Source organism: Peromyscus maniculatus, chromosome 11 (genome assembly GCF_049852395.1).
Source record: "Peromyscus maniculatus bairdii isolate BWxNUB_F1_BW_parent chromosome 11, HU_Pman_BW_mat_3.1, whole genome shotgun sequence".
Lineage (NCBI taxonomy): Eukaryota > Metazoa > Chordata > Mammalia > Rodentia > Cricetidae > Peromyscus > Peromyscus maniculatus.
In genome coordinates this window covers 40,596,199-40,737,487 of record NC_134862.1, presented here as the reverse complement: position 1 = coordinate 40,737,487, position 141,289 = coordinate 40,596,199, and the positions used below count along the sequence as shown (strand labels likewise).

Below are 141,289 nucleotides of genomic sequence, written 5' to 3'. Positions count from 1 at the left end.
CTTGAACTCAGAGAAATCCACCTGTCCCTGTCTCCTCCTAAATGCTGGGATTAAAGGCATGCACCATCACACCCAGCCAGTTGTAACTATTTTAAAAATTGAGTCTAGAAATATTTTCCTTTCTTTAAAAAGAAAAAGGGGCCAGGAGTGGTGGTCCAGAGGTGTAGACAGGTGGATCTGTGTGAGTTCAAGGCCAGCCTGAACTACATAGTGAGTTCCAGGACAGCCAGGGCTTTGTAAGAGACCCTTTGTAAAAAAAATTAATTAATTTTTTTAAATGGAAAAGAGGGCTGGAGAGATGGCTCAGGCATTAAAAGCAAGGCTCACAACCAGGAATATGAAAATGGGGAAGAAAGGTTGAGACCCTTCTCTTCTGCTGCCCAATGTCCCACTTGTTTGTATGCAGTATCAGAAGGGGTAAGAAACAGTTAAGGCCTGGGGTGTTTTGAAACTGCAAGCTCATTTTGTTTAGTTACTGACCGGTTTTATCTGCAATCCTTTCCACTAGGTTGGGGGATGGTGTCTATGATACCTTCATGATGATAGATGAAACCAAGTGCCCACCCTGTTCAAACACACTCTGCAATCCTTCCGAAGCACCTCTCTCCAGAAGACTAAATGTAAGTACAGGACAGAATTCTTACTTGAGATTGTCTCAAGGGCCGGGCAGCGGTGGCGCATGCCTTTAATCCCAGCGCTCGGGAGGCAGAGGTAGGTGGATCTTTGTGAGTTTGAGGCCAGCCTGGTCAACAGAGTGAGATTCAGAACAGACACCAAAACTACACAAAGAAACCATGTCTTGGAAAGAAAAAAAAAAAAAAAAGATTGTCTCAAGGTAGAGGAAGTGCTGTGTACTGCTCAGGTTCAGTTCTGTATCACTGGCAACAGACTTCCTTTTGTTGTGGTGGTTTGTTTCTCTTGAGTTTTTTTGTTTGTTTGTTTTTGGAGGGTTTCTTTCAGTTTTTAAAACATTAAAATTTTTTTTTTGGACACAGAGTCTCAGTATGAAGTCCTGCCTGGACCTGAAATTCTGTGTAGACCAGGCTGGATTCAAACAGATGCACGTGCCTCTGTCTCCAGAGTGCTGGTGTTAAATGGGTGTGCCACTGTGCCTGCTTGGTTCTATTTTGATTTCTCCTGACTTGGGAAAAACAGTCCTGAGGTTGGTGTTCGGCTTTTTAGAACAGTTTTGAAGTCTACCCTCCCCTTACACTTTTTACTGGGGTGGATATGGCAGACGGGGTGGGGTGGGGATCCTCTTGTTTAGGTGATGTTTCTTTTTATAGCAGATGACATACATAGAGTATTACAGATACTTCTTTTAACAGAAACCACGGGGAAAAAATGCCAGAATTCATAATCAGCTCAGCTTTCCTCTCTGGTCTGGCAGATCAGTATGTGAAAGGCAGCTGGTTTTGTTTTTGTTGTTGTTATTTTAACTCATAGATTAATCTTAAACAGCTAGGGTTTTGATGAATTCAAATCCTGTTAGGGACTGCAGACCCTTAGCTTTTGACATTGTTTGGTTGAAGGTAATAATGAAGTGACTCCACAGCCCATCTGTGTAAGTAGAGTCGTAGAGTCTGGACAAGTTCCAAGGCAAGGAGCCTGTCTGTGACTTGAAAATGTGTCACTTAACAGACCTTCCAAGGAGCTGAGCTGACTGCTTCGTAATCTTCTCTTTCATGTTTCCACTTACCACTTGGCAATTGTTCTTTTCTTATTTTACTCTGTAATTTGACTTTAAAAATAGTGCATTTATTTATCTGTGCACGTTTCGTGGTGTGGCGTGTGTGCCCTCCCATGCAGGCGAATGCTTGAGTGCGCGTGTGCCTTCATTGGTCAGATTTGGTGGCAAAGGACCCTTACCCGCTAAGCCATCTGGTTAGCCTTGTAACTGTTCCTACTTCTTCCCTGGTTTTTACGACTTTCAAGGCTAATAATATTACATATGCCTGGTCTAAAAATATTTGGAAATCTGGCCACGCTCTTTTTTCATCTCTTCTGGAGCTCAGTGGAGGTTCTTTCCATTGCTGTGAGTTTGTTTCTGTGGAATCTGAACACCTTTGAGAAATCCAGAACCATCTCTTGGGTGACCATCGTATTTCCTTTATTGTCAGGGTGGGGAGCAGGGCAGCGTGCGGGCAGCCGTGGTGCTCGAGTGTACATCTGGGTCAGCAGGCAGCAGGAAGAAAGTGTGACACTGGGCCTGGCTAGAGCATCTGGAACCTCAGAGCCCACCCCCCAGTGACACACCTCCTCCAACAAGGCCACACCTCCTAATGGTGCCTCTCCCTATGGCCCTATGGGGGCCATTTTTATTCAAACCACACAACTGTTGGTTGAGAAAAAAAATGGAAGGAATGTTTTATTATAGCACAGAAGACTTGGTATATAATTACTCATTTAAGGCTTTGAGATTTATAAAAAAAAAAAGAGAAGCATGGTAAGGAAAGATCCCCTTTCTGTGTGGAAAAATCCTTGATGGAGTTCCCCCAGTTTGCTGGAGATCTGAACTTTGACAATCTGTAGTGGACTATATCTGAGCTGTCCACTGTCCGAGAAACCACCCTTCAAGAAAGACACGCCTCGCATCCCAAAGAGACTGTGATGAGAGCCTGGTAGCCACGGGTGAGGGGAGAGGAGGAAATGGGGATGGTGTCCACAGAAGAAAAACGGGGCAAGGAAAGGACAGCGGCCCTGTTTACACTTCCAGGGACTTTCACATGAACCGTGGGCACGGCCTGGGAATTCTTGGTGGTGAGGGTAGCATTCAGTTTGCAGAGAGTGCAGGTCGGGCTCAGTGTTCGGACAACCCGGGAGTCAGAGCAGTGGCGCTCTTAGTTTTGTTAAAATAATTCTATGGGAATTGGACCTCTATTAAATACTTGTCCTTAGTAATGTACTGTGCCTGAGACCCAGCTCCTTATCACACACAGAAGTGAAGACCTTCAGAGTCTTTCATTAGGCAGAGGATTTCCCAGGGGCAGATCCAGGGTCACAGATACTTGTCCCACCAGCTTGCTGATGGTGACTCCTAGAGAGGCACCCCTTTGCATTAAGGCAGTGGTTTATGTTAAAGTCTGAATACCCCTGGAAAGACAACAGAAGACACTGAATAGCAAGCAGAAGGCAGGCTTTATGCCAGGGAGGAAGAGAGCTAGGTGTCTCCATGCAAAAACTCATTGCTGGGCTCTTCTTTGGGCAGATAGTTAGCTAGATGTTCAGTAGAGGGAGCCTTGTGATGTGGAGCAGAAGCCACCACAGGAAGAAGAGAAAATCAGCAGGGAGAAAGGGAGAGAGAGGATGGGGGCTTGAGCCGTCACATACCGAGAAATTTTACATAGTGGTAGCCAGTGTTTTGAATGTTTTACAGTTTGTCAGAGTCTTTCGTGTTTTGATTATAGTTTGATTTCCTCAAAATTGCTACGTATGTAGGTATTATCCGCGTTGTATAGACCAAGAAACAGAAGTTATAACAGGTTCAAGTAATGGTCCCAGGTCCTAGAGCTTTAAGTGGTTCAGCCGGGCCCGGCACAGACCTTTTGATTTTGTATAGATTTACAGTGTGTTCCAAAGATGTTAGCAGTAAATATTTCAATGTATTAAAATTAGGTAGGGAATGAGTTATGAAAAATTAACCAAGTTGCATGCAGATATTGAATATATATATATATATATATATATATATATATATATATATATATATATATATCCAAACCATTATTCTTTGCCCAGCTCAGCCTTATAGGTAGATTAAACTTCTTAAGAGTACTTGTGTTTTTTTAGTATGGGTGCCAAGTGGTAAACAGTAGACATTCTGTCGAGTATTGGGTGGATGGAAGGAAGGAGAGAGGGAGCTCACTCTTGGTCTGTCTTTCTTTCTTTCTTTCTTTCTTTTTTTTTTTTTTTGGTTTTTGGTTTTTCGAGACAGGGTTTCTCTGTGTAGCTTTGCGCCTTTCCTGGACCTCACTCTGTAGCCTAGGCTGGCCTCGAACTCACAGAGATCCACTTGCCTCTGCCCCCCACGTGCTGGGGTTAAAAGGTGTGTGCCGCCACCGCCGCCGCCGCCGCCACCCGGCCACTCCTGGTTTTTCATTTCTAAAAGTAAGCTGGCTCTGTGGGTAAAGGCTCTTATCGCCAATCCTGAGTCCAACCCCCAAGAGTCCCATGGTAAAAGGAGAACTGGTTTCTGATAGTTGTTCTCTGACCTCCACACATGTGTTGAAGTCTATACCCTCCTTCTCACCAAGAAATAATACCTATAATAAAAGTATGTGACTGATTAGTATGGCATTACAGAGAGAAGACTGAAGTTGGGTCTTGAAGGCATATAGGATATGAATGGATGGGGAGAGTAAAGGAGTCTCAGTTCAGAGACCTAAGGGAAGGGAGGTAGCATGTTGAAGTCACTCTGTCTTGAACAAAGCTGGCCACATGTAGGAGCTGGGGTGGGGGTATTCAGAAAATCCAAGGATCGATGAAATACATCTCTAGAGACTGTTGTTGCTTTCTTATTTCTTATTTGGGGCTTTGTACGCCCGTTTCCCCCCCACACCCCCCACCCCTGTGTGTGTGTGTGTGTGTGTGTGTGTGTGTATGGATGTGAGTGAGTGTGGTGTGTGCAAATATGTGTGTGCATACCTCTGAGTGCATGAGCCTGTGTGCACACACTTTCAGAGACACAGAGAAGAATGTCATCTGTCCTGCTCTGACAAGTCTCCACCATATTCCTTTGAGACAGGGTCTCTCACTGGATGCTGGAACTAGACTGGGTGTCCATCTCTGTCCCCACAGCACTGGGGTTTCAGGTCCACGGGCAACTTTTTACATAGGTGTCCAAACTCAGGTCCTCACTCTTGAAAAGCCCTGAGCCATCTCTCCAGTCCCCTGTTTGGGTCTTTTTTTTCTTTTTTCTTTTTCTTTTTTCTTTTTTTTCTTTTCTGGAGCTGAGGATCGAACCCAGGGCCTTGCGCTTGCTAGGCAAGCTCTCTACCACTGAGCTAAATCCCCAAGCCCCTGTTTGGGTCTTTTAACTTTAAAATAAAAGTGACTGACCTGTTCCGATGTTGTTTAGTTAGAGAGAAGGCCCTTTTGCCTTTCTGTGTTTCTAGTGCCGTTAACAGTATGCACATTTCACTTTTGTAGAGTACCACTGAGCCGTTGACGAGAGATCACACCCAGCACTTGGTGAATGGAGGTGAGATGAAGGTAGAACAGCTGTTTCAAGAATTTGGCAACAGAAGATCCACAATTCTTCAGTCCAATGGCATCACCAACTCTGAGAAGTCCTCTCCTCCTGTTCCCCAGGGGAAGAGTTCCGAAAGCCTGAACACGGTGAAATCCAGCAGTTCCTCCAAGCCTTCTAAAGTGCTGCCGCTGAGTCCTGAGCAAGCTCTGAAGCAGTATAAACACCACCTCACTGCTTATGAGAAGCTGGAGATCATGAGTTACCCAGAAATCTACTTTGTGGGTCCAAATGCCAAAAAACGACAAGGAGTTATTGGTGGTCCCAATAATGCGGGATATGACGATGCAGATGGAGCCTATATCCATGTGCCCCGAGACCATCTAGCTTACCGCTATGAGGTGTTGAAAATTATTGGCAAGGGGAGTTTTGGACAGGTAGCCCGTGTCTATGATCACAAACTTCGACAGTACGTGGCCCTGAAAATGGTGCGTAATGAGAAACGTTTTCATCGACAGGCAGCCGAGGAGATCCGGATTTTGGAGCACCTTAAAAAGCAGGATAAAACTGGTAGCATGAATGTTATCCACATGCTCGAAAGCTTCACCTTCCGGAACCACGTGTGCATGGCCTTTGAGTTGCTAAGCATAGACCTGTATGAGCTCATTAAAAAAAACAAGTTTCAGGGTTTCAGCGTCCAGTTGGTTCGCAAGTTCGCCCAGTCCATCCTGCAGTCCTTGGATGCGCTTCACAAAAATAAGATCATTCACTGTGACCTAAAGCCAGAAAACATTCTCCTGAAACATCACGGGCGCAGCGCGACCAAGGTCATTGACTTTGGGTCCAGCTGCTTCGAGTACCAGAAGCTTTACACGTACATCCAGTCTCGCTTCTACAGGGCCCCGGAAATCATCTTGGGATGCCGCTATAGCACACCGATTGACATCTGGAGTTTCGGCTGCATCCTTGCAGAACTTTTGACGGGACAGCCTTTATTCCCTGGAGAGGATGAAGGAGACCAGTTGGCCTGCATGATGGAGTTGCTAGGGATGCCGCCACCAAAACTTTTGGAGCAATCCAAACGTGCCAAGTACTTTATTAACTCCAAGGGCTTGCCTCGATACTGCTCCATGACTACTCAGGCAGATGGGAGGGTTGTGCTTCTGGGGGGTCGCTCACGCAGGGGCAAGAAGCGAGGCCCCCCAGGCAGCAAAGACTGGGCAACCGCCCTGAAAGGGTGCGAGGATTACTTGTTCATAGAGTTCCTGAAAAGATGCCTTCAGTGGGACCCCTCTGCCCGCCTCACCCCAGCCCAAGCATTGAGACATCCTTGGATTAGCAAATCTGCACCCAGACCTCTCACCATGGACAATGTGTCGGGGAAACGGGTAGTTAATCCTACAACCGCTTTCCAGGGACTGGGCTCCAAGCTGCCTCCAGTCGTCGGAATAGCCAGTAAGCTTAAAGCGAACCTAATATCTGAAACCAGTGGTAGCATACCTCTGTGCAGTGTATTGCCAAAGCTGATTAGCTAGTGGACCACTCGGAGATGCGTATGTATGTATTTTTAGTTACCTTGCAAACATGCAAATGGAAAAAAAATCGAAGCCCATTCATTGATGGATTTGTTTTTTGTTAAACTAAATTTTTTTTTTTTTTTAACGAGGCAGAACATTTTTATATGACAAGAAAAGAACTCTTCAAGGGCTAATGGTCTAACCAGCTTGTGTTGGCCATCTGGAGTATACATTAAATGACTTTTTATAGGTCAATGCATCTTTGTCATACTCATTAGAGGTACCTCAACCCGTGTATTACTCTCCTCATTTAAATCTCTTTAAGACAGAAGAGAGTCTAAAAAATATATGCTATTTCTCACCTCTCGTCTCCCTCAGCATCTGTTTGGGACGGTAGTTTGGGGTTGTGTTAGGTATGGATGTAGAACAAAGCTACAGTTCTTACCCCAACAAGCAATTCTGTGTGCTCATTCCAGGTGGAAGGATTCACAGGGGAATTCGAGTGGCTGTTGGTCACCAGGGCAGTGGGTTTTGTCTGTATTATTTTGTCCCTGTTTTATATCCTGGGTACTCAGTGGTTTACAGATCCTACACTTTATCAAATAATCCTGTAGTTATGGTAGGCTTTGGTGATTTCCCCAAAAGGCCTGTGTGTTAAAGGCTCGCTCCCCAGCACTGTGGGGGCGTGGGGGAGTCCAAGAGGTGGGCCTCACTCTTGGGTGTTGGGTCATTATGAACACGCTCTTCAAGAGGCCTGTGGGGCCCTGGCTCGTTCTCTTCCTCTTTTAACTCAAGTGAATGGCTTTGCTGGGCCATACACTCCATTGTGATTTGATATCCCTGGCTTGGGACCACAGGGCTGGTCGGTCAACAGATTGGGACCTCTGAACAGAGTGTCACGGTAAAGCGGTCCCCGATATAAGTTCATCATCTTCGGGATTTGTTCCAGGAGTAAAAAGCCAACCCATACTGATTTTAAAGCCAGCTAGGGCATCCTCTTTCTGCGATGTCAAAAGAAGCTAACTCTATGTCACAAATGACCCAGAGTGTCAAAGGTAAGAGTCTGCATGAAAACAACAGTCCCTTCCTTGGTCATCAGCGGCCAGACCACTGGCCGAGTCATCGTGGACTCTGGATTTTGTGAAGGTGATCGCGGTCAGGTAGGCTCACAGCAGATTAGATGCCCCTTGCCCCTTAATGTTCCACACCTGCACTCTGAACTTCCCACACTTCCCCGGGTGCTTAGCGAACGAACTCTGGTTGTAAGAAGAAAACTGTTTGAAAGTCCAGAAATGCAATCATCTGTTTTCCCTGGTTCCGTTCCCTCCAGCAGCCTTCCTTTTTTTTTTTTTTCTCTGAGATTTAAAGTTAAGTGGCAAAAGCTGGTAGTGCCCGTGCCTGCCAGCCACACGTCTCCCTGGAAGGGTGGGGAGGGGACAGGAACTAAGGAGCTCCCTGGTTTCATGTTAGTTTTGCCATCACATCTGTTTCCTTGGCCCTTGGGGACAGATGTGTCCAATTGCCATGGGCACTGTGCCTCAGAGCAGTGTTTCTCAGCCCGTGGGCATGACCCTGTGTGTGTGTGTGGGGGGGGGAGTGTTAAATGCCCCTTTCACAGGGGTCACCTAAGACCATCAGAAAACACAGATATTTACACCACGACTCATAACAGCAAAATGACAGTTATGAAGTAGCAATGGATATAATGTTAGGGTTGGGGTCACCACAGCATGAGGAACTGTATTAAAGGGTCTCTGTGTTAGGAAGGTTGAGAAGCTCACCTCAGAGCAAAAAAGCATGGCTTGCTTTCTGCTGTGTGCTGGAGTGACCCAGATCACCTTTTCCCTTTCCCAGCACCAAGGCCAGAGGCAAGTTGCTCAGACAAGCCACGGCCGCTTTAAAGGAAGGAATCTTGGTACTTTGGGGCGGGGATGGTTCAAACTTTATCTGCTTGTCTCCTGGTTTACAGAAGGCAATCCACAGCTCCTCGTCACTCCATCTGGACTTTCTGACTTGCTAGAGAAACTCACTCTCCCGTGTTATCTACACAGAGCACACGTTGGGGTGGTTTTGGCTGTTATCAGTGTGGAAGACCTGCTCTCCCGAGCAGACGGTTGAAAGGGTCACTACCTTAAGTGACACATTGGATTGTGATGCTTGTTTGCACGGGCAATCTTTGTCAGTCAGCCCAGACAGGGTCTGAACTTTAGAAAGGAAGCTATGGCTGAGGCTGTCCTTCCTGGGTGATGAGTGGACGGTGAGCTCATTGCAATTGGGCTGAGTGGAAGGTTACAGACGGCCCGTGCATTATGAAAAGTAAAGAAAGCTCTGAAAAGGTGAATGGATACATTTCTGTCTAGACTTGGCAACCACGGGCATGACGCACAGCAGAGTCATTCTCATTGGCCGGCCTGCCTCCTGCAGTGACTCAGGTTTGGAGAAAGTAGGCTGTTTTCTAAATACAGAACTGGCTGTACTGATGAATTTGAGGAGCTTTGCCAGTGTTTTTAGAAGCTGTTGCTCTGCCCCCCAGACCCCTGTCCAGCCACAGCGGCGAGGGACCAGGGTCTTACATGGCTGGATGGTTGTCCGGCAATTTTCATTGCAGCCATTTCAGTGAATCTGATCAAGTTGGTTGTCTTGCTGACTTCAAAATCAACAAGCATCGATTCAGTCTCCACAACTGTTATCAACATAGTAAAAGAGTTCGGTCAGAATTTTTATTTTATTGTTTCTGAAATACTTTTTTTTTTCATTTCTCGTGGGGAATTAACTAATTCACCCTCTCAGTGATTCGAATAGACTGCTCCTCTTGTTCTCTTATCTGCTGTCAAGATTTCTCTGCAGCACACGTGAGCTTCAGATGACATGAGTGTCTCAAACATGTACAGACCATACTCCTCCATGACTGGGCCCACTTCTCCTAAGTTCAACCACACACCCTGATGTCTTCTTTGGAAGATAGGGTAATCAGGTAAGAGTTACCTGAGGCTACTTTATTCTGGTAGGTACAGTTAACTTGGTAATAATAAAAAGGAAAATACAAAGCTGGGCAGTGATGGCGCACACCTTTAATCCCAGCACTCGGGAGGCAGAGGCAGGCGGATCTCTGATTTAGGGTTAACCACTGTGTCATCAGCCCCTTGGTTCCTTGTCCTGTGCCGGTTACTATGCCGTTAACACAGACGGTGGAAAGATGACGATCGTTCTGCAAAGCCTACATAGGCCTTATTTCCTCTGGGAACTAGAGAAAAGTACGCGTCCTTTCATGTCTTCCTCAGCCTCAGCCTCCTCAGAGATGAGGAGTCTGTAGATGCTCTCTCTACCGCCTTGGACGCAGAGCAAGTGCAGGGCAGAGAAACCTACCTGGATCTGTCCAAGTCCAGAGTGAGAGAGAGCCACAGATTACAGGTCAAGGAAGAGCTGTCGCTAAGCAGGGACTCGCTTCCTACGTTTCAAAAGTACTTTGTATACCCTCGTTTCAACTCACCCCTCTTGAGAGTCTCACACTTCCTGGAGCCCAGGGATTTTAAAGGGTTTGCTTTCCTGACCTGATTAGAGGCAGTCCTTTCTAGGTGTCTGTTGGATTGCACCTACTGATATTCAACGAGGAAAATTGCAAGTCACAGTGAACTCATCTATGCAAGGCTTGAAAGCTCTGTCATCTCTGAGATCCATACCCCTGAGATAAACCAGGGTGTCCAGAGCAGCGGTTCTCAACCTGTGGATCACGACCCATTCAGGGGGCTCAAAAGACCCTTTCCCAGGGGTCATCTATGACCATCTGCATCTCAGTTATTTACCACTGTGGTTCTCTACCTTCCTAATACTTTTGACCCCTTAATACAGTTCCTCACATTGTGGTGAAACCCCCAACCATAAAATAATTTCGTTGCCTCTTCATAACTGTAATTTTGCTACTGTTACGAATCATAAATATCTGATATGCAGGATATCTGATATTCAACCCCTCCCCAGGGGTCGTGACTTCCCCTCCCCCAGGTTGAGAACCACTGCTCTGGATGGAGACAAGCCAATACGCTTCTTTTAGCTCACTCACTGCTAAGCCTGCCCGCCTGAGTGGCGGAGACTTAGAAACATATTCCTTCCCTTTAGCACCATGCAGCTGGAACACAGAATACAGAACACAGAGAATGAGGCCAAGTGGCGACCTGTGGCGGCTTTCCCCTCTGAACTCAGCCTTCACAGTGTTCAGTTTGAATCATTCTGTTGTCACGGTAGTCTTCCATTGTTCATTCGATCCTGCTGACTGCTTCTGGAAAACGCAGCTTGGAGTGAATGACTCATCATTGCCTGGATCCAGGTGTTTTGTTTTTCTGGGGGTTAGTGGCAGTGGTGGTTTTATATCAAAATGATTGCTTTGAGAGTGTTCCAGCAACTCAGTTCTTTCAGAGTCAACACAACGTAGACACGAGTGCCCTGTGGGGCTGGGGAGAGGGTGTGGTAAAGTGCTGGTCACAGGGAAGCACGAAGTGCCAAGGAGCAGGAGAAGTCTTGAAGAGACTCAGCCCCTGCTCCTGTTAGTGCCCAGAGCTGCTGTGGAAACCCAGGTAGAGTGTTTGTAGATAACCAGCTCTTGGGGACCCCTGACTTTCAGTTTCGCTGGAACCATCCCACCAGCCCAGCTTAGTTTGCAGATGTGGCCTGACGAACAGCTTCAAGGGAGCGGTTTGTTTGAAGCCCTGGCACGGTTTTAAAATTGAACAAATGGCAGGAGAGGGAATTGGAGCTTCGGGGTCTGCGGGCAGCTCTGCTTCAGCCTGCTTCTCTGTCTGGTCCCGAGCCACACTATTGTCCTGGTAACAGGAGCTAAAGGGGGATGAACTGAGAGACTGCCTTGTGCCGCCTTTGAATTGTCCCTCTGCTTTCTTCCTGGTCAGAGCACAGCTGGATGTGAGGGAAACTAAAGCTGCTATGGAAGGCTCATCTTTGTTTTGTTTTGTTTTGTTTTTTTCCAACAGGGTTTCTCTGTGTAGCTTTGGTGCCTGTCCTGGATCTCACTCTGTAGACCAGGTTGGCCTCGAACTCACAGAGATCAGCCTGGCTCTGCTTCCTGAGTGCTGGGGTTAAAGGCGTGCGCCACCACTGCCCAGCGGGCAGGTACATTTTAAAGGAATGTTCATCCTTCAATACAAACATTAAAATTGACCACACCTGCATGCTCTCGTGAGTGTGTGACAGGGCTGAGTGTGTGACAGGGCTCGCCCTACTCCCCCCCCCAACTCCCCCGTGTGCTCACATGGCCCACAATGTGCACGTGGACTTGAGTCTCACCTTCCACATCTTTGAGACAGTCTGTCTTGTGCGCTGCAGCTACCCCAGGCTTGCTCACCCAGGAGTTCCCCGTTCCTGTCTCACTGCCAGGGTACTGGATTGCAGACGCACTACTGCATCCATCTTTTCATGTGGACTCGGGGGATCAAACGCAGGTTGCCAGGCTACCATAGCAAATACTTCGATGTGCTGAGCCATCACCCTGGACCGCCCTTGGCTTCTTACACCATCAAAAGCCTGTGAGGCTTGAAAAGGTAATGAAATGGAGACAGGGTCCACGGGCATAGACGGACTTTTCTTCTGGGGCCGCCAGCTCACAAAAAATGACACGGAGACTTATTATTAATTATGAAAGCTTGGCCTTAGCTTAGGCTTGTTTCTAACTAGCTTTTATAACTTAAATTAACCCATATTTAAAAATCTACATTCTTTCACACACCTGTTACTTCATCTCCATATGCCGAACCTGGTTATTCTGAGTCTGGCTGATGACTCTGTCTTTCTTCTTCTCAGAACTCTCTCTGTCCAGAAGTCCCTCCTATACCTCCTGCCTAGCTATTGACCATTTAGCTTTTTATTAAACCAATCACAGTAACACATCTTCACACAGTGTAAAGGAATAGTCCACAATACACGGGCATTTTTATTGTATCTTACTCTCTAGGAAGGACTGTGTTAGTCCACAGGTAAAACCTGACATGACTGCAGTGAGACCAAGCTGATACTGAGGACTGTCCTTGACCCTTCTGCCCCAGGAGTAATTTGCCCTTGGATGGCAGAGGCCACCCAGCTCTGCTTGGCTGTTGAGAAGCCGAGGAGGAGCAGCTCTCGGGACACCCAGTCTGAACACGATGGAACCTTCTCATCCATCCTGAGGTCAGAACCCAGGCCCAAAGTAAAACCACATCTCTTCTGGTGCAGGTCCATTCAGGCCTCTGTGGACCGAGCTGTCTTTCCGCAGTGACTTGGGAAGCTGCCGGTGTGTGCACAAGGAATGAAGTTGACTTCTGTCCCACCCTGTCAGAGGAGACAGGTGACTAGATGGGGAGGTGCAGAAAATGCAGCCCTGACATCGTCCCCTGTAGGTTTGAGCAGGTGTCACTCATGGGCCTGGTTCTAGTCCCTTTTCCTTGAACTCTCCTCATTTAAGAGCCCATTTCTTCTCTTTGCAAGCCAAAGAAACCATCTGCTGTAAACACTAGAGAGACACCTAGGCAAAGTTACTCTGGGAGAAGGCGGCGGCATCACTGTTGTGTGGGGACCAAGAGGAATGCACTGATCACAGATCCCTCCTTCCCATCCTGCTAAAAGGTGAGGGCCAGGTGCTTCCCATCAGGCCTTCCTCCTGCTGGGATAGCTGTTGTTCAACTGCTGTGTCGCTCACACTGCCCCCACAGCCCCTTCCAAGCCTAGCCTGGTCTGAGGCAGGGGGATTTCAAAGATGGTAATTCCTCTGTTCTTTCTTTATTCCTGTCCTTAAATTCCACCCTGAAGAGGGCAAAGGGAGGTGCAGCTTTAGCCGGTAAAGGGCTGGGGAACACAAGGAAGAGTTCCAAAGTCAGGAACTGCAGGAGTACTTCGGCTTTTCCTAACTAAAAAATGGTGGAGAGCCAGACTCCCCGAGGCTTGCTCCCTGCTCCCCTAAGAGTTTTACACCCCATTCTCTTAGCAGCTCTCCTTCCATACTTAGCTGCCAAAATAGCTTTATTTTACACACTGGGTTGGGAAAGGGGCAGAGGCTGAGGCTAGGAAGTTGAGTAGTGCCAGGCAGGGCTTAAATAAGGAGAAGAAGCCCCACCCTGCTGGCTTGGTTTGAGGAGAAGCCATAGGACACAGGACATAATGGCACTGTGTGCCCTGCCTGGATGTCAGTCCCATGGGATGAGGCCGGTTAAAGACAGCTCTGGGAGACTCCCAACTCAGACGCCTCTTCTAGCATGAGAAGTCTCCTAAGTGAGGGTGCCAACCCTTCATTATGGGGTAGAGGGGACAAGAGGTATCCAGGCAGGGGGCTGGCCAGTGGGACTTTGCCCCAGGCAAAGCTATCCCCAGGTGGCACTGACAGAGGGTGATAGATAACATGGGTGAGGGCAGTGTGGACCAAGTTTGGCAACTTAACAGTTACCTGATCAAATCTAAATTTGGCCAAGGGTGTTGTTTCTGTAATACCAACACTCTCTCTCTCTCTCTCTCTCTCTCTCTCTCTCTCTCTCTCTCTCTCTCTCTCTCTCTCTCCCAGCTTTGCCCTGCTCCAATACATTCCTGCCCGCCTTCCCCACCCCCAGCTCAGAACGTCAGAACCTATCTTTAGCAACATGGACACTCCCTACTTCCCTGGCCTCTCCTGGGACTCCGGCTGGTGGACACTTTTCCTTTCTGGGCCTCAGTTTCCAATCTACCTCTTCAGGCAATCTAGGACAGAACACAGGGAGAGGCTCCTGGGAGGTGTTAACTCTGCAGCTGGTCTTTGTACTGAAGTCTCAGAAGTAGGTTAAGTGATTTCAAAAGCTGAAGCCCTTGCACAGACCTGACTTCACTGAGGTGTTGGGAAAGGAGCCCTGGGAAGAGAGGCCCACTGCCGGGATCCTCCTGGCAAGAGCATCGAACCTCGGGAATGCCAGTGTGCCTCGTGGTGGGCTGGCTGGATAGGGCTGGAGGCAAGAGGCCATGCAGGGAAAGGCAGGGCCCATTCTACAGGTCCTTACTAAATGGTTGAGTTTTCAAGATGGACTGGGCCATCCTGTGATGTTCCCACCACAAATCCAAACACGATAAACCTAACAATCAAACCCTTGAAGTATGTAATTGTATGTATGTATGTAAGTGTGTAACCCTTTATACATGTAATTGGTAAGAAAAGTATTGGTGGAGAGAAAAAGAATAATTTGAGATTTTTAAGAACTGTTCTAACACTCCATGGAGATTTTCTTTTTTAACCAGAATCAAATGCTTTTATTATTTTCTCTAGCTATCATAAATGAAAGTACCTAGAGACAATTTTACAAGTTGCCCACAAAGTTGTATGTGGCTTGGAATTTTCTTCTGTGGCTTATCTTTTTATGTGGCCTTTCTATCCCAGGAATCTCTCTCTCTGTCTCTCTGTCTCTCTCTCTCTGATTATTGTTTCTGTGACTGTTTTTCATAGTAAATCTGGTAAAACCCCAAGAATAGGAAGGGAAAAGTCTCTAAGGGAAACTGCAGTTTAGCTAAATGCTTTTACATAAAGTTTTAAAAATATGGAACGCTTCACGAATTTGTGTGTCATCCTTGCGCAGGGGCCATGCTAATCTCTGTATCGTTCCAATTTTAGTGCTGCCGAGCGAGCACTGAGATTATTTCTAAGGCTAGGCACAAATGCCTGTTTTCTCAGGTTGGAGATTTAAGAGATAAGTGGAGGTCTGGGACTTAGGCGGATGTATACAAGGTCCTGGAGTATAATCGCGTGTAAGCTTGGCTGAAGCAAGTGAAGACCATGGCCATTGTGGGGCAGGTTATCCGTAGAGCCTGTGGAATGGAGCTGGAGCGGAGGGAAGGTGGGAAACATCCTGCAGAAACTGGGTCCAAACTCCTACAGTGGAGCAATTCAAAGACTTTACAAAATGTGGACTGGGTCTCAGGAAACTGAGAGACAGTGAAGGGGCCTGAGCGATGGCAGCTGTTAGAACACTTGCTGCTTGCAGAGGACAGAAGTCACGTCCTAGCACCCACGCCTGCTTCCACATTGGGTGGCTCACACTGGCTTGTAACCAGGGCTTCTGACTCCCTCTTCTGGCCCCCCGCTGGCACTGACACACAAGTGTGCATGTGCACACATGCAAACACACACACACATACACACAGATGCAAACACACACACACACACACACACACACACACATATGCACACACGTACACACAGATGCACACATACATAGAAATAAAATGAACCTTTGAATAAATAGGAACACTGGTGCATACCAGGGCCAACCACATCCAAAGGGAGTGTGTGTGTGTGTGTGTGTGTTCCATTGGAACTTCCAGCTCACTCCTGCAGGATCCAGAAACCCCCTTTTCTGTCTCTCTCTCCAAACCCCACCCTCTCAGAGAGTCTTTGAACAGTGGAAAGGTGCCAGAAAGCCCAATTCCACATTCTTAGCAGCTACTGCTGCTTCCTCCCCTGAAGTTGCCGGCTACCCAAGTCCCTGCCTAAAGTGCTCAGCTTTTGACCATACTTGGGCACAAACCCAGCTAGTGGCAGACACGTCATCACCCTTCCCCTACAACCTATAAAGTCTCCCTGCTTTCATTTGTGGGCACCGCTTCTCAGGCCGCCATCCCTGGGACTGGGGAACCCACCCAGGAGTTGCTTTGCTCAAAGAAACCTGTAGTTATACTTTTCCAATTCAGCTTGATCTGGCTTACTGCATCGGTGGAGAAACCTATTATTGGGGGGGGGGGTTAGAAAACCTATTAGTGTGTTGGAATCCTGAAGAGGCCTGGCTGTGGGAGAGGATGTAAGAGATAGCTGCCCACCTGCCAAAGCTGTGGTCTCTGGTGGAGGGAGCAGGCCCTGCAGCCTCTGGCCAGTGAGAGGAACCAGGAGAATGAAGAGGTTGACTGCATCCTTGAGCATCCTTATTCTCACACCTCCCATTGGCCAAATGTGACTGGGACCCAGAGGTCAAGGAAGTGTGACTGGAGCAATTGCAAACGTGGAGCGCGGGAGGATGGGTGCCCATGGCCACGGCTGCTGTCTGGTGGGATGGAAGACTGAAGCTTGACTTTTGAGCTGATTGTAGAAGGGTCGAAGGTGGATCCAGAGAGGCAAACGACACATGTAGCACAGTCTCTAAGACCTCCAGGAGACAGTTTGGTCAGCATCAATAAATACCTTAAAAAAAAAAAAAAATATTTATGGTCGGGTGGCGGCGGCGGCGGCGGCGGCGGCGGCGGCGGCGGCGGCGGCGGCGGCGGCGCACGCCTTTAATCCCAGCACTGGGGAGGCAGAGCTAGGTGGATCTCTGTGAGTTCGAAGCCAGCCTGGTCTACAGAGTGAGATCCAGGACAGGCACCAAAACTACACAGAGAAACCCTGTCTTGAAAAACCAACAAACAAAAACATGTATCTGAGTGTTTTGTCTGTATGTATGTATGTGCACTGTGTGCGTACCTGGTGCCCACTGATGCTAGAACTGGATACCAGAGCACTTTGGACAGTTGTGACCTATTATGTGAGTATTAGGAACCCGACCCAGGTCCTCCACAAGAGCCTCAAGTATTCGTAACTGCTGAGCCATCTCTCCAGGCCCCAATGAACACTTTCTTAATGCATAAAAATGCCCAGTACTGTGCTGTCCACTGAGAAGGAAATACGGGAGTGGAGCTCTGAGAACCTGCTTGGTGGTGGTGGTGGTGGGGCTCATGAGATGGCAAGAAAGCTCAGTGGGTAAAGACCCAAGCTGACGAGTTCCATCCCGGGGCCTCATGTGGTAGAACCAGCTAACCCCTGACCTCCACAGGTGTGCTAGGGCACAAGTGTGCTCTCCCCGGTCCCAATAAACAAACAAACAAATGAACAACTTGGCGATTCAGACGTGAGCCAGAGCAGGAGTGCTGAAGAAAGCCTTCTTGGAGGAGTGGGTGTGAGACGCCCCGGTGGGTTGGTGCCTGGGACTGTTTTCCTTGAGCGGAGGGCCACAACAGATCAGGCACAGGCACCCACTCGATCGTGGCTGTCTGAATCCACAGCTTCCTTTCCAGCCCATCTCACCAATTCGCCTCCTTGCCTGTTTTTCCTGCCGCTTTGTCGGAAGGACAGGTTTCTCCCAGATTCCCTGAGCGTCGTCCTAATAATCAAGCCATCCACCCAACCATAAGCATTCACCGGACTCCTAAGCCTAGGCACTGGGGCTCTATGGGCACACGGAGCGCGTTTTCTTCTCTCAACAAGCCCATATTCCACAGGGGCGTAGACGTCAAAGGTGTTTGACGAGATCTAGTGGAAGTCTGAGCAAACTTTTAGAAAAACTGTAGAGAGGGTGACTAACGCCTTCAGGCAGGTGATTGCGTCGTAATCCCATTAATGAGAGGATTTGTCATGCCGCGGAGGGAATTCCTGGCACCCAGTTTGAAGTGTGTGGGAACAGCAAAATGTGAAAAAAAACGTGGGAGCCGGGAAGATGGCTCAGGGTAACGTTAAGAGGGTATACTGTTGTGGAGTTAAATTCCTCACGTCAGACGGCCCTCAGCCACCTGTAATTCCAGAGCCGCTGCCTCTGGCCTCCGGGGGGCACCAGCAGCCACGTGACGGTGTCCCCACAAAGATCCCACTCGTGTATGTGATTAAAACCAATAATAAATCCTTTAAAACTGTGACACACACAGGGTGGGCGGCCAGAGCATGGGAGGGCAGGTCCTGTTTGTATCGAAGGACGTAACCCCAAGTGAGGAGCTTGTCAGTTTGGCAGACAAGGACCCAGAGGGGGTTCTAAGGTGGTGGGAGAGAGTGATGAGTTTTCCTATCAGAAGGCTAATACACTAGGAGGAAGCAGTGTTTGCTCAAGCAGACTCTGAGGACCTGCGGTGGGATCGGTGCCCCCCGCCCTGACCCCTACCTTCACCCTGCACCTCACATCCTCACGTCCCTGTCCTTACCACCTCTCTCCACAAACAAACAGTGGTCATCCCAAGTTCACCAGAGCTCTGGCTTTGCCTCATGACAACAAGGCTGAGTCGAACCTGTTTCTTGATCCAGGACATTGTGAGTTAAGAACACCCAGAAAGCCTGTTTATTAGTCGATTTTCAGGTACTGTAAGGAAACGGGTGAGGCTGGAAACTTTCTAAAGTAAGGATGTTGGTTTAGCTCATGTTTCAGAGCAGTAAGTCAGAGATCAGGCAGCGGATTTATGTTTAGCCTCTGGCAAGGGCCCCGGGTGTTCACAGGTGGATCGCATCATGGTTGTGCTTGTGAGACAGAGAGATATACGGAGAAGATACCAGCCAGGGGCCGAGGCTAGCCTTGCCTTTCATAACAACCTCTCGCAAGAACCAATTGGGGGCTTGAGGAAACCACTTTAAGGTCCTCTGAAGACAGCCTTCAGTGACCCAGTTCGCTTTATTAAGGTCTCAGCACTTCTTACCATCACTACACTCCCGACACATCAGCTTCTGGGGGGTCACACCTCAGCCATACCCAAATCATATCGTCCTTCCCTCCAGCTTTTGCCCCATCCTCATATGGGACAACAGGAGATAAGGATGGAACGTTAAGTGACAGGTGGGACTTGGGACCTGCTAATCCAAGAATAATCGTCCAAGTCCAGAGATCTTCAGTCTTCCTGGTGTTCTTTCCAAACTTTGTGGCTATTCCCCCCAGGCCTTATAGCTAAAGAACACTAAAAATAGGCCAGCTCATTTCAATTTAATTAGCCATTCCCCTGAGAACACCAGATGGAATGAAGCAAAGACAGATGCGCGGAGGGGGGGGGGGGCGGGCGGCGGGTTAACCGAAGTGGGAGTCGGTTCTAAATGTGGGAGCCCAGACAAAGGCACCCTGCAGCTTTGGGTCTTGTCGACCACAGTCTGGCTGTTGTTCCTCTGTGCTGGGGTGCTGGGCACAGACAGGGGCGAGCTGGTGTGTGAAGAGGGTGGGGGGGAGGTACTGCGGATGGCGTGGGGAAGTGGCTCCAGGGCACGGAGAAAGAAAGCTTCTTCCTCCTCCGGGGCTAATGTGTGGTCCCTGCGGGGACACCTGCTAGTCTGGCTCCCGTCTTAGAGGCTGTGGACAAGCAACAGCCCACACCAGGAAAGACTGTAGCTAAGCGAGATGAGGAATCTATTTCTGGAGCCCTTTAGGAGGGGGAGAAACTGCCGGTTGCCCGGGGCCAGATAGCGTCCTTATCTGAAGACAGGGTGATGGGTAGAGAGTAAATTCAGGCAGCGCATGGACCGAGGGAGATTAAAAGGCCCCGAGAGCCGCAGGGTCCAGCCCCTTAACCAGCGTCTTCACAGCGCATGGACAGACAGACCAGCGGTGTGGAATGACTGCCCCCCCTGGTGGTGTATACAGGGATAAAATTACCGGGCGCAGTTGATGAGTTTATTCTCTATGTGGTACAGTTTCGCTCCCCAAATTCCAGACAAAGGAGTGCGAGCCTGAAGTATGAATCCACGGCTGCATTCAACTCTTTCTAGCTTCCCCTCCCCCCCTCTTTGCCCTCCCTTCCTCTTCCCTCTCTTCCCCCCCCCCCCCATTGCTGGTTAGTCCCTATCGAGGGCTTTTTTTTTTTTTTTTTTTTTTTTTTTTTTTTTTTTTTTTTTTTTGCGGGCCCACGTGTGCGAGCGGAAACCATCTGAGCTATGACTTGAGTAGCTCCAGGGAGAAGGCTGTGTGCGTCACTTTTCCTTCTGGAGGAAAAGGCATGGCCCTTTGTAACCTCTCCATGCACCTTAGCTAACCTGAAGAATGGCTAGACTGGCTGCTGCCCTTGCCTGCCCCAGGGAGGCTGGGAGAAAGAATCTGAACCACTGTCAGTGAGCGCCGCTTCCTGCCCTCCTTCCGACCTGATCATGACGATACTTTCCCGGCGATCCGAGGCTGGCTGGCTGGAAAGGGGGAGCCTCGAAGACACCCTGAGGAGTCTGCCGGTTTGCCATCGTTCTTACCACCACTGGACCGTCTTTCTCCTGGAGATCTATCCTTAGACTTCTCACTAGACACGATTCTGAGTCTACCAGCTACTGGGAGCTGTGGATGAGAAACAATTCTGAAGAACAGATTCCTGTTCTCTTTTAGAGAACAAATTCCTGTACTCTGACCGTGGTTGAGACTCAGGGAGTTTCTTTCCTTTTTGAGCTTACAAAGCCAAAGGCACCAGGAATGGGCGAGAGCCAGCTCTTCCCTTCCCTCTTCTCCCCGCTTTTCCTCCTGACTCCTTTCCTTCCCTCCTCCCCTCCCTCCTCTCCCCCGCTCCTTCCCACCTCTCCCCCTCCTTCCTTTCCTCCCCTCCCCCATTTCTCTCCCCCCTTCACTCCTCCTCCCCTCCCCACCTCTCCCTCTTCATCTCCCCCTCTCTCTCCTTCTGTGACACCCCCTTTCCACGCCCCCCCCACTTCAGTAGGTGTTCCCTGGGAAACAGCTGGCTGCCTCAGTGTGTTAACAAAAGCTGTGACGCATTGGTGTGGGGCTGTTGAGAGGGTTTGTAGGCGAAGGCACTCACCCCCAAGCCCGACAGCCTGAGTTTGACCCCAGCATCCACAACACAGATCCCAGAAGGTTGTTCTCTGACTCCATACATGTGCCGTAGCTTATGTGTGTGCACACTTGTGCATGCATGCACACAAAATAGATACAAACGTAATAAAAAGTGAAGGTTAATTTTAAGATTGCCTCCAATGGTTTTTTTTTCTGTAGTAAAATATATATATAAGATAAACTCTATCATTTTAATCTTTCACAGTGTACAGTTCTTTGCCGCTGAGGACACTTACAGAGTTGTGCATGCCTCATCTCCAGAACTTTCAAATATCCTCTACAGAAACCGTTCGAGGCCAATCTTCAGCCCAAGACTATCTGAGAAACCGCTGGAGTCACGCTGTAATTTCTCGGTGGCCTGGGCAAGCAAGTGGTGGCCACCACGCTCCAGGCTTCTCCAGATGCTAACAACAGAGGAGGCTGTGGCTACTTATTTTCCTACAGTCCCTAGAGTCTTTAGGGGTCCATAACACCCCTTCCCAAAGCACAACCACAGCGAACCTGGGACTCCAGCTCCGCGCCTGACATGAATCGGCTATTCAAGAAGGGCTTCCGTATGAAGGGGTGCGTCTGTCTGTACAGGTAGAAAGCTGTCCCCCAAAAGAGAAACTCTATGGCTGTTCTTGGTCGTAAAGAGATGACCATGGCATGCACTTTGGGGTCAGAAAGATTTGAGTGCAGATGCTGGTGGTGGCCCTTGTTAGTCACATGGCTTGTTTTGTCGTTTTGGTTAAGTCACGGATGGGGACACCTAAGGCACAGAGATCATTTACCTTTGAGGAGCAGAGGGAGACTCAGAAGTACTCTTCCTCCCTCCCTCCCTCCGACCAGAGAATGTCAGAGAGAACTCGGCTCCGATTCCTATTGGCTCCTTTTCTGGGGCATCAGTTCTCAAGAAAGAAAATGCTCCCCATTTTCTGAGCCCTGACCTCATTTTATATTGGTTAAATATGAAAAAAGAATTGTTTCGCTTCTGCTGGATGGGGATGTGGTTTGTTCCTTCATGCTCTCTAATTCCCCTGTCTCATACACAGTCACTGGCATGGCATGGCTACTCCTCTAACCCTCTGAACTAAAACTGTCACAGCGAAGTCTCTCCAGATCCAAGAAAGGGACAGAGGCCATGATACACATCATGGAAACCTAACATCTTTTTTTTTTTTTTTTGGTTTTTCGAGACAGGGTTTCTCTGCATAGCTTTGCGCCTTTCCTGGAGCTCACTTGGTAGCCCAGGCTGGCCTCGACCTCACAGAGATCCGCCTGCCTCTGTCTCCCGAGTGCTGGGATTAAAGGCGTGCGCTGCCGCCGCCGCCGCCGCCGCCGCCGCCGCCGCCACCACCACCACCTGACCCTAACATCTTTTAATGCTTTACATGTTCCATGTGTTTACTTTGCTGAGGGGGAAGAGCTGTACCCTGCCTGTGGAGGTCAGGCGGCAATTTAAGGAAATCAGTTTTCCCCTTCCACCGTGTGGATCACAGGGATGGAACTTACGCAGTCAGCTTGGTGACAAGTCCCTTTATCTGCTGAGCCAGCTCCTGGCCCAGGCACCTACTTTTAAAAGCAGCCAGGATCTGTCAGTCATTCCCCCCATGGTGCCTCGTTCACCCACCCTTTCATCCCAGTTACTTGCCCATTTATTCTCACCTCCAAATTTTCAGATCAGGTGTGCCCCGTGGGTGTATAACTCTAACATTTAAGGTCCTTGGAAGAGCCAAAAGTGTGATGGAAGGGGGCACGTTTGCATTTTAAATCGTTAGATCGCTGCCGTGAGTACTGTGGATATTCAAGGGGGCCTGGGCATGGGGTTTGGGAATACAGGCTGATTATCCAATATGATGACTGAAGACTTTTTCAGTGTTTTCTAACGGTCTCGGCAAACTTCCCTGCCACCCTTCATCCCTTCAGTGATCTCTCCTACACAAGACTTACAGATTCAGATTCTAAAATTAGTGCTCCTGGTTTAGGAGCCAAGACATTAGATCCCAGTAGATACGAGGCGCTGGGGAGCTTGACCCAGTTCTCTTTTAAACCCTAGAATTATGTGATCAGATTACCAATCAAATTAGTGTGAGAATGGACTGGAAAGAGGCGAGCCAGAAGCCTATCAGGAGGGCCAATAGTTCACATGGAAACTGTGGGTGCCTGAAGCAGGGCAATGGCCTGTGATGGAAGCGATGGGGGGTAGGATTAGCTGGAACTGGCAATTGGCTGACTGTTAAAAGAGAGTAGGATCTAGACTGCTTGGCTGCTTCTGCTGGGGGCAATCAGATGGAGAGCCATACCGTCTTCTAGCAGCTGGCTGCCTGGGCAAGAGAATCATCTGAATCGTGTTTATCAGTTTGGGGATGGTGGGTTAGCTGGAGTGGGAACTTTGGAATTAGTACAGTCAGTCGAGAGAGGAGTCTAAGGACATTTTAGAGGCCAGTGGGTGAGGGAGGAAGCTGAAGGAAGCAGAGAAGTGGGCACGGGTACAGAAGTAGAATGCAGAGTGACAACCCGCAGTCGAGGGAGCCGAGGGTTCCGAGAGTGAAGGCTGGTGTCAGGTGTGAACCCTAGCAGGTGCAAACCCACGCAGTGAACTGAGCTGAGGAGAGGGAAGGACTGGCAGAAACGTGGAGCCACTCAGGCCAACGAGACGTAGTGGGGACAGTATGGACGGCTTGGAAAGTATGTTGCTTTCATAAATAAGCTGGGGACGGGAATCCGAAAGTTTTGTCTTCAGTTTTGAATATTAGTGGGACGTGGCAACACATACCTATAATCCCAGGACTGGGAGGCACAAGCAAGAGGATCAGAGAGGTTCTTGGACTAACCTAGGCTGCATGAGACCCTGTCTAGCCCCTTCCCCCACCAGATTTTTTTTTTTTCAGTTTTACCCCAGTATCTTTCTTTTCTCTTCTGAGCCAGGTCTCGAGGACATGAAGTTTGGAGCTGCTGTAGTCCCCTTAAAAGATGAGTCAGTGAGCCGAGTGGACACCGAGGTCCTGTCCACTGCGAATTTCAAGCCCTAGGTTCCAGGTGTCCCTTGATGGCTTGGTGGAGTTGCTGCCGATCTGAGGTCACCTTTCTTTGGTCTTTCTTTCACTTCCTATTCAGTCCCTGAAGTTACTCAGGTTACTCCCCAACCCTCCTCCAGACAGGGTTTCTCCATGTATCCCTGGCTGTCCTAGAGCTCACTCGGTTGACCAGGCTGGCTTAGAACTCAAAGGTCCTCATCCCGAGTGCTGGGACTAGAAGCGTGTGCCACCATGGCTGGGCATCCAGGTTACTTTTCAAACAAGATCAGGGTACCCATAACCTTTTCAGGATGTTGACACAAGCCACCTGTCCAGTGCTGTCCTGGGAAAGTTGTTTCTTCTCACATCATGTCTAATCTGTTTGCAGTTCTTCCCCACCCCCTACCCCCCACCCCTGGAACTGAGGACCAATACCAAGGCCTCTACCACTGAGCTAAATCCCCAATCCTTGTTTGCAGTTCTTGCTGCCTCTATCTCAGCAGGGCTCTAGTATTCTGCCCTCTTTTCTACTGCTTGCCAATCCCTTCCTTTCCCCTCCTCTAGAATATTACATGAACTTGATAATTAGACTTCTTGCTTCTACCCCCCCCCCCCCAATTTTCCAATCTGTTCATGATACTCATTGTATTTGGGCTTTTCTTGACTACTTTTTACGGCTCTTCCTTCTTAGGTTGCCCCTTGCACAGGCCGGGTACTTCATTCACAGTCACCTGGGGATGCCTCCGTTTGTGCCTGCTGGGTACTTATGCAATAGCTCCCTTGCAAATCTCTCTTTCCTTTCTACAGCTTGCCAAATTCCAGAGAAAAGTGTATGTAAATTCTAGGGGAAAGAATGCCATCTGGAGTCTTGTTTCATACTAATATCCGTTGCGGTAGTGCCCGCAACAAATACCAAAATGAGCAAACTGGAAATCCTAGGGAGATTTGCTTCCTAGTAGATCAGTAGGGGTAGTAACCTTGGTGAGAAGCTATTGAGAGAGCTGATGGGTGTTTCTTGGTTGGGAGGCTTGCTTGGCTGGACTTCACCCAGAGAGATGGAGACTAGACTTCCCCAATCTTTACTTCCATGGAAAGTGACTAGTTTGTTTAAACACTCCAGATTAGTTTTTGTTTGCTTTTGCAATACTGGAGACTAAACCTACAGTCTCACACATGCCAGGCAGGTCCTGTGTTGCTGAGACACACCTCTAGACCCCCTTTGACTTTTCAGTTTAGGAAAAGATCTAAGTTGCCCAGACTGGCCTTGAACTCTCTCTTTAGCCCAGGCAGGCCTTGAACTTCTAATCCTCCTGCTTTAGCCTCGAGAGTAGCTGGGATTAAAGGCCTGCAGTACCAGGGCCAGCTTTAAGATTCTTTGAAAGAGTGATGGCCATAGACTTCAAGGCTAGCCTGTGAACCTGGGCTACAGAACAAGGCACGCATACACACACACACACACACACACACACACACACACACACACACACACACACACACACAGAGGCCATGACTACTTCTCTTCGGGTAACAATTACAATCAAGGGTGCATTTTCATTAGTTTGTAGGTTACTGCTCCAAAGCAGAAGGGAGGTGTAAGGAACGGAATCTTTGTATAGACTCATTCATGACAAGGCAGTGAATGAGTGGCTGACTATGGATTAGGAATGGACAGGAACGACACCAACACTTTAGTAGTGGGCTCTATCAGAGTTGCTCAATGAATTAGTGCCTGGAAAGTACTTAGAAACGTATCTGGTGTATCGTGAACGCAATGGGAGAATTCACTCACTATCACAGTGACTCCCTCCCTGCACTGATCGAACTCTGACAATACGAGGCTGATTGTTCATGGGGTCATGGCAAGCTTTTTTACTTTCAGAGTTTTAACCTGCCACCCACCATCCAGCCCCAGGCTTATGACTATCCTTTGAAGGAAACAAAATCCAACAATAATAATTACACCACAAACAAATGTGTAATTATCACATCCTCCCTGTCCCTTTGTGCAACTGGAGAGTGCTTCAAAGTATCCGAGTGCTTGTGGCTTGACGTGGGTCGGAAGAGTGAGCGCTTGTTTGGTTTTTGTTCCTCAACTCAATTAGAAGCTTCTTTCTTTCTTTCTTTCTTTCTTTCTTTCTTTCTTTCTTTCTTTCTTTCTTTCTTTCTTTCTTTCTTTCTTTCTTTCTTTCTTTCTCTCTCTTTGTCTTTCTTTCTTCCTTTCTTTCTTTCTTTCTTTCTTTCTTTCTTTCTTTCTTTCTTTCTTTCTTTCTTTCTTTCTCTCTCTCTCTTTGTCTTTCTTTCTTTTTCTTCCTTCCTTTCCTTTTTTTTTTTTTTGATCTTAACCTGCTTATTTTATTCATTTCAAGAAGATCCTTAAGCCACTGCTTCTTCCATTTCTCCCCATCTCCTCAGATCCCTCAGAGGTGGGCAGGCTCTAAGGACTATGTCACCATGGCTGCCAAGATGTCAAGCTAACGGCTGCCTTCCAGCTTTCCAGCTGCTCCTGTCCCCAGAGCCCAGGAAGCCCTCAACCTTTGACCTTAGCCTCTACACCTTGGCTAACCTGTTGCCTTGGCCAGAATGTGGCGGCAGCTTTCTAACCTTTCGTTGCTCACAGCACATTCCCACTGAGAGGGAAACCATCTTTTCCGAGGATGGCTCATGGCTAGCAATCACATTTTTTTCTTCTTGATAGAAATAGCTGTGGTTTCCCCTTACAACCGTGTAAGTTCCCCCTGGAGCTGGAAACTCCCTTCTTGGTTGTAGCTCTTCCTTCTGACCCAATATGCAACTTTGGGAAGTTGGCTTGAACTTCTGCACCTCCAGTCCCCCCCTCCCCCCCCCCCAAAAAAAAACAACACCGTGGCAAGGGGCCAACTGGAGGATGTAAAGGTTTAGGGAAGGATTTCTTTTTGGAGGTACTTAGAGGCAGGGATTTACAAATGCCTCTGGAAAGAATAGTCATTTAGGGAACTACCGACTCATTTAGATGGTTGCTTTTTAAACTATGTATTCAAAGATCCACACCCACATCTCCACACCCCAACACTAAAATGTCTTTAAGTTTATGAGTTTATTCCATTATTTCCATTGCTAATGGCCTGCCTTCAGCTTGGATCGACAAGGTAGCTATGCTGTGGCCCCTCTCCTCTTCTGACATGCCGTAGACTTTTGAGAGGCCTCAGGTAAACAAGGCAGAGGTATGCTATGGAGATGTCATCATTATGATGACTATGACTGTGCTTGCCATCTGAGGAAACAGGAAGTGAAACTGCCCACTGATAAATGTCTGATCCTATCTCCTCCAAAAGGTAAAGAAGCCAGCCAAAGCAAATGCAGCCCAACCACAGGCTGTAGCAACTTCCAGTGTTGGGGTGTGGAGACGTGGGTGTCACGGGATTATCTTTAAACACATAGTTTTCAGAACCATTTGTGATCTTCTGACATCATCGTCATGCCCTCCCTTCCTCCTTCACGGGATATCTTTGGGGCACGTCCCTAATACTTCCTGCCCTATTTCCTAGAGAGCTTCTTGTGGTTCTCCAGAAGCCCATGATTGACTTTCATGATTTGATTGGTTCCCGGGCTCATACCTTACCTACCTAGGTCAGGACTGGACCATCCACCATTCTTGTATTGCCACAGCAGACATACTCCATTGGTCTGAGTCTTTCTTCCCTCTCCCTTCAGGAGGCCATGCTTTCTTCCGGCCTGGCTGCCTGACATTCCATCTTCTTGGATGATCACTTGTATCCTTTATCTCTTTCAGGAATAGAGTGGGAATAAATAGTAGTCAGAAAATAGAGCATCTGGGCCAGCATAATCACCCAAGAGCCACAGTTCATAATCCCATTCTTACACTTATTACAGCAGTATTCATAATAGCCAGGATGTAGCAACAACCAAAATGTACATGATTCAATAAATAAAATTTAAAGACAGTGCTGTATACATAGGCTATTGTCTTAGTCAGAATTTATATTGCTGTGATAAAACACCATGACCCAAAGCAACTGGAGGAAAAAGTTTATTTGGCTTAAACTTTCATATCACAGTCCGTCACTGAGGGAAGTCAGGGGAGGCACTTAAGGCAGGAACCTGGAGGTAGGAACTGAAGCAGAGGCCGTGGAGGAGTGCTGCTTACTGGCTTGCTTCCCATGGCTTGTCCAGCCTGCTTTCCTATAACACCCAGGACCAAGGATCCAGGAATGGTACCACCCTCACTGGACTAGGCCCTCCCACATCAATCATTAATCAAGAAAATGTTCCACAAGCTTGCCTCGGGCTAATCTTAGAGAGGCGTTTTCTCAATTGAGGTTCCCTCTTCTCAGATGACTTGTGCCAAGCTGACATAGAATAAAAACAAAAAGAAATAACAACAACAACATCAAACAAAAACTCCCACAAAATCTTTAGCTAGTTCACATAATTGTAGTTCAGCAAGCTGAACTACAATTCAGCTTTTTTCTTAAAAGGGGAATTTGCAATACATACAACCTGGGTGAAACTTGAGGGCATCATATAGAGTGAAACAAAAAAGGAATATAAATTCTGCAGATTTCACATATATGGGGTATCTGAAAAAGTCAAATTCCTACCATCAAAAAAATTTGATGGTGATTCCCAGGGGTTGTTGGGGGGGGGGGAGAAAGAAGGAGAAAAGAGTGGGTATAAAATTTCAGGCAAACAGTACCAACATGCTCTCGGGGCTGCTGTACGGTAGAATCTATAGTCACCAATAAGGTACTGTAATAAACTTTGAAGTGTGTCAGAGGGTAGCTCTCATGTTAAGTGTTCTTACCACGATGGCATAATATGGCACGGCGTGGTACAACATAGCATATCGAAACTATCCTAGAACAGAACGGGACAGAGTCCACATGGAATATGTGAATTGAACAACACTCGGTACACCTGAGAAAAAGTGACAGTCTTGTTCTTCCTACTATTTTTTATGAGCCTAGACTAGGAGTCCGGAAAAGCAACCTCGGAGGCTGAGGTGGGGGCAAGGCTCACGGAGGGGATCGCCTGAGAAAGAAAAGCCACACTATGATGCTTTTGGCCACAAACTCTGGTAGCTGGATGGCACGCTCCTGGCTTTGGAGAACATGCTAACTAAGATGATGGGAGACAGGACTTTGCAGAGACTCACTGGGCCCGAATCTCTTCATCTGGGCCACTGGAAAGCTATGGGTGACAGCCACGTTGTGACGTTTTCTGGGGCACTGGATGAGTCAGCACGTGGAGCTGCAATCATGTCAGACCACAGTGATTGCTCACTAAATGGGATCTATTATCATGACCTCTTAAATTTGTTTTTCTGTCGGCCATCAGTCATCCTCCAGACTATTCACCCAGTAAAACTACAAGTGTCCTATTTTGTGACAGGCATTTGGCGAGTCACCAGGATGATACAACAGCGAAAATCTCAGGATAGTCTACTTCCCCAGGCTCCTGCCAGTTTACATTTCTATTATCTTCTGTCCCCCCTGGTGTTGGGGATGGAGTCTAGGGTCTCTGCCATTGGCCTGTGTTCTGTTATACCCAGTCACTTCTTGACAGAAAGCAGAGCACACAGTAGGTGCTATTTCATCCAATTCCACCCTACCCCCATTCTGTGAGGAGCTGGGCTCCAGGTATCTTGATCAAGGAAGGGCAGGGGGAGCCAAGATCTCTCCCAGCTCTCTGTCTTGGCGAGGGAGGTCTTGACTGGGCTAGTGCTAGGGAGCTCACTGGTCCTCCTATTCAGCAGTTCTGTATAGGTTCCCCTTCCCAGGCCCCAGGCTCCTCCACAAGCTTTCTGGGAAGCTGAAGGAAGCCTGCTGTGTTAGGTAAACAAGAACCAGATTCCTGAGCAGTGATGTGGGTGGGCACACTGGTCCAGGCGGCTGTGATCACATGGAGGGATGAAGAAATACCTCTGGAGTCCTGACCTACCTGGGGAGGACCCGAGGGAGAGGCTGCCCATGGACCTGTTTTGCTCCCATCCAGTTTTCCTTGGCCCGAATTAGAGGGCCTTTCCACCAATAGGATCTTCAGATGTAAATAGCCAGCCAGCCTGTCATCCTCTGGTACTTCTCCTCTGCCTTCTCACCTCTCTCCCTGTCACAGGTCCACCTCCCACCCTGGGTTGCTGCCCCCCCCCCCATTCTTGTTGCTGGTGGGAGAATTCTGAAGAACATTGTTGTCCTGGGAGGACAAGCGGCGCCCAGGCCCCAGACTCCAGCTATGCTGAGCTGGTACCTGTCCATAGGTGGCCAAAGCTGGCTGAGTCAGGAGGCTGGGTTTTCCTCTGAAATAGGTGACTTAGGGGATAGTTTCAGCTTCTCTGAGAGATTAAGGTAGAATCTTTTGGACCTTTGAACTATCAGAATGTATGAGAGAGAGAGAGAGAGAGAGAGAGAGAGAGAGAGAGAGAGAGGAGAAAGAAGGTAAGAAGGAAACCATTTCTGTGGTTTCCTATACTCTTAGTGTGACAATCTAGCGAACAGCCTTACCTTGGCCCTCATGGCAGAAAGCTATGAGACACCACACCAGAACGATGGCCAGGCTTCAGGCTCAGTAAGGATTGCTGAAGGCTGACTTGGTTGGACAGCTTCCAAGTGTCTGTGCTCAGTACTGTAAAGGGGGTCACTGCTGAGTGCGTTGGTTCAGGAAGGAGGAGGATGAGTCCATGGTCTTTGCAGGCCTGGGAGGCTATGATCTGTCATGTAATGGCTAGGAGGGGCCCCTAAAGACCTGGGAGGTTACAGGAGCAGCCCATCCTGGCTCTCTGTTGCTTGACTCTGTACTTGGAGTGGATAGGCCAGCGTCAGGACCCCGGAGACTCAGTGTCCTCCTGGGTGCCAGACGTTGCTACTGTTATCCACGCATGTGGAGGGACAAGAGGGAGCTACTGTTTAACAGGTGTAGGATCTCAGTTTTGGAAAACAAAAAAATGTTCTGCAGATGGATAGCAACAGTAGTCGCACAACAGTGTGGATGTACTCAATGTCACTGAACTGTGCATTGTAAAACACCTAAAACGGTGAAGTTTAGAGGCTAGGGAGATATCGTTCAGTGACTGCCACAAAAACACGAGGACCTGAGTTCGGGTCTCCAGCACCTACCCAAGAAAAAGGTGGGCATAGTGGTGTGTCTGTACTCCCTGGAGCTTACTGGTCAACCAGCTTAGCCAAACTGGTGAACTCCAGGTGAACAACCAGGACATACTGAGAGGCCCTGTGTCCTGCTTGTTTTTTGTTGTCTTGATTATTGAGATGGGGGGCACAGTGTGAGTGGTGTCATGTCTGGGAGGGTGGTCCTGGGTTGTGTGGGAAAGAAGGTGAGCACAGCCAGAGTCAGCAAGCCAATGAGCAGCATTCTTCCATGTCTCCTGCCTCCAGGTTCCTGCCTTGAGTTCCTGCCCTAACTTCCCTCGATGATGGACTGTAACCTGCAATCCTTTCCTCTTCTAGTTGCTTTTGGTCATGGTTTTTTATCAAAGCAACAGAAACCTCACTGGAATACCTTGTCTCAAAAAGTAAGGTGAAGAACAACTGAGGAAGACATTTGATGGCCTCTGACCTCCACACATGCACACACGTACATGCACATCTATACACACATGAACACCTACCTACATACATACCACACACACATTAAATTTTATATTATGAGTCTCTTATTCTCTCTCTCTCTCTCTCTCTCTCTCTCTCTCTCTCTCTGTTTGTGTGTGTGTGTGTGTTGTGTGTGTGTGTGTATGTGTGTGTGTGTGTGTGTGTAATCCCTCTAAAGGCACTGGGAGTCATCTGGCTCCTCTATTTGATGATAAGTGCATCACACACTTGGTACTAACTGGTGCTCAGTCAACATTGGTTGCTTTGAAAGGGGTCACGGAGTCCACAGGAGACAAAGATAAAAGTATCAGGGTAAAACAATGCGCCCTGTCAGGACATTCCACTGTCACTTGCATCTGTGACTGCCCCAGTGGAGGAGGCCACCAGAATCATTGAATGCCCCTCTAGGAATGAGGGACTTGTCTGCAGCAAGAACTTCCACAAGAAGACTCCCTTTACGATGTAGTAAGGCATCAGGAGTTTTGGGAACCTGGTTTGTAAGGTCATTCACCTGGGTGTATGGTGGTGTAGATATGGTCTTAGGACAAAGGGATGGATTAGGTCCTCAGATGTCTCTTTAATTGGGAAATATGGGGGGAGGGAAACTTCTCTACCTCTGTCATTGGATGACTGCTGTGGGATGGTCTGTATGTCAAATTACTCTGATTGGTCAATAAATAAAACACTGATTGGCCAGTGGCTAGGCAGGAAGTATAGGTGGGACTAACAGAGAGGAGAAAAGAAAGAACAGGAAGGTGGAAGGAGTCACTGCCAGCCGCTGCCATGACAAGCAGCATGTGAAGATGCCAGTAAGCCACGAGCCACGTGGCAAGGTATAGATTTATGGAAATGGATTAATTTAAGCTATAAGAACAGTTAGCAAGAAGCCTGCCACGGCCATACAGTTTGTAAGCAATATAAGTCTCTTGTGTTTACTTGGTTGGGTCTGAGCGGCTGTGGGACTGGCGGGTGACAGAGATTTGTCCTGACTGTGGACAAGGCAGGAAAACTCTAGCTACAGATGACAGAAACAAAATAGCACATACTACAGGTCCAGCAGCCCTGATCTGGAAACCTGAGACTTTTTGAATAATGACAGGATGGTCTGAAGTGTTAGGGTTTGGAATGTTTGGGATCTTTGGATTAGGCATGTTTAGTTAGTAAGTCTCAAGCATTTTGGATATGGCTATGCAGTTCGTTTGTCTATCTGTCCATCTGTCTCATATGTGTCTCTTGCATTTGGTCCTTCCTCACACACTTACAAATGCTCTAAGTTCATGTTCCTGACCCTCTTCTTCGCCTTTACCGCTGTCCTGGATGGAAAGGCTCTGGGCACTGAGTGCTTTCCAGCTTCAGACTGTGTTTCCTTCCCTTGAATCACACAGGAGGCCAGCAGGTGTAAGGTGGCTGGACCACATGCATGAGCATCTGGATCGCGGGCTCTGACACAGGCAGAAACGGGGAGGGTGGGAAGGCTGGTCCTTCGCCCTCTGGTTGGCTGATGACATTAACTACCTGGTGCATTAGTTACCGTTCCTTTAGTGTTATAAAATACCTCAGACAATGTAAAAGGAGGGAAGACTTATTTTGGCTCACAGTGTTGGGGTTTTGAGTCTGTTGTAGTTGGGACTGTTGCTTTGGGGTCTCTGTTAAGTACCTCATGTCAGGAGGACATTCATAGTGGAGACCTATTCACTACATGTCCAGAAGGAAAGAGGAAGGAGAAAAGACCAGCACCCCACCAGGCCCTCTGAAAGCACACCCCCAATGGCCTAACTCCCCCTATTAGGCTCTACCTCCTTTTAAAGGCCCAACACCTCCCACAATCTGAAACACATGGGGTTGGGGGTGCAGGAGACGGAGGTGGGGTGGGGATGGGGTGGGGGAATGACATTCAAGATCAAAACTGGTCACCAGTTTTTTTGAGTGACAGTGTCTTCAGTGGTGAGAGTAGCAGAAATAGGTATTATTTTAGAGTGTAACTGAGAAGGTAGAACGAGACGATTCTTTTTATTGTTTTCATTGTTGAGACAGGGTCTTACCCTGTAGCCCATTCTGTCCTGGAACTCATTATGTAGCCCAGGATGACCTCAAATTTGTAGTAATTCTCCTACCTTGGCTCCTGAGTGTGAAAATTACAGGCGTGAGCCACAATTTCTAAGGCTGTGTGTGTGTGCACGTGCACGCTCTGACACTGAACTGCATCCCCAGCAGAATGAGATGATTCTTATGAAAGTATCTGTCATATCAACAACAGTTCATGTTGACAGAAGCCAATTACTATGTGCCAAGAACAGCTCAAACTATCGTTCTCGTACTGAATCAAGGCAATAACATCTCTTCATCATACAAGGCAACGCTGATGTGTGATTGGGATTCGAACCCCTGGATTTGATTCCACCATTCTCGGCTACCTCAAAAATATGTTCTGTGATGAAGCTGTTCATCCTTGTATCTTTAGGAAACCTCCACCCGTACATGCTCACACACATCCTCTCTAACCATTCTGCCCTCCTTCCTCCCTCTGTTTACAAGTGACAAAACACCAGGCACCACCTGGTCACCAGCAAAGACCCATGCATCCCTTTCATTGACCCGCCCTAGTTGTATTCCTGGACGGCGAGTTCCTTTTTCTTTTATTTCTTCCCCAACACATTATCCAGGCTGTACATTCACCTGAGTAGCAAGGGGTGTGCAAGGTACATGATAAATAGAGGGCAGAACCCTTGATGCCGGAGCCTGGGCTGGGTCCACTGGAATGCAGGTAGACACTTGCCAGCCTGCGTGTCTGGGACTCTGAGTTTGGTCTCATTAGGCTGGACCTGGCTATGCTGTTGACTTGCAGAGGCGAAGTTTCTATTCCTCTTTGGGTTCTTCCTCTTTCTCTTTCCATTCCCATTCTTCACAGCTGCTCCAGCCGTTCCTCGTTGTTGTGGCTTCAACTGACAAAGACTGGGGTGCAGATAAGGGTATACTGCCCGTGGGGGAGCACAGCACTTGCTCCGCTGGGAGGTTCTCAGGGAAGGCACTGCCAACAGCACTTGGTTTGGTAGAGTTTCTTTTCCTGAGATGGAAAGGGAGGATGGGAACCACCGGGGACTACTATTTTGAAGTCGCTTTCTGGGTCAGAAATTTCTGTTACTAACGATTCTTAGGTATTTGTTGCTGTTTTGCTTTGGAGAATTTCTCATTTTATCTATGAAATTTAGTCCTGTGGCTTGAAGGTGGCTTGGCTCCTTTTGTCATCCAGTCATGACAGGGGTGAGTCCACTGAGACCTGATCTGTCATACTAGCCACGGACCCAAAGCTGCTTCATCTGTGTGCACCTCATTTCAGGCAGTCATGGTGGGGGGGCTCTATCTTGCCCGGAGAAGCTTTTTGAACATTCTAAGACACTGACCTCTGGATCTCCACTCTACATCATCCACTCTTCACACCACATCAGAATGAAATGGGAAACTTTTACTCCTTGGTGGTTTGAATTGGGGCTTAGGGGAGTTTGTTGGAAAGGTACTGTCCTTGGCTCCTGGATGGTTCCAGCTATGCAGATTGGCATCGACCTATGCTATAAAAACAGAATAGGCCAAGATGAAAAGAAGTCTGTGAGATTTAAAGTGGATCCAAAAATGGGGTTACAGCCAATACTTGTTTAGGGTAGTCTTGCTTAGGAATGGGAGAACCATGTCTTAGACATCAAGGGTATGTGGATGGACGTGAGGGCGATTTGGCTATGACACCTGGGTATTCATCACCAGAGCTGATTTTGTTAATCTGGATGGCTAAAGGGGTACCCCCATTCCTCCCCCATCACTCCATGTGTATCTATCTCTCTAGGGCTGTATGCTCCATCAGAAAGGACAGTGTCTTCTATGGCGGAGGACCACTCTTTGGTTAGTGATACACAAGTAGCTGTACTTTCCTGCTGCAAGCTCCAAACGGCTCTCAAGAAGGCTGTGTGGGAATATGTCTATTCATGATTTACGTAGGAGCTGTGAGCGTGGACTGTGGGCCAGAAAGACTTGGTTCTGACCTTTGCTGGAAGAACAACCCCAATGAAGTTATTTCTCGAGAGCTCAACGTTCTCGTTTATATGACAGATAATTGTGAGTAACAGTATATGCCACACAGGTCTGTGTAGTAGGGTAGATCTGGCTGTAATAGAAACCCCTAGAACACGAGGCTCTTCAACAAGAAGGACATTCATTTGTCTTCTATATAAAGGTCTATATAAGTGGTTTAAGACTAAAATGGTTGGTCTGTGTTCACTAGGACTCAGGGTCTTTGTGTTTTTTACCTGTCACCTTTGAACTACAGCTTTCATTTCCATGACGCAAGAGGGCCGCCCAGCCTCCAGAGAGTTTCATTCTAGCTAGCAGGAAAGAGAAAAGAGGAGGGAATTTTTTTTGTGACACTATTCTAGAGATACAACACTACTCTAGAGTGTAGTAACAAACCTCTCCTCACCGCAAACAGGGAACCAATGACAGACCAAAGTGAGGGCACCAGCTGAGTCCAACATGGTGAATCATTGAGTTTTATTGGGGTTACATACAGAAATATGGGCAAGGGGTTACTACAGGAGCAGAAATGACTCAGACACAGCTGTGTCTCCAAAGCCCACCCCAGTATGGTGGCAGCCCATGAAAGCTGGAAACAGAGTTCATTTATCAGCCTGCACGTAGCTCAACAGGCTGGAGAGCATCCTTCTCAGGTCGTTCAGTTGGTGTGAACTCCTTTCAGGCAGCTGGGCGGGTCTGTTTCTCCCGAGTAGCTTGGCTGGCCTAAGCTTCTTTTAGGTAACTTAACTTCTCCGATAGTGGTCATAACGGTCTTTATAGCTACCCATGCTTGGGGGCCTATTGCATCAGGGAAGTTTTAGGGACTTCCTGGAACCTTTGAATTGTTTACTTCCTGTCTTGAGGAGCTCCCCTGCATGATAGAATGTTTCACTTCCCTTTAAAACATCCTATTGTCTCATCCTCATGTTGACATCCTGTGTTTTAAGGAGAGCCCCTCCACGTTGGGCGGTTTTAACCTCAGAGGGAACTCCTCCACAAGGAGTTACGTGGGTAAAACTAAATCTTACAAAGGAGCCAGCTGTAACAGAAGTGGAGGAATTAGGAGATGAGATTTGTGTTTAGACAGGCATGTGCTAACTAGTACAACTCTGTCACTATCAAAGGGGGAGAATAAAATGGTATTGAGTAGTTAAGATGACTAGCACCCTCAAATACAGACATTTGTGAGATTTAAACATGGCAATCCAAGTTGAGAGAAACCCGAACAATAGCTGGGTATAGAGTCATCACTCACCTGTCGTTCCCATTGCCATCTTCATCCTCTCCGAGAGAAGGTGGAGGATATTTCACAACTATGACGATGGGTTTCCTTATTTTAACTGCATCTTGCTGATAAAGTAATCCCCGGCGGCTTCTCTTCTTTTAAAAGAAGTTTCACCTTTTATATCGTTTTTATTTCATTTTGGTTTGTTTGAGACAGAGTTATGCTTTGGAGCCCGGGCTGTCCCGAAACTCACGATGCAACCTAGAGTAGCCTCAAACTTACGTCAATCCTCCTGCATCCTCCTCCTAAGTGCTGAGATGACAGGTTTCAATCTTGCTGTCCAGCTTTTAAAGATCCCTTTAAACATGCCCTCATAAAGGGAAACCGTGTAAGCAGGAAAGCAAGGCAAAGGTGAATAGAGCATGCAGGTGATGGTTGTCTCGGGTAACACACACAGGGATGGGCTGAAGGGTGGTCTGGGAATCATCTCTTTAGATGCATGCTATTGTCCAAGTCCTAGCTGGTGTTTTGGGTAGCAGGTCCACAGGTGCCTATGGCATTATTAAATAACTATAACCAAATAAAAACAGAAACACACAGACCAATGATCCAATAACAAACATGTGCCATGAATCTGGAACTACAACTGATGTAATTCTATATACTTTTGGTCCTTAAATTACCTTCATGTACACTATATTACCTGATATATGCATTTGCACGTCAATACAAATCATACTTTTTTTTTGTAAATAGATTTCCAACAACAATTTCTTTTTTTGTAATGCTTTGCTGGGGCTTATACTGAGGGCTTTGCACACGATCAGCATATACTTTCTTACTGCCCTCCAGCCCAGCCTGACTTCCAGCTTCTGAAGTGCTTTTACACATCCTTAACAACGCTCGCTTGAGCAGCTCGCTGCAGATGACCGAAAGCTCAGTGGTTGACCAACAGGACTCTGGGTTTTATTTTGATCTTATGTTACCTCTACAATGTGGGTACAGCAGATGTTATTTCCACTACTTTTTAGACAGGAAGGAAGAAATTGAGGGACTTTTGTGAGGTCACATGGCTAGCCAGTGTTAGAATCGAAGGCTCTGGGTCTCTTTGTAGAGTGCCTTTCCTGTGGCTCATCCTACTGTCCGGCTGTTCATTGGTTACACATTTACACTGTCCTGTGCCGGATGTCTTGTCCTTTTGAGCTGTGTTCACATGAGTGTACTTTTGGGGTGTGTATGTGGAATATGTGTCTTAGCTGTCCTGTGTGTTCCCTAGGTGCATCTGGCCTTTGTAACTCCAGCAGAAACTCCCCCGTGGATTTCTGTGATCCGTTGGTCCCAGGACCTCAGGTTTAGGCACTGCCCCAGAATTCCCCTTGCACAGGAAGGCAGCTCAGTATCAGGAACAGGTTGCTAGGCAATGGGAATGGAGCAAGAAGCAAGGAAGCAACGCTTGAGGACCGGTGGTGTTTAATATCTCCTGAGAACTGTATGCCTTGTGAAGAGTTATCATAGATGCCATCTCATTTAATTGTTACTCAGTTATGAATGGAAATGGTAAGATTTTTTTTCTCATTTTTCCAGATAGAGGTGCGTAAGCTACCTTGCTACGGCAACTGGATCTTGCTCGTTTCTATTTTGTAGTTTCCCACTGTGCCTTGGTGCCTCTGAAGAGCTCATTCTCTTCCCAGCCTCGTGGAAAGAAACAGGTGACTGCTGAATGCCAACAAGAAGTCCTGGAGACCCCACCCTGCCCTGTGGGTGGTGCAGGGCAACACAGAGCTGAGGGAGTTAGGATGGGAGCCCCTTCCACCTGAGCCCCTGAGGACCTCCTCCTCCTCCTCCTCCTCCTCCTCCTCCTCCTCCTCCTCATCCCTGTGTTCCTTTCTCCGGCCCTGCATCTTCGTGGTCTCAAGTGGTGCCTTTAAAAAGTCAGGGAAACCTGGAATTGTCTAGCTCCATTTTTAGGGGTAGAAGGAGGCTATGCAGCTGCAGACCGAAGTGAGTTCATCTGCCTTCTATCCCCAGGCACACCTCTGCCACACTGCCGACCCAACTACTGTGTCTTCCCCATTAGACTGGGATTATCACCATCTGTCACCGCAGGGCTGAGCACAGAGCACTGAACACACACAGTACTGAAGGCAGTGCTACCTGAAAGGGGACCAGTTGCCTCCTTGGTCCACAGTGAGTTTTGCTGGATCCTGAGAGGGTGACTGTAGTCCTTCGCCTTTTCGTCTCTGCCTTCCTTGAGATAAGCATCGTCTGAAAATCTGGACAGGGAGTAGACACCAGCAAAACAGCCTCACCCTCCTGGGCTATGTAACCCAGGCCCTTTGCTCAGGACACTGCCCCAGCTCCAGAGTTTTCCTGGGACACAGAAATCTCACCATTTGTAGCCTCAGGGATGAATTCCCCCAACCCTAGAATCATTCCCCGGCCATTTCCCCTTGCTATATTAACTCCATGAATTCGAAACACAATGAAAAGGTATATATAGGAGAGGCGTGAGGTTTGTGGGTGTTTTGAGATAAAGCCTGCCTTTGTTGCTCAGGCTAGCCCTCTGACCTGTCATCCTCCCGTTTCAGCCTCCTGCACATAGCTGGGATTACGGGGTCTACAGTGCCCCATTCCTTTCCCATCTTGGGTCATTTTGGATTTACATTAAAAATATGTTCAAAGCACAAATTACACAACAATACATTTTCACTGAAAAACACAATCCATGAGAAAAAAGTGTAAAACACCAAGCATGTTATGGAAATCGTGACTGTTGCCTGGCACCTGATCCTAGGATGAATAGCCTCGGTAACCCCAGCACTACCCCAGTATCCCCCATATCCCAGGATCCATGTAGGTAAATTTTTACCAATCACCGGTTTCTTTCAAAATAGAGCCCCCTCTCCAAATTCTCCGATGACCTATCTTCTAGATCCGAGCAGCTGGGGAACTACAGATTTTGTTGGAATTATCCTGCTGCTTTTCTGTTGCGCTTCCCCCTTCCCTTTGCCTGGCCCTGGTTAAGAACGAGGATTTCTCCCTGCTCTCTCCCTGACCGCCCGCTAGCAGTCCCGGCCAACCAGGTCCCATTGCTCTCCCGCCGCTGGACATCCTCCCCTTTAAGGCCCACCCCTCCCCCATGCCCACGCCTCCCCCCCCCAAGCCCCACCCTCGATCCTCCCCTTTAAGGACTAGCCCAGGACGCCGAGCAGCCTGTGACGCGGCCGCCGCCCCCGGGCTGCTACTTCTCGGCGCGGCGATTCCCCCCCGGCCGGGCCCCGCCGTCCCGCGTTCCCCGGAGCGCACGTCTCCGGGGGGAGGGAGCAGGGCTGGTGGGCGCCCGCGGCGCACAGCGGGACCCACGGGGCCCCGCGACCCGCCGAGCCTGGAGCCGGGCCGGGGCGGGGCAGCCGGCTCCAGCCCGGAGCAAACTTCGCCGCCGGGCGGGGCGTGGCGGGGACCCGGGCCCGAGCCGGAGGAGGGGGCGGCCGCGGCCCCCGCCTCGGCGCGCGAGTCTCCCGGCACCATGCTGTCGGGCTCTCCCGGCCAGACCCCGCCGGCGCCCTTCCCCAGCCCGCCGCCGCCGCCCGCCCCGGCCCAGCCGCCGCCGCCGCCGCCGCCGTTCCCCCAGTTCCACGTCAAGTCGGGCCTGCAGATCCGAAAGAACGCCATCACCGACGACTACAAGGTCACCAGCCAGGTGCTGGGCCTGGGCATCAATGGGAAGGTGCTGCGGATCTTCGACAAGAGGACCCAGCAAAAATTCGCCCTGAAGGTAAAGTCTGGGCCGCCGTGGAACACGCTGGGATCCGGTGCAGCTTCCGGTCACCCCGCGAGTGGCCGGGACCCGAGGGGACTCACGGGGACTGCCATGTTGGGGTGTGAGTGGGATCCAGCCGGTGGCCACGCTTGGGTCCGCCCGGGACGGCCTCTACTCGCTTCACCCGGCGCCGAGGACACGGTGACCCCATCCTCCCTCCCTCCTTCCTTTCTGCGGGCACAAAAGGCCCTTTACTCATTGAGCTGGTTGGTGGGTCGGTTTGGAGAAGTTCGCTCTCGGAGCTTTACTTTAACCCTGCTCCTTATTTGGGAGCCGGAAAGTGACTTCGCTCTCGCTGGCCTCACGAGGTCGGCGCGCAGTGGTGGGGCGCGCCGGCGCGGCGCTGGAGACTGGGGGACCCCGCCTCCGTGCCCCGCGATTGTCTGGAACCGCCAGCGCCTGGCCTGCGCTGCCGGGCAGGCAGTCTGCGCCGCGCTGTTTCCATTGCTCCATGCACCGTAGGAAACCTTATCTGTAAGCCAGGCTCGGCCCAGGGCTGGTTCTGCAAAGCCTACTTTGGTCTTGGTGGCTGGCGACTCGAGGCAGGAAACCTTACTCTTGTGTTTGGGAAACGCACTCCTAATCTCTCTAGGTCGAGCTGTCTCCTTCTGCGTCTCTCTCTGTTTCTTTGGTATCGGAGAGTGGAGATTTCAAAAGGTCTGTCATTCAGGGTCACCACAAAGTTTTCTTCTCCCAAGCGTTTCAAGTTACACCATATCTCTAAAGGTCACTTGTCAGGTTTCTTTCCCTTGGGGTGTCTCAATGATTGGAGGAGCGGACTACTTCCTGTGTTATATTTTTCTCTTTCCTTTCAGCCCACACAGCTTGCTTTGTTTCCAGCTATTATATACTACACGAGTTATGGGTGAGACTGTTGTCTTGTACCGTCAACTGGACTGTAGCCCTGGTACTTTGTAGGGAGCAAGTAAGTCTAGTTTCTATGGTAATGTTCTTGCTATTTTCATCCTCAACATCAGATTTAAAAATAAACAAAGCTATAAGCTCTTGCTGCAGGACCTTGGTTGTAGCTTGGTGTTGAGTGTTGGGGAGGAACTCTCATCCCTGCCTGGAATACTACAGTATTTGTACTCTTCTTCACTTTTCTTTCTATCCATCTTAGTAGCTAAGTGAGGAAAAGACTTGATTGGGTTGATGTGGCTCTGACCTTGGGGACTGGAGGTAAGTGAACAGTTTGACCACAGTTAACTGTATTGTTGAGGACGTGACAGATGTTCTTTCCGGGAAAGACTTCTCCCTCCTCTGAGATGCCATCTGCCTTTACTGATCAGCAGGCTGGGGACACTGGCTGTTCATTCTTTTGGATAGTAGGAACACAATATAAAGACTTTTCAACAAAAACCCTTCTTCCTTCCTGTTCTCCTTAAACACACACACACCATCCTGGGCTGTCAATTCAGATTTCTAGTATAATTAACACTAGAGGTGTGTGTGTGTGTGTGTGTGTGTGTGTGTGTGTGTGTGTGTTTCTCCTTTGAATAGTTTTGAAAGGAAAAACCCTAGCAGCATATTAAATAATCCTCATGCTTATCCTTTCTCTAGTCAGAAGTGGGTGAAGACGGAAGACGGAGTCTGTTTTGACAGGCAGCCTGCTCCTAGATCTTAGAAGCTGACTCAACTGTTAGGTTTGCAGATTTCTCATACATCTATGTGTTAAGATTTAATAACAGAGGAAGGAGGGGAGCCAAGCTGTTTGGAGCAGCACTTTCCTACCCAAATATTGGCTAAGACATCATCACAGCCGTGGGGAATCTGGTTAAAAGGCATCCCGTTTCAGTGACACGCACCACTGAGATTTCTACATTTTATACTTTAAAAACTTTAGGCGCTGAATAGTGAAATGATTTCGAAATAAGGAGCCTTTTTATGTGACAGCAAGGGCAGAAGATATAGTAGAACAGGCTGCGGTGATGACCCTTTGGATGCTAAGAGAAGATGAGACCTGTGCTCTGTAGAGTGTACTGAGCCCATGCCGAGGGACTCAGCCTAGTGTGGCCCTGCAGCCTGGCTCTCGTGGGGTTTTGGAAGGCTGCTGTCTTGTAGCCCCAAGATAGGATGGGAAATGAAGGCTGTTCATAGTCTCCGCTCTTTGTACTCGTAAGAAAAACCAGAGCTTTAAAAATGATCCAGAGATGGCTTAGCAGTTAGGAGCATTTACTGCTCATATAGAGAACTGTCTGTAACTCCAGTTCCAGGGATTTGGACACCCTCTTCTGTCTTCTGTGTTCATGTTTATATGCTTGCTGCACATACATACGTGCAGCCAAAACACCCATACACATAAAGTAAAAATAAATAAAGGGCCCACCTGGTCCAGCTGCTTGCTTTATCCTCTTTGGGAAGCTGATGTTTAGATGCCCTTGGTGGGTGCTGTCACCTGGCTTCATCATCCTTCTGAGTCATGCATACACTTCCAGTCAGTGAGAAGCCAGTGGAGAGGGCATTGCCATCAACACATTCATTTTGTAGATGAGAAAACCAAGGCCCAGAATGCAGGCATAACTTGCCTAAGGCAAGTGGTAACTCTTGCTGTTCACTTGACAGAGGCAGGGACTGAGCTCAGTTCTTCTGTTTGCCAGTCTTGGACCCTTCTCTACTTGTAACTGTAGTGGTGTTGACAGGCATGCAGCTGGTTGCTGTTTCGGAGTGCCTTGAGCCTGAAGAGCGGCTCTGACCTATTGGTCAGAGGACATTGGTGGGTGTATGTCACCTTCCAGCTGCAATTACTAAAGTTGGAGAGGCAGCGTCTAAACCATGCCAGCAGCTCCACAGGTTTTGGATCTGTAACAAGGCTGTTCCCCACCACCACCCCCTCCCCAATTAGGGAGTTTGTGATAGAAATACTATTTATTATTCTTTGGAGAATCTGTTACTTCTTTGCTAGGGACACCTAGCCTCCGTCCATTTGTGTATGAGTTGGCTGTATTCCCCGTGGTCACTTGGCCGTGTTTGGCTTCACTGTATCATGGTGACGCTTAGGTATTAGCTGAACAAATTTAATTAAAGCCCGTACTATTGTCCCGCTCTGCTGTTCAATGCTGATTAGGTGAAGCGTGTTATTGCTTTACAAAGTAGGGAATGTTGTCGTAACTTATCTCTGTTTATCTTTCCATTGCATAGACTAGAGGAAGCAAGGGCCTGTAGATCCTTCCCTTTCTCCAGTGTGCCCCCCTCACGAGGTCAGTCAGGTGCCACGGTGACGTAGCTGCTCTTGGTATCCCGATGAGGAGATTAGACCCTCTCACAGTTGGCCTGGACATGGTTGAAGGGTAATACCGGCACCCTCGCCTGCCCTGCCCCCCTGGACAGGCCATGTCCTCATTCTGTGTCCTCACTGGGGAGATGACTGATAGCGTGCCTGGCAGGGGGGCAGTATCTCGGTTTGACGTTTGCTGGATGGCCACATGAGGTGAGGAAAGTCTCGTGATCATGCCACCCAGTTTGGTTCCAGGTCGTTGGCAGTTTGTGGAGCAGTCACCATACGTTTATTAGGACAGAGGGGGGCGGCATTAGTGCCCTGTAAAATGTGGGGGGTCAGGAAACCTATTTGGAGAAGGCAGGATTGACCCGTGTCGTCTAGGGCAGCATTGTCAGTGTGGCAGTCACTCTGTGTGTGTGTGTGTGTGTGTGTGTGTGTGTGTGTGTGTGTGTGTGTGTGTTAGTAGTAAAGGGAGCCGACACGAAGGCATCCAGCCAAGTGACCGGTGCAGCCGGCAGCCGCAGTGTGCATGCCGAAAGGATCCATTTCTGCCATCCTTGCGGAGAAGTCTGCCGGACTCTCCTGGCCTGGGGGCTGAATTGTGTGACCAGGAATAGAGGGTTCTGAAAGAGGGACGTCTGTGAGGATTGATGATGCCAAGGGAAGCCTTGGCTGGTGGCCGTGGGGACTCGCTGGGCCTCGGAGGAATGAGTGGGTCCGCCAGAAGTCATGACGCTGGCTGCAGCTAGAGCCGAGGGGACGAGCAGGAGACCAAGTCGGTCAGGAGCGGTGGGCCGGAAGATCAGGACTGAACTTACCCACCTTTGGTTGGGTCAAATCAGCTTTTTTTTTTTTTGAGTCGGGAGGACTTGTGGATGTTCTAAAGAAAGGCTAGGCCTCATTGAAGTTGGGGTTCGTGGACTTTTGGATGGAAGGGTTGAATTTCTGCCTTCCGAGAACATTTCCCACTTTTGGAAGTAGACTCCAGGCACGTCATCCTGGTATGGTCGTGACCTCTCTCTCTACTGCAGCAGGACTCTGGGCCTCTCTGATGTAGGATTAGAAGTAGGTTAGTTCATGGTCCTTTTTCATTTGTGAATTCTGGGCTTTCACAGAATTTGAAAACTCTATAGTTAAAATATGGTTAGGTGAGCCGGGCGGTGGTAGCACACACCTTTAATCCCAGCACTTGGGAGGCAGAGGCAGGTGGATCTCAGTGAGTTTGAGGTCAGCCTGGTCTACAGAGTGAGATCCAGGACAGGCACCAAAGCTACACAGAGAAACCCTGTCTTGAAAAACATATATGTATATGTATATGTATATGTATATGTATATGTATATGTATATGTATATATACATATACATATATGTATATATATGTATATATACATATACATATACATATATGTATATATATATGTATATGTTAGGTGGCTGAAAGGAGGGGTGAGGACAAGCCATTGTAGGGCCTCAGGGTCACATATTGGTGGGTATCTGGTAAACAGTGCTCTCTTTTGGGAGGAGGATGAAGGCATGGGTGTCTCTGGTGGGGAAGACAAGGGGGATGAAGGCATGGGTGTCTCTGGTGGGAAAGACAAGGAGGATGAAGGCATGGGTGTCTGTGGTGGGGAAGACAGGGGGGATGAAGGCATGGGTGTCTGGTGGAAAGACAGGGGGATGAAGGCATGGGTGTCTGTGGTGGGGAAGACAAGGGGGTGTTACCAGCAGAGCAGGCATCAGAATGGCATCAGGAGCCAAATCCTAGTCTGGAGGCAGAGTCAAGCTCCTGTTACCCACTGAAAGCAAGATGTGAGGGCCTGTGTCAGAGGGCATGCCAGCTAAGGGGGGAGGCGGCAGCACCTAGGGCTGTGTAGTTTTGACATGCAGAGCAGACCTGCTTTGCTTGGAATCATGGCTCCCCTTGGGTTTTTTTTGGCACAGCAGCCCACACTGGCCTGCCTCCTCTGCACCCTCCGAAGGGTCATGTTGAGGTCTCATTCTCCCTCCCCCCTCCCCCCAAGCCTTTTGTGTGCTCTGTGCCTTGGGTGGAGGGGAGTGGACCGGGCAGAGTTGTTTGTAGGGACTGCATCTCCTCTTGAGAGTTGAGTAGTAGTGGACACCCTTGGTCCTTTGTCACCTCCTCCATCCCGCCGAGGAAGAGGCTGGGCTGCTCGGAAAGGCTCAGTGGTGTGTTCCAGCGTCTTGCTTGCTTGTGGGCAGCAGGGCCATATGCAGTGGAACCCTGCTCTCGGCGTAGGTTTCTTAGACTGCTGGTTATCAGCAGGAGTGGCGCTGGTACTGAAGACCTGTGATCCTCAAACTCAGGTCCCTGGTCTCCTCACAAGTAGCTTTTCACATGGCTCCCCTTGTAAATGGGGGCATTGGTAAGAAAAGAAGGCCATGTCAGAAGAGCTAGATAGTACGCGTACCAGTAAGACTGAAGTGTCTTTTCTAATCATTAGATTAGACTGATCCCCCTTAGGATCTTTAAGACTGACAGTTACTATTCTGAGGCTCAGACATAAGTTCAAATATTAATAAACAGATGGGCCTGTTTGTAGGGATTATATGCTAGATTAAAAAAAGAAAAAAACTGAACTAAGCAGTAATAGCAACAAAAAACAACCCTAAACTCTCAAATGCCTTGCTAACTGTGTGACTCTGAGTATGTTGTTCACCTTCCAGTGTCCAGCTGCCTACATCCGAGAGTCGGCCTCTAGCCGTCACTAGGCAAACGCTGGTAGTGTGGGGTGGTAGACGAGGCCATGCAGGAGGCCCGAGGCCAAGGGTAAGACAGATGCTGACTAGTTCTGCATGGTCAGCAGTACCTGGGCCAGTGTGGATGCCCATTGGATGGGTGTAAGATGTCCAGCCAGCTAACAGTCTTTACTGACCGGCTGCTCTTTTCCCATATGAAAGCATAGAAAGTATTTCAGCCGGCTGCCCAGCAGAGAGGATGGGCTACGCTAGCTCCTGCCTTGAAATTAGAAGAATCTTAGTGGAGTGGCCGTACAAGGTGGAGATGGGGCCCTGGCCAGACTCTCTGCCATTTGAAGTCCGAGGGGCCTTTGGAGGCCACTGTGATTGGTTGTGAAGGCTGTGCCCTACATTGAGGCATCTGACTTGGGGGTAAGTATGGCTGACTTGTAGTCACAATATTCCTGCTAGCCAGCCTTTGTCTTGGCATGAGTTTCCATTCACTCGAAGGAGTACCTTTTAATCCTTCCAGGCTCCCTGATGGGCAAAGTGCTGTTCTGAGCCTGTAGATGGGGGCTGGTTCCCAGAGTTGATGAGGATGTGAGGATTTCTGTGTGAGGGTTTAAGGAAGCCAGTGGAGGGGCACATCTGGGGGAGACTGCCTTTCCTCTCCTTCCTGTCTGTGCCAGGCAAGAGCAGTGGTTCGGCATGCATGGTGGGATCGTGTGTGCCAGGCTGGCCTGCTGTTTTTGGAGGAGGAGTGACCATGAGGTTGGGCTTGGCCTCTGGCTTTGTCGTGTTCTTGGAGACTTTATTCTGTGGTCCAGTAAACACCTCCGCATGCCAGCTGGGAGGTGGTGGAGCCTGGGACGTAGCCTCAAGGTCAACCTCTATTTGTATGGGATGTTCTCCTTCAAGATGAGAAAAGCTGCATGTTGATTCCACTGGGAACTTGAGCTTCCCAGAAGGGTCATATGAAAGGGCATCTTCTTCTTGAGGGATGTCTTCAGGCGTCTTCAGGCGTCTCCCGACTCGTGTCGGTTGGACTCATCTGGGAGGTGAGCATGGTGACTGCAGGTGACGACAGCTCCATGGCCGTCCGTGTAAGGTGGACAGGAGGGAGCTGTGCGCTGATGCCTCTCTTCTAGTTTACCTCCAAGAGGGGTCTTTCTCTGACTGAAGCAAAGGGAAGGAGGGAACCCAGAGGACTCTTGTGTGCGGACTCCTGCCTCTCCCCTGGAGCTCCTCACCTCCCTGTTCTTTGTGGCAGGTGATTGAGTTGGTCCCTGCACGGGCATTGTGAGTATGCTGTTGTTACTAGGAGCCCCCCAGGCCATACTGACCGTTCACAGCCTGGCCTCCTGCCTTGGGCCCAGGACTGATACCTAGCCCCCCTGTCCTAGTGTCTAAAAATAAACGCGCCGCTGCTGCGCTTCTCTCTTCCGAGCCAGACCCTGGTGTCCGTCCCAGGTCCTCTTGCCACACACTCAAAGGTTTGTCTCATTTTTCACCTGTGCCCTCTCCCCTTCCAGCCTGAGCTTGGTGGGTGGTTCGGGTCAAATCTCTGTCTGGAGTGCTAAGTGATGAGTCCTGGCTGGGGCTTCTGCAGGCATCTTAGACAAAGGCTGCGAGGAGCTGGCCTGCTCATTCCCCAGGCAGGGGAGGGCCAGACAGAGGAGGTGAGCAGGTTTTTAGATGGTTAGGCCTTCGGCTCTGTTTACCTCTGGCTCTCGCCAGTGGGTATGAATCTGCCCCCTGTGCCTGCCCTGGCCTGGGACTGGGTGTGCTGCCCCTTTGTCCTCTTGCCCTACTCCTAAGTTACACTCTCCACCCCACGGTGTGGGGCCTCATGTTACCACATCCTGAAGTATGACCTCATTATATTGACTTCCAGGAGTACTGGGCCCTGGCTTTCCGAGTACCTCCTTGCTGAGTTGGGCCAAGGCCCTTCAGGGCCTCCTAGCTCAGCCACCTAGAAAGGGTACAAACAACAGAAGGCCTTTACCCTCCCACTGTGGTGGCAGAGGCGTCGATGGTGTCCATGGAGGTGCAGCCTCTCTCTCTAACTGCTGGGGTTCTGTGGAGCAAAGTGAGGAAGCTGTACATGGAATGTCTCTTAGCTGGAGAGTCTGCGCAGGAGATCTCCTTGATGTCTGCCTGGCATTTGTTCCAGTCCCTGGACAGGTGTTGGTACAAGGCAGCGCTCAGGTCCATGTTCTGTGTCTTTTTCCTGGAATTAAGGTGTATTTGGGGGGCAGGGGTATGTGGGCTGAGTGATAGGAGCCAAGAAGTAGGACTTGGGGAGTCCTCAGCCTCCATGGAGTTAACCACCTGGACCACGTTTCACTGACTGTCGTCCTCTGTTCTCTGTCCTCAGGACTTCATTTGTCCTACACAATTTATCAGCCATGGCCCGTTGGCCTCTGGCTGGAGGAGTTGGGTGTAGTTGCTAAGAGTTTATTTTTAACTGTGACAGAAGGGGCCCCTGTCCTCAGAATAGCATGCGTTCTCGCTTTCTCACTGAAGCCTTCTTCCTTGGCCTCTGATTCTTAGGAGAAAGCTAGTAGACTTGTAGGGAGCAGGCTCTGAAAGAGACTGAAGGTGGAACCTGCTGATTGCTTGCCATGGCCGACTTCTGGAGAGCAGGGTATGCTGTGGGGGATTGGAGGATGGCCAGGACCATGAGTGGTGGAAGGAACTCAGAGCATCCTAGGAATGCGGGCAGACTGGTGGAAGCCACTCTTGCCCTGGTGTTGGAGAGGCTAGGCTAGCAAGGGGGTATCTCATGCCTTTCCCCGCCTCACTATTGGCATCTAGGCCACTGGCAGGCCAAGGGCCACAGTGAGAGAGAGCACACTGTATCATAGTCTTTCTGTTACTGCTTCTTCCTGTGGAAAACTTTGTGGTGCCCTCCTCTTAGGATTACAAGCATCCATGCTGTCTCACAGAGCTGGCCAGGGATGCTCAGCGGCTTCCTCCCCTCTCCTTCCTCCTTCTGTGCTGTTAGAGGAGTGGCAGCTTTCTAGATCCCTCTCCTGGATCTCACATTCCCCTCACGTCGTGGACTTGATTACCATGGCTCAGATTCAGGAAAGAAAGTAAGAGCGAGTGGAGGCGTAAGTAGAAAAGGAAGCAATAGAGAGAGAAGATGCGGATGGGGGACAGTAACTCAGTCAGCAGTGGACTGGAGGTCTTTCCCTTCCGCTCCTTGGTGTGCTCTGGGGATCAGTTTGCCTGAAGCCCAGCTCTGATCCTGTAGCTCCCCCATTGGGTTGCTTCTGCCTGCTAATTATAGTGATCTAGCCAGATGACGCCCAGGTCTGGTCATGACCACCCCTCCCCCACGTTGGAATGTTGACTTGTTTTCTGCCACATTCCCATTCCTTTGCATCGTCCATCTCTCTGTGTCTTCCTTGCCCCCTCCTTCCCATTCTAACTACATCAGCTTTTTCTGTCCCCACAAAGGCTCAAGTCTTCAGGTCCAAATGAGTCCCGAAGCGGAGGCATAGCACAGTAGCAGAGCATGTGCTTAACATGTATGCATAGGGCCCTGGGTTCAATCCCTGGAAGTCTTTCTTACCTCTTCCTCCCCCCAAAAGGAAGTAGGAAAAAATGTAACCTGTCAAACCCAAGAGACCATTACCTTCCCTGTTACTGTACTTCTTAAGTGCATTTCTCCATGGGCAAGATACTTGGTTCAGTATTAGACTAGATGGTTAATTCCTTGGAAACTTCCGTCTTTGTTTCTTTCTTGTATTATCTTTTTTCTTTTTAGAAAATTTATAAAGTACATTATGATGTTTATTTTGTGGGAGTTCATGCATGTGTGTGTGGGCGGGTCTTCTTCCACCTTATGGGTTCTTTGGGGTGAACTTAAATTATCAGGTTTGTCAGCAAACACCTTTACCCATGGACCCCTCACCAACCATGGCTTCTTATCTCAACACCGTGACTTGATGCTCTCATTAAAACCAAAAGTTCAGGATTGGATGCACGGTAGGATAGCCCTCAGAGCGGGACAGTGCTGGCTGGGCCCTGGGGTGTAGCTAGGGCTGTAGTAAAACCCTCCCTGTCAGTGTGTGTCCCTGCCCTGTCTCCCGACAGCTGCTCCATCCACTCAGGGCTGACTCGAGGAGGTACCGTGTGTTTCTGTTCATGTAATTCTCATTAACGTAATTAATGCTTCTCTCTCCCCCCTTCCCTGCTCTAGACCCCCCCCCCATTTTCCTCCCTTGAAGGAGACCCTCCTGTCATGTGGAGTGTGCCAGCTCTCCTCCAGTTCTTGGCCAGCTCTGGACCCACAGTGGGCATAGATACAGGCTGCTGTTTCTGTCTGCTGGCCTTGTGCCTGTGTGTTGCAAGGCAGACCAGTTTCGAGCGTCAGATTGCCGGGTCTGAGGTCAGAGCTCTCAGGCTCATGGGGCCACTTATCTCCCATGTCCAGCAGCTTGCATAGGAAAGAGGACCTGGGCAACCTGGTTTCCAGCTCTGGGCCATGTTTGGACTTCCCTCAGTTTCTCCGTTGGTAAGGCAGAAGGCTCAGATTTGATTAGCAAAGCTTGTGCACCGAATGCCTCTCCTTCAGTTTTCCATGCTGACCATGCTGGGGAGAGGAGGGTCACCTGGCTCCAAGGGGAGGTGCTGTACAGGAGCCATCCTCCACCAGGTTTTTCTCCGTTTTTGTGGGCCAGTGTTATTTTATCCTCCTTGGCTGCAGTATTTTTACTCACTCACCCAGTGTTTGTAAATGTTTGTTTTCCCCCACGATGCCTCCTGTTTTCCCTGCTGACTGGCCATCAGGGTGCCCAGATGGCTGGATTAGCCTGGAATGGGAAAGTAGTCATTGTCATCCCCTTGGGTCCCCCCCCCCCCCCCCCCCCGGAGTCTCTGCTGTGTGAGACGGAGAAAGTCGGAGGCTTGGAGTGTTTATTTGTTCTTGTTGTTTTAGCAGTGTGGGCTAGACCCTGAATTGCTAAGCAGGATTTGCTTTACTGCGGTATCCTTCATCCCGAACCCCGCAGATTCAGAATGACTTGCTACTTAAGGAAATTAATTAGGTTTGGTAAGATGGCTCACCGGGTACCCTGCTGCCAAGCCTGACCTGAGTTTGATCCTCAGGACCCACGTGTGTGTTGTAGCATGTGTGTGTCTTACCCCCCACCTCCATAAGATGGAAGCAATAAGAAAATTAGCAGTGCTAAGAATGACTTTTGTAGAGCCACATGCTGGCTTTGATTCATACAGTACCCTTCTGTGATTCAGACCTCTGTTGGAAGCTCAGCTGCTCCCAGGTCTCTTGAATTAATAACAAACAAGTTCTTATGGAACAGATGTGATGGATGAGGCATGCAGCTGATGCTGTTTGCACCCTGGTTAGTCCTTGCAGTGGGTGAGGCATGCAGCTGATGCTGTGTGTACCTGTGTTAGTCCTTGCAGTGGATAGGTGCAGTGGATGAGGCATGCAGCTGATGGATGCTGTGTGCACCTGTATTAGTCTTTGCAGTGGATGGGTGCAGTGGGTGAGGCATGCAGCTGATGGATGCTGTGTGCACCCATGTTGGTCCTTGCAGTGGATAGGTGCAGTGGATGAGGCATGCAGCTGATGCTGTGTGCACCTGTGTTAGTCCTTGCAGTGGTGTGGGTGCAGTGGATGAGGCATGCAGCAGATGCTGTGTGCACCTGTATTAGTCCTTGCAGTGGTGTGGGTGCAGTGGATGAGGCATGCAGCTGATGCTGAGTGCACCCATGTTAGTCCTTGCAGTGGTGTGGGTGCAGTGGATGAGGCATGCAGCTGATGCTGTGTGCACCGTGTTAGTCCTTGCAGTGATACTGCAAAGTAAAAGTCTTTTCTACAGAAGATGAAACATGTTCAGAGTAATTAATTCATTAGCAGTTATTGAACACCAAGTGCTAAGCGTTATTTTCGGTTCTGTAAACATATCAGCTTATAAAGCAGACAAAACTCAATCTCATCTGCAGAGGGCTTGTGTTCCTGTAGGGGAAGACAACACAGTAATTAGATGATACAACTTGTAGATGGTAACAGGTACAAAGGAGAAAATAAAACGGGAAGAGGCTCTGAAATGCCAGGAGTCAGTCTCTGTCCCCGTCCCCCTCTTCCTGTGTGTGTGTGTGTGGTTCTAGTTTTACCTGGCAGGTTAGGAAAGGTGACTCTGGGTGAACACCAGACACACTTGGTCGAAGAGGTATGTCAGGCAGGAGGAAGAGCCGAGGCGGCTTCTTTTTCCTTTGTGAGACAGGGTTTCACTATATTGCTTGAGCTGACTTTTCATCACCTGTAGCTTCTGGCCTCGGCTACTCCTTCTGCCTGATAACACCCTCTTCTACCAAGTGTGGGCGACCTTGCTGGGCTCTGAGAATGCCTGACTTGAAACCTGGTCTTTTTGTAGTTCACAGTACTGTCTCCGAGTAGTTCTTCCATGGTCCCATTATAATTCAGAACATAGGTGACCTAGCACCTAATGTTTTATTTTTCATATTTATGAAATGCTTTTTTTTTTTTTCACAAATTGCTACAGTGGTAAGAATAGTAGGCCTTGTTTGTTTGTTTTTGTTGTTGTTGTTTTTCAAGACAAGGTTTCTCTGTGTAGCCCTGGCCATCCTGTAACTTGCTGTAACCAGGGTGGCCTCGAACTCGGAGTTTTGTCTTCTTTCGCCTCCTGAGTGCTGGGATTAAAGGCATGTACCACCACCACCCAGCTGGGAGCTTACAGTTTTATACAAAATGTATAAAATGAATGAAAACACGCATGGCTACTCCAGTCTGCACTCTAGTCTAGAACCTCCTCTGGTCTGGTACTGAGTTTTATTAATAGATCAATGGAAAGCCTCCGGGAGCTGGTGCTATATAAGTAGCAGAGAAAGAGCCACAGGTGGCCAGTAAAGAATACAGAGACTCATGGGTGGGCTTCCCAAGACAGGGCAGGTAGAGGTAGGATCACAGAGACACATGGGTGGGCTCCCCAAGATGGGGCGGGTAGAGGTGGGATCACAGAGACTCATGGGTGGGCTCCCCAAGACGGGGAGGGTAGAGTGGGATCACAGAGACACATGGGTGGGCTCCCCAAGACGGGGCGAGTAGAGGTGGGATCACAGAGACTCATGGGTGGGCTCCCCAAGACGGGCGGGTAGAGGTGGGATCACAGAGACACATGGGTGGGCTCCCCAAGACAGGGCAGGTAGAGGTGGGATCACAGAGACACATGGGTGGACTCCCCAAGACGGGGCGGGTAGAGGTGGGATCACAGAGACTCATGGGTGGGCTCCCCAAGACGGGGCGGGTAGAGGTGGGATCACAGAGACACATGGGTGGGCTCCCCAAGACAGGGCGGGTAGAGGTGGGATCACAGAGACTCATGGGTGGGCTCCCCAAGACGGGGCGGGTAGAGGTGGGATCACTGCGTGGTGCAGCCCGCACCCCATGGCCACACACCTGAGACCGTCTGTGGAGGGTACGGGCAGAACTCTAGCCCGCAGCTGGCCTGTATCGAAGTGGGTGGGACTGCGGGCTGCTGCCTTTTGTTTGACCAAGGAGAGAAGGTTTCCTAAAGGACTCTTCTAAAGAGCTGGAGAGGAGTGTGGGGCTGAAGTTGCAGCAATGGTTTGTTCCCCCCCCCCCGGGGCCTCAGAGTACTCCCCATCCTTCATTGCCAGCCCCGCCACCCGGCTTCTGGCTTCCTGTCAAGGAGAGGGCAGGGCTGGGCTGGGGAAGGAAGGTCTGTCCGTTAGCCGTTGAGAAAGTGGAGCAATGGCTTAGGCCTCCTTTTTTTTTTTTTCCCTAAGCGTGTGCTGTGACGAAGGAAATTGCAACATTTTCTTTTTCTTTTTATAGAGTAAGAAGGAAAAAACCCATCTTCCAGTAAACTTAAAAAAAAAAAAAACAAACAAGTGTGTAGTCTTGGACGGTTTGTTGTCTGCCCCCCTCCCCTTTTCTTATGTAGTCTTTTTAGGACTTGGTCCCAGCTACACTTTCTGTCCTTCTCCTCAAGAGGCTGTCCTTGGAGCAGGCTGGCTGTGTCTCTAGAGAGGGAGGTAGCCATGACTTGGACCGGGGATCCTGAGCAGGTGCCTGTCTGCAGCTCTCCATGTGTCTGCTCTCTGACACATGCTTGGGAGGGTGCTGGGCTCCCTGGATGTTGAGGGCTGTTTGAATAGGTGCCCAGCCAGCGCTCTTCCTGGGCCTGCGTTCATGTGGCATGACACAAGGTTGACGCAGCTTTTGTTTCTCAACTCAGACAAGCACCTTCTTGGTAGATTTGGACTGTGTATTTAGGCAGAAGCCTTGTCTGTGAGGCAGAGATCAAAACTGGAACAATTACTCATGTTAATGTGGAGTTTGGGTCACGTCTGATTTTGGCCTCTGGGCCGGAGCTGGGCAGGAATCCAGTTAGTTGTGTTTGGAAATGTAGAGATGATATATTTTCAGAATGAAAACTTTGTGAGGTTTGGAAACGTCGTGGAACTTAACTGCCTTCCTGCATTTCTTTAGTCGGATTACTTTTCTTTGTCTTGGCCTTCTGTTCTTCAGCATAGCCCCAAATTCCAGTACAATCCAGCTTTGAGACTCCAGCTTTAGTCTTCTAAGGATGTTCTGGCTCATTCTTGGGAATGAGTCTCCTTGCCGGAAGATGTTGATCGCCCAGGGCAGGTGTAAGCTGCCTGTGTTAATTGTTGGTCCAGGCAGAGAAAGGTAAAGCTCTGTGGGTGAGAGACTTTGTTCCGGCTCTCTGTTCCCTGGTGGTGCTTCAGGTACTGGAAACACAAGGCTTCTCCTGTCTTGCTGTTTTCTTTGGAGTTAACTGCCCTGTCTTCCGGCTGGAGAGGAGCAGGAGGCTTGGGGCCAATATGAGAACCGCTCTCATGTTCTCACATGTAGTTATTTCAATTGCAGTGAAGGAAGCCCTGCCTAGGTCTCCAGTGCCCAGTGGTTGGCTGGTGGCCACTGTAGTATGCAGCTCAAGGGAGAGAACATCTTCTCAATGGAGATAGCCATTCTGGTCCAGATCAGCTAAACTTGGAGGGGACTGGGGAAGAACAACTCAAAGGCAATCATTAGAAAAAGGTCTTTTCAAAGCATTTCGTTTGTCTGTTTCAGGCAGCATCCCATCATGGAGATGCTCATGTAGCCTTGTGGCCCATAACCCAAACTGACCATCAGACTCACATGGGGTTAGCATGTGAAGGTGTAGCTTTCTGTAGTTGTCCTGTGTTTTATGGAGTCCTAGACTTTGCAGTGGAGGTATTCCAAAGAGAGTATCTTTTAAAGTTAGCTTGCAGAGATGGGTTTCATTCTAGCATTTTCTTTTTAAAGAAAACTTCAATTTTTATTGTGGGAATGTATGTCTGCGTGCACATGTTCTGTGGTGCGCATGTCAGAGGTCAGAGGTTCCCCTTGTAGGATTGATTCTCTTCTTCCATCTTGGCATAGATTCTCGGGATTGAAGTCTGGTCATCAGCCTCGCACGGCAAATGCTTTTCCGTGCTCAGCCATCTTGCCAGCCTATATGATAGCATTTCCATACGGATATCATTATATATTGTTCTATATCATCCGCCTTCCTGACTAGGAACGTGTATTTTTAGTCAGAATTGGCCAAGTCTGGCATCTGTCTAGTCTATTTTTAAATTCTTTAGTGACAGGAGCTTTACTCTTTCTTAAGGAAAGCTTTCATGTTAAAAAAAAAAATGTTATAGCTTTGTTGAGTAACAATCCTTTGGTACACTTTATCTTCTTCAGACCCATGGCAAAACTCGTGACTTCATGCCTTGTGTTTAGTCTCAGCAGACAGGCAAGAATGCTGTAGTGTGGACCCTGCCAGGCACATTTTCAGGGAGCCTCAGTAGCCAGGGGTTCTGGGGAGATGCGGAGAAGCAGCACCATTCCCAGGATCCTTTGGCTGTTAGGCCTGGTTGAGAGACTGAGCAGAGGTCTGGACGCCTGGAAGGACCTCGCATGGCTGCGGGTACCTTTTCCCTCTCACTGTGTCCTCCTGCTGCTCTGTGTGGTTGGCACATGCCCTCTAGGATGCCCATCTGCTTCCTTCGGAGACCTTGAGGGACTCAGCCATCTGATGGCTACTGTTTAGAGAGCTTCAGTAGACCCCCCCCCCCCCACGTCCTAAGCATATACCTCTAAATCTGGTATGCAGGCATGTCGGGTTTGATCTCGTCACCCTCCCTCTTCAGGCATTACTCCCTTCTCTGCTGCATATGTAGACACCCCTTTTTTTCTCTCTCGACACCTTCCATACGCTCATCCTTCTGCATCCTTTTTGCTGGGGTTTTAGTCATCCTCGGAGACTCATAGAAGATCTCACCTGCCCACGTTCTACCATTCCAGGAAAACCAGCTGTGGATGGACCAGTGGCAGTTGATCTGCATGGTTGCACAAACCCTAATTGCTGTTACCTCCACTTCCTCTCCGCTAGCTCAGCTCCAGGACGACAAGTAGTGTGGCTCGTCGTTTGGTATTCCCACATGCAGGCCCAGGGCCCAGAGCTCTTCAAGGTGCAGTGGTATGGCAGGAGTGGACCCGTAGTTTTGCCTTTTTGTTTTGGGGATTTTGAGGAGACTCTCGGGAGAGCTGGAGCCCTTGGCTCACCCTCAGCTCCAGTGGAAGAGCGCTGTGGGGAGGGCTGATAATTAGCAAGCAGCATCTGAGGCTTGTCTGCCTCAGAGGCAAACTGGTATTTAAACAATAAAGCGTTTTAAATCGAGTCTTTAAGCACCAGCTTCAGCGGCAGCTACTGCTGAGAAAGCCCTGCCCAGCAACAGTGACAGCAGGAATGGGTGGAGCCCACGATTCCCATAGCCTTGGGAAGAGTAGAGGGAAGGGGTCTGGCGGGTGTTGGAAGGAGCTGGCAGGGACTTGATTTTGCTGTCTGGGCTGGGGATGCTTGGGGAGTGGGCGAGTGTTTCCGAGAAAGGCTGTCAGCAGTCACTCAAGTCCAGTGTCTCCCAGGTTGTATTGATTTTGCTGAGTGGGCAAGAAGAGAATTTGGAGAGAGAGGCAGGAATAAACTCAGACATCTATCCTAAGGTATAAAGCACATGAAAGTATTTTTATTTTAAAATTTTTATCATTGTTTATTATTATATAACATGTTGTTATATTATTATTTTATGTGCCTGTGAGTGTCAGATTCCCTGGAACTGGAGTTACAGGTGGTTCTGAGCGTCATTTGGGTGCTGGGAATTAAACCTAGGCTCTGGAAGAGCAGCTGAGCCATCTCTCCAGCCCAGTATTTTTATTTTTAAATAGCACTCCTTCAGTACTGCTTGGTGATCCCTCATGAGTTTTTTTTCTTTTTCTTCTGATGCATCTGAGCTGGGAGGGAGGATTAACGCAGGGCTTCCTCCCTTCCAGGACGCACAGAGCTGGAGGAATTCCCCAGCCCCTTGATAGTGCCCAGACACTAACCACAACCAGCAACTCTGACAAAGGTGTTCTGAGAAACGCATGTGCCAGGAATAGTTTCAACTTTCAGAGAAGAGCAGCTAGCTTGTGAGAGGCTTCCTGTGTGTTGGGGAGTGTTTGAGAATGCTCTGCTCTCCCCACCGTGTGTGTGTGTGTGTGTGTGTGTGTGTGTGTGTGTGTGTGTGTGTGTTGCCTGCGCGCACAGCTCATGCGTGCATCTGTTTGTACTCAACCACACAGATCATTGGTGATACCTTTCAAGGTCAGCTTCATTGTGAACAATGTAGAAAGTCCACACCCCAAGAAGGCCAAGAGATGGCTAGAGGCTGATTTTCTGTAAGTTCATCCCAAGGTACAGGTGCTGATCCAGGTGCTGTGTTCTTCCTACCCAAAGTTGGGATCTATTTAACAAATAGTTTTCCTTGAGGAGTAAGGTATGCTGTTTTCAGATTTGAAAGAAAATCTGAGATGTGTAATTGGAATATGAAATTTATGAGGATCTGTGTGATGTCAGAAAGTGTGTCACTGCCTGTGTGCCATGATTTATCTGGCTCTTGATAGGAAAGTTGGGCCAGAGTACCCAGGAATCCCTCGCTGTCAAGGTCTGTGGGTCTTCCTCCTGCTCCATTCAGGTTTTTCTGCTGGAGTCGGGTGCTGATGGCTGAGCTCCCCTAGGTCATGTGTAATGGTTACTGTGTTGATGACTTACCAACATAGGTGTGTACCTTGAGGGCAGCAACCCGGGGACTCTGACAGACAGTGTAAGATAGTTGGTGAGGGTAGGGGCAGGGAAGACTCCTTAAGAAAAGAAAACTAGTTGGCTCAGGCCTGGAGAGATGGCTCAGTGGTTAAGGTCACTGTTCTTATGGAGGACCAAGGTTTGTTTCCCAGCGGATCACAACTGTTTGCAACTCCAGTTCCAGGGCATCCAGTGCCCTCATACAGATATAGCATGCAGGAAAAATACCAATGCAAATGAATAAATACTTAAAAAAAACACACAAAAAAACTAGCTGACTCTTGGGGGGCATGGCCTTATTTCCTGTGGCATGTGCACAGTTGATTCATAGGCAGAGTTGGCTTTGAGTGATGTGCAAGTTCTGCCCCTCTTACTGGTTTCTTCCGGTCCCGGGAGGAGTTCCATCACCACTGGACCCGAATAGCAGTGTGTGTGCATTCTTCTTCCTGTTGCTTTCCTCTTGCCAAAGCTCATAGGAGAAACATACAAGCAAGGTGATTCTTCTCCACGCCAGGTGATGGAAGAGCTAATCTGGAGGTTGGGTGACCCTGAAGGAAGGGGCTGTCATTTCTCCAAGCTCTGACGCCAATCCTGAAGTGTTCTGTGACACCACAAAGGTGGGGGACGGTCTAAATGTGTGTGTGTTGCCACATGAAAGGGCCTGCGAAGGTCTCACTAACGGAAGCTGTTACACTGTGTGATTTGGACATAAAGGACCTTCTCACGCTCTCTCCCCTCTCTAATGTATGATTAGTGATCAGCATACTATCTGAGAAGTAACAACACAATACTCCTTTTCTGAGAGGACTGCCCAGAGATTCAGAGACAGTCACCTGACCTGAGCCAGCACCTGTTAGAGAGATTTGAAAAAGCTGTGCTTGGGTGTGCATGTGTAGCGTGTCTGTGTGTGCGCATGCGTGCTCTGGGGGCAGGCCTGGTGGAAGAGGGATCCGGCAGGTGGCTTCTCTTAAAGGTGGCCCTGCCTGGAGCCCTTTGCTTTGTGTTTCTGGGGCAGCTTTGTCCTGCCTTGGGCGCAGTGAATAGCAGCTACATCTGTCGGGCCTGGGCAGAGCAGTTTGCAGGGTGGGGGTGAGGAGCAGTTGGCAGATACTCCTGCTGGAGGCCCAGGCTGCCCCCAGCTTCTGGGTGTTAGGGGAAGGGGGGCCGGGGGTCCTTAGGCAGCTGCTTGCTAATCCTGGCAATGGGAGGGGCGAGGGTTAGTCTGCTTTTATCTCCCCACATTCTTTTCTGACTACAATGCCAGGCGGCGGCAGCTCTGCTGACCCTTGAGGGGACAGCCAGGAAGAAGCAGGTGACTTAGAGGTTTTCTCCCCTCCTCCCTGGCCTGGGGGCTTTGGACAACAGACCAGAAGATAAAGGCACTTACTTAACTCTCCATTATCCAGAGTGAAATTCAGAATTGTGAGATAAATTGAGATAGATTGACTAAGGCTTGTAGAGGTTTATTGTAAGGTTAGTTGAAATACTTTTTAATTAAAATAAACTTTTTCCCATTTTTTAAAAAATTTTATGTACATGGATATTTTGCCTGTGTGTATGTCTGAGCACCACATGCGTACCTGTTGGTCAGAAGAGGGTGTCAGACCTCCTGGGACTGGAATTATAGACTGTTGTGAGGCAACATGTATGTGCTGGGACTTGAACCCAGATCCTCTGGAAGAGTAGCCACTAAGCCGTCTCTCTGGCCCTTTCTTGTATTTTTCAGAGTCTTGCTTGGAATTGTTTTTAGAGCATTGGTGGTATTGGTTGAACGTGAATGATTGGTCCCTAGATGTCAGGCTCCCTGAGAAATTTCTGGAAGGCCTTACCCAGAGCAAACCTAGGTCACGGGGGTTTCCAGAGCCGGTTGATGGCCTCAATGCTCTTCTGGGGCAACTTGTAGGGAGTCTGGTTATTTCTAAGAAAATCCACATCGGGGACAAAAAGGAATCGGTCCCTTCCTGTGGAAAGCATTCTGGTACTGCTGGGAGGCCTCGGTGTGGTTCAGGCTTAGCCAGGTTTCCTGTCTGTTTCCCTGATTTCATTGCTTTGAGTCCACTTTCTCCCTTCTGAGCTTTTACAGAGGCCTTCGTCTGCCCTCGGCAAGACTAGGTGTGGCGTCTTCATTTTTCAGCTTACTCTCTGGTCTCACAGGTAACCAGAGCCCCAGTTACTGAAATGGGGGAGGGTAAACCCAGTGGAGAAAGGGCTCATGCTGGTCCTGATTACTTGTCCCACTTGTCCCAGGACTGGGAAGCAGCAGTATTCAGTATTAGCCATCGCAGCCACTTGGGGTTGTACTTGCAGATTTCTAGCCTCCAGGGCATCTGCAGGGACCAGCAGCTTTGACTCCCCAAGACTGGCATAGTTCTCTTGTAGAGAAGGACCCTCTAGAGGTGGATTGAGGGGTGGACAAGGCCTGAACACATGAGAAGAGTGTGGATGACTCCCTATCAGCTGGGCATGCATCACTGCTGATGGGAAGGCCTTTAATGTCTTCCAGACGAACTGGTCATGATGGAAACTTACCCCCCGCTGGAGCTTTATTTATTCAGAAATCTTAACTTTTTCCAGGTCGTGGTAGTGTCAGCTCTTTACCCACTGTCCCTGAAGGCTTGGAAGCAGGGTGGTGGCGGAGCCTGATGCTGTCGTGGCCGCCTGTCCGTCGTCTTCTGGTCAGTGCCTCTGGCTGACTTGGGGTTCTCACCAGAATGCCGTGGGGTTGCAGTTGGGGAAGAGTTGACATTGCGCCATCGTTGCCTCTCCCAGACCCAAGTCAGCACCCCAGCTGTTCTCCATCTGGATTCAGATGCGGGGCTGCTGCTATTCTGTGTGATAGGCGCTCAGGTCTCCTCCTGGTGACTGGCACAGTGATTCCCGGGTAGGAACAGGCCCTGCAGACTTCTCCGTGCACTTCAGGCTCCTTTTTGGGGCTCTTGACCTCTGTATTAGTTACTTGGTTGTTGCTGTGATGAAGTACCGTGACCAAACAAAGGCAATTAAAGGAAGAGAGTTGATTCGGGCCTCCAGTTTCAGAGGGATGGGAGTCCACCATGGCAAGCCTGAGGCATGGTGGTCGGCGGCGGTGGCGGCGGCGGCGGCGGCGGCAGGAGCTAAAAGAGTACATCTTGAAATGCAGAGGAGGAGCTCCAAGTGGGGCTTTTAAACTCTCAAAGATCCCAAAGATCCCAGTGACTGTTTCCCGCCCCAGCCAGGCTGCACTACCCTGCAATCTCTCTGAAACTGGACTACCCTCTGGGGATCAAGCCTTGAAATGCCTGAGCCTACAGGGGGCATTCCTCATTTAAAGCACACAGCCTCTGAGCTGCCACCCATCCACACATCCACCCATCCTTACCCCCCCCCCCCTCCGGCCTAGAAGTTGTTTTGGTTTGTGAGATGGTTTTATTTGAAATGTATACGCCTCCTGTAAGACCTTGAGTCCAGAAGCTCCAGATGGTTCCGGGTCCCTGGAAACCAGAAAGGCCAGGTTGAGAAAGAGCAGACCCAGTTGTAGGCACTGATGGCCAGAAGTTCTCTGCTGTCCGGTTCTTTTCTGGGGAGATGCACAGGGCCCACTCAGGCCAGGCATGTCTTAGATTGTGTAGGGAAGAAAACATGAAAGTGACCTGACCATCGCTTCTCGCTAAGTTGACTGTAGTGCCTAAGTTGGAACTGACTTGTGCTACTTTCTGGCATATTCTTTGATCACATGACAGTCTATCACATGTTGTCTTATGCAGCCAGATTTAGATGATCTATATCATTGGAGTGGGGGTGGGAACAGAGACAGTAGTCTTAAAATTATTGAAACTGGACTTTGAAAAATATGAGTGAATTTTTTTCCATCCAGAAAAATATATTCCTTTAATTCTCTTTGGCTTCCATATTGTTGTTTGTTTTACACACACACACACACACACACACACACACACACACACACACACACACACACACAGACAGAGAGACAGACTGACTGGGGCTAAGAGACAGGCCTTCTGCTTATTGGTTCAGAATTTTGCTGTGGATCATCTGCAAAGTGGAGCATCCATGTGCAGATGGTCGAGGGCTGCTTGGACCTCAGGCCGTTTCTCTGGGGAGCAGTTGGTGAAACAGCAGGCCCCCTGTTTTTGGCTTGTGTGGAACTGCTGGAGATGTGTGAGGCTTGGATTGGCATCTGTGTATTCGGTTTCTATCTAGAAACGTGGCTTCTAGAGATGTTATAAATAGGGTTTGTCAAAACTGGACAGCACATGTATTCTTACCCCCTCCCTGGGTGCTGGATCCCTTCAGCCAAGGCTAGAGTGGGCGGGACTTGTTTCTGACCACAGTCACATAATGATGCAGCTGGTCCATAGGAGCAGGAGGTGGCATTCAAGGTCTAAGCATCAACTTTACATTTACTCTGTGCTGGCCAGCGTGGCCTGCCACCAGGTCAGCCTGGCCGAAACTAGCACTGCCTTAACCTTCCTCCCATGACCTCCCAGCCACCTCCTGGTCCCCGAGCGCTGGGAACTGGCTGTTCTTTCTCCTTCCCATTTCAGATGTGCCGTTAGCGCCCATCTGCCCAGCCACCTAGGCTCCGCCATTAGCCACTGACGACACTGTTGGTCACTCTTTTCATCCTTCAACTTAGCGACCATTCACATTGTATCTGGAGGATGCATTTCATAGTTAGTTTAGACGTCAGTGCGTTTCACCCCATACTTTCAGCACACGTACACATTTGAGTCTAGCATTTGCTAATGTGTTCCACGTACAACCCAAGTCTGTATAACGAAAAGGTTGTTCCTCTAGTAAATTCCCCCATGCTCTTCCCAGCCATACCCCTTTACAAGATGGACACACTCACACACACCCTTCCGCTCGTGTGTGTATGTATGTGTGTGCCTGTGTGCATGAACTCTTGCCCGAGGTTCATTCACATGGTTGCATGTGTTGGCAGTCTGTTACTTCTTGTGCGGAGTCCCGCGCCATGTGTGGGCATGATAATTTGCTTCTCTGGTCTTCTGTGTGTGGGCTTGGGTTGTTCCCAGTTTTGAGAACGGATGAGTAGTTCCATGTGCCTTCTTGCGCAGGTCTTTTTCTTACGAACCTAATGTTTTCATTTCTCTTGGGTGAGTAGCTGGCATGGGATTGCTTGGGGCCTGGAGACTGTTGCTTCTTGTTTCTGGCCAACTGCCCTGTCTTCTCACCGTCTGAGATTAGGGAGAGCCTACTCCTCAACTGAGTGACTCGCGCAGAGACCGTAGCTCCTCCTTGGAGCCCACCCAACTTTTTCAGGGAGAGGAAAGTGGCTGGCTCTCAAGACTTGACCATTGTTAACCTGCTCACTGCCACCAAGGAAAGTAGAATTTAGTCCCTTTTGGTGACACCCCGTAGAATTTTAGGACTGTTACTGCTTTGACCCCTGGACTGCCTCTTGAGGGTTCTCTTTTTCAGGTCCGTTGCGCTGGTTTATTGGGCTGTGTCATGGGTCTCAGATCTGCTACACCTGGTTATTCCGTTTTGAGAAAGGAGCACTGTTTTCACTGTGACCTAGAACTGAGCAGCGGTAGTCGGGATGTGATTGTGTGTGTGCAGTGCAGAAAGTGGGTGGAGCTGTGACATCAGATGAGTTCATGTGAGTCAGAATGCTGTGGATATAAGTGCTGTTAAGGTACTCAGCATGACGTCATGTCAAACTTTTGATACTAATAACATTAGCTGCATACGTTCTGCTTGCCATTGTCTCATTTAATCCTTGTTTCTGTCTGATGAAAAAGCTACTGTTAAAATTAGCTTAATCTGGACTCTATGGTTTAAAGCAGCCTTCGTATTATTGACGAGATGCATCTTTGTGGTGGGGGCTGGGGAGAGTGGGGGTGAAGTGGGGGTGGGGAGAGGGTGGTATTGATCTATGCTGTGTAGGAATTAGCAGCATTATGGCCTCTCCTCATTAGATGCAGTTGTAGTGTGTTTCCCAAAGCCATAATGATCAAAATATTTGCCAGATACTGCCAACCGTGCTTTGGGGGCAAACATCAGTCTAGTTTGGTGGCAGCACATTCACTGAAATTGGAACTATACAGAGAAGACTAGCGTGGCACCTGCATGGGATGTACACAGCCATGAAACATCCATGTCTTTCCATTTTGTTCCTCCTTTACTTTCTAGAGGGTGGGTCTGTGTTAGGGATGTGGGGCAATATTCCTCTTGGAGATCGTCATGTCGAGCCACACTTGGAATAATTTATTCCTGCCTATCAGAATGTAGAATGAAGTGATTTTGATCTTGTTGCAGAATAGTTGCTTAACTATGTAAAGATGTGTTACATTTGTTTATATTGCAGAATATTTGTTTAACTGTGTAAAGATGTGTTACATTTGTTTATGTTGCAGAATATGTGTTTAACTGTGTAAAGATGTGTTACATTTGTTTATGTTGCAGAATATGTGTTTAACTGTGTCAAGATGTGTTACATTTGTTCATGTTGCAGAATATGTGTTTAACTGTGTCAAGATGTGTTACATTTGTTTATGCTGCATTTGTTAATTATATGAAGATGTGTTGCTGTTTTACCTTGTCTGCCTGAGGCACCTGATCAGTCTAATAAAAAGCTGAATGCTAATAGCCAGACTGAGGAGGGATAGGTGGAGCCGGCAGACAGAGAGAGTAGGTAGGAGGAGGAGGAATCTAGGCTTGAGAGAATCAGAGGGAGAGGGAGACATCCTTTTTTTCAGACAGGCAGCCTCCAACCAGCCAGACAAGGAGTAGGACACACAGAATGAAAGATGGTAGAAAGCCCTGAGGCAAAACATAGTTGAAGAGAAAAAGGTTAATTTAAATGATAAGATATAGTGGGACATAAACTAAGACTGAGCATTCATAACTAATAATAAGTCTCCATGTCATGATTTGGGAGCTGGTTGGAGGCCTAAAGGAAAGCCTGCTGCAAGTATCTGAAGAACTTGTGGTTTCAGTATATCTATATCCACTTGATCTCCCCAGCAATTGCATATCATTCTGTGGTGTAGCTAGATCATGTACTTTTTAAACCAGTTTTCTATTAAGAGATACTAGTTTATTTTCAACGTTTCCCCACCCCAACCAACTGGAAGTAGGCAGTTAGTGAGTTAGTATCTTTGATAGATTCCATCATTGTCTCCATTTAATGGTTGAGGGCAGTGGAGACTTAGAAAGTGAAATAATTGGTTAAGGCCCAGCAAGCTCCCAAGCTTAAAGTTGGTATTTGAACTCTTAATTTCAGAGCTATGCTTTTAATCACAATTCTTTACATCCTTCATTATTCTTAGAAGTAGCCTAATAATAAACCAACAACATATAAGTGTATTGAAGGAGGGCACAGCCCTAAGTACAGTTTTATTAACACTTCAGCAGATACATTGTTACCCCTAAGTTATGGCAAAGGGAACTGGAGGTCTGATGTTAGAAAACTTCTTTGGGCCACTGCTCAGATGATGGTAGACCAACTGGGTCCCACCCCAGGCACTCAGAGCCTTTTCTCCCTGGTGTCTGGAGCTGACTCCTTGAGAGGGCTCTTTGCTTTTGGAAACACTAACAGAACTTTTGGGAGGTGATTTTGGCCAGTATTTCTCCTATTACATCTTTAAAAACATCTGTTACCTAGAACGCTTACTGATCTTTATTTACTTTCTTGTCACTTGCAAATTTGATAAGCTGGTTGTCTGTGATATCTTCAGTCAGCTCATCGGTAAAATAGTAGACAAAGCCAAGAATGATGTTGTGCCTGTCCTGACCGCCTGTTTGCAAATTCCCAGCAGCCACTTCCCAAATTACCACACAGAGGCTTTTATTAATTGTAAATGCTTGCTCATTAGCTCAGACTTACTACTAACTAGCTCTTACGCTTAAATTAATTCATAATTCTTATCTGTGTTTAGCCACGTGGCTTTTGGTACCCTTTCTCAGTATGACATTCTCATATTACTTCTCTGTGTTTTCCGGTGACTCTCTGACTCTGCTCTTCCTCTTCCCAGAATCCCCCTGTCTGGCTCTCAAGCTCAATCTCTTCCTGCCCAGCTGTCAGCCAATCAGCTTTTTATTAGCAAATGAGAGTAACACATATTCATAGTATAGAAAAAGATTGTTCCACAGCATGACATTCCCGAGTTAGTCATGGGATATATTCTCTGAGTTAGTCAGCAGATTTTTAGGGAATATTCAAATGCCATGTAGTGGGGGCTTAAGACTTGGAGTCAAAGGGTGGCAAGACATTGCCTTGGCCTCCAAGGGGCCTGTGGTGGGAGGAGAGTCATGTTGTGAGTTACGCCGGTGTTTTAAGCTTTTGCTTTGTTCTGACCAAACAGCTGTCAGAAGCCGTCTGAGGAACAGTTTAGATTGACTAAAGTTTCAGAGGGTCCAGTCCGTGGTCACCTGGCCCCATGTGCGTGGAAGAATGCGGCAGAGAGAGCTGTGTACCTGTGGCAGACAGGAAATAACAAGACAGGAGGAGCCGGTGACAGGATACATCTAAGGACTCACCTCCGGTGACCTACTTTCTCCAGTCAGGTCTCAACCTCTTGACTATCCAGAACGTCCCAAATTAGCACCACCGACGGGGGCCCAGGGGTTAACACATGAACCCTGGGGAACTTCTTAGACTCAAATCATAACAACTGTTAGGTGCTGTGACTTACAGGCTTGTGGGAATGAGGAAGAAAGAGGGGCTGACTGGGCCGTGAAGTGGCTGGAGAAGTTTCACAGGAATGGAGGACACCGGGATGGTTTTGAAAGGTGCAAAGACAGGAAGTCCTGAAGTGCCTCGTGTCGTTACATGTCATGTCACTTCAATGTCGGGAATGTTGGGAGGTGACAGCAGGTAGGAAGGACCAAATTCCGAATTTAGATTTTGTTTTGTTATCTAGTGGAGGGACTTGTAGAGAAGAAGGTGTCCTAGTTAGCATTGATTGTCAGCTTGACACAGTCTAGAGTCAAATTGAGGGGAAAGCCTCGGTGGAGGGATTGCCTAGATCAGATTGGTCTGTGGGCGTGTCTGTGGGGGGTTGTCTTGATTATTTATTAATACAGGAGGGCCAGCCCACTGTGAGGCATCACCCTCTCTGTGCAGGTGGTCCTGGCCTGTCTAAGAAAGCCGGCTGGCTGGGTTGTGATGGTGCGTGCCTTTGATCCCAGCACTGCAGGTCTCCTTACCCCTTCTCTCCTCTGTGGGTTTGAACACTTCCTCCCAGTGTGGCCTTCTTGCTCTTGCTCTTGCTAAGGGGTGTCTGTGTGTTTGAGCACCAGATACTCTCTGGTCAGCCAGTTCAGACAGCTCCTTGGCTTGTGTCTTCAGCTGGGTGAGGGATGAGTACAGTTACACAAGACATTACCCAGGGCCTTGTTCTTAGCAGAACAGAAGTTAACTTCTCTGTCATGTGTGCTCTTGTGTTAGGGGACTAGAGAACTGTCCCATATCTGGGTCATTTTTATTAACGATGTGGCAAAGAGTGGCTGTCGTCTCTTCCTTCTCACCCATTCTCCCATGTGTTACACAGACTGCTTCTGCCTTCTGGTTCTTTCTCTCTTGACGCAGTGTGTGCATTTGTGTGCTCATGTGTCCCTGAGTGTTGGCTCTCAATTTGTAGGAGCTGCTTTATCTTTCACCCTCCCCTCCCCCTCCCCATCTTCCCATCAGACCTGTTCGGGTTTATGAGCATGAACCTCATTCAGCTAAAGTGGAGGCTGGAAGATGGCATTGTACTTTACCATTTGAATGAAAACTTGGCACTTGATGTGACAGGGCAAATTGAATGAGCTCCTGACCCCCCTCTGCTGTAATGAAAAAAGATCTTGGGCTGGAGAGATGGCTCAGAGGTTAAGAACACTGGCTGTTCTTCCAGAGGTCCTGAGTTCAATTCCCAGCAACCACATGATGGCTCATAGCCATCTATAATGAGATCTGGTGCCCTCTTCTGGCGTGCAGGCATACATGGAGGCAGAATGTTGTATACATAACAAATAAATAAATCTCTAAAAAAAAGAAAAAAAAAAAAGAAAAAGAAAAAAGATCTCTGCTGATTCTTACAAGTCTCACCCACTAAATACTACAAAGAATATGTCATTTTTCTTCCTGTTGCTTGAACTTCAGTCTAGGACCAACTTAAAGAGTTTGGTGTGTCTCCTTTTCACCTGGCTTTGTCTTGATTTCTGGGAAAGATGCCTTGTGATTTGTTGGAAAACATGGCCTGTGGCAGATACAGTCTGTCCATTTAGTTAGTGCTCATTGAGACTCTTTTGATGTCAGGCTTTGCACTGGCCTCAGGAATGAAGTAGCGTGTGTGTGCATGTGTGTGTGTGTGTGTGTGTGTGTGTGTGTGTGTGTGTGTGTGTGTGAGAGAGAGAGAGAGAGAGAGAGAGAGAGAGAGAGAGAGAGAGAGAGAATGAGATGTGAAGAACTGCAGAGGCCCAGGAATACAGCAGGGATGGGTATCTGTGGTGGTATTTTATTTGTACTGAAATGTTATTTTAATTTTATGTTAATAAATAAAGTTGCCCTGGGGTCAGAGCTATTAGAGCCATAGTAAGAGCGTGGTGGTTAGAAGAGCTAGGTAGATTTCTGTGTGTTCAGGGATACAGCCAGTATTGGAGACATACGCCTTTAAGACCTGGAGGGCGGTACTTACAGGCAGTGATGAGGCAGTCATGTGGTTGGGTTTACAACCAATGAGAAGGCAGAACAGAAAGATTATTTAAACAGGGACACAGGAAGTACCTCCCTCTCTCGGGGAAGCTAGGAGCACTGCAGGAGGTAAGATTTTATCTCTGAGCTCTGACCTCTCGGCTTTTCTCTTTTACCTTGGCTCTGTGCTTCTTATTTTAATAATACGATTGGTTACATCTACAGGTATCTTTGGGTTTTTTATTGCTGTGATGAAACACCGTGACCAAAGCATCTTGGGGAAGAAAGGGTTTATTTGGCTCACACTTCCACATCACTGTTCATCATTGAAGGAAGTCAGGACAGGAACTCAAACAGGGCAGGAACCTGGAGGCAGGAGCTGATGCAGAGGCCATGGAGGGTTGCTGGCTTGCTCCCCATGGCCTGCTCGTCCGGCTTTCTTATAGAACCTAGGACCGCTAGCCCAGGGATATTCCCACCCACAATGGGCTGGGCCCTCCCCCACCAATCTCTAAGTAAGAAAACACCCTTTAGGCTTGTCTACAGCCCAGTCTTCTGGAGGCATTTTCTCAATTGAGGTTCCCTCCTCTCAGATGACTCCAGCCTGTGTCAAGTTGACCTAAAATTAGCCAGCACAATGGGAGACATCTAGGATGGATGAGATAGTTTAGCAGCAAGTATTTGGGGCTCAAATGCCTTAAAAACTCATTTATGGTAAAAACAAATCACTACCACCATTAAGCCATATACCAAACAGACCAAAACACACCCAAAACCTAGAGGCTGGAGTGTGAATCTTAGATTTATCTTTTACTAGCGGGTTGGCCTTGGGCAAGTGGCTTCAGTAGTCATCTTCGTAAGGTGGAGTCGGCAATAGACTGTATCCTGTAGGCTCTCAGGCTCCAGTGTAGCAGTAATGTCTTGTGTGAAGTGTAACTGACACACGGTAGTTCCATATCTATGAAAATTGCTCTTTTTGTTTCTAAGTCCTAATTTGTCTGTTGGAATAGAAAGAAACATTAGTGTTCCCAGTCTCTCACCTTCTTACCTACATTAGTTATTTTTCTGTTGCTTTGATAAAATACCAGGATCAAAAGCACTCGATCAAAAGCAACTAAGAGTTAATTTTGGCTTATGATTCCAGAGGGCTAGAGTCCATACTGGTGGGGAAGGCATGACGTGCTTTCAGGAATAGCACGCTGACTGACCACATTTCTGTGGCACACAGGACGCAGAGAGAGGGAAGCAGGGAAGGCTGTAACCCCCAAGCCCACCTCTGGTGATGAGTTCCAGACGCTCCGGATTTCATTTTTTTGAAACTCTGCCAACGGGGACCAAGTGTTCAAATACTCCGAGCCCTCTGGGCCATTTCTCACTCAAACCACTCTCCCGCTGAGGCCTCCTGAGAAGTACTGTCCCTACTATGTATGCACAGGGTTCGTTTCCACGCGGGTCAGAAGTTGTGAGCAGCGGTGTGGTTTGGACCTAGTTTGCCTTCGGTCATAGTTTGGCTCCGTTCTCCAGGAAGTTGTGATGCCTTCTTACTCTCCTGTGCACATGCGCATCCTCCTGTCACCGGGCTGTCCCTCAGTTCTGCTCCTTTCCCTCTGGAAGGAAGAAGACCAGGCCTGTGCGGTGCACATAACCCCACCCCAGTTCAAAGCTCCTCTGAATCATTTCCAAAAAAGAAATTCATGCAGCCGTTAAAGAATCATACAAACATAAAAAGTAGAAAAAAAGTATGTGTGTGTGTGTGTGTGTGTGTGTGTGTGTGTGTGTGTGTGTGTGTGTGTGTAGAATATGTGCGTGTCTATAAGGTCTGCTTACTGGTGATCAGCACTGTTAACTCCTATTTTGAGATTTTATTTTATGTAAACGAGTGTTTTGCCTGAATCTATGTTTGTGCACCATGTGTGTGCAGTGCCTGTGGAGGCCAGAAGAGGGTGTTGACTCCCCATGACTGGAGGTACCAATGGCTGTGAGCACCACGTGAGTGAGTGCTGGGAGTTGAACCCAAGTCCTCTGACTGGTGCTCTTACACACTGAACTGTCTCTCCAGCCCAGCACTGTTAACTTAAAAACAATTTCCTCCAAGAAAACCTTAGGCATTCATGAGGCCACATGTTCTTTCTCTTCTGTTTTACACATATGCATGCACACACATGCACACCCCCCCCCCACATCCCATATTCTTCTTATTTATGACTTATGGGAGTCTGTTCTCTCCTTCCACCATATGGGTCCTGGGGATTGAACTCAGGTACCCAGGCTTGTCAACATGTGCCTTTACCCATGGGGCTGGTTCACCAACCTCTTTCCTCTGTCTTAAGAAACAAAACAACAGCAGAAATACACAGGGAGTTATACATTCTGTTTAGTTTTCATTTCTTTCTTTTTTAAAAAAAAAGAAATTTAAGAACTACACAAAAGAAGAAAAGTGTTGCCTGTAATCCTTCCCATTTATAGTAAACCTAAATTAACGCGTTGGTGAGTGTGCATCTTGTCTTGAGGGCTGTGCTTTGAAAGTTACTTAGGAAATGTGAATGCAGTTCCATTAAGAAGGACATTAAACACAGCCAGAGCACCACCTGGCTCCTTGAGCGCTTTCCCAGCCACAGCACCCCGTTCTCCCCGTGGTGACGGCCGAGAAGCCGCTTCATTCTCTCCCCGAGGGCACCGTGTTCTGTGGTCTGCATCTGTGTGTACACATCTTGATCAGCTCCTTGTTTGTAGACATCTGGGTGCTAGCAGGCTCCCTGCCGTTCAGTGCTGCAAGAAAAGGCTTTGCAGGGCCATTCCTGGATCGAAGATTTAAACACAGTTTTCATAGGTATGACCAGATTTCTCCAAAAGTAGAATTCTTTCAGTCGTGAGTGAGAATCTGTTCCCTGAATATCTGCCAGTCTAGGAGTTTGTTCAAATGTTAAAGTTTTGCCAGCCTGGCACAGTTATGGCCCTTTAATAAGTATTCCTCTTTATGAGTTGCAGTGGGCATTTTCACTTAGCAGTTGTGGTTCTTTTTCTTTGAACCTCCTTTCTTATCCTTTATCCAGTTTTATGTTGGGTTGGTGGTCTTTGCTAGAGTCCAGTTAGCATTTACCCACTGTGCATCGCAACTGTTTGGAAAATCTGTCATTTACAGTGTGACCTTCGGTTGAGCCTCGGTCCTTTGCAGCTGCCTTGCTGGTGCTTCTGGAGCATGAAGGGGCACAGCGGGGGTCACCTCAGGGGAGGTCACTTCTGGGCAGCATGGCGAGAGTGTTCATGGCTTTTGGTACTAGGATTCCTCATGTCAGTTTAATTTTGGGTGGAGACGTTCCTTCATCGTAGTTATAAAATTCAGTAACAAATAGAGAATTGATTTTTGTTCTGACCAAATGTGTGGGAATACATGCACAGGGCCCTGGTACTCTACACCCATGTACCTATTTGTCTGCTTTCTGAGGATTTGGGGATCGATCTGTTGTTGGTTTTATGTTGGCATCAGTTTCTGGGGCAGCATATCTGCCATCCTCGTTGAGTCCCGCAGAGGCTCCAGCAGGCGGACAGACTCCTTTATCTCTATCAGTGATGAGGTGGGCGTGCGTCCGCTGCCCCCTCATGCTTTGGATCACAGGTAGATGAACAGTATGGCGTGTCTTTCAGGCCTGTTGGCAGCTGTCAGTGGTTTGGGAGTTGAGACTCTCTTACCACGGTGGCTGCGTCTGTGGCAGCATCTTACCTACTGCATTTGCAGAACAGGTTACATACAGTGTATAATCAGTTGATGTGCTTTTGGGGGCAGAGCTTGAGGTGTGTGTCTCCTTATAGTATAATTAAGTCCCATGGCTTGGGGTCTCATGCTTATTTGTTAATGCCTTCCGTGGTCTCCTCATCCCCGGAGCCAGTGTGGGTACACGCTGGGCACTCTAGGTTTGGCAGAGTGAGGGCATTGAGTGTGTGCCCCTCTCCAGCCCGAATCTTGACGGACCTGGCTGAGGTTGTAAGGATGGTATGTTCTGGTTGCCGAGCTCTGAGACGTCTTCATGCCTTTCATCTTTTACAGTTGTCTAACTAGGGCTGGGTTAGCTTCTCGTGTTGTGTGGAGGCTCCACTTCCCAGGCTTCCTGTGGGAAGGGGAGGCCTAGACATTGTTGAGGAGACTTCTCCCTGGAAGAGCTGTATGTGGCGCTAAGGTAGGAGTGAGCAGAGCTGGGGTAGGTCAGAGAATGGCTGAGCAGGCCCAGTCCACTCCTTCCTGAGGTGGGACCACTGAGGGGGACTTGAGCCTGCACCCCTGGGCACAAGCCGTTTTCCTGTGGAGACTGAGCGCTCAGGAGGTAACCTAGCCCACAGATGTGGGTGTCTAGTTGCCTGGGTGGAGGCGTGCTACAGGGGCTTCACATTCCAGTCCTGCCTCAGCTGGCTGCAAGGGCCTGTGGAGGGATTTCTCCATACTGGATGATCTCATGTATAAAATAGGATGTTCCCGCCCCGTGTGGGCGTCAGACAGGTGAGACGACATTGCACGGACTTGGCCGTTTTCCTTGGAGATACCCCTCCCCCGAGCTGCGCCTGCCGCTCACTCAGGAGGTTGACAAGGAGGCCTGTCTACAGACCTGCCTCCAGCGGGGCCTTTCCAGGCCTGCTTTCCTTTTGCCTTGCATAGCAGCTGGGGCAACCGGGCGGTACCAAAGAGGCGTTTGTGGTCCAGAGTGAAGAGACCGTGCCCTGGCCGCAGGGAGTGGTGAGGTGTTTCCTCCGACCCGGCTGCCTCCTGGGAACGTGGAGGTCGTGTTTAGCAGCACACCACACGGTCACACACTTGGCACCTGAAATGGACTTTTGCATCACTCTTGGCACCAGGTCGGAATCAGCACGTCTCGGCTCCAGCTGTCCCTTTAAGTGGTGTGCGGAGGGAGAACTCAGGGCCGCCCTGTATCCTGGGTCCCCACTGCCTGGTGCCTGGAGCTGTGAATAACCCCCAAGTGAAGTGAGTGTGATTGGGATCCCAGCTGCCCACTTCAGGGGAGCTAATAGACTACTACGCAGGGACAGAATAGTAAAAGCAGATCACTGACGTGCCGCCAAGAACCCATCTCGGCAGTGTGCGTGCTGTTCACATGGCAGACCTGTTTAGTACAGCGGGTGACCCCATAGGTCTGTCACTGGATGTTCAGGAGATGAGGAAATGGGAGGCACAGAGGGGTTAGGAGCCCCGTCCCCAGAGGTCACAGGGCTTGGGAGGTCTGTGGAGTTTGTGTGGGCAGCTCATTCGGTGCGCCTGTTGTCCTTGTCTGCTGTGGGCGGGGAGCGCCGCAGGCCCTGGCGCCTCTCTCTTTCTTTCCCATTGGGGATTCTGTCCCAAAGGGAAAAAAAGGTCTGTGTGTGTGTGTGTGTGTGTGTGTGTGTGTGTGTGTGTGTGTGTGTGAGGTTTAGTTTGATTTAGAGTGTCTTCTCAGGAGATCCCATGGTGGAAGATCTGGAGGGAAGGTGAGGGGCTCAGAGGTGTATGGCCAGCGTCCGGGGCCCATTTTCAACACCGGGCAGTCCTACACCTCCCTCACGGCTGCTGTCTTAGAACTTCCTTCCTGGGTTGTGGGCTCCATGACCTGATCCTGACCCCTGCCACACTTGGCAGGCAGCCCTGGCTCTGGCACCTTAGTTTAGAACACACATCTTTTGACCTTTCAGAATTTCAGACGCGCCATGTAGGGCTGAGTCTAGGCACAGAATCGGCTCCAGGCTTAGCATGGGTACCTTAGATTTCGGAGTTCCTCTCAGGTGCACCCTCAATCAGGGCCTGGGTGTTTTTAGTGGGAAAGTCTATTTTCTGGTGCGGAGTTAAGGTCCTGGGTCCTTTGTTCTCCAGTGACTCCTGCTTCTGCTGCACCTGCTGCTCCAGCTGGCCCTGGCCAGGGTCCTCTGGCAGCGTCTTGTCCCGTCTGCCCGTGGGGTGGGGCTCCAGGTGCCTCTCTTTTCTCTCTTTACTTAGCCATGTATTCAGGTTTGCAGTTTTGGCTCCCTCTCCAGGTTTGATGTGTCCTGCACTTGAATAAAAGTGGCATTGGCACCTCATGGCCCTGCCTTGTGACGTCAGCCTGTCTGACGGATGTGAAGGTCTGTCATAGCTTCGCTTATTTTTCCAACTCAGTGAGGGTCTGATAAACACGTGACTGGGATATATAGGGAGACCCTATCTCAAATGAAACAAAACAAAAGTGGAACTCCACTATAAACTCTGTTCATTCTAAAAATGAACTCTTTCATAGTTAAGCCTCGTCTCTGCAACCTAACCAGCTTTCTAGAGAATGAAACCTAATTTCATATTGGTTACTTGTCTTCCTGGGAAATTTTAGGTTTCCCTAAGAATTGAGAATTCTCCTAATCCTGTTCCAGTTGACTTCATCTGGAGGAGAGAGGCCGCCTGCAGCCCCTCACTCCTGGCTGCTGTGAGGGAGCAGAGAGGCATTCAGTCGTGATGTCCACCCCTCCGCCCCTCAGCATCATGTGTGAGTCCAGGCTGTGGACACCAGTGCTTGGATCGTGTTTAATCCTCAGACAGTTGTGTTCCTGGATCCCAAGCCAAGTGTCCAGCGTGAGGGTTGATTTTCCTCAGCACACTCTGCTGCGCTCTGCCCTCTTGAGGATTTCGTCTGCTTCGGCCTTGTGGCCTCCACAGAGGGCTGACACAAATGGACCTAGTGGTTAATCTGGCTCTGGAAAACACAGAAGCGTGGCCTGGAGCCTGCTCTGATGCCTTGGTTACCTGGCGGTGCATCTCTGATATCCCCTGCCCCCAGATGTGGAGGCGAGTGTGAGGGTGTGAGCTCCCCCTTAGGATTCTTTCTACTTTCATTCTACAGTGTGAGGAGGAGAGAGAACTGAATCGTAAGTATTTCCAGTGCCCACCTCTTGTTCACTCTTCTCCACCAGCCTGAACATTCAGATCGTCGTTCTGTGTTGGTTTTGACGTTCAGTAACTTGTGTGGCCTCTAGTAATTCAGTCAGTACTTGTTGAGTTGAATTACATGCACATGGAATTGGCCAGTGCCTCTCTGTTCCTCCTACAGCATGGGAAAGTCAAAATACCTGCCTCCCAACCCCAACACACTCCACACAGAGCTTGTGCCGTGCCCTTGTTTGGCCACACGGTGGCAGTGTGACACAATGGGGAGCTTGCATCCTGTCTTCTGACACCAGCAGATAGTGGGAGATAGTAATCTAGTTGTGGGCTTCTGCACGGGAAGTTGCTTCTTCGAAGCCACTCCGAGAAATTTCAGCCTCTAGCCTTCTCTTAGACTCTGAGATACAGGGTAGAGAGACTTGGAATTTGGAGTCAGACCATAGCTGTCTTCCTGGAAGCGTATCCTTGGGCAGGCTACTTCTCTGTAGTGTGTCCTTTAGAAACGGTTCAGCACAGCGTGGAGCACAGCATGAAAGCACGTTCGTTTTCTCGGTGGAGGTTCCTGTGCTTGCCTTTGGCTGCACCTCAGCTGTCTGGACCTCCTCACCAGGTGCTAGCTTCATGGACTTGAGCTATCCTCTCAGCCCCTGCTTACCTCGGCCAGATAACTTCATTTTAGTTAGTGCCTAGTTCTCACCTTATCACGTGTCTGGATGCCTCCACTGTCTGTGTGTCTGTGTGTCTGTCTGTCTGCTGCCTGCCTGTCTGTCTGCTCCCTGGCCTGGCTGTTTGCCTGTCAGCTTGGCCTGCACAGTGTCCAGAGCCGTTGGAGTGTGTGATGTATTGGTAAGTCTGTGTGGGTCTGTGTCTTAAGGATTTTAGCATTTATGCCCCACACTCAGTAGGCACTCTGGTAACAATGATAGTTACTACTACTGAACACAATTCAACCTTCATAGCCTGTCTGTGGACAAGCTGTTATTCCACTTTACGAAGCAGAGGTGTGTTAGGATGCCTTTGGCTCCCAACAGAATTCTACTAAAAAAGTTTAAGCGGTCAGGAGATTATTCTTAGTTTTTTTTTTTTTTTCTGTTTGTTTGTTTTGTTTTGTTTGGGGGATAGGGCCTCACATAGCCCAGGCTTGCCTTGGATTCATTATGGAGCCGCGATCAGCCTTGAAGTCTTTCTCTCTTGTCTGGTCTCCCAGTGGCTGGCATTGCAGGTATGCCTGGCGGGATATGGGATACTTGGTGATGTCACGAGGATTCGGGAAGCTGCTGTGTGTTTCACTTGCTTCCCTTCAACACACTACTCTGTGGTCTTAGGCCAGTCCCCTCACTGGTATTGCATGGTGACAGCATGCTCCTAGCCGCTGGTGCAGGAGACGGTCTGGACCCTGGGCCTTTTTCTGTGGCTGTCTCCCGATAAATAGCCTTCAGAGTTCTGGGCCTTTTGGATCTTCGGCTTGTTCCTAAGCTAGAAATGACACTAACGAGCCTTTAAGGCTGGTGAGGGTCCAGTTTCACTTAATGCCCCAGGACACCTGGTCTAGGGAAGAGGCAGGGGTGTGAAGGAGGCTCACTGAGTTGTACAACTTGCTCAAGGCTGCCGATGTGGTTGACACTAGGGTTCCGACCAGCACCCAGCTGACTCCAGAGGCTGTCTGTCTGGATCTGCTGTAGGTTTGAGTGATCTTGGTTTCTGTTCCTGATGATTCTGGAGTCTCTCTCTTTTTGTCCACCTTTCCTTGTAGTGGTTCTTTCAGTCTGTCTCCATGGGACGCTGTCCTCCGATACTTGACTGTTTCCTGCCTTCTACAGACTTCACTCTTTGCTGATGGAAGGCCTTGGTGGCTATTGGCAATGAGGGCTGTCTCAGCCTTGCTGTTCAAGCTTTGGAGGTCAAGTTGAAGTTTTGTGTAGAGTGGTTCAAGTTACCGCCGAGTGATCCTAGGATCCCAGAGGGAGAAAGACCAGGGAAGATGCTATGGAAGAGGCCTTAGGCCTTGAGAGAGCTCATCTGTGGTGGTCATGGGAAAGCTGCCACATGGACATAGCTTCCAACAACATGGGGGTGGGGCGCCAGCTCTCCCCTGTGGGCTCATGTCACTCAGGAGGTGCTGTCCCTGCAGATGCTCCAGGACTGCCCGAAGGCACGCCGGGAGGTGGAGCTGCACTGGAGGGCTTCCCAGTGCCCACACATCGTGCACATCGTCGATGTCTACGAGAACCTGTACGCGGGGAGGAAGTGTCTGCTGATCGTCATGGAGTGGTGAGCAGCCTGCGGTGTCCTGTCCAGCTTAGCCCCGTCACACTGAGCTGCCTCTGCCTCTGGATGCAGCTCACTGGGGACCTTGAAGCTTGGAATATGGGCACTTGATTTCCTTCGGGGCAGTGGAGTGTGGTGGGGGTGGGGTAACTTGCTAGTTTCCAGATCTTTCACTGTGCCCATTTTTTTCAGTCTCGATGGTGGCGAGCTTTTTAGTCGAATCCAGGACCGAGGAGACCAGGCATTCACAGAAAGAGGTAGAGGGGGTCTGCTGTGGGGATAGCTTTGGGTGGACAGGGTAGTAGGCAACTGTAGGGCCTTTGCAGGACCTGCTCACAGGAGAGGCTGGGATGTTGCCTTCTCAGGCTCACTGCTAGGAGCACCTCTCTCCCTCAGCTGTGGGCCAGTTCCCAGCTTCTTTGTGTCTCTGATGAGTTGTGGGTGTGGGAGACTGAGGCTGCATTGGTAGGTTGGTGTTTCGAGCTTTCAGACCTCATCGTGTGTTTCTCTCTCTTTTCTGCAGAAGCATCAGAAATCATGAAGAGCATTGGTGAGGCCATCCAGTATTTGCACTCGATCAACATTGCTCACCGGGATGTCAAGGTACCACCTCTTTATACCCCATGAGCTGGGAGAAGGGGACCAGGAGTGCCCTTACACCCTGATCGCCTGGTTCCTCGGGGCAGGGTGGGTCTGCAGACCAGTCTGTGGCCTGTGGAGTTTGGTGCAGAGGACCACACACTTAGTAGTAATCCCTCTTGGGCTGCGCTCAGCCCTGGGTCTCCTCATCAGTCCCTCACGGTCCCACACACAGCTCTCTGGCCCAGCAGTGTTCCCCACAGTTCCAGGCACTAGTCTCTGGTTTTCTGGCCCTCTGCAGCAGGGAGCTGATGTCCTCATGGTGTGCAGAGCAGGGGGACTGGATGGATGCACGGTTGGTTGAGCAGATGAAGGGAAGGCACAATCCTTGCCCCTGGGTTTCTCATAGTATTTCCACAGGGTTGTTACTTCATCATCTCTCTTTCTACAGCCCGAGAACCTCTTATATACTTCCAAAAGGCCCAATGCCATTCTGAAACTCACCGATTTTGGCTTTGCCAAGGAAACCACCAGTCACAACTCTCTGACCACTCCGTGTTACACACCATACTATGTAGGTGAGTTTAGGGGAGGCCCGAGGGCTGAGTCGTTACCCAGGCTGTGTCCCAGCCCCTTGTTCTGTTGGTCTCCGGAGACCATAGATCCTAGGAGTGCTGAGTCTTTATGTCCTCACTGGAACTGGCTGACAGGACTCCATCACGAGTGCTCTGCCAAAGTTAAGCTGTGACCAAGAGTTATGAAAATAGTTTGCTGGGCTTAGGGCACAGTTAGGTGTCTGTTTACTCTTCTGAAGAGCCATAGTTTCTGTCACATTCTCTGTGGAGCTGAAGTCCCAGCTGACTCATAGAATAAGCTCCCAAAACATGTTTGTAAAGTTAAGTGGGCAACGCGTGTTTGCAGGTCTTCAGCAGTTTGGGAATGTTTCACCCTAAGAGTCCAGCTGCAGAGCCCCTTCTGGGGCAGGGCCTTCTGTTCCCTCCCCCACTCCAGCTGCTCTTCCATTATGATGGGATGAAAGACTCAGTGTTCAAAGAGCCAGGACAACCCACAGTGATCTTTGCTTTACAGCTCCGGAAGTGCTGGGCCCAGAGAAATATGACAAATCCTGTGACATGTGGTCCTTGGGTGTCATCATGTATATTCTGTAAGTGGCCGGGGTGTGGCTGGGTGCTAGGCTGCAGTGCGTTAGGGAGCTGGAGAAGCTTGTACCACAGGACAAGAGGAAGAGACAGACATTTCCCCTTTGGATGGGGGAGTTCCCTGGGAATCCCCTGTATCCCTGCTTCACTTGATGCTTAGCAGGTTCTGGCTGCTGAGGGGTGGTACAGACTAGCGACTGGGCTAGACTGTTGAGTTGACGTCCTTGGCACATTAGATTCTTGGGTCCTGCTGGGTCTGTATCAGAGTTTCCTGTTTCTCTGTGACGATTTCAAGAGACTGTTTCTCACCCTGATCTTGGTACAAGATCCTAACTAACTTGGTACAAGTTCCTAAATAACACCCACTTTGTCGTTCTCTTTAGGCTGTGTGGGTATCCCCCCTTCTATTCCAATCATGGCCTTGCCATCTCTCCGGGTATGAAGACTCGTATCCGAATGGGCCAGTATGAATTTCCTAACCCAGAATGGTCAGAAGTATCAGAAGAAGGTAGGAACCAGCCTTCGGGAACAAGGGAAAGAGTGTGTGAGCGAGTGTGTGCACATGGAGGTATAGGAATGAGTGTGTGAGCGAGTGTGTGCACGTGGAGGTATAGGAAAGAGTATGTGAGCAAGTGTGTGCACATGGAGGTACAGGAAAGAGTGTGTGAGCGAGTGTGTGCACATGGAGGTATAGGAATGAGTGTGTGAGCGAGTGTGTGCACATGGAGGTATAGGAAAGTGTGTGAGTGAGTGTGTGCACATGGAGGTATAGGAAAGAGTGTGTGAGTGAGTGTGTGCACATGGAGGCATAGGAATGAGTGTGTGAGCGAGTGTGTGCACATGGAGGTACAGGTGCTTGTCTCACGTGGGTGCTGGAACTGGAGCTTGTACTTGTTCCTGTGCCTTCTAGGTGTGTCTTGCCTCTGGGAAGTGCCTGAGGTGGGGTCAGAGCCATGGTCTGTGTAGGCTTGTCTGATGGTTTAGTGTGATGGTCCTTGGAGCCACTGATCTTGGGTAGCTGCCTCCATACAGTCTCCTTCAGAGCCCGATTAATGCAGAAAAGTGCAGGGCAAAGAATAGCTCCTGAGCTGTCCCGTCCTCTGAGCTGTCTCTGTCCCCTAAGCTGTCCCGTCCTCTGAGCTGTCCTGTCCCCTGAACTATTTGTCCCCTGAACTGTCCATCCCTGTTCTCTGAACCATCCCATCATCCCCTGAGCTGTCCCGTCCTGTAAGATGAATTGCTAACTGGTCTTATTAATAATAAACCCGGAGCCAGATATTGGGGTGAAAAGCAGAGAGGTCAGGGATGCAGAAAGAAGCCAGCCACATTCTTACCACTAGGAAATCCTCAGCCAAAGAGAGGCCTACTTCCTGTATACCCATGCCTATGTGCCTTTCTGTCCCTGCCCTCTTACTTCCTCTTTCTGCCCAGCTACATCACTTCCTGTCTGTCTCTACAGACATCCAGACCTCCAGACCTCCATGGTTAGTGCTGGGATTAAAGGCATGTGCAACCATACCTAGCTCTATTCTCACTGTGGTCTTGAGCTCACAGAGATCCAGATGGTTCTCTGCCTCCCGAATGCTAGGATTAAAGGCGTGTGCTACCACTGTCCGATTTGTTTAATATAGTGGCTGGCTTTTTCCTGATCTTCAGATAAGCTTTATTGGGGTGCACAAATAAAATATCACCACACTGTCCATGACCTGTCCCGTCCCCTGACCTGTCCCGCCCCCTGAGCCGTCCCATCCTCTGAGCTGCTGTGTCTTCTGTCTCGCCCCGTAGTGAAGATGCTTATCCGGAATCTGCTGAAAACAGAGCCAACCCAGAGAATGACCATCACAGAATTCATGAACCACCCCTGGATCATGGTAAGCTTCATGGGCTGGGGAGACCTGGCTGCAAGGGACTGTTGTTGCTTAGTATGGTGCTTCATCAGGACTTACTGCTCCACACTGTCACTTGACCCCGTTTCTCTCTCCTCAGCAATCTACGAAGGTCCCTCAGACTCCACTGCACACCAGCCGTGTCCTGAAGGAGGACAAGGAGCGGTGGGAGGACGTCAAGGTGAGGGACACCTGCCACCAAGTGAGGGGCACTTTAGAGGATGTCCCCAGCATGAGTGCTGGCCCTGACCTAGGACCGTTTGGGTCTGTGTTCTTCATCCCGTAGCAACAAAAAGCTTTCTGTCTACCCAGACTCTGCCGGCTGCTTCCCATGAGCCCCCTTCTCCCCAGGGCTCTGATAGGACCTGGAAGGGCGTTGGGCACTATCTCCTCGGTATGGAGGAGGTGCTAAAGCCCTGTCCAGGGAGTGGCCTATGACAGGTCCTACAGGATCTGCCCCGGAGATCCTGATGGCTGCCAGGGCTCGTCAGAGGGTTCCCGGGAGAGTAGCTACACGTGGGACCCAGAGCTGGGGATGCTGCTCTCCGCAGTGTGGACCCCGGCTGGCCTCCGCCCTCCACCCTTGCTCTGCCTTGCCTGTGTCTCACTGCTTATGTCTCTGCTCTCTTTCCCCGCTGCACAATCCTGACCCCGCTCCCAGGAGGAGATGACCAGTGCCTTGGCCACGATGCGCGTTGACTATGAGCAGATCAAGATAAAGAAGATCGAAGACGCATCCAACCCTCTGCTTCTGAAGAGGCGGAAGAAAGCGCGTGCTGTGGAGGCTGCGGCCCACTGAGCCGCTCCGTCCCCACCCCACTGGAGGACAAGCAATAACTCTACGCGAATATATTTTTGAAACAAAGAGACACAAGTTGCCCACTGCTGCCTCCTGTCCTGGGCTCCGTGGAGCCCAGAAACGCCTCTGGCTGAGTTCTGCCCTTGGCTCTGGCCTCCCTCGAGAGGGGCTGGAGGGGGATGTGTGAGGAGGGGTGAGGTGCTCTCCAGCCCGCGCTCCTTTTGCATTCTGTCTGTAATTTGACGTAGAATTTTTATGGAACCTCTTTTATTGTCCTTTTCCCGCTCCTCATCCTTTCCCTAAGTCCATTCCCGTCTGCAAAGGCTGGGTTCACCGAGGGTGTTGTGGAAGTTGTTACAGGGAGTGTCCCTGGCTTGTCCCATCTGTCCCCTCTGGCCTCCTGCTGTAACCTGGGGTCCCCACTGGCTCTAGAATCTGGGAGCTCCAGGGAGAGGGGGGAGGAGCATGCCTCTGGCCTCCTGCTGAAGCCCCCAGACATCACCAGTGCGCACAACAGAGGGGTAAGCGTGTGCATGTGTGTACGCCCAGGCCCGTGCCAGTGACTGGACAGGCATTGGAGGGTCTAGGGAAGCCAGGTCTGCAGGGACTCCTGCTTGAACTGAGCCTGCCTAAATGCCTACATAGCTTGTCTAGATCCTGAGCCAGGTAGTCATGGCCTCTGTGTTAGTGGGCAGGGGAAGCGGCGAGGGGTGAGCGGGCACTAGCAGCCACCAGGAGGACTGGGCCCTCTCAGGATGCCCTGTCCAAAAGTAATGCTGGTCCTAGGTCCCCGAGGCTCTGACCACTGAGCAGCCTCTGCTTGCCCTTCTTGCCGTTATTAACCCACCCTTGTTGAGTTCTCTGAAATTTTTAGCCATTTCTCAATAGGCTGTCTCTCCGCTCCCATGGGTGAGCCTGGGAAGGTTATACTGCAAGGCGTTTGTATTTCATGCATCTTCCCCGAGCTCTGGGGTACCTGCCAACCTCCCTTCTTTGGCAAGGGCAGGGCCATGTGTGGTCTTCCTGGATTTCCACCATATGGCCTGGTGGGCGGGGCAGTCTTCACACCAAAGATGTCTTGACTCTGTCCCTGCCCACTAGCCACCTTACCCTCTAACTACTCAGCCTGGGTGGGGGCTCCCCAGGATTGAGGAGGGCCAGGTGGGGAAGAGTCTTTGTGCCATGGTCCCCCATGCCCCTCCCCTCTCGCTGGAGGAGGGGTGGCTCCCTCAGGGGTTGGTGAGGAGGGCTCCTGGGCATCTCTGGGCTTGGAGGCAGGGCCCAGATGTCTGCAGCTCCTCCCTCGTCTTTGATGGTGTGTTCAGCACTCAGACTGTTGTAAACTGTTGTTTTGTATGAGCAAAATTGTCTTTACTAAACAAATTTAATAGTTGAAAGTCTTCATTCTCTTCCTTGCCGGGGCTCAGGCCTTGACCTCTTGCCTCTGCTCTTCCAGACTGTGGAAAGGGCCTTTGGTGGTGGGTGCAGAGCCCTGGAGGGAGAAGAGGGCCTCCTCGATGGATCGGCACGGGAATGGCCCCTCTTAGATGAGGGCCTGTGACAGTGAGCGCTGATCTCTTTGGAGTCAGGGCAGGTGGGTGGGAGAAACCACTGAAGTGGGTCCCATGCATGGAGGGTTCTAATCTTAAAACCAGGGTGGTTGTAATACCTTAGATTTCCAGGAGGGAGCAGTACAGGCCAGGCCGAAACAAAAGTGCCTTGCGTTACAGTGGCCCAGCCGCCTCAGAAACCCTGTGATGAACTGTGTGTCCCTGGCAGAGCGTCGAGTAGAAGCTGGTTTGCTGACTCCACAGCTTCTGTCCCCAGTCAGGGGAGAAAGGCGGGGCAGCGTGGTGAGTTGGCCCTACTTGGTGAGATGACCGACCCAGAGGGGGAAGCCCAGTGCTTACAGTTGGCTTGGGCTAGAACTCAGGCCTCAGGATCTCAGGGCCTGGGGTGTTCACTGTCTTCCACCAGCCTTTCCTCTGGAGGACACACTTACCTGCTACCCTAGCCCTCAAAGGGCTCGCGTCTCGGCCACTCACCTGAGAGCACTCTCATGACCCCGAGAGTCATCCAGCAGGCACTCTTGCTTTAAAGGAACTCTGTCTACACTTACCAGGGGTGTCAGAATGAAGCCTGCCGTCTGAGTTACAGGCTTGAAGGCGCCTCTGTAGCTGTGATAAACGTAGAGGCACAGAATATGGTTGTTACTTGATGGCCATGCGGGTGAGAAGCCTGATAGAGCCTCACTGCGCTTACAGGGCTCTGCAGGACCACATGCTGTTGTGCCTTTCCCAGCCACTTTGTATCTCTCCCATCCTGAAGGATTTCCCTGAGGACCAGTCTGATGAGATTGGGCTAGCCAGGGAGCCCATTACTGAGACTTTAACCTTCCTTCTGTCTGCACAGTCCTTTGTGCTGTGGATGGTGATATATCTGCTGGACCAGGAATAGCGTGGACTTCTTTGGGGGCCACTGTTCTGCTCCAGAGGACTGTCTCACAGTCTCCTCATCTCAGGGCACTGGGACTATTTGCCCCTGTGTTCTGCTTTCTCCCAGTCCAGCTGACAAGGTCTGATACTGCCTTCCAAGGAAGAAGACGACAAAAAGGCGGGAGGTCTGGCCACGCCTCTGTTACCCCCCCCCCCCCCACTTCCAGATCTTCAGATTCCCGGTCTCTAACTTGAGGGAAGAGGATTAAAAAACTTTTTTTGGTGTGACTGTGTTAATGTATGCCACGTGTGTATAGATGCCCAGGGTGCTAGAAGAAGGTGTCGGGACTCTTGAAGCTGGAGTTACAGGTGATGGTGAACCACTCCACGTGGGTCCCCTGGGGTAGCAGGAAACAGTCTGTTGGCCCCATTGCCAGCTCTGGGGCACCCCCTTTCTCTAATTCAGCTAACCCCGATGAGCTGGGTCAAAAGGCATTGGGAACTTGTCTCTAAGGGCAGATGTTAGCTTTCATGGGGGTGAGGTTGTCGGGTGAATGGGCTGGATATACTTCTTGAAGATACCGAGAGGAATTCTTCACGTTCTTGGGTACTTATTGAGGGAAGTGCTGATGCAGGGTTCATCCTCATTAACCTCGGGGTTAGGTCCTCTGAGGGAGCAGTCGGGTTTTCATTAGGAAGAGATTCAGGCTCAGAGGCGGACTCTGATCCAAGATCACACAGCTGGTCGGGCGACTGTAGGCTGGGTTTTCTGCTGTTACTATTCGTGCTCCTTCAAAATACACAGGAAGTAAGGCTTCTGGGTGGGAGGGAGAAACTGACTGGACCCTGTCCCCTGAGGATGGGCTATGTGGGTGTTGTGAGGGGTTCAGGAAACCACAGGTTTAATGTCTCCTGAAGTGCCCCTCCAGGGTGCTTTTGTGTACACAGAGCTGCTCCTTCTAGGGACTGCTGTGCTAAGTGGGGCCAGAGTTCTAGGCTGGGCCTGTGGCCTGCTCCTCTGGTCCCTCCCTGCTCAGGAGTAAGTCTGCCATGGGGTTGGCTTGGTAGGCAGTTCACTAGGGTTTTCCTTTGCCTGGGTTGGAGACAGGAAGACAGAGCTGTGAATGACAGGAGCAGGTGTGTGGGCCTGAGTGGGTGAGTTGTAGGTGGAGCCTTTGCAAAGTGTGAAAATTCAGTTATTCGAGGGAGGAGGTTAGGGAAAGTGGCCCCACCGCGCCACCGTGAGTGTAAACAAACCGCCGGATCCTGTTATGTGTGGGGTTGGGTGAAGGCACAGACTTTTGGGGAGCAGCCTCCGTCCTCAGCCCCTTCCTGGATCTGCCTCACAAAAGCCTACATTTAGGCCCCTGGCTGCCTTGGGTGAGCCTGACGGAGTTTGGGAGCAGCTGCTTTTGACAGGGGATCTCAGGCTTCAGTTCTTGGCCCTCTCCCTGCATGGAGTCAGGCCAGCATGGAGAGAGTTCCCATCATACCACTCCATTTAATATCCGGTACTTCAGTGTGCCCTAAGGGAGAAGGGGAGTGTGAAGCCAGACTCCGCCCTGGCCCGGGGAGCTGGGCAGTGCCGGTGTGCACGCCGCTCTCACAGGTCCGGACACTTGGAAACTGTTGCCATGAGTGAAGGCTGTGATGTCCACTTCTGCATGCTCCCCGGCCCTTAGACGTTTTGAGACAGGAGAGCCGAGCAAGTGGAAGGAAGCTGACACCGGCCCTCCGGTGCCCCGTTAAAGCCTCCACATCCTTGCTTTGGCGTGTTGGGGTTCAGAGCCTTGAAGGTGGGGAGCAGTCTTCCGGTTTGACGGTTCAGGTCATTTGCTGTAGGCCAGCCACATGCTGCTCGGTGGAGAGGTGGAGACTTCCGGCCACCCCTGAATAAAGATGCTGCCCATACCTCGTGTGTGTCATGGAAAGATGCAGATGATCTGGCCGTGGGTCCAGCCCCTGTGACGGTGCGTTCTGAGGAGTGGCCAGGTGTCACCAAGGCAGAGGGCAACCATGCTGCCCTCCGAGAAGCAGCTGTTGTTACCAGAGCCCCAGGAGGGCTTCCCTTTAGCCCTGGGGGTTGACCCTCCTAGACACTCTGGTAGAAATAAGGGGCTAGTGTAGTCGTGAGTTCTCACTCGGCTCTTGTCTCTCTCCTGTGCCAGGTCCTCCCTTTGGGCAGGCACAACCCTCTTTTTTTTTTTTTCCTTTTCTCAAAAGCTCTTCACTCAGCATTTTTGTTTGATGGCCGGTCCTATGGGCTTTGCCCACCGAAGAACTTGCCCCCTTCAGTGGGGATGCTCTGGACTTTCTTTCCTACTTCTTCAGCCAGGACTCTTCATTCTCAAGTGTGTGCCCTCCTCAACCAGAATTTGGGAACATACTCTGATAGGGATTTCCCCATTAGTTTCTCAGTTCATTAATAGTAAGAAGCTGCATGAAGTGATACCTTCATTTGAGATCACTTTTAGTTAGACAGTTGGTGACTCACTAGAAAAAGCTGGCTTTGCATGAAACTGAACCACTTTAGAAAGCTGGGAAGGATGGTCCTGAGGATCTTAACAACCATTTAAAGGCATGGCTCCCCTGATGTGGAAATCCCCTTTTCAATAAATATTAAACATTTGGGAGCCTCCTTGGAACAAGTAATAAAATTAACGCGTAAGCGTCCACCTTTCATATTTTTAACACCAGCATCTCAAAGCTAAGCTTACCTTGGCATTCACACGTGCTCTGTGGAGAATTGTTACTATGAGGTAAGTTGCCATCCATAGCCTTTGACTTGGAGATCTTACACCTGTCAAGCCTGTAGGATTTCAGGTGGGGGGGGGGGCGGTGGGGGGGGGCGGTGGGGGGGGGCGGTGGTCCTGGGACAGTGGAGCCTGTGCATGGTAAATTATCGTTAGAGACCAGGACTGTCATGCAAATGCATTCATTTGCTTAACTTTCATGATGGCAGGGACAGTAGAGTTTCTTATTTATTCTTAACTCATACCCCTGCTAGGATTTGCAAGTGAAATAACTAATTTCCCCCCTTTGCCAACTATGAGGCCCTCCCTGTGTGGCCAAATATGAACGTGTCTCCGCCTCACTAATCCTAAGGGAGTCGGGTTCCTGGGGCTTCAGAGTATCCACAAGGGTTGTGAGAGTGAGTCCCTGCCTGGCGAGGCTGTGGCCAGAGCCCGAGGCAGGCGACTTTAGACCCCGGGAAACATGGTTTCGCTTATTGCTCAAGCCCAACAGCTGTGAGCCTCTGGTTCCTCAATTGTCTCATCTCTTGAGGTTACCAGGCCTCATGTCTCAGAGAGAGGTGAGTTCTCCCGCCAGGCCTCATGTCTCAGAGAGAGGTGAGTTCTGCCAACCTCGTCCTCTGATTTGTAAACCTGTGGTTCTGAATTCACCAGTCAAAGGTTTACTCTTCAAAGAAACCATGACCTCTTCTGGGCTTGAGGCCTAGACTTTGGTTAGCCAGAGTCTGTGGGGCAGAGTACTTGCTTTTGCAGAAAGTGGGGGGGGCCTCTGGGTTTCTGGCACTCAGTTGCCTCCTTTTCTGGTCATAAACCCTTCTCAAGAGACAGTCCTCATAGTGAGACAGGAACCCCGCCCCCTACTCCACCCACGACAGGCTAGGCCAGGCTCTCAGTCTGCAGGGAAGAGGGCTGCAGGTGAGAAAGCCAGTCTGACCTGCTTAATCGAGGTTCCAAAAAAAGAGGGGCGCTTGGTTTCTGTTGCATGGATACTCATCTGAGCAAAGCCAAACCCAAGCTGAAGCATGGTGGACATGATACGGGGTCGCTTGGCTGTGCAGGGTGAAGTGACAGCCACCTGAAGATTGTCCCGTGACACCAGTCCCTTCTCCAGCTTGGTCTTATCTTTTGATTTGTATTCAGAGAATTTATTCTCCATAAGCTTATAAACACAGCGGGCAAACTGCGTGGAAGGTGTCATGAGGCATTTTCTGCAATTTGCCTTTGAAAGTTGTGAGAACACAAAACTTAACCATTTCCACCATTCAAAAAGAATTTAAAAGATTTATGTATGATTTGTGTATGTATCTGTGTGCATGCACATGTGTGTGCAGTGAGCATGAACAGATGGGTGTGTTCATGCTCGTGTGGAGGCCAGAAGAGGGTGTTGGGTGTTCTCTATCACTTCCCTATACCTTTGAGGCATGATCTCTCCCTGAAACTGGGGGTCATAATTTCTCAGCTGTACTGGAAGCCTGCAAGCCTCAGTGATCCTCCTGTCTCTGCACCCACCAGGAGCTGGGGTTTCAGGTGTTGGCTGGGTGTCCAGCTCTCTGTGTTTGTGTTAGGATATGAACCCTGGACCTCAGGATCCCGCAGCAAGCCCTCGAAGTGCCTGAACCATCTCTTCAGCTCCCATCTTGACTTTTTTTTTTTTTTTTTGGACAGGGTCTTAACTATGTAGCCCTGGCTGGCTAGGAGCTCAGGCTGGCCTCCAAATCACAGACACCCACCTGTCTCTGGGGAGCTGAGATCAAAGGCCACTCCCCATTGTCTCCAGCATTTTGAATGTCATTCTATAGCTTATTTTGGTGTTGCATAACCATCCTTCAGACCTTTCTCCTCATTAAATAACACACAACTTAGTTTTAAAGCTACAGTCCCAGCTGATACCATGGCTTCTTAGCATATTTTAGGAATTTCTCACAGTTCTATCATAATTATTATTATTTATTTTTTAGTGCAAATGCTTTAACCTTGGCCTGTACCCTGGCCCTCAATTTTTTTATTTTTGTATATAAATGTGTAGTATTCATTCGTGTGTGTATACATGTTTATGTGTGTGTGTGTGTATGCATGTTTGTGTGTGTGTGTATGTGTGCATGCAGGTGTGTGTATGTGCATATGTCTGTGTAGGCTTGAAGTTGATACTGAGTGCCCTCCCCAACAGCTCTCTATTGAGTAGGATCCTTTGAACCTGGAGCTGTGGATTCTGGGTAGCCTAGCTAGCCGAGTTGCTGTGGGAACTCTTTGTCTCTGCTTCCTGAGTCCCGGCATTACAGGAAGCAGCCATGCACGTTCTGGGACCTGAACTTCAGCCCTGTATCCACTGAGCCATCTCCCTAGTCTCTCTTTTTTGAAATCTTTAAGCAATCAGACAAATGAACGACATAGTTGTAATTTCATGGTCTGGATGGCCATAATTATTTAACCTATGTGTTAATGGGTATTTTGTTTCTACCTCAGCCCCCTTTAAAATCGTTATCATTTGTTTGTGTCTGCACAAGCCTGTGTGGTTGGTGCATTCTGCATGTGTGGAGGTAAGAGAAGAACTTAAGAGAAGGATCAGTTCTCTCCTTCCACTGTGTGGATATCAGGGACCGAACTCTTCAGACTTGGGAGATAACGGGGAAAGGGGGCTAGATAATGGGGTAATTCCATGGAGTCTAAGGAATTTATTCAGAGTTCAACTCACAACAAGAATCACTGAGTTGGTCTCGGAATCCAGGAGTGCTGGGGCACGGTCCAACTCGGTTCTCAGGAGAGCTCTGCCTTGATTGGCAGCACCAGCATCCAAGACCATGAGGTAGTGAGGAAGGGGCGAGCACGTACCTGTAGTGGGTAGCTGTATTAAATACAGCAATACGTACCCTCCCAGGTCTTGAGGGGTCCCTGTCTGGGCCACGCCCTGGCGGGGGTGGGAGGAGCTGGTACCTAGCAGTTACCTGCTGCCTCACTAGGGGCGGTGCTTTGGGGTAAGGCACAGGCCACCACCCCTGCAGGGAGCAACTGCCTCTGCCAGCTGAGCCATCAGGCCAGAGCCCTCCCACCACCAGCTTTAATAGTCATAGGTGCTTTGAATGTCTTGTGCAGTGGTTTTGAGTACAGCTGTAAGATTTCTGTAGGATCCGTTCCTAAAAGTGGAGAAGTTTGGTCTGAGGCTGGGTGTATACACTTTATGGGCTTGATGGGCACTACCAGAAAGACAGTATGGACCCATTGAGTGATGAGCGTACTTTGCATGTTGCTCTATGAGAGAGAGGTCTGTGAAAGGACTTTCCCTCAGCAATGGAGCAATCCAGACCTAGAATAAGCCTTCTGAGAATGAGAGGGCATTTGAGGCACTTCCCCAAATGCATAGATGTGTAGAGTTGTGGGCGACTGGAAAAATCAGGGCAAGGGGATTCCTCGAGCATCTCCCCGCACCAGAGGCTTTGGCTTGGTCTCTCGTGGCTATTTGCATATACTTGGGGCACGCAGGCAGAATGCTCAGACTGAAGCTTTCGTTTTTGGTCTTGTGCAGCCCGGACTAGCATTTGTCTCAACTGGGCTTCCGCGCTTGCTTCTTAGACTGTAGCACACGGAGAAAGTAGCAAATAAAAATGACAGGCTGCAGATAACAGGCAGGCTTTTGTAAAGGGGATTGTAAAGGACACCCGGAGTGTTGTGGGAGCATTTGGGGCAGGTTAGGGATATTCAGGAAAGGCTTGTGGTAGAGGAGTTGACCCTTGCTCAGGGCTTTAGATTCCGAACAGATGCAGGTATTCTTTCCTTCAGTACAGAAGCTCAGGCTCTTTGCCTGTGAGAAACCTTGGTAGGACATTCATCATGCCCCCAGTCCTCTGTGACCATTGTGGAGTCAGGATTGTCATTCAGTAAATAGTTTTAGAGACAGGAGAAAGCTCAGGGCTGTGAGTAGGTGACTGGACCTCCGTGGGCCTCCATTTATCAGCTGATGGTGTGGAGACAATTAGGGCAACCATGAGACTTGTGCTGGGAATTTACATGTTCACAGCCTACCCTGCTGTGCTCAAGTCCATGGTAGCATCTGTGTGGAGCATGTCCTTCCCTACCTTGCTCCTAGCCATTGAGCTAGGCATGCTCTCCTGGAAGAATCATGACGCCACTGATGGTTGGAATTATCCATTGGTGTCCCTGGAGCTTGTGGAGGCTTCTAGACTATGCAGTAGGCAGGATACTGGAACCCTGTTCTTCTCTCAGGGGTAGATGTGGCCTGGTGGTTTATCTAGTTTCACTTCACACTCCTGATTTTCTTTAAATATATATATATAATTCATTTTTATTTTGTGTATATTGGTGTTTTGTCTGTATGTATGTCTGTGTCAGAAGCCCTGGAACTGGAGTTACAGATAGTTGTGAGTTGCCATATGGGTGCTGGGAATTGAACCCGGGTCCCCTGGAAGAGCAGCCAATGTTCTTAACTGCCATCTCTCCAGCCCCTGATTTTCTTATATAAATGAACACATACATTTACCCTGGGAACCTTGCATAGTTTGGCATTTGTTTCTTGGCAAGTGCAGGCTATCATGTCTTACTCCCTGGGCTTAAAAGCTTTGGGAAAGCACTGTTAGCCTAGCTAAACCATTAGAATACCGTGGAGATGACTCAGCCTGGCATGTGATACTTGTTATTCTTCGGTCATGCACTTTATTATTATCTTTTAAAATCTTTATTGGGAATTTCATATGGGCATATGATAAAATATCGTTATCTGTGCCCCTCCCCCTCCAACTGTCTAACATGTCTCTCTTCCAACTTCATGTCTTTTGATAACCGACCAAGTCTAGTTAGTACTGCCCATATGTGTATGGGTGTGGGGCCAAACACCGGAGCATGAGAATCTTACCAATGAGCGGCCACAGCCTCCTAAAACAATGACTCTTCCTCTCCCAACAACTGTCAACTCCAGGTAGCTTCTCAGTAACAGGAGGGGCCTGGAGATCATTGCCGCCATCTGTGCCAGAATTTTGGCTGGCTTTACCCTGTGCAGGGTCTGCTGCGGGACTTGGGGCTCTTGAGCCCAGTGAAGAGGAATCTTGACCATGCTTACGTGTGAACTTTCTGGGGCACAGCTTGGTTGGTAGGTGGGTCACTGGGGAGTCTCAGTGGAGCGGCGAGAGTCGTGGATGGTAGGAACTGGGGTAGACACTGGGAAGAGTGGGCTTTGGGGGTGATCTGGGGTTAGGGGTGAGTCACAGAGTTCCCCTCAAAACCCTCATCCCATGGTCTCTAGAATGTGCTGAATGAGCGCCACAGCCGGTTCTCAGCACTGTTCCTCCCATGCCTCCCACAGCTGGCAAGATTAATCAGGCTTGGGAAGAAGTCACTGTTTCCTTACAAGCATTTGGCGGAGAAAACTGGGCTGTGTCCCGGCAAAGAGGGGCACAGACATTAGCACAGATCTGGAGGGAGGAGACTGTTTGAGGAGCTGGGTCAGGTTTGAGTGTCTGAACCTGGTTCTTTCAGATCATTCTATTGAAGGAGGTGTGGCCCGAGAGTGGAGAGATGCACACAGGATGAAGTGGTGGGCGCCTGGCAGCCCTGGACTCCCGTTCAGACGCTGCCACTTGCCAGTTCAGAGCCTAGAACTCTAAAAACTGCAATGTCTTCCTGAGAAGGTGGCCATGTAGGGACATTTTGTTATAGTGTGTGAAAACCACATAGCCTGCTGGCATCAACCCTTGGCCCAATTCCAGACACCTGGTACCCAGTGAATAGACTGCAAGCTTGTTTTTTTTTTTTTTTGTTTGTTTTTTTCGAGACAGGGTTTCTCTGTGTAGCTTTGCGCCTTTCCTGGAACTCACTTGGTTGCCCAGGCTGGCCTTGAACTCGCAGAGATCCTCCTGGCTCTGCCTCCCGAGTGCTGGGATTAAAGGCGTGCACCACCACCGCCCGGCATGCAAGCTTGTTTTTAAAGACTTCCTTTTAGCTCACCTTTTGTCAATTCTTGGGTCTTTGACTTCCAGCATCCCAGAGGATTTACTCTATAGACTTGTAAACAGAGGCTCAGTTTAACTAGGTTCTATGGAGGAAGCCTCCCTAGTACTGGCCCTGGAGACCCGGGAGAGGTTTACAGCATCCTTGGGACCCTCACAGGCAAACGAGGCATCGGAGAGCTGACAAGCCAGTTTGGGGCTTACAGTGTTCATGGACTGGAGGCCCCGGTGTGAGCCATTTAGTCTACTCCTAGTCCCCGAGATGGAAAATTCTTTCAGAGAAGGAAACAGCTTATTTCCTTGGCTTTGGCTGTGACACTTTTCAGGGAAGCCCACCCTTATTGTCTGACTAGAAACTGGAATCGTCCCTTGCTCTCTGCTCAGGTTAGGAGCTGCAGCGTCCCTAAAGGCCGTGTGCTGAGAGGTTGTTCTCCGCTCTATGGTGCCTCCTTTAGGAGGTGGGATCTAGTAGAGAGAAGTTAGGTCCTTGGTGGCCTTGCAGGGGACATTGGGACCCCAGAACCTCCTGTGTCTTTTGCTTTCTGGATGTTAGAAGGTAAGCAGGCTTGCTATGCCATGTGCGCCCTGCTGTGACATTCAGCCTTGTCACAGGTCCACAGCAATGGATCCAAGTGACAGTGAGCCAAAATAAATCTTAATTATCCCAGTGTCAGAAAGCTGATCAACACGCTTCCCTAACTCTGCATTGCCATCCACCCTAAACCACTGGGACTTGGTTTTAAAAGCCATTTTACGAGTTACAACACGAAGATATATATAAGTATATATATATATATATATGTATATATATGTATATATATACATATATATATGTGTATATATATATATATATATATATATATATATATATACTTATGACCCTATTACCCTGCTTAAACTCTCCCTCTCTCTCCATAGACCTGATAGTCTAAAAATATATGAGGCTGGACTGTTAGCTCCCCAGGCAGGGCTTTGTACCACCTTTATTTCCCAGTGTCCAGCAGTGCAGGTCTCTGATAAAGATGGGGTTGGTGAGCATCAGTCAGTCTGCAGAGCATGCTGATGTGTGAGGACACAAGGTACTATGTGAGTGCGTACCAAAATGTGTAGTAGGGCCAGCAGTGCCTGCTAAGGGCCAGCAGCAGGTCCCCAGACCTGAGAGGTCAATAAAATCCCCTGGAGGATTATTTTAGTGCCTCTGCGACCCTAGACAGCTCCTTCCTGGGGAGAAAGCTTTCCTGTCAAGTTCTAGCGCCTCTGGCTGCCGTTCAACCCATTCCCTCTTGCTCCGCTCTCAAGTGGTCGCTGCAGCAGCAACAACACCACCACCCATCCGAGTCCATCCTGTCTTGCAAACCTGTGTCCACTCCTGACTTGCCATGCGTGGCTGCTGTACGCAGAAGGCCCTCAGGCTCTGGAACCCGGATGAGGCCCACATAAGAGAGTATGCCCTTGGGGTAAGGTCAGACTCAGGAAGCCCGGCATGGATAACTGGTTGGGTGTATGAGTGAAGGCGAGGGTTAGATTACCTGGCCTTATCTAGACACAGCAGCGGAACCATCAAACAAGTTTGGCTGCTTTTTTTCTCCCTTTGTTATGTATTTGTTTTTAGCATTGTGTTCCTAGGTGGACGCTTACAGACTTGGGTTCGGTATGTTATAAACACCAAGAGTGAGAATTATGGAAATAAGAAAATGCAAACGAGACTGTAAGGAGAGCCATGACTTTTGAAACAGACACAGACCACAGCCCTGTTCTTGTCCCAGACGGTGGGCGTGCTGGGCGTCTCAGACTCAGAGCTGGAGCCCCACCGAAGACTACTGGGCCGATCCCTCGGTGGGAAGTCACACTGCAATAGAGAACGGCAGTTAAGCTTGCTTCTCCCCTGCAGTACTTACAGAATTTCTGCCTCCAACCCCTGGGCGAGTCCTTTAGAGCAAAAAACGAAGGGGCCGCAATTTCTTTAGTGCTGAGGTCGCACAGAGGTAACGTCGTTTTGTCTGTTTCCACTGACGGAAGAGAGGCGGCAGTACCTAGTTTTCCATCCTCAACATCCTGTGATTGTTCTCGTAGGCTCTAGGGTGCACGTCCATGAACTCTGCAGCTGAAGTGACCCATCCCAGGGTCTATTCCCTCCCAGGAAAGAATTCTGAGACTGTATCATGAAGCACACCTTTTTGATTGCTCCTTGGTGGGCATGAAAGGTTCTCTTTAGAGTCATTCATGGTAGAGCACAGTGAGAGGCCACCACGGGGAAGCTGATAAATTATGCCTTTCAGAGCCTTGAAAGGACCACATGTGAATTTGGTATCTGTATTCTTGTTGTTATGAAAATATCCACCTAAGGAAGGGTTTCTTTTGCCTCAGTTGATCGTGGTGGGGGAGGTCCTGCAGCAGGAGTGTGAGGCAGCCATTTATTCCTTTAACATCCTCACAAAGCGGAGAGATGGAAGACTGCTCAGCTTGCTTTCTAAAAGTCATTCCATGACCTTGGCCCATGCATCTGTGAATGAACCCAATCTACAAACCTCCCAGGCATGCCCTGAGGCTGGTCATCCCAGTGCATATCAAGTTGTGACGTCACTTTAAACCTTGCAAAGTCCACCTGAAGAAGATCCCAGAGACTTCAACAGTTCCAACACTCCAGAATTCCACTCTCTCCTGAGACTCAAGACAATCCTTTAGCTGTGAGTTCCTATAAAATCAAAAAGTCTAGTTCTAACTCAGTATACAACGGCACAGAGTGAGCATTCCCATTCAAAAGAGGGAGGGATGAGAGAAGAGCAGGAAAAGATCCAACCAAAGCCTACAACCCAGCAGGGAAACACCAAATCCTGCAGCTCCATGCCTTGCACCTGAGGAGGAATCATCTGGACACAAAAGGGTTTTAGTCTGTAGTTGTTTGACCCAAAGCAATCCGGGCTAAGGTAAGGCTGGATATCACGGAGAAGCACACAGTGAACCAGAGCTTCTTACCTCACAGCAGCAAGGAGAGAGAAAGGGAGTGAAGGGGAGAGGGACAGGAAGAGGGATAACCAGAGACAAGGTATAACCTTTAAGAGTACACCCCCAGTAACCATCCTCCAGCAAGCCCCGCCCACCGAATACACATCCAGTAACCTTCCTCCAGCAAGCTCCGCCCACCGAATCACCTCCAGTAACCTTCCTCCAGCAAGCCCCGCCCACCGAATCACCTCCAGTAACCTTCCTCCAGCAAGCCCCGCCCACCGAATACACCCCCAGTAACCTTCCTCCAGAAAGCTCCGCCCACCGAATACACCCCCAGTAACCTTCCTCCAGAAAGCCCCGCCCACCGAATACACCCCCAGTAACCTTCCTCCAGAAAGCCCCACCCACCGAATCACCTCCAGTAACCTTCCCCAGAAAGCCCCACCCACTGAATCACCTCCAGTAACCTTCCTCCAGAAAGCCCCGCCCATCTCCTTCCAGGGTTTACTTAAATCTAAATACACCAATGGATTCATTAATGAGGTCAGACCCCAGCGACCATTTTCCTAAGCCCCACCTGGAAGCAGGAACTGATGCAGAAGCCATGGAGGAGCATTGCTTACATACTTCCCATGGCCTGAACAGCATGCTTACTTGCCTGCCTGCCTGCTTCCTCCCTCCCTCCCTCCCTCCCTCTCTCCCTCCCTCCCTCCCTCCCTCCCTCCCTCCCTCCTTTCCTTTTCTTTCTTCCTTTCTTGCTTGCTTTCTCTTTCTCTCATTCTTAAGTTGTTTTCATGTAATATATTTCTGATCATGTTTTTCCCTCTCCCTTCCCCGACTTCTCCCAGATTTTCCCTCCCTCCCTCCCTCCCTCCCTCCCTCCCTCCCAACCCTGTTCTTTTCTCTCTCTCTCTAAAACAAAACAAAACAAAAACAAGAAAAAGCCCCTACAAAAATGAAACTAAAAACAAACAAAAGACCAATAAGAGGGGGAAAAAAGCCAAAACAAAGATAAATGAAACAAAGGTCCCCAGAAATACCACTGTTTGTTTTGTCTGGGGCCTGCCCTGGAGTGTGGTTGATACACCAATGGCCTCCATTGAAGAAAACCAATTTTTCCTTTACCAATGGGTGTCTATTGCAGATAGATTCTCGGCTGTGGTGCGCTGTGACAACCCCCTCCCCCTCCACCCCGTGTCCACTTCTCCCTCTCAGTGCTGAGATCTCATCTGGCTCGAACCTTTGCAGGGACTGTGCGCGCTATCCGTCTTTGTGAGTTCAGTTCCTATGTGCATCAATCTGGTTGTGTCTGGAAGATGCTGTTTCCTTAGAGTCCCCCATCCCCTCTGGCTCTTAAATATTTCTACCTCCTCATCCACGCATCTCCCTGAGCCTTGAGGGGAGGGGTTTGATGAAGACATTCCATTAAGGACTGAATGCTCTGAAGTCTCTCACTCTGCACACCGTCCATTTGTGGGACTCTGTGTTAATTCCCATCTACTGCAAGCAGATGAGGAATTCTCTGATGAGGTCTATAAGCACAGCAAATGTCATTAGGAGTCATTTTATTGCTGTTTCTTTAGCAGAATAATAGTTCGTAGCTTTTCCCCTTGGCCCACGGTCTCTCTAGTTTCAGGTTCTTGGCCACTTTAGCAGTGTCAGGGGTGAGTTCCAGCTCACAGAGTGAGCCTTGAATCTAGTCAAAAAGTGGCTGGGCACTCTCATACATTTGGGTCCCTATTACACCAGTATATCTTGCTGCTGTAGGTTGTAGGGTTGTCGCTGATGATTACCTTTCTCCTCCTGTATGTGTAGAGTACCTTCCAGCACCATGAATGCCAGTTAATAGTTAGACACCAGATCAACTTCTCTGTGTTCCACAGACATAAATCAATCTTATCTTCAACAATAGGGCCTTACCATCAGGTAGTGGTGAGCAACAACAACAACAACAACAAAATAGCCTTGGCAATAGCCTGTAATGTTTGGGGTTCTTTAATGGGGTCTTTTTGGTCAACAACTCAACAAGATGTAACCCATTCCTGGCATTGGAGGTTTTAGTTGGTAGCATCAGATGTCTAGTAGGGGCTTTGTTTCCCTATTATTTGTTGACTATTTAGATTCTTTTCATATCTGTATATATTGTAAGAGTATATATAGTAGGTTTCCATATAGTTTTTCAAATTCATCCTGCTTTCTTATACAGCACAGAATGCCTGCCCTGGGGCCACTCACAGTGGGCTGAGCACTCCCACATCAATCATTCATGAAAGAAAATGTCCCACATACTATCTATGGGCACTCTGACAGGGACATTGTTTTCTACTGAGGTTCCCTCTTCTAAGATGACCCCAGCTTGTGACAAGTTGACAAAGAATTCCCCAGCACAGAGAAAAATAGCTAATTGAAATGCAAAAAAATGAATATGAAAAATATAAAAGCTATGTGTTTTATGAACAATTTAGTGGAAAGTAACTTGAAGAAATGAAGTGTTGCAATGATAGCTGATGTGATGTGTTAGCGCTATCATGTGAGTGCGGGGAACACTTGGTCTTCTGTTTTATCTTGGGGAGGTAAGTAAAGCTACAGAAGACAAGCCATAAGGAAGCAGATTTGGGCCCGATAGTAAAATTGAAAGAACTTTGCATAATGAGAGTTGTCTGGAAATTAAGCAGGTGGTTCACCAAGTGATGAGGGCTGTTTTTTTGCAAACACTGAAGTGTAAACCAGATGGCCACCTGTCGGGCCCCTGTGGGCAGCAGTTAGTCAAGAAGGCTGGTAGTGGAACCTGTGAGAGAATCAGCAACACTTAGGTGCTTACCAGAGCTTTCACTCATGCCTCAAGTCTACACTTATCTTTGTACCTCTGGTTTTTGTCCGCTTGACTATTGAGGACGACAGGATGGAGGATGGCCTGAGAATGTGCTAAAGCCCTGTTTCTACCATGTCTTGTGGTAAAAGCAAAGGGACTCCATGCCTCCTGAACTCCTTCAAATATTTGGGGCTCATGGGTGAGTCAGAGGTGACTCAGCTGCTGAGAAGGAGGAAGGGAAGAGGGGAAGCCCCTGAGTTAAGTCCTCTGCTGTTGATACCCAAGAGTTCACGTAGCTCTTTTGTACATATTTCTGGTTACAAGTAACCAGAAACCCAATTAACAATGACTCAATCAAGAGGAAAATCATTACCTCACACCTAATGGAAAGGTGGACGTTGTTCTGATTTAGGATGGGTAAAGTCACGAGTTTAACGAAGTCACAGCATCCCGGCCTGTTTCCAGTTCTGGTTTGTTGTTTTGTACTTGTTCATTTTCTTGTGCTTAGTTTCCGAGGCCTCCCCGCCCCCGCCACTTGCCAAAGTCTTCACTGATTTTTGTCTCAAATATGTTCAACATTCAAAGGCAGGAAACAAACCAACCAACCAACCCAGTGTGCGTGCTTTTAAAACAAAAAACAAAAAAAAAAACCCAAACTGTATTAAAACATGCAGATGGGGTGGCACACTCTTTTAAACCCAGCATGTGGGAGGCAAAGGCAGGTGGGTCTCTGTGAATTCAAGGCCAACCTGGTCTATACAGTGAGTTCTAAGCCAGCCAGATTTACATGGTGAGACCCTATCTCAAAACACATATTAAATCAGCACACAAACAGGTTTCATTATGGCATTTTCCAACATTTTTCCTGTTCTCATTGTAACTTTAGGTTACTTTAGCTAGGAGGTTTTTTCGTCTTTTCAAACAAGTCTTTGTTTCCCTTCATTTATTATCCTTGTATTCTGTATTTCATTGACATCTGTCCTGATCCTCATTATTTCTTGCCATCAGCCACATTTTCCTCTGGCTTCTTGTTTTTTTTTTTTTTTTTTTTTTTTTTTTTTTTTTCCTGGAGCCTCGAGGTGTGTTGTTTGGTCATGTATTTGAGACGTGTCTGCTTTTTAAGTGTGAACACTTGCAGCTTTCCTCTTAGAACTGCCTCGGCTGTGTCCTAGAGGATCTGAAAACTGTATGTTTCTTCTCTGCTTTCTCCAATGACCCATTGTGATTCAAAAGTATTGTCAGCTTCTACGTATTTGTGTAGTTTCTGAAATGTCTCTTGCTGTTGACTTCTATTTTTATTGCACTATGCTCTGATAGGATACAAAGAATTATCTCAAATTTTAAATTAAGGCTTGCTTCGTGCCTGTAATGTGAGCCATCTGAGGTAAGTTTCCATGTGCTTTGAGAAGTGTGTTCCCTATCAGATAGACCATGGATGGGATAGGCTGTAGCTATAGATGATAGAATATGGCTGTAGCGATCTGTTAAATCCAGGTGATTCGTCTTATCATTTCCCTATGAAATTCCTTTGTTGGCATTTTTAGTTTGGAAGACGTATCTGGATATGAGAGTGGGTTATAGAAGTCTCTCGCTATTATGGTGTCAGGATCTGTGTCCTTTTATACCTTCAGTGTTTGTTCTATAAAATCGGGTGGATTGCCCTAATTTGGTACATAAATATTTGCAATTGTCATAGCTTCTTGACTAAATGTTCCCTTTTCAAATATGCAGTTTGCTAGCAAAAGATATGAAAAAGTGAGTGTCAAAGGATGGAAATCAATCTACCAAGCAAATGGAAGCCATGAACAAGGGGCTGTAGTGCCTCCTCCTAACTTTCTAGAAGCCCTAGCCTTGCCTCTCTGTAGGCAAAGCTTGTGTATTTGTGTGCTTTGTGAACTTGACAAGCGTCTCTCTTTTTTTTTTTTTTTTTTTTTTGTTTTTGTTTTTTGTTTTTTGTTTTTTCGAGACAGGGTTTCTCGGTGTAGCTTTGCGCCTTTCCTGGGACTCACTTGGTAGCCCAGGCTGGCCTCGAACTCACAAAGATCCGCCTGCCTCTGCCTCCCGAGTGCTGGGATTAAAGGCGTGCGCCACCACCGCCCGGCGACAAGCGTCTCTCTTAAGGCTCAGAGGCAGCTATGTTGAGGCACTGGTGGGAGAAGATATAGCTTATTGATTTTTTTTCTTAAAGTAAAGGGTATTTATATTTAAGTTACGAAATGAGGAAATACACGAAGAATGTTTTTGTAGGTGTAGAAAAGTAAGACACCATCACAAAGGCCTTTTTTGGTGAGATAGGAGGTAAAACACAATGATATAAAATTGTAAATAACAATGGAAATAAATTTATAAAAAATTAAAATTATTAAATAAAAAAGAAAAAATTTTAAAAAGCCTAAAATTTAATAAAATACAAAAAGGGGGCAATAACACAAAATAGAAGATACTATGCTTTTAATTCTATTTTCCCTCATGGGAATGAAGTGATTTCTCCTTCCCATGGGATTGTATTTTTATCTCTATCTACAGGTCAGGAGAACTGTTGACCAGCAGTTCAGATAAATTAAGTCCACATACCCTTCTGGATGAGCAGGGCTTCTGTGAGTGTATTAGTCAGGGTTCTTTAGAGTTACAGAGTTTATGGAATGAATCTCTCTCTCTCTCTCTCTCTCTCTCTCTCTCTCTCTCTCTCTCTCTCTCTCGGAATTTATTGGAATGACTTACAGTCTGCAGTCCAGCTAATCCAACAATGACTAGCTGTGAACAGACAGTCCAAGAATCTAGTAGTTACTCAGTCCCACAAGGCTGGATGTCTCAGCTGGTCTTCAGTAGATGCTGGATTCCCAAAGAAGCAGGCTCCAATGCCAGGGAAGGAATGGATGTGCTAGCAAGGCCAGGGCAAGCAGACAAAGAGTAAAACCTTCCTTCTCCCATGTCCTTATATAGGCTTCCAGCAGAAGGTGTGGCCCAGATGAAAGGTGTGTCTTTCCTACCTCAAGATCTGGATTAAAGACGTGTGTCTTCTTAACCCAAATGTCGAGGCTAGAAGTGGATTCACCCAAGCAGAATATCTCTTAGAGGTGTGCTGTCCATTCCTGGATTGTAGTTCATCCCAGATATACAAGCTGACAACCAAGAACAGCCTTCATAGTAAGCATGGTTACTTTCTGATGGAGTTCCTTGGCTTGGGTCCCTCCACCTTTTCTAGCAGTTGGAGTGTCCAGCCTGTGACTTGCAGCCGCACACGCCCCAGGACAGCCATAAATGCATCCAACACAAAGTGGGAAACTAACGTAAAACATTGAGATTTTGCTTTTGTAACTCAGTTATGTGGTTCTCAAGTATGAACTTTGTAGATGACGCTATTGTATCATCACAAGGGCAAAAGGCTGGACGTGCTTGCCTAGCCTCTAGCCTCTTATGAGTTAGGGAATCAAACTTTCCACAGACAGGCTTGCTGTGATTGCCACTCTAAAGGTGTGTGGAAGACCCTTGTGTGCAACCAATGACCGGTAGGTAGTCCATTGTGTTGTGCTCCCTTCCCTCGAAGCTCAACTTGAACTTGGCAGTGGTCATGTGTAGGGTCAGTGTAGGGCAGTGGTCATATAAAGGTCATGCTTTATATTCTCGTGCCCCCATGCTCATCCTACTCTGGTCTCCTCTCCATGTTTTCGAGAATCCTGTGCCACAAACTGATGCTGATGTGGTGGGGTGGTGGTGGCTGAGTTGGGTGTGGACCTGCCCATGGGAATGGCGGCTGTAGTCATGCTGGGAGCCATGTCAGCGGTGGTATGGTAGCAGCGCTGGTGTTAGTGGTTGCTAGGGACCCTTTCGTGGTAGAATTCCGCTGGCGGTGCTCATTCCGGCAGTTTGCTGGCAGGGTCAGCTGAGGCTCATCTACAGAGTGGCTGTGGCGGCTGTGGCTCCGGTTACTGTACCAGCGGTGGTACTGGGGGTGGGGGCAGATGCCCAGTTCATTCCCGGGAGACCCTGGTGTGTAGTGCAAAAGCTGGCCAGCCAGCTAGTGGAGTAGCCTGGTGCAATGGCTCTGCAGCCCTAGTCCTGCTTCCTTTAACCAAGGTCCAGGACTTGCTTACCTGGATGCCTCATGTTTGTTTCTTTGAGGCAGGCTAGCCTCAGACTTATTATGTAGCTGAAGATGACCTTGAACTCCCAATCCTTCTGCTTCTACCTCCCAAGTGCTGGGATTTCAGGCCATTCTTCCAGCCTAGCGTCCTAGAGTGAGAGATACATATTGTCTTTCCGTCTTTCAGTACTAGAGAAAGGCAGATGATGCTTCTTCTCACTGACTAAGTGATAGCACAAACCCTTCCCCAGTTAGTAACGGAGCAGAAGAAATGCAAACGTCATGTGCATTTGTTACTCTTTGCTGTGACAGACACAGACGACGGAAGCAACTTTGAGGAGAAGGGATTGATTCGGCTCCTGATGTTAGAGAGATTGCTGCTCATCATGGTGGGGGAGTTCACGGCAGTGGGAGCACGTGACACAGAGAGATTCCAGCTCATCATGGTGGGGGAATTCGGAGCCTTGTGACAAGGCTTCTCGAATCGCAGTCACTGGGAAGCAGAGACAGCTGGGTTAAAAAAATAAAAACAAAAAAACCTTTAAAGGTCTACCGCTAGTGACCTTTACCAGCCAGGCTGACCTGAGAAACACTCTACAGCAGTCAAAATGTCAAATGCCGCAGACCAAGCATTCAAAACGTGAGCCAGTGGCTGCCGTTTCAGAATTAGATCATTATACCCTCGAAGGGGCCTGCCCTTCTCAAGCACGTGTGCTTACTATAGGCACAAAATGAAGGCTCTTTATTATGAGGGATGAGGGGAATGGCAGACAACGGTGGTGTCCACATTCTTTCCTAGTTAGGACAGTGGGTTCTTTAGGTATGCTGGAGGGCAGGGTAGGGAGGATGGGACTACATTGCTAGGCTGCCTGAAGCTGGGAGTCAGGCAATTCACCAGGTCATTGGTGGGGCCTGAGGGTCTCACTGAGCAATGGGTTGTAAGTTCAACTATATGACCTTCAAGAGCTAATAGCCTTCACCGTGGGCCCACGGCATGGTACCTCATGTAAACCTCCCCTCAGATCGGCAGGTCAAGGATTGGTATTTCCACCTTCAGATAAGGAATTGAGATTGGACTGGTTTGTGGATAGGCATTTTGCACATTTGTATCTCATTATTTCTTTTGCCCGCTTAAAGAGTTTCTGTGCATCCCAGAACAGGGTAAAGAGTATGATTTAGTCCTGTGCTTCTCAAGCTGTTTTTGGCTAAGAACTTGACTTTGAAATTTTCAATGTATTTGGGATCAACATTTTCATAACGTGAAATAAAAAGAATAATTAGGAACATGGGATGAAAATACTACTGAGATATACAAAGCATGCCTGGCAGTAGCAGCACATGCCTTTGATCCCAGCACTCGGAGGTAGAGTGGATTTTAGTGAGTTCAAGGCCAGCCTGATCTACAGAACGAGTTCCAGGACAGCCAGGACTGTTATACTGAGAAACCCTGTCTTGTAAAACAACAACAACAACAACAAAAAGGCATAAGTTCCATTTTCAAGTAATTATTAAAAAACACAATGCCGGGCGGTGGTGGCGCACGCCTTTAATCCCAGCACTCGGGAGGCAGAGCCAAGCGGATCTCTGTGAGTTCGAGGCCAGCCTGGTCTACCAAGTGAGTCCCAGGAAAGGCGCAAAGCTACACAGAGAAACCCTGTCTCGAAAAAAAAAAAAAAACCCACAAAAAATATCCTAGAAGCTTTTACATAGTTATTATACCTACCTTGTATTATGGTCATCTCCCTGCCAGACTTCGTATGATGAGAGTTGGTCTCCAGGGTAGCCGTATGTGGAGAAGGCTTCAGGACATGGTTGGATTATGAGGGTTCTAATCTCAAGAACATACTAATTCACTTATGGATTCCTGGACTAATGGGTTTGGAGGAGGGACCAGTATACAGTCGATCTCTCTTTGCTTCCTGGCCACCAGAAAGTGAGCAGATCTGCTCCAGCACTCACCTCCTGACACGCCGTTCTCTGCCTTGTCACAGGCCCAGAAACAATGGAGCCAAGTGACCATGGATGAAAACTTCTGAAACCGTGAACCCCCAAATAAACCTTCCTTTCTTTAAGTCAGTTTTCTCAGGGTTTCTGTAAAGTGATGAAATGCTGGCACCCTGCCACACACCGGTGACAGACGTTTTGTGAATCAGCAGTGGTCCTCAGCCCACACCTAGCAGCACTGACTGAGACAGCTCTGTTACCCTCTCTAGGCTGCCTCTCATGGCGTTCAAGGTTTGAATACCTCAGCTGAGATGACGGTGGGAAAATGGCTGGTTGCTGTGTGGAGCCAGATGTCCGAGCAAGAGGTTAGATTTCTGCCCTCTGTCTTCAGACGGACTTCTGAGTTCACCAAGAGATTTGTATTCGATTTGAGGAAATAATTTCTTATGGTGACTTTTTTCTTTCATCTACCCACGGCGGGGAAGAGACCGAGCTTAATGGTGATATATCAGCTGGAAGAGGCTTGGGGTCAGGGGTCAAGTAAGGTCTGTGCTTGGAATCTTACTCTAGGCTCTCAGTTGGATATGCCATTGGATGATGATTCATCTTGGTCCTAAGTATAAGCTTCTTGAATTGAGTGACTCTAGGGTTAATGCTGGGAAATTTGTTACTTTTATGGTTTAAAAGTGACTTGAATGTGGATATATATATATATCCTGTTTATTAGGAAATTCTACTAGGGAGTCCTCCCAAGGAATCTAAAATTGTTCTCTGATGTTTAGGAGATCTGAAATGCCCATTTGCTGATTGTATGCAACTCTGAGAACTTGATATATATGGAAACCGAAATCTACAGACATCCCAGGATGCTCAAAATTCTTCTTCCTCTTGCTCTTGTTCACAAGCTATTTAAACACCTCCTTCCTTCTCCCGAATCCTACTGACCTTCCTTCTACAGCTGTGAGACTGATAGACTTGCAGATGACTCATTCAAATTACGGCTTTCAATTCCGTGACTTCCATATTTCCTGTGACCTTCTCCTCTGCCTCTACTCAGCTGTTTATTGTAGTGACGATGCCCGGACTTCCAAAATCTCCTCATACATGCATTATCACTCTCTGTCCACAGTCTCCTTAGTGGTTAAGGTTCTCCCTCACAACTGTTTCTTGACCTTAGGGCCAAGGACTTCTAGATGTGAGCTCAACGACACTGTCCTTTTGTATCAGCTCTCTTCCGTCCTTACTTCCCTTGTTATTTGACTTTCAACTTCCCCTTTGTCACCTTTGGTTACACTCGTGGAGGCACAATGAGCCTGACTTTTATGTGTTCATACAAGGCCATGACAAGACTCCCAAGTGCTGTGGGATGTTCTGTATGTCAAATTGCTCTGATTGGTCAATAAATAAAACACTGATTGGCCAGTGGCTAGGCGGGAAGTATAGGCGGGACTAACAGAGAGGAGAAAAAGAAAGAACAGGAAGGCAGAAGGAGTCACTGCCAGCCACCGCCAGGACAAGCAGCATGTGAAGATGCTGGTAAGCCACAAGCCACGTGGCAAGGTATAGATTTATAGAAATGGATTAATTTAAGATATAAGAACAGTTAGCAAGAAGCCTGCCATGGCCATACAGTTTGTAAGCAATATAAGTCTCTGTGTTTACTTGGTTGGGTCTGAGCAGCTGTGGGACTGGCGAGTGACAAAGATTTGTCCTGACTGTGGGCAAGGCAGGAAAACTCTAGCTACACCCAAGAGAGCTGATACAATCCACAGACCACTTCAACCTACAACTGCCTCCTTCTACCAGACTGACTTGTTAAAGTTTCTATTGTTGTGACTTGGGAAGGAAAGGGTTTATTCCATATTATAACTCTCAGGTCATATGGAGGGAAGTCAGGACAGGAACTCAAGGCAGGAACCTGGAAGCAAGAGCTGAAGCAGAGACTCTGGAGGAACACTGCCTACTGGCTTGAACCTCTCAGATGGTTCTAGCTGTGTCGAGCTGACGGAGAACTAGCCAGCCCATGGGCACACCGATGCATGGACACCAGCACGTGGGCACACCAATGCATGGATGTCCACATGTCTCTGGCATTGCTTGCTTCCCATGTCTCTGCTAACCTCACTTCAAATTTGTATTTCCTCTCAGATGTCCTTGCATTATTCCCTCTGTGATCACTGTTTAAAGGGGAGTAGAAGGCATGCCATGGAAACAACTCCAATTTCTGCCAATAGCACTCCAAACCAACCTGCTTCTGTCCCTGTCTCCCCTACATCCTTCACGTAGTTGCTCAGTGACATCTCCTCCAATTCTCCCTTCTTCCTGCAACCCATCCGCCCCTACTTTCCAAGGAACCCGATTTCATCGGTTTCCTCATCTCCCTCATGACCTTTGGTTGGCACATTTGGCCTGACCCCAAAGCAGCTGTCAACACTCATCCTCCTCCTCCTCCCCTCCTCCCACTTCATGTCCATCCATCTGTTTCCTCCATCCGGTCATGCTGAATGTCTCTACTGTCTTAGTGACACCTCCGTCACCGTGGAGTCAATGTAAATATGTGTGTCGTGCTCTGAAGCCTGCCTCTTCTCTACTCGGTTGCTCAGGCCAGAACTCTGTGAGTCATCTTTGTTATCACCCACTCTCACCCCAACATGGCTGAATGTGGGAAATCCATCAGTTCCTATGAGCACCTTAGTCCTGGACTGTAGCACCCTAGGACTGGATGGCCCGGGGTGGTCTCATACAGAGGAGAACTATTTTCTCTTCCCTCCTTAACAGCCTGTGATGGCTTCCCTTTGCCAGGGAAGTTTAATATTTTTTAGGAACAGCTTGCCATCCCTGATTGATCAGACCAAGCTCATCACAAATCTCCCTCTAATGTTCAATATCCATCCCTGTTTGTGGTTTGTCTTTTAGTGATTCAAACTATTTGTGTCACTTTCTGATCGAGGGTCTCAGCATCACACAGGTGGAGAAGCCAGAGAGTCCACCTATGTTGGCAACCAATTCGAACCCTGTCACTTCAAAGAGGACACCTTCCCTCTTTTCTTCTTGTACTGCCAAGGAGTCTTTATGCTTGTTTATCCGCTGAACTTCTTCACTTGGCCAATTACCCCTCATCCTTCATCCGGCTAAATGTCATCTTCTCACCAAAGCCTGGAAGACCAATCTAGCTTGATTGCTTTGTTAAATCCCCCACTTCTCATTACTATGAACATCTATTCGACGTGGTGGCACAAGCCTGGACTTCTGGCATTTGGGGAGTAGAGGAAAGTAGGCCAAGAGTTCAAGACCACCTTGGGCTCCCTCGTTAGATCCTGTCTCAAAGACCAAAAATGAGTAAATAAGTAGAAGTCACCACAATTAGCCGGGCATAATGGCTGAATTAAGATTGCTTGAGCCTAGTAGTTTAAAGGCAACAATGACTCTGTCTCAAATCTGCGTGCGTGCGTGCGTGCGTGTGTGTGTGTGTGTGTGTATGAAAAGTAATTATAACAAACTTAGCTTTGTAGCAGTTGTTGAGTTGATGAGGACAGGTGCTAGGCTTATCTTATTTTCAGCTTTTACCCAATCACCCCACAGAGTTCCTAGATCACAATAAGTTCTGAAAGAATAAACACATATCTCATAAAATCTTTGATTTGAACAGAATGTCAGAGAGAAGCTAGCACTCCTCTCTTCTGGTTTGGGGTTCATCAGCGGTAGATATGAGGGTAGAGATTATTATGACAGATGGTTAGATTAGCTGTTAGTGCTGAGTACTAGTCAGGGTTACTAATGCTGCCTTGGTGGAGGGGATTTGGTGGGGTCATGTTGGGGAAGTGACATCTTGCTGTTTTAAATAACCGAGGAACATTGTAATCGGGCATGTGATTCTGGGAGGTGTACTGGGCAAACTGGACCGTGTCAGGCCGGGACTGTATGACCTTGCAAAAATCTCCAGTAGTGGTAAGGGAAAAACCACAGCCGTGGGGCCGAGTTCTGGTATTTCAAAGTGCAGGTCAGCAGCGGTGATGGAGGTTGAATGTACACAACAAAGCCCGGTATTGAAATCAAAGAAAACTGGACACATGGGTAGACCAGCCTACATTTAATTGTAATGTTTATTGCTCCCAGTGGCAATTAGGCAGTTCACTGAACATATGACCCTTCTCATGTTACAATCCACACATGGTTTTTTACTTCGTCAACCCCAAACCATCTTTGGGATTGATTTCAGGAAACTGAAAGTAGACACTCAAAAAATTCAGTTTCCTTTTTTCCATCCCAGGTGCAAGGCTGAGGCTGTTTTGCTCTCTACCCATGAATGGTGGGTAGGGAGGCGGAGGTCTAACTTTTGACAGAGGTGGCCAGCTATTTTTTCAGAATGTTAGCACCTGTCTCTCCATCTGATTCCCCATGGCCATTTTCCAAAATGTGCAAGGGGTAGATATTTTTGTTTTTATTTTACTAATTCTTTGCTGTATGCCGGGAGCGTTACATTCACCCATACATTTCTTTCTTAGAATGACACTTTGAAAAATAAATGCTTGTTTCGTATTTCAGAAAATACCGAGGAAGGTAGTATCTCAATGTCACGCCTCTGGTAGGTAAGAGGCAGCCGTGGGCTTAGAGCTAAGGCCTCCAGACCTCAGAATCTGTGCTGTGGGGCAAGAGGCAAGCTGCATTATTTTCTTCATTTTTCTCCCCGTCCATGTCTTCCCCGGAAGTTCAAGCCTGGGCGGTTGCCCAGCGCTGCTGGGATAGGGGAGCTGCTGCTGATACATGGATGACTGGAAGCTCTCTGGAAAACTGCCAGTGCGGGGATGTGTCCTGGAGGAGGGCAGAGTGGGAAGGGGCTTGGCTGAACAAAGAGCTCGGAAGCTAGAGTGGGGGCCGAGGCTTGAGCAGAGCTCAGAGGTCAACTACCTCGGTGCCAGTGAGACTTGGCACTGCAGAGGAACGCAGCTCTACCTTCCCCCAGGAGGGCACCATCTTAAACCGTTTTATCTGCTGAACAACTTTAAGAAAGTTAATGCCGTTTCTAACTGCTAGTCAAAGATACAGCAGAGGACTAGTGAGTGGACCTTGACCAGCATGCAACAACCAGTTGTTCCTTCTCCCCAGAGGGCCTTGGACTCCTGCCACCCAGGGAGGAACGCTTCCGAATTCGCCTGTGCAGGCTTATGGAGGGGTTGCTGGTGTTTTCAAGTCGGGGAACTTGCTCCGTACCCGCCTTCCCACCCCTCAAGTGCCCCTGTTCATGGCCCCTGGATAAAAACCACCAATTTAGACCTTGTTCTGTGTTTTACTATTGAGGAATTCTAGTTCCAGATAGGCTAAGTAAATCTCCGAAGTTGCCACCTGAGTATCGTGGGAAAGGGAACACTGAATAATGAAACCTGTACACAGGGGACCCATGGTGCCCTCAGAGACACAGATTTGACCGGTTCATTTTAGAGACAGTTCTGTAGCTCACAAAAGAGGTCAAAGGTCATCCTCTCACTTTAAATTCTGGCTTTAGGACTCAGTCTCCATTTATACTTTGGTTAAATCTTATCACAATTAAGCCCCAAATTAAGTTTGAGGGAGAAATATGGCACAGCATGGAGCGCTTCTGCCACTGGGCTGGCTCTTAGCTCTTCCTTTTCATCGGATGTGGTCATCCCATCCTTTACAGTATTCCCATCCCCAGAACGGAGGAGCTTGTTTGCCTGATTTCCGCCAGATCTATGCAGAGCAATCACTTGGTCGTCTAGATTCCAGGAACTTCTCATGCTGGGTTCCATCCTCTTCATCTCAGCAGCCAGGATCACAGATGGATGGAGAGTCTCACTATCGACTGGTACGTGAGACTGAGTAGGTTTGGGAGATGAGATCTCTGGTCTTCTTAGGGAATAAAGGCTTTTCGCTCTCTTCCCAAACCCTCACCCATGCATCATTTGTATGCCACCTCTTCCAAACACATATATGCTTTCACACCTGAGATGCCTTCATGCCAAACCTCATGTGTTTGGTAGTGGGCTTGGGCTGCCACGGAAAGATTTTGCAGGTGGCCTTGCTTAACCAGTAGGAACTTATCTTCTTAAAGTTCTGGAGGCTGAGACATTCAAGATCAAGGTGCCAGCGAGGCAGTTTCATCCTGCGGCCTCTTCTCTTGCTTGAAGAGAGATGCTATCTCACTGTGCACGCATAAGACCTCTTCTTTGATCATTCCTAAAATGTGGTAAGGAAATAGAACCAACTCTTCAGGGCTAGCACTAAGTCCAACGTGAAGACTCTACCCTCATCATCCTGTCTAACCCTGGTCATCATTTCCCAAAGGCCTTGTCTTTAAATGTCATCATTTGGGGAGTCAAGCCTCTACTACTACGAGTTTGGGTAGGGATAGGGAGAAGAGGAACACAAACAATCAACCTAGCCATCTAGGAAGAGATAGTTGCTGGTTTTCCAAAGGAGAAACCGAGGCTAAGCGAAATAAATATGCTGCCTTAAGTCTGCAGGAGGGAGCCCTAGGGATGGCAATGTCCATGCTGACAGCCCAACTATGCAGACGGCTCCCAGGCAGCTCTTCGCTCCACACACCAGCCAAGGGCACAGAGCTACTATCTCTTAAAGCTTTGCAGGGTGCAGAAGTTTTAAAATATGTGCACAGATCATTTAATATGCTTCCTTCAAAAGATGAAACCCACCTCCCCCTCACGTGTATATGGTTTATACGTATTTCCTTCTAACAGGTAGAATGTGGCAGAAGCAGTGGGATGAGACTTCCTGGATTAGGCCAGAGAAGATGCTGTACCTACCTTCTTCTTAGTTCTCTTTCAGATCATTGGCCCTTAGGAAGATCTAGCCTGTGCTGTGGACACTTGTGAAGGAGCCACAGCCATGTGTTGGGCTACATTAGACATGTGAACATGTCTTATGCTCCTGAAGAACCAGATAGTCAGAGTAATTAGGAGAGAAATTAAAAATATCTCAAGACAAATAAGAATGGAGACACATAATACCAAAATGTATATTTTTATCTTTTCTATAAGGTCACTCTATGTTGCCCAGGCTGGCCTTGAACACCTAGACTCAGTGACCCTCCTTCTTCAGCCTCTTGAGCATGTGGGGGTATAAGTGTATGCTATTTTATTGTTTTTGAGGCAAGCTCTTGCAGTGTAGCCCAGGCTGCCTTCAAATGATCAATTTCCCCATTTCAGTTTTTCAAATCCTAGGATTATAGGTGTATACCACCAGTTTGGCAAATATCTATGTCTTTTAATGAGGCAGAACAATATGGGAAAAAAGAATTATTCAGTAATTTATGTATGAAAATGATATATAAGAGTTTGATACAATCATTAAGATCACAAACTCTGCCATTAGTAGGTGGATGACCTGAGGTAGATGATATAACTTATCTGTATTTCATTTTCCTGTGTAAGAAATTGAGATGTTGGCTAGGTGTGGTGGCACACACCTTTAATTCCAGCACTTGGGAGGCAGAGGCAGGTGAATCCCTGTGAGTTTGAGGCCACCTGGTCTATATAGTGAGTTACAAGCCAGTCAGGGATATACAGTGAGACTCTGTTTCAAAAGAAAACAAAAAGATAAATTGAGATATTAACTTAATAGTATCTCATAGAATCACATGATAACAAATGAGTTAATACATACCAAGTGTGTAGTCAAGCAGCCAGCAAATGGCCTCAATTAATGTCCACATTATTATTAATGTAAATATTAGGTATAAAGCTATAGGGATAAACACATACAGAGTTTAGGTATCAAGCACAGACCCTAGATATTTCTTAGGATTAATTTATGATCAACACATGGTTGAGAGAGTGCTGGATTAATAAAGTAATTTAAAAAAACTTGAACTTCCAACATGGTCATTAGAACATTGAATTATTAGCCGGATGGTGGTGGCATGTACCTTTAATCCCAGCACTCGGGAGGCAGAGGCAGGTGGATCTCTGTGAGTTCAAGGCCAGCCTTGGCTACAGAGTGAGTTCCAGGACAGGCTCCAAAGCTACACAGAGAAACTCTGTCTCGAAAAACCGAGACATATTGAATTGTTGACGGCAGCACAGTGAACTGAATAGTGAAAAAGCACTGCATTTCTGGGTCTGTAGGAAACAGCAATACCGAAAGCTACAGCATGCCTGATAAACTTAGGCGTGTGGTACTGACACACCCGTGAGACGTGCCGGTAAAATCATAGCCACTGTTGAGATCAGCTCCATTGATCTTTCAGATGTGTTTCTAGTGTTTCAGATGCCCAATCGCTTGAATGCGATACCGCTTCCTGCTAGTTAGCATGGGCTGGCTGCCACTGAGCCCTCGCTGCTGGAGTTGTTCTGGCTAGGGGCTCAGAACTTCTCTAGCTCAGGATGAGAGCTTTGGGCACTCTGCTCCTCTTCTGCTAGCCCCCCTTCTTCTTTTCTTCCCCCCTTCCATTTAGATGTGGGCGTGTGCATGCATTCTTCGTATGTGTGTGGGTGCACATGTGTGGGCATGCATGTGCAGGCCTGACGTTGATGTCAGGAATCATCCTCAATTCCTTTTCCACCTCTTCACCGAGGTAGAGTCCCAGAGCTCTCTAAAATGAGTCGTCTTGCTAGCCACCTCGCTCTGGGGATCCCCTGTCTCTGCCTTCCCGGGCCGCCATGCCCACTGGCATGTGCTTGGGTTCTAAGGATCTGAACCCCTGTTCTCACCCTTGCTCGACAAACACTCTAACCACTGAGCCGTCCCCGCCGCCCCTAGCTCCCATTCTTAACCCCAAGCTTTCATCTCAGAATTTCAGCTTTGATACTTCCCACTTCCTTCCGATGGTTACTTTAACCGAAGTGAGTCAGGGCTTACTGAAAAGATGACCACAGCCTATCCGATCCCACCCGCCCTGTCCCAGGGCTGCCTGGCCAGCACGTGTGTGTGTGTGTGTGTGTGTGTGTGTGTGTGTGTGTGTGTGTGTGTGTGGTGTCAGGGTTACTCAGCCCATTGTTTCCCCTTATCCTCGAAGTCACGAGACATTCAGCAGGGCTTCCCCAGCCGCTGCCTGCCCTCACCTCCAAATGTCAGTCTGACATTTTTCTGGTGGCTCGGGAGCCGGGGAGTGGGGTGGGGGTGGGGGAGAAAGAGTGACAGATTGGTTGCATCCAGTGGGAACCTGTTGAGTAGGCCAGTTTACCTGTCCTCGACTCGTGGCTCAACTCTATTGCCTCTGACCTCAACCGGAAGAAGAATCCCAGTACTTGGACAGCTGAGGCTGGAGGAGCTGAGTTCAAAGCCACCCTGAATTTTAGTTGAGACCCTGTCTCAAAGCACCAAGGGCTGGGGATTTGGTTCAGCAGCAGATGTTTGCTCAGCCTGTGAAAGGGCCCCGGGTTTAGATCACCAGCGTTGTGGGAGGTGGGGTTGGTGGGAGTTTTCAATTGTGATTGCCAGCAGTAACCAAAGTGGTGAGTGGGACTATCTTTCAGCTTCAGGAGCTAGGTATGACTTTCTGTTAGCCTCCAGAGTGCCCCCCCCCTCCCCGACAAATCTAAATTCACCCCAGGACCTCTGGAGCTTGAAGGAATAGACACATTATGCTTCTCCTGCTTAGCATTGGTTGTGTGTGCGCAGAATGACCCTTCCCAGCTTTGGAAGCTATCATGCCCTCTAAAGATTTCAGGGTGTATCTTAATGGGCCAAGCTTGGAGATTTCAGAGGTTTATGCTGATGCTTTGAAAGTGAAGCAAGATTTTCCCCTGATGGGATCTGGGCTCCATCCCTTCCTGGAGAGGCTGCCGGTATCCTTTCTTTGGAATACAGGATTCGTTCACCCTTTGGCCCTCTGGAGCTTTGAGGGACATGGTCGTATTTTAATCAGACAGGACTCAATAGACAGTACAACATGGTTTGAATAAGATCCATTTATTTAAAATTAGAATCTGCTATAAAAACAGACAAACCATACACCATTCCCAGAGGAATTGAATTACTTCTAGTTAAAAATGAGTTCTATTAGAACTAATTTTAGGTGGTTATAAATAAACTGGCCACAGCTTTCAAGAACGAAATGGTTGGAGAATGAGGTCAGGGGAATCCCTCTGAGCTGTTGGAAGGATAATCACCAAGGGAGCTCCCTCGTTTCTTTGCCTAAGTCCTGTAAGAGTATTCACAACTACGTCAGGAGCTCTGAACCCAGGAAGGAAAGAAATTAGAGACCACCACAGTAAACACGTCGGTAGCTATAAAGTGTGGCCAGCCTTAGAACGGAAGCTTCAGTTGGCTTCCCAAAGAAGACCCCCTCCCCCACCCCATTATAGAATATAATTTCCCTTAGAACACTCAATGACCACAAAAAAGTGTCCCCTGTGGAAATAGCTTAAACACAGGTTAAAAACAATAAATATTGTGAAATTATAATATTGGGCTTCTTTCTAAATAGTTCACAGAGAAGCTCAGTGAATAAATAGGAAGGGAACCGAGGTATTATCAGAGGTAATAAATATTTTGGAGAGAGGTACAATGAGGTTTTCCAAGGAGTTGCTTGTGCTCGATAAGAGTCCCCGGATCAGATTCAGGGAGCTCTGGCTAAGCCCTGGCATCGTAGATTCACCACACACCCTGGATGTTTCAGTTTTTCATTCTGATGGTCATGTACGCTTCTATGCAGTTGATGAAGATGTCAAACTCACTCATGGCCTTGTAGACGCCGTTCTCTTGGAGCTGTGGAGGGAGAGAAACACCTGGTTAAGACCTATTAGAGGGTCGAGGAGATCCCTGCACTAGGCTGGGCAGGAGACTGACTTGCAGAAAGCTCGTTGCTTTCTTGCATTGGGAGCTGTCAGACCTCGGGGAACCCAAGGATTCACCCCGGTGCCTGAGGAGGGGGCTGTGCCTTCAGCTGCACCATCTCCCAGCTTTGAGCTCTGCCGGTATTCCATGAGGGAAGCTCCTTCGCAAAGCACTGTCTTCAGAGTGGTATCTTTTGAACAGTTTTAGAGGCCTGGGCTCACATAATGCTTATGCAGATTGTTAAGCAAAGTTGTTAAGAGGAAGCAGTTTGAAAGCAGGACAGTGGTAGATAGATAAAGAAATAGTTTTGGTTTTCTATTTTATTTCATGATTTGGGCATTGAGGCAGTCCCCGCCCTGCTGTTCTGGCCTCCAGTCAAGGGATTCATTCATGCTCACTGCTGCTGGAGCCCTGCCAGGTGTCTCTGCCTAGCCCACGAAGATGATGTAGGCCACATGGCTTCTGGGAACTCGGGTTTCATGGGTTCACAGGCAGTTGGAAGTGTGAAACCTCATTTTGTTTGCCAGGTGGAAAGAGCGCCGGGACAAATAAGAATTCTGCTTCCTGCTCATTCTGATTTTTGGGGGGGCATCTAGGCTGAGCCCTGAGATGCGCGCCTGTGTGCCTGTGTTCATGTCTGCTCTCTGCACTTGTGGGTTCAGCCCATTTCCCAACAAGGTACTTTCTGTTCTTTCTGTTTCCTTTATCACTCTCCCCAGCACCTAGCGCTCCGTGCTCATAGGTTGTCTGGTCAGTCTAAGCTGAGAGCCTGCGAAGGTGAAGCAGTCATTTAGAAACTGCCAGACACGCTTTGCAGAAAACAAATGTCACAGAGGAGGTGGTGGCTCCTAACTGGCAGAGGAGGCCACATGATGTGCCAGGTTCCCACACTCTAGGTGCAGATAGAACAGGTCCTTCCCTCCTGCCCTTTGGTGAGTGGACAGGGGTCATGTGATGCACACCCTCTTTGTTACCACCCAAACTTACCTTATTAAAATCACTCTTCACCTGCTCCACAGCCTTGCTCTTATTTTCACAGGGGAGAAATCGATGCTGTAGGAGAAAAAGAGGGGGTTAATCATCCCAGCTCCAGTCCTGTGTCTATGGCACGCAACCTCGTTGCATGACGAAGGGGCCAGATTCCTCTTCTAGGCCCACCTCTTAGCTCCTAGAATGAACTGAGCCCTGCTTGGTCCTTAGCTCTCATAGTAGGGGCAGAGGAGAACAACCCAGGAAGAGGCAATGTATGTCTTTGGAATCATTAAGATGTTTGCAAAGCCTGGGTGTGAACTCAGGTCTTGGGCTTTGGCTCTCAGAACCCCAAAACATGTATTGTGTTTTTAATGTCTCCTCTTGTCTATCTCCAATCTCAACTACCAGGAGCTGTGTCTTAGGTGTCTGAGAGTGGAGATAAAGTCGCAGCTACTGGGGCCAAATCACTGGCTTAGAACTGCTGCACAAATAGACACCAACTGATTTCCCAGTATCAGTGAGAGAAGAGAGCAAACCACCAGTGTGGCAAAGGCACCACTTCAGTTAGAGACATAGATGTTCTGGGCGTATTATTCATAGATCCTGGTTTAGGGACAGTAGTCTTCTGGCCCTGCTGAAATGCCAGGGGGAGTTCTATCAGCCCAGTTGTGTGTTGCTGCGTTTGCTTTCCAAACGATGAGATGAAGAGGAGAACGCCTTCCTCTGCTTGGGAGCCTCAGCTGGCAACCAGGGGCCCAGGTCCAAAGAGACGAGGGAGCCGTAACGAAAGCCCTGGCCTTCCCATGAAGAGAGAGGGGAGTAGCTAATAACCCATGATGACTCACAAATAACAGGAAGGCTATGAGCGAATCTTCACGTGTAATGCCTCAAAGCCACCCCCACGCTCGCTCGCTCGCTCGCTCGGAGACAGACGAGCCGGAGAGCTGACTCGCGGCGCCTCTGTAGATTTACCTAGCCCTCAGTCTGTCTGTCTAGTCTGTGTGTGCCTGGATGCATGTGGCCTGGCTGGGCTGTAGAAGATGGTATTTGTTGGGTGGCCCCAAGGGAAAGATCTCGTCTGTTACTCACACAGCGCTGCAGCCGCCTCCTGAGGGTCTTCAGCTTCTCTCCCAGGAAATTCAAATGCTCCTTGATTTCTGGGCCATGGTTCTCTGCCTGGGGCATCACTTCTACCAGGTAAAACTGGATCATTTCTGATAAGGCTTGGCAACCCAGGTAACCCTAGGGGCAGGAATCAAAGGTTGGGGCTTACCGGAATGATGGCCCAAACTTGGTGGACAGTTTTGTCCCCAAGGACCCTCTCTTTCTCCAGTTACATTCTCTCCCTTCACCACAGAATGAGTGCCTCATAGCCCTTGACTGCTGGCAATATGCTGAGTTAAGATCTTCCCACTTCTCCTTTTGAAAGTCACGACATCAGACTCCGCTCCCGCTGGCTGTCACAAGCAGCTCCTCCCTTCCCCAACCTCTCGCTTGCTCCCCAGCACCCACTCAATTGTACCTTAAAGTCCTTCATTAAGGAATCGGTTAGCAGTATGCTGTCCAGCTGGTCCTTCTTTTGCTGCAAAGAAGAAGAAGAAGAACAACAACAAATCGTGAATACAAGGGCTGGCGGGGGGGCGGTACCTGACATGCATGTCTTCTGAACACCTCTCCATTTGTCGAGTTTTGAATTAGTAATCAATGTAGCCCTGGCAAATATTGAGAGTTTTAAAACCAGGATTTGATAGTGCTAGAGCCTGGAGTTAAATCAAAGTCCTTCCTCTTAGAATCGCATTATCTAAAAGCTTCTGACTGACTTGCACAGCCCAGGAGAAGTTTGACCAGGCCTGGTCTTCTTTCAGATGGGCCACATCAGGTTTCAAAAGCACCTGTGTCAACCCTTTCTGGAGTCCCTTATGGAGAGTGTCTCAGTTGCGTGGCTGTCTGCCTTCTCTGGAAGGGAAATCCTCTTGTAAGGCAAGCTCTCCATGCCAGGTGCTGCCTCAGATCTGGAGACTAAGCAGAGGCAGTATGTGCCCCCTACATCAGACTTCTGTCCCAGCCAACAAAATATAGAGCTTTGTTAGAAGAAAGTTAACAGAAAGTTCTTGAGCATGGGAGAGACAACGCATTCACCTTCTAGGTAGCTTTCCCTGTGTGCCTGGGTTTAGTTTAACCCCTAACCCATGGCTTAGCCCAGGACTCTCTGGATTTAATTTTAAGGGGGATAGATGCTGGGGATGGAGGAGGAGCAGGAGGTGGGAGCAGGAGAGGAGGAGGAGGAGGAGAAGGGTTATTTCCACAGTTCCATGGACTTCAGGCCATCCCAGGAAGAAAGACAGGCAGGCGGCATACTCACAAAGAAAGTCTTCACCTGGTCGAAGGCAGCCCGCAGCTCTCGAAGCGTGTAGGTCTGGCTGACCGGGAAGTGGGTGCAATTATTCCCCTCCTGGGTATTGTGGCCTCTGCTGGCCCCCACCTCAGCCAGTAAGAGCAGGCAGCAGAGCAGTGCTGAGCCGGGCATGGTGGAGCTCTGTCTTTGCAAGGCTGCCTTGTGGCTTTGGTGCTGGGAGAGCAAGCCCCTAACGTGCAGACCTCCTCTTCTGTGTCCCCCTTTTATACCGAAGGCCTGGGGCCTCTCCTTTTGCAGACTTCCTGGCAAAGGTTATTCAAGCTCCTCCTCCCTCTTTTAAACCATGCAGTATTTTAGCTTAATTTTTTTTTCCTTTTCTTTTTTTGCATTGTAAGCAAGAGCTGGTAAATGAACTTCTGCAATATAGCTATATTTAGCACGGGCTACCTCTCTTTAAAAAAAATTTTTTTTTTAAACTTCTCAATACAAAAAGTTGTATTTCCTAGGGGCATGACAGCTGTTCTATGCACAACTGTGCGTTCCATTCACACACTCTTAGGTCACAATGACGTGGAGAAATGGGTCATTCCAGAACATACTAGGATTGAGAAATAATTGGTTCCCCTACCTAACCTGGGTTGGATAACCGATATTTCTTTCTGACTAGGAATTCACCTTAGCACGCAGTTACCTGAGGAAACATGTGTGTGCTGATTATCCTTAAAACTCACTCTCTTCCAGTTCCTCCATCTCCTGGTCAAGACTGTCCCTTGAAGAGGTGTGTGTGTTGTGGGACAGATAGTCAGAGTAGAGTTCCGGGCCTTGCTCTGGCCCTTGCTTCATTGAGAGTTTCAGATCCCAGCACGGGAAGTTAGGAGAAGGAGCTTAGACTTCTGGGAGTCTTGCTCTGCCTGTCAGGTAGACCTCACCATGGCCCTGTTTTACAGTGTCCCAGGCTTGGAGATGTGTAACCTGTCCAACTACCTGTCCTTGCTGAAAGACAGAGCTGGTGACATTAGTGCTTCCACAGATCCCTGGGAAGTCTCGGGTACATGTCCTATTGGCTAAGGGGCTTTCTGCTTAGATAACAGTAGACCCAGGAGGAGGGCGCTTCCCAGGTTCTCCGATTTCTTTATCTTCTTACATCCTGTTGGTACAGGGCTCCAAGTCTGCCCACTGGAGAGGGTTGTTTACTACACCAGAGCTGGTGGGCCAGGCACTTGGGCCTAGACAGTCTTACCTGATGCCTAGTGACGGGTGGATCGGGATCAGGGGCTGTGGCCGCTCCTCCCAACACGCTGGCAAGTGTCATCGCAGAAACGTACAAACTGTAGAGAGGGAAGAAGAACCTTCTAAAAGTTGGAGTGGAGTTGGCTCAAGAGCTGCCGCTCCTATTTATTCCAGGCTGAGTTCTACCAACCACTCCTATTTATTCCAGGCTGAGTTCTACCAACCACAGGGGCAGAGCAAGGGGCCAGGCGGGGCTCCATTCCTTCCACTTTCCTCTTCCCTTTTGACTTGTGGGTGTTCTAGGATGTCTGTTTCTGTGTGCAGAAGCCACCCTCTCTCTGAGCTGCACGTTTGAGGTGTAGACACAGCGTTGGGGGTCCGAATCCCAGAGGAGGCTTGAGGTCCTCCTTGACCCACACAGCATGGACCCTCACCACCCTTTCTCCCAGCTCTGTCCTGTCCTCAGTTCACTGGGACAGCCACTGCCCCCTTGCTGCCAATCCTGCACCTCCTTTGTCTTCCCGAGCAAGTTGTGTTTTTCTTTGTGTGTCCGACCCCCAGCACGAAGTCTGGCCTACAGAAGGTAGCAGCTGTCCTTGGGACTGGCATTGCACAGCTCCATGAGTCTGACGCAGGGCTAGAGGATGAAACATCAGGAAGCAGAGGGGTGGGGGGCCAGCTCAGGAGGAGAGGCAGCACCTCTTACATCTTCTTATAATCATTTCTTCTTCTATAATCTTCTTTACCTATGCAATCCAACTATTTCATAATATATTAACGTAAAACACAAATATATTGGCGTGTACTTAACTATAGTATATAATTTATATTAATGTCATTTATACATCACATTTACACGTTAATATCTTAATAGTGTCTGAGCATATACTATTACTATAATATAATTAGTTTCATGAATATGCTATTACTATATTATTATGCTACATGTGTGTATACTTCATACTCTCACAATGATAGGAAGAAGAGAGATGTATGAAAGCTATATATATTTCTTTTTTAATACATATTCAGCTAACTGGGGTTAAGGTTGGAATCTGAATTCTTTATTTGTCCTCAGCCATTTGTCCAGTAGTTGATCCTTCCTTTCCCCATTGATTTCAAATTGTTGCTCAGTCTCTCCTCAACATTTCAGCCTCTTAGTGGTCCTCAGTAACCTCAGATGGGTTCCTTGGTCCATGTTTAGCCAAGTAAGGACCATGCCGAGAGCTCCTATATCTCAAGTCTGGGAGGACATCTGCTCAGCTGAGAAGCCTTTGGCACACACTGGGAAAAGCCCCAAACCCACAGTGACATCGGAGACATAAATGCCAAGAATTGCATGGTAGTGGGTTTGGGGACAAGGGAAGTGCCCATGAGGAGGAAGTGAGAGCGGATGCCTGGGCAGAGATGGGCACAGTGTCAGCCTGGGTGATGTTTGGAGCTGTGAATTCCAAAAGACATGACTGTTACACACCAATCTGCATTCCTTGGGGACAAATAGCCTGAGTCAGTTCAGAACCTAGGGAAGTTGAATTTAAATAAAATTCTCCACCAGGAGATCAGATGGTGGCTGTGGGAGGCGGAGTGTGGAGGGCAATGTCTCCTCTATTGCCCTTGTTCCAAAGTATCCCCTATTTCTAGTCAGCTGCCAACGAAAGAAAATTTTATTACGCATGGCTTAAAAAGAAAATATTCATTGTTCCTTTGTCTGACAAGATTCGCCCATGTAGCTGAGGATAGCCTTGGGCACACATCTTCCTGTCTTAACCTCTAGAGCGTGAGGATTGCAGGCGTGCCTTCACACCCAGCTTGAGATTTTATTATTTTTTTTTCTTCTCACCAAATAAGCACAGAGGTCTTTATTATCTTCTGTCTTCCTTCCCACCCTTCACTGCAAGATGTCAAGGAGCTGAGAAGTGGTGAGGTCCAAGTTCAGGGGCTCGTTGGTGCAGGACATCCTGATGCTTTGGGAAGCTCTGCTGGGTAAAGTTCACCATTTTAGCTGCAGGACAGAAAAGAGTTGTGTGTGCGCGCGCGCATGCGCGTCTGCACACACATGTACACACGAGTAGATTTTAGAGTCTTATGCATAGTGTACAAGATCTTATGAGGAATCCGCTCATGTCCAACAGAAATGGCATCTTTCTTGATATAGTTGCCCCATGTCTTTCTGCAATTCTAGGGAACAGTCTGGGAGCCCTGTGTGGCACACTGGAGCTGTCAAGGGAAAGGGCGAGGGACCCAGGTTGCTGGACGCAGGGATTAGCCAGATGGTCTGGCAATGGAGTCACCATGTGGAACAGATGTGTGATACGGGTAGAGAGAGTAGGATTGTTCAGACCAGATAAAAAGTCTTTCAAAGATCTTGATCCGATGTGCTGTTAGTAGTTGTTTTGGGGGAACTAGGGAGATGTCTAGTATGTGCGCTGCTCTCTCTAAGGACTGGAGTTTGGTTCCCAGCTCCCAACCACAACTCCCTGCAATGCCAGCCCTAAGGGATCTGATGGACTTTTTTGGTCTACGTGGGCATTCTTATGCATTTAGGAATTGGCACTCACATGCACATGTAATACACACACACACACACACACACACACACACACACACACACACACGCTCTCTCTCTCTCATTCACACACACAGAATTAAATAAATAATAAAATCTTAAAAATTCTCTTTAAAAGGCTGATAATGGGAGTTTCATTTCTTCTTATCTAGCATGTAAAATAGTTTCACTTTAATTTTAAGTGAAACTATTTTAAGTGTTTTACATTTCTAGTGTTTCCCGAATACCCTTCTTTAGTGACCTGGACAGTTTCCTTGCATCCACTTGTACCACATATACACAGTATGACTGAGCAGGAGCCCAGGGGATGGCTCTACCAGCCACGGCTTCCTCAGAACAACCCCTCTGACTTTGGCCTTGTGTTCTTTAGGAATCTTTTGGAATGAAGATCTGGATGGTTAAAAATTTAGGAGGGGCCCAGAGTTAAGGCTAGTCTCAGGGCAAATCAAGCCAGGGTTATGCAAACCGGATTGGATGACCTGATAATTGTGGCCAGCAGATGTTGCAAAGCACAGCGGAAGGGCAGATCACTGGACAGCCAACATGGAATTCCCCTTTGTGTAACCTGGTTACACAAAGAGAGCAATTTGGATTTTACTCATGGACCAACACCTTGTTCTCTAACTTCTCACATGAGAAATTTGTGTCCTATCAGGGGCACCCAGTGTTATTTCTGGCTCTTCAAAGGTGACAGCCATTGGGCTGTCTCTGTGACCACGCAGGATAACAAGGTACCTGAGCCTGGGGCACCAGCGGCATCTCTCAGCTACAGAACTTGTCCTTTGATGGGATTTGGTGTATGCAAATCTTCTCTCTATGGCTGATACGCTACAGACAGGTCTCAGCTGGGGTGGCTTCTAGGACTGTGACTTTGGCCATCACACAGGGGTCCATGATTAAAAGGATCCTGCTCTCACTGTCTTGAAATTTTTAGTGACTGTTCAGCAGGGAACCCTGTTTCTGCATTTTGCACTGGGTCCTCAATTTATGTGGTCCAGTATTTCTCAGCTTCCCAAATGCTGCGACCTTTTAATACAGTTCCTCATGTTGTGGTGACCCCTGACCATAATATTATTTTCGTTGCTACTTCATAACTGTGATTTTGCTATTGTTACGCATTGTGATGTAAACATCTGTGGTCCTGATGATGGTCTTAGGCTACCTCTATGAAAAGGTCGTTTAACCCCCAAAGGGGTCACAACCCACAGGTTGAGAACCTCTGATGTAGTATCTTAATTAAAGTGTTCTTCCTCTGATGTCATCCTTGTCTGGCACAGTAAACAGAGCCACCATCCACCTCAAAAGATAACTTACTGGTTCCTCCCTTCCCAATCTGCATCCAGTTGATCACTAGATCCTCTGGATTTCTCTTCATCAATATTTCTCTCATTTGTTCTGCCTCTTGATCTCTAATTCATTTGCAGACACCAACAAGACTGTGATGCTCCTCCACTGGCTCCCAGCTTTTCTTCTTTTGGTAAAATAAAGACTGGCCTGGAGCTCACAATATGCAGTAGGTTGGCTTTGAACTTATGACCCTGCCTCTACCTCCCAGAACACCAGAACACTCATCTTATTCTTTTAAGTTATTTTATTTTTAATTATATATATATATGGGATTTAACAAAGCAACTCTACGTAGTTAAAAGGAGGTTTATTTTGGGGTGACTTACAGCCAGTAAAGGGGTTGGTTACAGGATCCGGGAGAGGTGAGGTGCAGTCCAGCGGGGTTCTCTGGAGAACTCTGACTAGGTCTGCCATCCAGCACCCAGGATCACGAGGAATCAAGAGGCCGGCACTTCCGGATGGTTTTAAGGGCTCCTGTCCCCACGCCCCAGAGGCAGGTCCTAGGTAGGTGTGGCAGTTACCAGCTGCCTCACTGAGGCGGTGCTTCAAGGTCAAAGCTGGAACAGCTACCCACTACATCTATATGAGTATGGGAATGTGTACATGTGAATGCAAATGCCCATGGAATCCAGAAGAGGGTGCTGGATCCCTTAGAACTAGAGTTCCAGGTGGTTGTGAGCCTGCTGATGTGGGTGCGGGGTACCGAACTCAGGTCCTTTGCTAAAGCACCATTTGTTCTTAACCACTGAGCCTTTGCGTTAGCCCAAGATTCACATCCTTAACACTTATGGAAACTTACTTACCATTTGACCCTATCCATGACTTCAGTTTTCAACTTCCCTCTATAATTCAGCTTCTTTGGTTTTTGTTCTTTTTTTTTCTTTCAAATGATCCATACTTTCTCTCCCACAAGCCTTGGCATATTTAGTTCTTCATGCTCTCTCTCTCTCTCTCTCTCTCTCTCTCTCTCTCTCTCTCTCTCTCCTGAGTTCTTCTGCCTTAGATACTATTTCTTTATATGATTTTTCTTTTATTTCCCAGTCCAGGACAGATCCTCTGGGTGTCTTGTACTTTTCCTCTATATGACGCATGTCAGTAATTGTACATGGGATAATAAGATTATTTGCCCTCTACCTCATTACTGTGATCATCACAGGTCAGGACTGGTGTCTATGTTGGATCATCATTATTCTCCCATCAAATAGCTCTGGACATAGTGAGAACTTAGGGTGGTTGACAACAGGGTAGTTGCACATACAAACTTACATTAATTGTAATAGCATACACAAGACCCCACACAAACTCAAGCCAGACAAAATCCCAACATGGAGATGGAGGGTAAAGATGGACAGGAAGCCCCACCTCCTGCTGAGGAGCAATTGATAGCTGCTGAGTGAGGGTCAGTTGGTTTTCTTTAAAGGTGCAAACCCTGGTAGGTCAACTAGTCTCCAGAACAGTCACCATACCCAAGAGTATTTGGGTAGTGCAAATTGGCCTCAATGGGTTTACAAAAAGAGAGCATGAAGTTGGGTGGATAAGGAGGTAGGGGTGGATCTGGGGGGAGTTGGAGGGATCAATATAATTAAATATATTACATGAATTTCTCAAAGAATTAATACAAATATTTCTTAAATATTTGGTGGTTGGTTGACTGACTTCTTGAAAAATATGCTCAGGTTGGCCTCAAACTCCTGAGCTGCTAGAATTATGGGCATGTCCCTCTACACCTAGCATGGCTTCCTAGGGTTTTGTAGCTCCAAGTGCCTCTCCATGTCCTGTTGCTATTGTTTCATATAGAGGATGGATTCATCTGGAGAAATGGCTGTCATTACAAATGACATGCTTAGTCCCATAATTACCTTTTAGTTAAAAAAGAATTGATCTGCTTACTAACCAGCCTCTTCCAGGGGGGTGGTAACTAAATCTTCCCTGATTGTTGGACTGTAAACAATGCCTAATATGTAGGAGGTCAGAAAAGGTGGGTTAGATATTATCTAATCCATACTTCTTAGTTTTCACACAGGTAGAAAGGTACAGAGAAGGAAATGATGTTCCCAGGCGCTCCAAAGGTTAACTTCAGAGGTGGGATCTAAGCTCAATCCTCATTCGTTTATTAGTAGCTAATTCCTGACTAAGTACTAAGACAGAGGGTTCTTGGGGCCCACCAACATCTAGGGGATATTCTGGGATTTGTGCAGTGTGTGGGTTTTGTGGTAATGAGGTGAAACTAGAGGTCTGAAATTACGTTTTCTCCCACTGAACAATATGACTATTCTGCACTTGTTATGCTCAGTCTGGTGTTTAGGAACTGGCTTTGAGGTGAAGGCTGCTGAGTTATTTTTGTCTCAGGAAAATGGTCAGGCCTTGATTGCAGGAATGTTCAAAGCATGGCATGTGTTTTCTCACTATGGCATCTCAACACACCATCTCCTTCCAGAAACTCTAAATCACCCTAGTTCTTGGATTAGGAGCTTCAAGACAAGATCTTTGCTATTCCGGAACCTCCTTTCTCCCCCTGGGGGTTGGAGGGCTGTCAGAGCCATTTTTCTAAGTTACCTTCCGGATCTAGAATTTTGTGCCCCCCTCCTTTCGCCCCTTTCCCCCAGTCTACTCCCCTGGCAGAAATTAGTTGGCACTCAAGGTTCCGATGGGTATTTTCCCTGCCAAAACCCCAGGTCAGCACAAGACCAGGCCCTTTGGTTTCTGCTGCTGTGTGCTCCTGCCCAGCCCTGGAAGTGCCATTCTGTAAGAGAAACAAGCCTTTTCCTGGGGGCAGCTCTTGCGTGTTCACCTGTGTTTCCTTCTCGCCATCCTGGCCCCCAGTGCTTTGAGGTTGCAGTTTCGTTGTGAGTCAAGCATGCTGAGAGCAGTGGAAACCAGAGAGGCCTTCACTGAGTGGTAGGACATGATGCTGCCTTTTCCTCAAGAGCATGGCCAGGGTGGCGACCAGGGTGTGGGAGGAAGGAGTCAGGTTTCTCGGATTGACTGTGTCAGGGAGAAATTACTGGAAAACCCTCGAGAGCACCACATCTATTCGGAAGGGCAGACACTTTCTTAAGAAAGAATCTATACACAGTAGGGTTTGGTGGAGCCTATCTATGATCCTAACACTCAGGATCTGAGGCAGGAGAATTCCCTAGATAAGATCAATCTGGACTTCAGAATGAGACCCTGTCTTAACAAACAGCCTCCAAACAAAAACCAAGCAGTTAGTTAACCAACCAAACAGGAAAGTCTGCAGTGGCCACATCGTGCTGGAACACACCCATGGCAGTTCAGTATCTGCTGAGAAGCAGGCCTGGTCCAGATCAAAGCCTTTGGGTGTGACTGGCTCCGCAGAGGATTCAGCAGACAGATTTTCTTAGCAAAGGTGATTTGGGGATCACACTGGGTTCTTCTGACAATGAGGCTAACTTGAGTGCTGGCTTAGTCTTGGTGGGGCTGCCAGAGGCTGTAGGCTTTGAGACATTAAGGTCCCCCAACCCTTCCTTCATATCCTAACGAGAAAAAGAAGCAAAACAACATTGAAAGTCCGGTACTGGAGCCAGGCTGTTTGACAGTGTGGGTGAATCTCCCATCATGTTGCCGGTGCTGGAGCCAGGCTGTTTGACAGTGTGGGTGAATCTCTCATCATGCAGACTTTATGTCACCTTTCTCATAGGTCTGTGAAGGAATCACCATGGAGCAGGTGGGCTAGAAGTCCATGAAACAGAAACAGAGAGTTGGCACAGAAGAAGACGCTGGCCGCCTCCAGTGTAGAAGTGCTCCATTTCTATAGACTTGAATGGCGATCTTTCTGGTCCTTCCTTATGCTTGGTGTGATGCATTTTTTTTAAGTGATCAGCAGTTTCTAGAGAGTCAGGGTCAAGTTCAGAGAGGGGAAGAAGCATGAAAAAGAAACAACAACTGATTCAGAGTTCGGAAATGGTTGCAGAGCGCACAGGGTTGGATGGGAAGCTGGGATGGTGAGCAGATCCTCTGGGAGCCCCTGGCTAGGCAGAGTGGAAGACAGGGTGTGATTCCATGAGGGACTGAGAGCCTCTCAGAGAGGTGGAGGTGTGGGAGCCTTCCCGAGTACGTTATCAGGGAGAGTACAGAATGATAGGAGGTGACAGCATGGTCTATTCAAATGCCACCTAAGCTAGTTAGAGAAAGAAAGTCTCCTAATGCAAATCTCATAGAACCCAGCTCCTGAGAACCTAACTGAGACTGGGCTGTAATCCAGTTACACCATAGACCAAGAGCAACCAGCTTTAATAGAGTTTTCAGGGAGATGTTGTTCTAGGTCCTAAAAGACTAACTTACAAACATTTGTGGAAAAGCACAAAATGACCCCCACTGCAGCGTATGAACATGTGCCTGGCCTGCAGGGCCTCCAGGCGTTCACCCGTGTGTTACCGAGCAGTGATAACGGGGTCTTGGGGCTGAGAAGGTGGAAGAGCAGAGATGATAAGATAGCTGTGGAGGGAGGGGCGTCATGTGCAAGCTGGCCTCTTGGTATCTCTGCCGCTGAAGTCAAGAACCTTAATATGCTTCTTCCAAGAAAGCTTCATTGCATCTTCAAGGTGAGAAAATGATAATACCCTTCCCACATCTGGCCCTGATGGCCTATGGCCTATGCTTTATCTGCTGGAACTACACGGTGCTTATCAGAATGGCTATGGCGGTTGGTACTACCACAACTGGGCTTTCCCTTCTCAGCCTCCTGAAGTGGCTCTGAACACCCAAAGGCTGAGGAAGAGGAAATATTCCACTGGCTGAGCCCTGTCTGTGGGAGCAGATGCTGGGAGAGTCTAACCAGGTAGTAGGGTCTTTGGTAGAGGCCCATGACAGGTGGTGGGACTCATGATGGCAATGGCTGAAACTTCCGTTTCATTTCATGTAAAGTCAGAAGACTTTAGAGTAAGCCTTGGGGTGGTTGGGGGGGGAAGGGGGAGGGCTGGGTGGGAGAGGCTGGTGCCTCTCAGACCACACAGAGCCTGAGTTTGTTCTCATGGCTGCAGTGGTGGGAAAAATGGAGTTTCAGGGTACAGGGCTGGGGTAACCATGATCTGAGTCAGAGAAAGGATGTGAGGGATGCTGAGCACTTCACACTGACCCCACCATGGTCCCCTGCACTTTCCACCTTTGCTGAGCCAAAGGCCATGCATGAGTTCAACTGCAGCTGGTCCTTCTTACTGTTAACGTTTTGAGGTTAACCAGCTAACGCTGCACACACCGTCCCCTCCAGCTCCTGGGCCACGAGAGAGCAGAATGAATTCTGAAGTCATTTTAGATTTCTGAGTATCACAAGCCAGGCTCATCTTTTCAGTGCACGAATTTCATCACCAAATCCCTGTTCTCACAAACCTTCATGCCCAATGCCTTCAGCTTGGCCCCACATACCTGAATGCTTTGTAGTCTTTTTCTTATAGGTTCTTCTTGCAGGCCTCTGGACAAGATCAGAAAGTTCCCGCTGCTGTTGGGGGGAACTTGCGGGTCTCTAAGCATGGCCTTATGGGTCAGCAATGACTTTCCCACCCATTTCTGCCCCACCACCCCCCTGTCTACCTCATCTTCCATGGGATTTTCTTCAACAACGTGACTTCACTGGAATTCCATTAAGAAAAACCACCCTTGGTTCTGCTTCTCGTTCACTGTGAGGAGATGAGCTTTGCTCCATCATGCTTGTGCTGCCGCGGCATTCTGCCTCGTCTGAGGCACAAAGCAATAGAGCCGCCTGATTCCAACTGTGGTTTGAAACCTTTGAAAGCATGAATGAAAACACATATTCCCTCCTTTAAGTTGTATTCCTCAGGTATTTGTACAGAGTGATGAAAAATTTGCCTATCATAATGGAATTTAGAAGGATGAGGAGGACAGCAGTTACCCTAAAACAAGAAAACAGCCGGCTTGACTCCTCATCCTCATTTCTGAAAGACAGACAGTCAGACAGACAGACACAAACACACATGCATGTATAAATGCAGAGAGAACATTTAGAGCTGTGGTCTTCTTGGTCCGCCAACATCTTTAAGACGGGTAGGAAAGAGTATTTCAACATCTCGTTAGCATAAGAACTTTTGTGGATCTGGTTATTTTTAAAAGAAATATCATAATCATTTGTAATTTGGAGAAGGTCAGCTACATTGGAAAGTTATATAAATTACCTTTATCAAGAGTTATTTTAAATTTACTTATGTGTCTCTGTGTGGGCATGTGCTTGTGAGGGCAGGCCTCCATGGAGGCCAGAAGAGGGCATAGTGGTTCCTGGAGCTGGAGTTAGAAATGTAAGCTACATAACATTGGATGCTGGGACCCAAACTCCAGTCCTCTGTGAGCAGGCCTTCTCAGCTGCGAAGCCATCTTCCAGCCTCGAGTCGTCTGATTTCTAAACAATACCTTCTCAATCCTCAAAATTTCATACAATAAAATAAATGTGTGACAAGTGGATTTCCAATAGAAGCCTAGCTGGGTCTGTTCATGGTTAGACACAACAGTGTCAATAGCAACCCTTTTGAGGGGGCATAATTTGTAAGTGCCAAGTGCCACACTAAAATGCTTTAAAAAAGAAAGCAAACTAGTTTGTCATTAGCAAAAGAAAAAATCCTCTAGCACTCATGACAAATTTGATCATCTTTGCACACTACCTAGGAAGTGTTTTTTTTTCTTGTACTTTACAGTGTGTGTGTGTGTGTGTGTGTGTGTGTGTGTGTGTGTGTGTGTGTGTATGTTTTGTCCTTTGAACCAAGATCCATGTTTCATGTGTGCCAATAAAAGAAAGGAGACACAGTGTGGCTTACTTGGTGTGGCTGTTGAGACATTTTATTTAGGATATGCCCTTAAGATGATTTTGGCCCAGAAAAAAAAAAAAGAGAGCTGGCGTAGTGGTTTGAATGAGGAAGGCTGCCATAGGCTCATATATTTGAGTGCTTGGTCCCCAGTTAGTGGAACTGTTTGGGAAGACCAGGAGGTGTGGCCTTGCTGGAGTAGCTGTGGCCTTGTGGCTTCAAAGAGGTATGTCACTGGGGGTGGGCTTTCAAAAGCCCATACCAAGCCTGCTCTCTCTCTCTCTCTCTCTCTCTCTCTCTCTCTCTCTCTCTCTCTCTCTCTCTCTCTCTCTCTCTCTGCCTCATGGCTGTGGATCAGGAAGTAAGCCCTTAACTATTGGCCCAGTGCCATGCCTTTCTCTATGCTTCCCACCTGATAGCCATGGACTCACCCTCTGAAACTGTAAACAAGCCCCAGTTAAATGCTTTCTTTTATCAGTTGCCTTGATCCTGGTGTCTCCTCACAGCAATGAACAGTAACTAAAACAGCTGGCTTTTAGTCTTTTGTGTGTGGCTATGGCAATGTCATCCAACCTCGATGGCCCTCAGTTTCTATCTGTGTGAAATAAGGAGATGTCTCTCTGCTTTCTCTTCCCTTGTAGAGGATCAGGGGCCTGCCAAGTACATAGAATACGTTAAGGCTAAACGCGTGAAAGAGCTCCTCTGTGGTCCTACCATTCACTCAGTGATGGGGGGACCCTAGCAGCTTTTCTTAGAACAAGAGACCCAGATTAGGACCCAGGAGTTTCTCCTGTGCAGATGTGCCCCAGCACATCAGACCTCCTGGCTTTTCCAGTACCACGTGATGCAGCCTAGTAGGTAATACTTTCTTTTTTTCTTTTTTTTTTTTTTTCCAGCAGCAACAATTGCATCTACGGGAATCTGTCCTTTTCATGAATCTTCTCTCTGAAACCTCCCTCTGTCCAGGATTTTTGGTCCCCCACGGGACATAGCTGGGGAAACACGCTGGCCAATGGAACTCTTAGTTACCTTCTCAGTCACGGAGATGCCAGCGTAGGCAATCACATGTGGTCATTGCAGTGTGCACTCATGTGTGTGTGTGCTGGGCGGCTGCTTGGAACAGTCCCGTGACTAACAGCAGTCAGCCACCTGACACTGTCCAGTGTGTGATGCGCTCTGAGCTGGGCCCTGGAACCTCTGCTGGAGGGGTTCTCCCTGTCTCAGATGCTTCTCCTTCTTCACTCTCCAATTCCTATTCTTTGTGTCATTTTACTTTGTTTGACGAAAGCCCCCAGATTTACCCCACTGTTAATACCACTTAGAGCAGGGACTCTTTTTTCTTTTTCCCATTTGTTTTTGCTTTTTGAGACAGGGTTTCTCTGTGTAGCTTTGGAGTAGACCAGGCAGGCCTCCAACTCAGAGATCCACCGGCCTCTGCCTCCTGAGTACTGGGATTAAAGGTGTGCGCCAACACCACCACCCAGCCCTGCCCAGGAACTTTTAATTTGTGATTAAGGCAGACATGTGGGCTCAGATTTGATCCCCAGATGCTTTAAAACGGCGATACCATTCAGGTTGGTGGCTGAGCAAGCGCTTTGTCTGAGAGGCTACCCCTGAGCCCCCGAGTGTTCCTTTTATTTTTTTTGGTTTTTCGACACAGGGTTTCTCTGTATAGTTTTGGTGCCTGTCCTGGATCTCACTCTGTAGCCCAGGCTGGCCTCAAACTCACAGAGATCCGCCTGGCTCTGCCTCCCGAGTGCTGGGATTAAAGGCGTGCGCCACCCCTGCCTGGCTCCAAGTGTTCCTTCTTGACAACTACCAAACTACTCCTCTCTTCTTCCTTCCAGCCCCATGTGCTCCCCAAGTCACCCATTCTCCCAATATAGTGTTTTGGGAAAAACTGTCATGAGCTCATGGCCCCTGAAAGCATTCTCCAGGAAGCCACCCCCAGGTTCCAGGAAGCCTTGGAGGCTGGAAAGAGGCCCGCTTAAACCCCAAAGCATCCACACAGCTTATTCCCCTCTTCAGCCTGTATACGAGACGCCCGGGGAGTTCTGTAAAGTAGAAGGGAACTAAGTTTGGACACGCCTTTAAGACCTGACTGCCCCGCTGACATAGTCCGTATCTGCTCTTCGGTGAAGCTTTCCAGTACAGGCTCCACTGAGCCCAGTGATGCCAAAGGTCAGGAAGTTCCTTCCATCCAGGAAAACCACCTCCGGCTTCACTGTTGGCAGCCTGGTAGAGCGACAGAACTCAGACATCATCGACACTCCCTTCTGTTCACATTTTACTTGGCAGGGGGGTAGAAACAATCCAAATGCTTCCTGTGTGACCGGTGCCTCAAGATTCACAAAGACCTTTTGTGGGCATTGGGCCATTCATTTCCTGCCACCACGAAGCTGGGTTGCCACTGCACTTTTACAGAGTGGAGGAAGCAGGCTAGCTGATATGCGCAGGCCAGGATGTACAAGTTAAGACTCAACCACAAATCAAATGCTTGGAGCTATTAGAGTTGGGGGGTGGAATGTGGGGTTTCTTTTCTGGTTTATTTCCATAGCATACCCCTCTTTTGTTCAGATGAGGACGCTGGGGTCCAGACCATTGAGAGGAGTTGCCCTGATGGCAGAATAGGAATTCAAATTTTAATGTCTTGACAATGACTTCGGGCTGGAGAGATGGCTCAGCGGTTAAGAGCCCTGGATGCTTTTCCAGAGGTCCTGAGTTCAATTCCCAGCAACCACATGGTGGGTCACAACCATCTATAGTGGGATCTGATGCCCTCTTCTGGCCTGCAGGTGTACATGCAGATAATGACTCCATTGCTTTTGAGACTGTGGACCCAATGATTTCTAAAAGGCTACAAAATGTCCTTGTCTCTCATTACGCTGTAAGAAAACCCCAGCTCCGTGGTGTTCCATCTCCCTCTGACTGCAGCCTGCCGGGTGCATGCCACACCTCCCCTGCCTCGCAATGACTCAAAAACAGTATCTACTACCTCCCAGGTCGAAAAAGGGGAAAGAAAACCAAACCAATAAACAAACAAAAACCCCCGGACCCCAGGCTCAGCAGCCACAGGAGGTAAACAGCATTGTTTCCCCAGAGCCAGCGGCCCTCACAGAGCTGTATTTTCCACCCTGGCTGTTACTATTGGGTTGCCTCACTTGCGACTTTCGTTCTTGTCAATGGAGTCATACCCTGACATGGGGGTAGGGCGCTGGCAGGTGTCGCGTCGGGGAGGTTTACAAATTCATCTCCGGCTTCTGGCGTCTGAGCCCCTGCCCCAGTGCCCACTTCTGATAGGTCAGGGAGCTGTGGGCAGAAGGGGCCAGAGATGCACGATGGGCTTCTTGGATTTGTCTTCTCCAGAAGCCCTGAGCTTGGAGGCCGTGCAGGCAGGGCAGAGGGCAAGGGCTGGGCTTTCTCTTGAGCTCTGATCTAAGTGATGGACGGCTGGAGCCACCTTGGAGATCTTTTTCTGTGCTCTTTTCCCCCCTCTGGTGTGTGTTGCTTATGTATGTAAGCCATGTCTGGACAGGGGGCTTTCCCAGGCCTGGTCATACTTACCATGTCCTTAGCTGATGGTGGCGGGGAGGAAGCTCAGTGCCCGTGACACTCACTAGTAATCAGATTCTAATCAGAGTGCCAAAGTGGCTACCTCTACTTCTTCCCTGGTAAGCAAGGTAGTCCCAAGGTTAGATGGAGAGAACTGACCTGTGACCTTTTTTTAAGTTCTTTAGGACAAGGCTGGGACAGTTCTGTGGTCCTGGTGCTAGTGTTGGCCAGGGCGTCTTTAGATTTTCATTATAATTCTCTGCATACCAGCCCCAGCTCCATTTCTTCCTGTATCCAGCCTCAGGCCCTCCCATACCCCTTGTCAGGTCTCCGATTATCAAAGCCTCCAAGGGGTTTTCTTTACTCAGAACCCTTACCAGATGTCCCCTACCCCACCTCTTAACCCCCCCAGCACCCCATTTTCATAAAGATAACTGCTCAACTAAACACTTCCAAAATAGATCGTAATGGCAACATCTTACCCTCCCAGGAAAATACCTGTACTTTAAACTGGTACTGTTTAAACCAATGAACATTCCTGGTTGTGTGTTTGTGTGCTCATGCATCTGACCGGAGGGCGGGGCCTTCCCCAGCTGCTTGGATTTAGTACCCTTGCTGATGTGAAAGGTTCTAGTCATAGACAGATGTTCAGAAATTGCCTCATCTTGGGAATATCTGTGGCTTCTTCAGACTGAGTCTGAGATGCCTTTTCTTCTGAGAAAGTCTGGGAAAGAGTGTGGAGCATGACCTTGGAAATAACATACAACCAGTCTATCAACTGCCTACCCACTTACTTAGGAAGAGACGGCTAATGGGGTTTCTGAACCAGAAATCCCTAGACCATCTCCTCCTCCTTCTCCTCCTCCTCCTCCTCCTCCTCCTCCCCCCACCTCACACTGAGAATGGCCTCTTTCATCTTAGTTAGCAGTGATGTATGAGCTCAAATCGGACAATGGGAATGAAGTGACACCTTGGACATCCCTGTGGGGGTTAGTGCATTCATCTTCCCTCTCTTTTAAGAGCTGTTTCCAGGACTGAACCTTATGTGTCAGATGTGATTTAGAATAAATAGTAAAAACAAAATGAGAGCTAACCCTCGAAACTCCTCAGGCATCATTCTAAACGGTATATGTATATTGATCCTTTTGTGGTCACCATATTTCTAACGGTGATGTGAGTGCCTATAGTTGGCCCATAATACAGCTGGAGAAACTGAGCTCAGGAAATGATGTGCATGACCTAAGTACACACATCTAGCAAGTGTCAGAGTCAAGATGTGAACTTGAGCAGGGTGGCTGTAGATACTCTGCTGTCCCTTAAGAGAGTGGATGGAAGGGACTCCCGAGGCATGTCACTAGCTGTAATAAAGTACTCCCTGACATCCCGTGTGCAAAGCACACGGTGAATGTTAGTTGCCTTATACCAGGAATGCTTTGTGCTTTCACAATATCGGGGTGATGGGTCTTCAGACTCAGGTAGAGTTCAAAGGATTTGAGCTCATGGATGGGGATGTATTTGCGGGGTACACATAGGCCAATGGTGACCACCTGGCCTGGCTGGCCTTTCCTTCCCCTTCCGGTTGGGCAAGCACTCCCCTTCAGTACTTTTTTTTTTTGGTTTTTCGAGACAGGGTTTCTCTGTGTAGCTTTGCGCCTTTCCTGGAACTCGCTTTGGAGACCAGGCTGGCCTCGAACTCACAGAGATCCGCCTGGCTCTGCCTCCCGAGTGCTGGGATTAAAGGCGTGCGCCACCACCGCCCAGCCCCCTTCAGTACTTCTACAGCTTGTCCTTGACTAGACCTTCTGCAGACAATGTCTATGGTTTCTGGAACTCGAGTCTCTCCACCTCAGGTAGAATCTGTTCTATCAGGGATTTAGGGGACAATTGTTTTTTTTAAAAAACAATATGAGGTAGTTGGGGACAGCTATGAGGCAGGCCCTAGAAGGAGAAAGAAGCCATGAATCAGGAGTCATGTAGCAACACAGGGTTTTCCTTCAGGGTGCTTTGGTCAGCGTGGGTCCGTGGTTCTCTTGAGGGATTCCCCGATGGTTCCCTGGCAGTGGCATTCTGGTAGAAGCTTCTGATTCCCCTCGTTGCCTGATTCACCCCAGCCCCCAATTACTTAGACCCCGTCAGGGTGCTACTGGAGAATTTGATTGGGTCACTACAAGGATGGGTGGGAAACTGGGCAAAAATACTGCATCCTTCAACTCTGGAAAGACAGGACATCAGTCCACCCTTCTCTTCACATCTGGAACACAAGGTCAGGAAGATAAAAATAACTAAAGTAATTATCAGTATTTTTTGAATCTCAAGCTCTATTCAATTAGTCATAGCTGCAGCTTGGGTTCTTAGATAACACCTCCCTGGCCTCCCTAACAGGGTTAACTAATCACATTAGCCAATCACACAGACCTCAGAGGAACATGCTGAGGATGGGAAAGAGGTTGAACACCAGCAAAAACAGCAGGGGCAGGCTGGGCACCAGGTGTGGATAAAGGTCCTTGAGGCAAAGGCGAATGTGAGTCATGGTGCTGAACTTCCAGGTCAGACTTCTGGGGAGTGGGTGTGGTTCATGAGTCTCAGAAAGTTGATCAACAGCGCCTTGGAAACCAGGGCCCAGCCAAGCAAACTCCACCACCGTCGCCAACAGGTTATTTCCCAGTTTGCCATGGACCACTTTTCACTGGCTGCCATGTCAAGTCTAGATTCATATGATCGTTTTGCTTTCCCCGGTGGCCATAGGGAAGATATAAAGACCCTGCTGTTCTAGTTGGGAGGATAAACTGAAATGGCAGATGGCAAAGGCTTGGCATAGTGACCAATAACCACTTAATAATGGCAGCTCATCTCACTTCCGCTTATCTCTGCAGTTTACCATATTCTATCTATACTTCAAAGTTCTGCCCCTTGTTTCTCAATCCCCACTGCCTCCTACCCATATAGCCACTGATTCCAGTGCCGCTGTGTAGTGCAAATCCTTTTACATGAAGCTCTGGTGGTCACTGATGGACCTTCCCTGAGCCTCTGACACTGTGGTTTGGCCCCAATCATTTTATAGCATCTTGGGGCCTCCCTTGGAGTAGGAATGTGAGTTGTGTTTTCCTACAAAGACTGTAGCTTCTCGAGTTCGGGAGCTGGGCTCCTTGCTTCTTACCCCATGCCTCACAAGGCCACCAAGGGAACAATAGGTTTTTGAGAAGAGACCTGGAGGGCGGGCAGGGTGTGTGTGGCAATGCAAAGTTGCCCAAAGTGATGGGGAAACCAGATGGGGAGCTTCTGTTTGGGGATTTCCCTGCGCCATGTTTCATGACTTGTATCAAGCCCCATGCTTTGTCAAGCAGTAATCCCATCGTCTTCTCCATTTTCCAGACTTATTTCTGCACCTGGTACTCATTTTAACAGACAAAAGTGCTATCAGATGGAGAATATTGGACTCCCAGGTCAGGAGAATATTGGACTCCCAGGTCAGGAGAATATTGGACTCCCAGGTCGGGAGAATATTGGACTCCCAGGTCGGGAGAATATTGGACTCCCAGGTCGGGAGAATATTGGACTCCCAGGTCGGGAGAATATTGGACTCCCAGGTCGGGAGAATATTGGACTCCTAGGTTGGGATAAAGGGCCTCCCCAATACCTTGAGCTCTACAGATGACTCAGGGTCTCCTAACCTGCACAGTTACTCCCCACCCTGTGTCAGTTTCAGTGCTGTGGGCTATTCTACTGTGGCCGGGCTTCCCTTACAGCATCTTCCTCTCTGTGTAACGTGCTCAGGCATGGGCTACGTCTGGATCAAGACCATAAAGCCAGCGGAAGAACGGGAGAGCACACCGAGGCTGGTACTGTCTTCCCTGGCAACAGCCTGTGGGTAGTGGTCTATTGTTAGAGGAGGGAGTGTGAGTCTCAAGGCTGTTTCCTACCCTGCTTTCTACAGATGTGTTTCTCTGTATCCAGCTGGGTTTCTTCTATCCTGTTCACAGACAGATGGCCTCCTGCTCTGTGGCTTCTTTGTGGAGACTGGTCCTGGATGATGTTCGGTCCTGGCTGGAGTTTGAGTCTACTTAGTCCAGGCTGATATACCCGAGTCACCCAAGACTGGATGTCTCAAGAGCCTGGCCTACTCCTCACCCACTTTCCACTTGTTTCTCTGCCCAAGCCAATCCATCCTTGGACTCTTTCCTACACTTTTAGAATCACCCAGTGTTGGGTGCTGGAGAGGAAGGAGTCCTAGAGACTAGTTTACTGTCTCCCTTTTTATTGATGGGAGAGACTCTGGGCTAGGGAAGACCTTGCTGTGAGGTCATACAGTCTCTGCAAGGGACATCAGTTTCCCTTTCCGCCCCCAGATCAATGTCTGCCTTCTGCTTGTACACTTAAAATCCATCATCCATCCTACTGTTTGTGTTTCTCTTTCTTCTTCTAGTATCAATATTACCTTCTCAGTGGAGGTTCCCTTGATTAATTCTCTTTATTTGCATTGGAGTTCTTCAGAATCAACAGAATGAACACACACACACACACACACACACACACACACACACACACACACACACATTCTGTAAGTGGTTGGCACAGTTTTGGAAGCTGAAAATTCCCATGTGCAGCTAGCTGTCAGTTGGAGAGCTAGAAAGTCAGTTTGGTTTCAAAGCCCAGGATGCCGGACGGGTCTGAAGGGCTGAGAGTCAGGCGTATTCAGAGATGATGAGGAATACTTTAGCTCAGAGGGGGTGTCCTCTCTTCACTCTTTTGTTCTATCAGGGTGTTAGCACATTGGATGATACCCACCCACACTGAGAAGGCAATCAACTTTACACAGTCCTCAGATTCCAATGCTAATCTCTTTCAGAAGTGCCCTCATAGATGCACTCAGAAGAAATGCTGGTCTAGACATCTATCTTGGTATCCTGTGATCAGTCCAATTAATTTGACACATAAAATTAACGGCCACCATCTTGCATTCTTTAATAGATGGGTGGCCCGTGCTGTGTTAATTGACATTTTTTTCCTCTCCATGAGCTCCTTGGTAGTATTTCAGTGTGTTCTTTATCATCCCCATTAACCTGGCAGCTTCTTCCATCATTTTAAGTGCCTTGGAGGCAAAGGCTGTTGTCAGCATCTTCGTCTGGATCCTCACTCTATGTCCATCCCGGGGCTACAAACCCCTGGATGTCTACAGTCCAGCAGGTGGGTAACATATCTTGACAACCAAGTCATAAATCCTCCTTGTCTGAGGCTTGGGTAAGACTTTAGGGAAGAGAATGTTCCCTGAATGCTCCACTTGGGTCAATTTAGGGGTCAGGACTCTCCCTTGCTTTGGGGAGACTGGCTGGACAGGATGTGAATGTCCTTGATTTTTGCATGGTCAGGTCACTTGTTGGGGTCACACTGTGACACATTCATTGCCAAACCTACCCATTTCACCAGGGCCCCTTGGGATTTTGTCAAGTCAGTCTTTGTCCTTTGTACTTTCTTGCTCAACTCATGTAGAGTTCTAGAATTCTCAGGCAGGAGGAGTAACCTATGGTGAGGCAAGTGGAGGGTTATGTCATTCATTCTCAAACAGGAC

At 48.6% G+C, this 141,289-nt stretch overlaps 3 protein-coding genes, 1 long non-coding RNA gene and 2 pseudogenes across 4 annotated transcripts in view; 4 read left to right on the top strand and 2 right to left on the bottom strand.

Annotated features, from left to right (window-relative positions):
- The window catches only part of Dyrk3 (dual specificity tyrosine phosphorylation regulated kinase 3), an 8,607-nt gene extending 1,541 nt beyond the window's left edge, over nucleotides 1-7,066 (top strand). The window contains exons 2-3 of the mRNA XM_042258087.2: nucleotides 509-620; nucleotides 5,149-7,066. Of these exons, the coding sequence (XP_042114021.2) occupies nucleotides 509-620; nucleotides 5,149-6,723 (1,687 nt within the window). The 3' untranslated portion in view covers nucleotides 6,724-7,066. The remainder of the gene's footprint in view (nucleotides 1-508; nucleotides 621-5,148) is intronic.
- Nucleotides 7,067-15,230: 8,164 nt separating this feature from the next.
- On the bottom strand, nucleotides 15,231-15,329 carry LOC121821479 (U6 spliceosomal RNA; annotated as a pseudogene).
- A 25,007-nt stretch (nucleotides 15,330-40,336) lies between these two features.
- Nucleotides 40,337-84,641, top strand: Mapkapk2 (MAPK activated protein kinase 2). Its single transcript, XM_006995330.4, has 10 exons — nucleotides 40,337-40,889; nucleotides 78,684-78,823; nucleotides 79,013-79,077; nucleotides 79,344-79,423; nucleotides 79,851-79,977; nucleotides 80,489-80,564; nucleotides 80,943-81,067; nucleotides 82,345-82,430; nucleotides 82,546-82,626; nucleotides 83,107-84,641. Exons 1-10 carry the CDS (start codon nucleotides 40,641-40,643, stop codon nucleotides 83,242-83,244), a joined length of 1,167 nt encoding a protein of 388 aa, XP_006995392.3. The 5' UTR covers nucleotides 40,337-40,640; the 3' UTR covers nucleotides 83,245-84,641.
- LOC143267894 (U6 spliceosomal RNA) lies at nucleotides 65,056-65,154 on the top strand (annotated as a pseudogene).
- Nucleotides 84,642-116,047: 31,406 nt separating the features above from the next.
- On the bottom strand, nucleotides 116,048-120,588 carry Il10 (interleukin 10). Its single transcript, XM_006995328.4, has 5 exons — nucleotides 120,265-120,588; nucleotides 119,425-119,484; nucleotides 118,992-119,144; nucleotides 117,918-117,983; nucleotides 116,048-116,861 (listed from the first exon to the last, which is right to left on the bottom strand). Exons 1-5 carry the CDS (start codon nucleotides 120,427-120,429, stop codon nucleotides 116,769-116,771), a joined length of 537 nt encoding a protein of 178 aa, XP_006995390.1. The 5' UTR covers nucleotides 120,430-120,588; the 3' UTR covers nucleotides 116,048-116,768.
- On the top strand, nucleotides 118,852-130,232 carry LOC143267778 (uncharacterized). Its single transcript, XR_013043230.1, has 3 exons — nucleotides 118,852-119,099; nucleotides 129,063-129,966; nucleotides 130,103-130,232. It is a non-coding gene; the product is annotated as an uncharacterized LOC143267778 (long non-coding RNA).
- Nucleotides 130,233-141,289: the final 11,057 nt, after the last annotated feature.

Excerpts from the sequence above, each read along its gene's own strand:
- Mapkapk2 (XM_006995330.4), top strand. The coding sequence starts at position 40,641 with ATGCTGTCGGGCTCTCCCGGCCAGACCCCGCCGGCGCCCTTCCCCAGC. Across the intron at positions 40,890-78,683 it reads AGCAAAAATTCGCCCTGAAG|ATGCTCCAGGACTGCCCGAA; the intron begins GTAAAGTCTGGG and ends CTGTCCCTGCAG. Across the intron at positions 80,565-80,942 it reads GGTGTCATCATGTATATTCT|GCTGTGTGGGTATCCCCCCT; the intron begins GTAAGTGGCCGG and ends CGTTCTCTTTAG.
- Il10 (XM_006995328.4), bottom strand. The coding sequence starts at position 120,429 with ATGCCCGGCTCAGCACTGCTCTGCTGCCTGCTCTTACTGGCTGAGGTG. Across the intron at positions 119,485-120,264 it reads ACCAGGTGAAGACTTTCTTT|CAAAAGAAGGACCAGCTGGA; the intron begins GTGAGTATGCCG and ends TCTTCTTTGCAG. Across the intron at positions 116,862-117,917 it reads TGAAGAGTGATTTTAATAAG|CTCCAAGAGAACGGCGTCTA; the intron begins GTAAGTTTGGGT and ends CTCCCTCCACAG.